Raw genomic sequence first — 144,179 nt, 5'->3', positions numbered from 1 at the left:
CTAGGAGTGTGGGGGAACCATTTGCATGAAAATTAGCGTAATCTTTTTTTTGCTATTGAAAAAGAGGTAGATGAGTACCTCGAAACGCGTCTAGCCTCTATCACCTGTTGTACCCCAGTATTGGCAAACCTGACGATCTTTGCCATCATTCACCGGATCGCAAGAAATTCACCGGAGCACGCTTCTGGGGTTGTACGTCTCCCCGGCGAAAACCTTTTTCCAGCAACCAGGCTCCAGGACATTGCTGGTAAGAGGCACAGTGTGCCAAATCCCCCAATCCACTCAAAACTTTCCCTGTGCCGCCGGCGTAGAGTGGTCCACATTTGAGGGGCCTCCAGCGCTGCAGAACGCAGCCTCATGCACCCACAGGATTACAATTAACCCCTTAACAACAATGGACGTAAATGTACGTCATGGTGACGTGGTTCTTAACGCACCGTGATGTACATTTACGCGCCGCCATGATCGCGAGCAGCGGAGCGGTGCTCGCGTCATGCACAGCAGGTCCCAGCTGCTATCTGCAGCCAGGGACCCGCCGGTAATGGCGGACATCCACGATTAACCCCTCAGATGCCGTGATCAATACAGATCACGGCATCTGCGGCAGTGCGGTACTTTGAATGGATGATTGGATCTCCCGCAGCGCTACCACGGGGATCCGATCATCCAGCATGGCGGCCGGAGGTCCCCTCACCTGGCTCCGGCTGTCTCCCGGGGTCTTCTGCTCTGGTCTGAGATCGAGCAGAATTAGATCACCGATTATACTGATCAATGCTGCGTCCTATACATAGCACTGAACAGTATTAGCAATCAAATGATTGCTATGAATAGTCTCCTATGGGGACATAAAAAGTGTAAAAAAATAAAAAATAAAAAAAAATGTCAAATAAAAAAGTTACAAAAATTTGAAAAATCCCCTCCCCCAATAAAAAAGTAAAACGTCTGTTTTTCCTATTTTACCCCAAAAAAGCGTAAAAAATTATTTTTATACACATATTTGGTATCGCCGCGTGCGTACAAAGTCAGAACTATTAAAATATATTGTTAATTATCCCGTATGGTGAACGGCGTAAACGTAAAACAATATAAAATTCCAAAATTGATGCTTTTTTGTCACATTTTATTCCAAAAACATTTTTATAAAATATTTATAAAAAGTAAAACCTAAGCAAAAGTGAAAACTAAAGATCATGTCACAAAAAATGAGCCCTCATATCGCCACATATACGGAAAAATTAGAAAGTTATAGGTGGTCAAAATAGGGCAATTTCAAACATACTAATTTTGTTAAAATGGTTTGAGATTTTTTTTTAAGCGGTACAATTATAGAAAAGCAGATAACATGGGGATCATTTTAATCGTATTGACCCACAGAATAAAGAAAACCTGTCATTTTTACCGGAAAGTGTACAGCGTGAAAACAAAACCCTCCAAAATTTGCTAAATTGTGGTTTTCTTTTAAATTCTCCCACATAAATAATATTTGTTTGGTTGCGCCCTACATTTTATGGTAAAATAAGAGTTGTAATTACAAAGTACAAATGGTGACGCAAAAAACAAGCCCTAATATGGGTCTGTGGATGGAAATATAAGAGAGTTAGGATTTTTAGAAGGCGAGGAGGAAAAAACGAAAATGCAAAAATAAAATTGGTCTGGTCCTTAAAGGGGTACTCCGGTGAAAACCTTTTTTCTTTTAAATCAACTGGTGGCAGAAAGTTAAACATATTTGTAAATTACTTCTATTAAAAAAACGTAATCTTTCCAGTACTTATTAGCTGCTGAATGCTACAGAGGAAATTCCTTTCTTTTTGGAACACAGAGCTCTCGGCTGACATCTCTGTCAATTTTAGCAACCATCCATAGCAGATGTATAGTATTCAGCAGCTAATAAGTACAGGAAGGATTAAGATTTTTTAAAGAAGTAATTTACAAATATCTTTAACTTTCTGCCACCAGTTGATTTAAAAGAAAAAAGGTTTTCACCGGAGTACCCCTTTAAGGCCAAAATGGGCCTTGTCCTTAAAGGACAACTGCAGCGGAATTACACTTATCCCCGATTCACAGGATAGGGGATAAGTGTTTGATCGCGGGGGGTCCGACCGCTGGGATCCCCCTCGATCTCCCGGCATTAGCGCCCATGGTGACGTAGCGTCGACCTAGAGGTCGATGGTGACGCCCCGTCTCCTCCCCGTCCCCATACAGTTATATGGGGGATGCGGGGAGGCACGAATGCTACCTCCCCGCCTCTCCCATAGAGATGTATGGAGGAGGCGTGCCGGCCACAAAGTCATGCAGCGGCTGGCACGCCCCCTGCATGGGAGAGCCGCGGCCCCGTACAGGAGATCGCTGGGGGCCCCAGCGTTCGGACCCCCCGCGATCAAACACTTATCCCCTATCTTGAGGATAGGGGATAAGTGTTTGTACCGCTGCAGATGTCCTTTAAGGGGTTAAGAGACTATCTATATCCCACTCACCAATCTCTATCCCTGTGCCGCCAGGGTAGAGTGGGATACACACAAGGAAGCCGCAGAGCGCATTGATTTTAACCCCTTACCAACACGCTGCCGCATGCAGTATCCTGACCAGATACGAGCTATACAGAGACATTGCTACTCAGACTATTTAAAGTAGGAGGAGTAAAAATGGGGGGTATTTTGAGAGCGCTACTGTCAGATGGCGATAGTCAAAGTCAAGAAACGGTATGAGCCAGCACTTATGCAGGACTAACGTTTATTGAAAAAAAAAGTAAAAACAGGACAACGCGTTTCGGCGCTCGCTGGCACCTTCCTCAGGTCCACAATCATAAATTTGTGTAGTCCTAGCCGGAGTTCCTGCATCAACCATACAAGGCGCGATCTCCGTGCATACATCTATAAGCGATACAGACTAGGCGCCGTTTGTTTGTTTTGAAGAAATCAGCTCTCAAAAATTCTGCTAAAACGATAATAAATGACCCCCCCCCCCCCCAGAGACCACACCAGAAAAACTGTGCAAATGAACTATTGCGCAAATTTTCATGAAATTGGTTAACCCCCTCCTCGACATCTTTGCTGGAGAAAGATACTATTAGGGATTATCCAGGATTAGAAAAACAGAGCTAATTTCCCCCCCCCCCCCCCCCCCCCCCCCAAAAAAAAAAAAAACAGCGCCACCCCTGTCCTCAGGTTGTGTGCGGTATTGCATCTCAGTTTCATTGAATTAAATGGAGCCGAGTTGCACACACACACAACCTGAGGACAAGGGGATGGCACCAGGGCTGGTGCGCCCATTGGCTTCGTCCTTTGACACGCCCCACCTTACTACTGGGGGTGACACACTGTAACAAACCTCCTCCTCATGCTACTGGCTGAACGAGCGGTTCGGATGCTGGTTGTCTAACTTTCTTGCAGCAGGCAGAGTGGCGCCCCCCCATCAAGAGGGCACTCTAGGCAGCTGCCTGTTTTGCCTATAGGCAGAGCCGGCCTTGCGTGGCGCTGTTTTTGGCAAGAAATCAGCCAGGTGTCTAGACCAGTGTTTTCCAGCCAGGGTGCCTCCAGCTGTTGCAAAACTACAACTCCCAGCAGGCCCGGACAGCCGTTGGCTGTCCGGGCATGCTGGGAGTTGTAGTTTTGCAACAGCTGGAGGCACCCTGGTTGGGAAACACTGTCATAGACTATTACGCAGCATGCCATCCTACAAATCCCCCCTAATAGGCGATCATGTCTCCACAGCCTCCGCCTGACATCTCTGCTGGATGAAGCAAAGTGAAGCAGTGACAGCCGCCAGCTTCGCTCTAAAGATGCTGTCACATATGTGTCTGCAGCAGCCTGAGCGCTCTCCGCAGTCCCCTCCCTCTCCTCGCACCTAATCCCCCTCTCTCTCTCTCTGGCTCCTTTGTTCTTGAGGTTCCACCTCCCCATATAGATCCAGCGTCTGCAGCACCGAGCTGTCTGCGCCGCCATCATGGTGAAACGTAAAATGTGAAAAAAAAATAAAGAAAAAATAAATCCAAAAAGCAAAGAAGCGAAAAAAAAAAAATACTAAAGTAAATAGCGCCGAAAAAAGCAAAGGAAAAAGAAAAAAAATTACAGTAAAAAAATTGCTATGAAAAAACTGCACATAAAATAAAATTGAAATAAAAAATGGTAATAAAGAAGAAAAAATAAAAAAAAAAATACTAAATAAGCAAAGAAAAGAAAGTAATGACAATAAAAATTGCAACAAAAAAAGCATTGGGAAGAAAGGACATCAAAGGAAAAGGAAAGAAAGGAAATGTACAATAACAATTGCAATAAAAAAAAAAAACCCTGAATAAATAACAGTATAAAATTGCACTAAAAAATAGCAAAGAAAAGAAAACGGACAAGAAAAATTGCAATAAAAAAAAGCATTGGAGAAAAAAAATGACCATAAAAAAATGCTTTAGTAAGTGAATAGAAGAAAATGTACAATAAAAAAAAAACACAGAAAAGAAAACTACAATATAAAATTGCAGTAAACAACAGCAAAAGAAAAGAAAGCGGACAATAAAAATTGCAATAAAAAAGAGCATTAGAGAAAAAAAATTACCATAAAAAAATTGCTATAGAAAGTGAAGAAAATAGAATAAAATGTATAATAAAAAAAAACACAGAAAAGAAAACTACAATATAAAATTGCAGTAAAATATAGCAAAGAAAAGAAAAAAAATTGACAGTAAGAAACTTCAATGAAAAATAAGCAACCAAGAGAAAAAAAAAATACAATAAAAATTGCAATAAAAAAATATGTAAAGAAAAGAAAAAAATGACACAAAAAAAATTGCAATAAAATAAACTAATAAAAGTTGCAATAACAAAGATTGGAATAGAAAAAATGACAAAATAAAATTGCAATAAGAAAGGATAGAAAAGAAAACAAAGTTGGAAATCGATATATTTAGAACTGGGGTATAGTGGATATCCTTTAGAGGCACATTAAAGGGGTAGTCCAGTGGTGAAAAAGCTGGGGCCCCCTGCGATCTCTCTGTACGGGGGCCAGGCTCTCCGGCCAGATAGTGGGTGTCGACCTCTGCACGAAGCGGCGGACGACACGCCCCCTCAATACATCTCTATGGCAGAGACGGAGATTGCCGAAGACAGCGCTTCGGCTCTGCCATAGAGTTGTATTGAGGGGGCGGGTCGGCCGCTGTTTCGTGCGGAGGTCGACACGCCCCCTTCCCGCGGGCTGTCGGGGCTCCGTACAGGAGATCACAGGGGGCCCCAGCGGTCGGACCCCCCGCGATCTCAAACTTATCCCCTATCCTTAGGATAGGGGATAAGTTGTTCACCACTGGACTACCCCTTTAAGGTGAATATATGATTCTTTACAGAGCACTGAGATGGCGTCATATACCAATTCTCCCCATCCCCCATCGTGATGGTATGGCGGTGTAATTATTGATAGCACTGACATATTCCACAGCGTGTTCTTGGTGTGTGGGAGGAAACTGAAACATACAAACTCTAGTGCTAAGCATTGATCCGCCATTCCATTAAAGGGGTACTCTGGTGGAAAACATTTTTTTTTTTTTTTAAATGAACTGGTGCCAGAAAGTTAAACAGATTTGTAAATTACTTCAATTAAAAAATATTTGTCCTTCCAGTACTTATTAGCAGCTGTATGCTACAGAGAAAATTATTTTCTTTTTGAATTTCTTTTTTGTCTTGTCCACAGTGCTCTCTGCTGACACCTCTGTCCCTGTCAGGAACTGTCCAGAGCAGGAGAAAATCCCCATAGCAAACCTATGCTGCTCTGGACAGTTCCTGACACGGACAGAGGTGTCAGCAGAGAGCACTGTGGACAAGACAAAAAAGAAATTAAAAAAGAAAAGAATTTCCTCTGTAGCATACAGCTGCTAATAAGTACTTAAAGGATTAAGATTTTTTTAATAGAAGTCATTTACAAATCTGTTTAACTTTCTGGCACCAGTTCATAAAAAAAATAAAAATAAAATGTTTTCCCACCAGAGTACCCCTTTAAAGGGGTACTCCCACCCTAGACATCTTATCCCCTATCCAAAGGATAGGGGAAAAGATGTCAGATTGCCGGGGTCCCGCTGCTGGGGACCCCCGGGATCGCCGCTGCAGCACCCCGCTATCATTACTGCGCAGAGTGAGTTCGCTCTGCACGTAATGACGGGCAATACAGGGGCCGGAGCATCATTACGTCACGGCTCCGCCCACGTCAATACAAGTCTATGGGAGGGGGCGTGGCGGTCGTCACGCCCCCTGCCATAGACTTGCATTAAGGGGACAGGCCGTTATGTCATGAGGGGCGGAGCCATGACGTCATGCTGCTCCGGCCCCTGTATTGCCCGTGATTACGTGCAGAGCGAACTCACTCTGCGCAGTAATGATAGGGCGGTGCCGCAGCGGCGATCCCCGGGGTCCCCAGCAGCGGGACCCTGGCGATCTGACATCTTATCCCCTATCCAAAGAATAGGGGATAAGATGTCTGATCGGAGGGGTCCCACCGCTGGGGACCCCCGCAATATTGCATGCGGCACCCCCCTCCCATAGACTTGCATTGAGGGGACGGGGCGTGACGTCACACGGGGGCAGAGTCCTGACATCACGGACTTCCGTTCCCGTGGTCGCTACCCAGACCCTCCAGCACAAGAAACAGGTGGGTGCCACATGCAATATTGCGGGGGTACCCAGCGGCGGGACCCCCGCGATCAGACATCTTATCCCCTATCCTTTGGATAGGGGATAAGATGTCTAGGGGCGGAGTACCCCTTTAAGGCACTCTATGGCGGTAGTATTACTGCAATGTCCTGTATTTCGGAATTGATTAGGAACGGTATACTTTATGACTTATATTTGTTTACTGTATTTACGCATTATATGGTGCTATTATTTAGGCCCTCTAAACTGTAGCATTAAAATCGCCATTGTTTGGGCACTGTATGGCAGTTGTATTTAGGGGCTACACACGTATCATTTATTTTTGGACTGTAGTGTATACTGAAAATATTTTGGCACTGTTTAGTGGCCATATTTAGGCACTATGGGGGGGTATTTATCAAAGGATTTATGTGGTTTTTTTTTTCACGTAACTTTGGCGCAATACTTTGGCGCAGTGTATTTTTGCGCCAAAGTTTGGCGCATTTTCTCCACTGTCATTTTTACAACTTTCTCAAAATCACACGGTCCTGTGTGTGATTTTGACTTTAGTCAGTAATTCATCATTTGCGCCAATCGATCTTTGGCGCAATTTTGCGCCTTTAGGGGCTGCGCAAAACTATCCTGCGAGATAGTTGTCCCTGAGGGACCTTCACCCTCCGTTGAGCCAGCATTGGACATGGCCACTAGAGATGAGCGAACTTACAGTAAATTCGATTCGTCACGGACTTCTCGGCTCGGCAGTTGATGACTTATCCTGCGTAAATTAGTTCAGCCTTCAGGTGCTCCGGTGGGCTGGAAAAGGTGGATACAGTCCTAGAAAAGAGTCTCCTAGGACTGTATCCACCTTTTCCAGCCCACCGGAGCATCGGAAAGCTGAACTAATTTATGCAGGAAAATCATCAACTGCCGAGCCGAGAAGTTCGTGACGAATCGAATTTACTGTAAATTCGCTCATCTCTAATGGCCACACAGGTTCAGGAAAGGTAAGCACTAAAGCAGTGATCTCCAACCTGCGGACCTCCAGATGTTGCAAAACTACAACTCCCAGCATGCCCGGACAGCCAACGGCTGTCCGGGCATGCTGGGAATTGTAGTTTTGCAACATCTGGAGGTCCGCAGGTTGAAGACCACTGCACTAAAGTAACAAAACAAAAAAACTACCCAAGTTGAAAATAAAATCCATTTCACATGGTGACTAGAGATGAGCGAACTTACATTAAATTCGATTCGTCACGAACTTCTCGGCTCGGCGGTTGATGACTTTTCCTGCATAAATTAGTTCAGCTTTCCGGTGCTCCGGCGGGCTGGAAAAGGTGGATACAGTCCTAGAAAAGAGTCTCCTAGGACTGTATCCACCTTTTCCAGCCCACCGGAGCACCGGAAAGCTGAACTAATTTATGCAGGAAAAGACATCAACTGCCGAGCCGAGAAGTTTGTGACGAATCAAATTTACTGTAAGTTCGCTCATCTCTAATGGTGACTATAAACTCCACAAAAGAAAATATACTGCAGGAGGGACTCCGAAATGGCTGCGCTACAGGGTAAAATCCTCTGTGGCGGTAAGTTCTGTGTAAAAGGCGCTGTGAACGGCTGATTTCGACATTTGCGCCCAAATTACTTACAACGTGCGCCAAATGATAAATTTGGCGCATGTCCACGAAAACCAAAGTGAAAAAAAAAAAAAGGGTAAAAAGAAACTCTCAACAGGCAAAATTGATAAATGCCCCCTATATATTGCAGCAATGCTACATAGAAAGTGTAGCGGCATCATTTCATGCACTGAATGGTGATATTATTTAGGCACTATATACTGTAGCACTATCTGGACAGTGTGTAGTGGCATAATTGTAGGCATTGTTTGGATCTATTGTTTGGCCACTGTTTAGCGGTATTATTTAGGGGCTTTATCTGTACATTCTATCACTTTGGACAGTGGAGTGGCATCATTTTATATATTGTATAGTGATATTATTTGGACACTATATAGCGGTATTATATAGGCACCCTATGTATTGCAGCAATGTTATCTAGACAACATAGTAGCATCATTTTATACATGGTATGGAAATATTTTTGGGCTCTGTATAGTGCAGTACTTTTTTGTCCGGGCATGCTGGGAGTTGTAGTTTTGCAAGAGCAGGAGGCACACCATTTGGAAAACACTGGTGTAGTGGTATTATTTGGGCACTATATATATATATATATATATATATATATATATATATATATATATATATATATTACAGCAATGATATGTAGACAGTGTAGTGGTATCATCCTATGCATTATTTGGGCACTGTATGGCAGTATTATAGGGTCTATATACTGAACCACTTAGTTTTAGACAGTGTGTAGTGGTATAAGTTTATATACCTTCTAGTGATATTCTTTGGGCACTGTATAGCGGTATTATTTATGATGTATAGACAGTATAGACAGTGTAGTGGCCTCATTTTATTCACTTAATGGTGATGTTAATTAGGAACCTTATACTGTTCACTAATATCTGGCATTGTTTGGATATTTTATTAGAACACTTTATTGCGGTATTATTGAGGGGCTTTATACTGAACCAATTATATTTGGACAGCGTAGCTGCATTATTATTTTTTTAACATAGTAGCCTTGTATATTGCATTGTATATTTGACATTGTAGCATTATATATTGCAGAAACGATCTAAAGACATCTATAGTGGCAGCATTTAATACATTGTATGGAAATATTATTTGGGCACTGTATAGCGGTGTTATTTAGGTTCTGTATATTATGTTTGTACTATCTACTGTAGCACTGATGTTTGGATATGGTAGTGGCATACATGTAGGCATTATATGGTGGGATTATTTAGACGCTTGCATAGCAGTATTATTTAGGACATCCTGCTGAGGATCTAAAAATACACTTCTATAGATAGGCCAGCCGTCAAAAAAAAAAAAACACTGCAAATGATACAATGCCGCCCTACTGTATGTGCTGTAGCGCTGCTGTTTGTAGAGCGTAGTGGTATCATTTTATGTATGGTATAGTGGTATTATTTAGGCACTATATAGTGTAGTACTAATGTTTAGACAGCGTAGTGGCATACATTGTATTGGGAGTATTATATGGGCACTGCATGGTGGTATTACTTGGAGTGTATATATATATATATATATATATATATATGTATATATATATATATATATATATATATATATATATATATATATATATACTATAGCACTGATATTTGGGCATTGTAGGTTGGTATTATTTGGGCACTGTTTAGTGGCATAGCATGTGACAGAAATGTATTAATTTTTTATTACTTGACCACTTTATGGGGGTATTATTTAGTCATAATATGCGGTAGTACGGTAATGCAGTGCTTTTTAAACAGCGTGCCTCCAGCTGTTGCAAAACTACAACTCCCAGCATGCCCGGACAGCCAAAGGCTGTCCGGGCATGCTGGGAGTTGTAGTTTTGCAACAGCTGGAGGCATGCCGTTTGGAAAACCCTGGAGTAGTGCAATCATTTTAGGCACTGCATGATGGTATTATTTAGGCATGTTAAGGGTTAAAGGGAATTTTCAACCCCAGCACGCATGAAAATGAGCCTGGCTGTGCTGCAATGGGTGGGGTGACTGCAGGGCTGCTGCAAGGATTTTTACCACCCTAGGTGAAAGCTAATATTGCCACCCATTGACCCTGCCCATTGGCTCCGCCCTTTGACACGCCCCTTACTACTGAAGCGACACACTGTATTAAAGGGGTATTCCAGGCAAAACCTTTTTTTACATATATCAACTGGCTCCGGAAAGTTAAACAGATTTGTAAATTACTCCTATTAAAAAATCTTAATCCTTCCAATAGTTATTAGCTTCTGAAGTTTTCTGTCTAACTGCTCAATGATGATGTCACGTCCCGGGAGCTGTGCATGATGGGAGAATATCCCCATAGGAACTGCACAGCTCCCGGGACGTGAGTCATCAGAGAGCAGTTAGACAGAAAACAACAACTCAACTTCAGAAGCTAATAACTATTGGAAGGATTAAGATTTTTTAATAGAAGTAATTTACAAATCAGTTTTGGCCTGGAATACCCCTTTAAACCTCCTCCTCATGTAATCACCTTTTTACTGGGGTGACACACTGTAACAAACCACCTCCTCATGTAATCTCCTTACTACTGGGGTGACACACTGTAACAAACCTTCTCCCCATGTAATCTCCTTACTAATGGGGTGACACACTGTAACAAACCTCCTCCTCATGTAATCTCCTTACTACTGGGGTGACACACTGTAACAAACCTCCTCCTCATGTAATCTCCTTACTAATGGGGTGACACACTGTAACAAACCTCCTCCTCATGTATTCACCTTACTACTGGGGTGACACACTGTAACAAACCTCCTCCTCATGTAATCTCCTTACTACTGGGGTGACACACTGTAACAAATCTCCTCCTCATGTAATCTCCTTACTACTGGGGTGACACACTGTAACAAATCTCCTCCTCATATAATCTCCTTCCTACTGGGGTGACACACTGTAACAAACCCCCTCCTCATATAATCTCCTTCCTACTGGGATAACACACTGTAACGTAACAAACCTCCTCCTCACGCTATGGTGGTTCTGGCTTGTTGGGTGCTTCAGATGAGAGGCGGGTGCTTCAGATGCTAACTTTCTAGCAGCAGGTACAGCGACACCCCCATCAAGATCGCACTCTGCCTATTTTGCCTATAGGCAGAATCGGCCATGGGTGACTGATGTGTGGGAGGGAGAAAAGTGACCTCACACTTCCACACAAGGAATAATGGGACTTGTAGTTGGAGGGAGGGAACTCCAACAGGAAATAGCCATTTCACAAAAAGAAAGCAGAAGCGTTATGGTAATCTCACAAAATAGCCATTAAGCGCCAAGACAAGCGCGGATCCTTCCTAATCATGTCCATCACAGGTAACACTAAATCCCCTTATGGCGGATAAAACCTTTAGGGCCGTATTTATTTGTAGTAGTAATATATGTGCAGTGATATAACATTGTGCATTGTATTGTGGTATTATTTGGGCTGTATGATGTGTTTGTGCCCCCACAATCTTTTGCAGGACACAGCGTTCTAAACTAACGCCAGGTTCCTGCAGCAGTGGTTATGACGTCACAGCCACGCCCCTTCCCATAGACATGAATGGAGGGGGCGTGGCCATGATGTCTCGAGAGGCATAGCCGTGATGTCACAACTTTTTCAGAACCCTGGAGCACTGGAGTAACCCTTTAATCTGTTACTGGGCACACATGGAGGCATTGTGGCTGGTAGAGATGGCATCGTGATTAAACTGGGACACAATAGTTGTTGTGGGGGGAGAGGGGGAGGTGGGGGGTCATTGATGGCATTGTAGCCTTCATTGGTATAGTGTGGGTGCCAAAAGAGGCATTGTGGCTGGTATAGAAGACACTGATCATTCTGCCCCTGCAGTCTGGCAATGCCACAATCTTTTATATATTAGAATGATAAAAATTAGAGATGAGCGAACTTACAGTAAATTCGATTCGTCACGAACTTCTCGGCTCGGCAGTTGATGACTTATCATCATAAATGAGTTCAGCTTTCAGGTGCTCCGGTGGCTGGAAAAGGTGGATACAGTCCTAGGAAAGAGTCTCCAGCCACGGGAGCACCTGAAAGCTGAACTAATTTATGCAGGAAAAGTCATCAACTGCCGAGCTGAGAAGTTCGTGACGAATCGAATTTACTGTAAGTTCGCTCATCTCTAATAAAAATGATAAACTTATGATTACAATAAAAACCAGAACAGATGCAGTAGGTGTCGGTAGTGGAATCGTATGCCAGTGATGCCACAAACCGGTTGCACCTGACTTTACTCTTCTTTGTGGGCATCACGATTGTTTTTGGCTTCACAGACTGATGGAGCTGAGATTGTTCCTAACAGATGGCGCAGAATTACATTGCAGACTTTCGGGAATGATTTGTCATTTGCCGGCACTAACATAAGCTGACTGAAGCTTCATTTGGGATCTTTTGGGCCATTGATTTGCAATGCCCCAGTATTTTGTTTTGTTAACCCCCCCCCCCCCACACACACACACACACACACACACACAGCCCTCCAACATCTTCTTAACTATCACTATGAAAAACAGCACTAGTCCATTTTGTCAGACAAGTCAGACTAGCTGCTCTGCTCACTGAGGGATCATGAAGAGGAGAGGGGCTTAAACTGTTTAGTACTGCTCTATAATGTCCTTTATAATGTCCTGAAGAGGAGAGGGGCTTAAACTGTTTAGTACTGCTCTATAATGTCCTGAAGAGGAGAGGGGCTTAAACTGTTTAGTACTGCTCTATAATGTCCTTTATAATGTCCTCATTCTGCTGCTCCTGCTGGAGGCACACTGTTTGGGAAACACTGCTATACAGACATAGGAAAGCAAGATCCCTTCTACTTTGTGTGAGTAAAGTATATGGGAGGCAGAGGGGGATCAGATTACATGCTGCCCATACAATTCTAGATAGATAGATATAAGATAGATAGCTAGATCTGTCTTCTATCTATCTATCTATCTATGTCTCATATTAATCTATATATATCATATCTATCTCATATATATCTATCATATCTATCTATCTCATATATATCTATCATATCTATCTATCGAACTCATATCTATCTCATATCTATCTATCTCATATCTATCTATCTCATATCTATCTATCTCATATATATCTATCTATCGATCTTATATCTATCTATCTCATATCTATCTATCTCATATATATCTATCATATCTATCTATTGATCTCATATCTATCTATCTCATATCTATCTATCTATCTATCTATCTATCTATCTCATATCTATCTATCTCATGTCTATCTATCTATCTTTCTATGTCCTCTGTATTTCCTTCTATATCTTTTTCCCACATTTCCTCTTCCTATACACTTACAAGGGTCGAGCGTAGAATGCAGATCACCGTGACGCGCTGTAATTGGCTGTTGCCGTGGTAACACTCTTGGTGTAGTTTTACCGGCAACATAACAACAGACGACGCCCGGGTTTATTCACACATCCAGTCTCCATTATTAGCTGTATACTGATGAGTGACGGTATATATTATACACTGATGTATACTGCATCACATTCTGTATATTAACGCGGAATTTGTGGGAATTTGAACACATTTGTATCTTCGTTTTATTGGGGGAGATTTATCAAAACCTCAGTAGAGGAAAAGTGGGGCGGTTGCCCCTAGCAACAAATCAGATCGCTGCTCTCATTTCTAAACAGGCCTCTGAAAAATGAAAGAAGCGATCTGATTGGTTGCTATGGGCAACTTCATTCTTCCTCTACACAGATTTTGATAAATCTCCCCCATTGTCCCTAAATTCCGGGCCATAATACTTTGCAGCAGACGGAGCTTCCTGTAGTGTGGGCGGGGCTTTCCCTGAGCAGGGGAGGGGCAGTTATAACAGTTAGGTGCCATAGGGAGGAGCATAATAGTGCGACTGTGTCTTCTGTAGATACTATATAAGAATTTCGATCCAGGCTTCAGTGTGGCAGCCATTTTGGCCCCCCTCCCCGATAAAGTTTTTTTTTTCCTGGAATCATACAGTCATACATTATGTTTTCTTTATGTATAAAATAAAAATAAAATAAATAAAATAAAATAAATAAAATACAACATCCATTCATATATACGTAAAGAATGTAAAAAAAACAAAATCTTCCCTGGTTCGAGGCCCTGTGGCTGTGGATCATTCATCATCCATAGTGCCACCGCTATTGGAGGACATTGTCATGTGACAAGGTCACATGACTATGGTAGATGGCGTCCCTACAGATGACACGTAACCCATTTCTTTCTGTCAGGGGAAATATATATATATATATATATATATATATATATATATATATTATTTAAAAAAAAATTAATAAATAAATATATATATATATATATATATATATATATATGTAAAAATCACAATTTAATATGAATTAAGAAAAAAAAAACATTCTGCCCACATAATACTCTGCAACAGGGTTTCCCAACCAGTGTTCCTCCAGCTGTTGAAAAACTACAACTCCCAGCGTGCCCAGACAGCCGTTGGCTGTCTGGGCACGCTGGGAGTTGTAGTTTTGCTACAGCTAGAGGTTGGGAAACCCTGCTCTATAGTCTATAGGATGCCCTCATTAATAATTACAATGGGAAACCCTTAATTGCATTACAATGGGGAAAAAAAAACATTAGTCAAAGTAATGGAAAAAAAAATAGAAATTATTATTATTTTTTTTTTTTACGTATTTACAAAAAAAAGATATATGTATTTTTTTTCCCTAAAGATACATTAATTATGACATCAAATATTAAGCACTGTAGGATACACCAATAAATCTATCAGGACCAATTCCTCCCAACACTGGTAAGTAATACCTTCATATCTGAACAATGGAAATTTGTCAGATTTTTTTATTTATTAATTTTTTATTTTTATTTCACACTTATTAGTTACATGTATAAAAAGAGACCCTTAAAATTGACCTGTCTAAAAAGTAAATAAATACGGTAATAACACAAAGAATAAAAAATAATAATAATAATAATAATGAAAATAAAATATATATATAAAAAAATAAGTAAATTAATTAATAAGCAAATTTAGGAATTTGCCATATAGGGAATTTTTTCTCTTAATTGACACAATTCAAAAATACTATACAATATGGGACAATGCAGATTCCACCATTGATATTTTTGCTTTCTATGGGGAGCAGGATCCCATCCTAACCACACATCTTGACCTTGACCCAGATTTATATCTAAAAAAAAAAATTCTATTCTGACCTGTATGAGGAACGTGCTCCATGATCCTCAACCCCTTGACTTTGAAGTGGTGCTGTCTCCATGGAGGGTGGGTTGGCACTGGTTAACTTTTCCCGGTGCTGGATGACTTTACTTTCCTCCACTACCGATACCAAAATCTCCGGGGTGACGTTATAGGCGATGGCTACCCTCCCGGCTATCTCAGCATCACTTATCCTCTTCTCCACAGGTGGCAAAATAGAACCCATGAGATCTTTCTTCTTTCGATCCTCAACCGGAGGGTGGTAAGCTGGACCTTGGATGGGTTTTGGGATCCATGGATGGTCACCTTGGCGCGGGATTGGCCAGGACCTGTAATCTTTCTTGTATTGGGTCTCTCTTTCTAGAGGAGCTTCGGAGGGAAGATACTCACTCCTCGGTTTGCAGCTTTGCTCGGGGGTTGACTTCCAAGGCTTGAAATCCTGTCTGGTGACCGAATCCCTGGAAGACTCCAATCTTCTCGAGAAGTCCCTGGATGACCTAGACTGGCCTCCATAGTATGAATCTGCCAGCGGTGGCTGAGTTTCTATGGCAGCAGACCCAGGGCGTGGTGGCTGGCTCAGATGAGGTCCATCTGTCACTTCGGAATATTTCGAAAACATTAAAGGCACTGCAATGTCGCCCTTGTCTTGTTTGTTCCCGAAGCGGGCAATGCAGCATGCCCGGGTAACACAAGGCCATGCCATTTGTGACAACCTTGAGGATTCCTATCTTCTTTGTCTTTATTTTTTTCTCCAATTATTGCTTCTTAGGTGACCAAAAATTGTAAAAAAAAATTTCAATTGCTGGTGATCGAGGAAGCCAAAAAAATTCCTTGAAAAAATTCTTCAGTGCCGGTGTAAATTGATACAAAATTGTTCCTACTAAATGACTTGCAGCGATCTCGGAGGAGCTATGGCTGAATTGCAAGTAGATGATGCCCCCGGGGGGTGGTCTCATGCCTCTTCCTTTTTTGCTTTGTAAATTTTTATTTTTGCATCCAGTGACCTCCAGCCATAGTCGGGAAAAGGAATCTGTAGAACATCTCTAAAAGGAAGGACCCCACCCACATTGCTCTCTGCCTCCCCAGATGCCAAGGAGGGAAAAAAAAAAGAGAGCGAGAAGAGAGAGGGGGAGGAGAATTTAATGCTGGCAAAAGATCTCCACTATGCAGTATCGAAAATGTAATATCAAAGGAGGGAGCGAAGAGCCAGGGAGGGAGGGGGTTCAATACGTTTAACCCTCAATGGCCAGGTAAACCACATCTGGCATCTGCACCAATCGCTAGGAGGCTGAAGACTGCAAGAGACGCATTTCTGCTGTGGAGGGTGCAGCCCCGATCTGGTGGAGGATCATACAGCCGATTCCGTCATAGCTTATTACATCAATGCCAAGGACCCCAACAACAAACTGCATCCCCTAAACTCTGCCGTACCCAAAACACACACGCACCAAGACTATATAGTATTGTATAGGGTTTATGAAATATTAATATATCCTCTGCAATACCCCTCCCAACCAGCTGGGTCGATTTCAGCACCAGAGGCAGCGGACAGTGCCCATCACGTCTCTATCATCTCCAATCACCACATCCAGCCTCTCGGCTTCCAACTCATTTTCATTCTTTTTATTCAAATTTAATTTAAATTTGAATTGTCCGGTTTTAAAATGATTCTTTTAACGCCCATTCATAATGATGATCGATTCATTCAGGAACGGGTGATCTTAAGCCTGGCATCGTTTTACTCCATTTTTAGTGTGCATAGGAATTCATTTACTTGCATTCATTGTTTTGGCATTTAACAGTTTTTGCAAATCTGATGAAATTTTTTTAAATTCAAATCATTTTTCTTGTTTAAATGATCTTTATTTACATCATATCGTCAAATCCGTACTATATTTTTTTATTCTAATCTACAGAAAAATCTAAACAAATCATCTGTCGTGCAAATATTTTGCTTCTGTAGACACTGTGAAGACGAGCAGCTGATTTTAATGTTTTACGTAAAGCGGCTGCGTAATCCTGACAGCTGATTGGTTGCTAGGGAGTCATCACGACATGTTTACAATAAATGGTGAATATTCCCCAGTGTGCGGACCAGCAACAAAGAAATAATTCTCTTTCTAAGCATATTCTTACATCTGTGGAATTGGGGGGTGTTGTGGATTTTTTAATTTTTGTGAAACTATAGTAAGTAGCTTATTATACATTTAAATAATACTAGAATAATAAAGTGAATAAAAAAAATGTATGATGAAATAAAATACTGAAAATATTAAGTATTAAAAAACAGCATAAGAAGATGAAGAAAAATAAAAAAAGAATAGCAATAGATAAATATACAGATAAAAAAAACATAAATGCATATAAAAAATAACACAATAATGAAAATAACAACAGAAAAAAATAATTGAATAACAAAAATAATAAATAGAATTAAATAATAATAATAATAAAGGAATAGCTAAAAAAGAATATATAAGTTAATAATAATAATTATTATTATTATTTATCATAATAATAAAATAATAGAATAAAAACTAAAAAAATAAAAATAAATAATAGCAAATATAATACATACATAAGGAACCAATGAGATATTTATACCATATACCAATTATTTTAACCAATCATTTTTTTAGAAATTAATTTAAAGCCTTAAGATAGGATAACTAGGTTAGTGGGAGAAAAAAATAATAATAAATAAAAAAAAATAACCACATATACATAAGATAATTCCAAAAAATCAGATACCTAAAATGTAATTAGATTTTTGTTTATTTAATAATAATAATAATAAATAATAATAATAATTTGTTACCATGAACAAGGCAATTAATATGTGTGAACAATGAAGAAATTAAAATAGAATATATTTTTTTCACTTTAAATAATTGTACAAAAGGTATTTTTAATTAAAAGATACTTTTGTACCTGGGGTCAAGTAGTTTCCATGGGAACTGCACTAGTGAATAACTAGATGTTTACATTGACCAGCTTGACTAGTTATGTCTGCTCTCTGATTGGTTGGTTTTATAATGGAGCTGTGCTATGGAGAGGACTTTATAGGACCAGAGTGTGTGTTTGGGCCTGAGATACAAAAAGTTGAGCTCAATACATAAATTGTACAGAATTTTTGCTGACCTGTATGAGCTGCCTGCTCCTCCTTCCTCTTTGATCTGTCTGTTGAGTATATCGGCTGCATCTCTTGGTCTCAGGCCTTCCATGGACCATCTTGTGGATGGAGATCTCGCCCTGTTTTGCCTCTCCTGGACCTCTTTATTAGTGGACTGTATATCCGCCACACTGCTAAAGGTAACAGATGCCTTGACTTTGGGAACCACCAATTCTGTGGGCTCCACTTTAGGAAGTTCCTCTGCTCTTTTCTCGGGTAAGGCTACTGGTGTTTTCTTCATTTTGGCAGCACTTGAGGCTGTAGGGGCAGCTAGGCCTGGTGAAGGCTTTGGAATCCATGGATGGTCCCCACGACGAGGAATGGGCCAAGCTTTGAAATCTTTCTTGTACTGCGTCTCTGTTTCAAAAGGAGCTTCGGACGGTAGATACTCGCTCTTGGGTTTGCAGCTAACCCCTGGCCTTACGTTCCAGTGCCTATAATCCTCACGCATGACTGAACCAGATGGCTCTTTGCTATGGGCAGGCCCGGGATGGTGGGACAAGTCTCTGGTAGACCCAGCACCATGGTCGGCCTCTACTTGGGCAGGCTGTGCCTCAACAGCGGAAGCAATAGGACGGGCTTGAGGCTGTTGAAGGTGAGCTTGGTGTAGCGGACCTCCATCGGTGGCCTCCGAATACTTGGTGAAGACCAGAGGAACCGCAATGTCACCCTTATCCAACTGGTTCCAGAATCGGGCTATGCAGCACGCCCTGGTGATACAGGGCCATGCCATAGTCTCCTAGGGAGCCTCTTACAAACTAGGAAAAGATGTTGCTACAACGAGGACGCTCGCTTCTCCCCCTTCCACCCACGTAGAAATAGTAACAGATGAAGAAATAGTAACAGGAGAAAGCACAACGAAGGGTAGACGCTCTTGATCTCTGAAGACGTGAGAACCCACAAGAGCTATATTTTTGATCTTTCTTCTAAGTCATGGTGCAATTAGACCTCTCGTGGTGGTTGCCCTTTCACTGTCTTCTTGTCGTCTTGCCCTGAAGCGCCGGATTGGGGATCTCCTTCAGCTTTCTCGAAGAACACTTTCTGCAAGTGTCTCTATGGCATGATGAGGCAGGAGCGCAACTCAATCCTGGTGGACATCCCTCCACACCCACAAGCAGAGTGTGTGGTGTTTCCTTTGCTATCCTGACAGTAAGACCCCCGTCACAATCAGAAAGCGAGATCTCTGCAGGAAGTGGTCCCACCCACCCTGGTATCTGCATCCGAAAATTCTGCTGCTGCTGATGGTGATGGTGGGGGCTGGAGGAGGAGAGATGCTGGAGGAGAGAGAGAGATGGCTCCTCCGTCAGCACGCAACGTCTCAAATGAATGGAGAGGAGGCTGCTTGTTACTGCAGCTTGTTAACCATTCGTTGTCCGGATGGTGGGGGTCAGGCAGGGAGCAGATGGCTTTAATTACTCCATTGTCCCCTTTCCACTTAGGGAAAGCTTTACAGCAGGTTACCCTCGGTTGAAGAAAGCCATGGCGTGAATTATTCATGGCTTAACATTCGCCGTCTCCGATGGAAGCGACGAATCAAAGTCAGAATCACTCAAATGATGATACATCTTTATCAAATATTTATTTCCATCACCGCCTCTTGACCACGAAGAAGGGTATTTGCATTTGTTTTCCTTTTTTTTTTTGGTGGAGCAAATAGGATTTTCGAGACAAAGAACTAGGGTGCACACTGGCTAAAATGCTAACTTTTTGAAAAAAAAAATACAAAAAAGTTCATAAATATTTTCTATAAATTTGCTGCAACTTTGCGTAAAGTGGGGGATTTGCATTTACTGTGCAAGTGGGATTCTTTCTAGACTAGTTTTTATTTTTTTCATTTTAAATAATAATAAATAATATAATAAATAATAACAACAATAACAATAATAATGGCTGTCCGGGCATGCTGGGAGTTGTAGCTTTGCTACAGCTGGAGTCACCCTGGTTGGGAAACACTGCTATAGATGAGGGTGCCTATATATATATATATATATATATATATATATATATATATATATATATATATATACAGTGGTCCCTCAAGTTACAATATTAATTGGTTCTGGGACGACCATTGTATGTTGAAACCATTGTATGTTGAGACCATAACTCTATGGAAACCTGGTAATTGGTTCTAAAGGCACCAAAATGTCATCCAAAAATAGGAAAAAAGTGAGAATTAAAGAAAAATATGCAGATAACTAATATAGATAAATCAAGTCCTTACATATAAAAGTAGGAAAGATCTGCTGGAAGCTGTAAATCACTGTCTATGTCAGTGTTTCCCAAGCAGGGAGCCTCCAGCTGTTGCAAAACTACAACTCCCAGCATGCCCGGACAGCCAAAGGCTGTCCGGACATGCTGGGAGTTGTAGTTTTGCAACAGCTGGGGCCACCCTGCTTGGGAAACACTGGTCTATGTAGAGGACAGGAGCTTCTTCGGGGTCCTGTACAGAACACGCAATGTCCTAGAAAAATAATGGAGTCGCCCTCACCTGGTGTCCTAAGGAGCAGCTAACCCTGGTACAGGTAAAGTGTACAGAACATGTAATACCTCCCTGTATTGTAGGGGGCGCTACCAGACACCAGTCAGTGCATACACTTCAGTAATACAGGTAAAGTGTACAGAACTTGTAATACCTCCCTGTATTGTAGGGGGCGCTACCAGACACCAGTCAGTGCATACACTTCAGTAATACAGGTAAAGTGTACAGAACATGTAATACCTCCCTGTACTGTAGGGGGCGCTACCAGACACCAGTCAGTGCATACACTTCAGTAATACAGGTAAAGAGTACAGAACATGTAATACCTCCCTGTACTGTAGGGGGTGCTACCAGACACCAGTCAGTGCATACACTTCAGTAATACAGGTAAAGTGTACAGAACATGTAATACCTCCCTGTACTGTAGGGGGCACTACCAGACACCAGTCAGTGCATACACTTCAGTAATACAGGTAAAGAGTACAGAACATGTAATACCTCCCTGTACTGTAGGGGGCGCTACCAGACACCAGTCAGTGTATACACTTCAGTAATACAGGTAAAGAGTACAGAACATGTAATACCTCCCTGTACTGTAGGGGGCGCTACCAGACATCAGTCAGTGCATGCACTTCAGTAATACAGAGGTTTTACCAGTGAATGCCCATTCTGATTGGTCGGTTCTTCCAGCCATTGACACGTTTCACATATCTGGACTGTCTGTACATTGTATGTTGAGTCTGGTTTCAACTTACGATGGTCCAGAAAAGACCATTGTATGTTGAAACTATTGTATGTTGAGGCCATTGTAAGTTGAGGGATCACTGTATAGCAAAACAGATTTGTGGAGCAGGTGGTGCAGGCAGCAAAAAAAAGGTCCCAGTCAAGGCACGTCACCCATCCAAAAAATAGCTGCAGCACTCGGGATTATAAACGTAACAAAAGGTGTTTATTCCATATCGTTGCTGTATTGATATGGAATAAACCCCTTTTGTTACGTTTATAATCCTGAGTGCTGCAGCTATTTTTTGGAGATATATATACATAAATATATATATATATTTATATATATATATATATATTGTTTTTATATATGAATATTTAAAAACATTTGAATGTAAATTTATTACTAATTTCCTAAAAAAAATTAACAATCTTTTAAGTTCAGTCCAGGCAGGTTTCCTTTTTTTTTTTTTTTGAAGTAATATATTGCCATTTTTGCTAATTTTAGAATGTGATATATCATTATTATTATTAATAATAATAAATGATAATAATAGAAATAATGATGATGATGAATACACATTAAGGGACACTTCTTAAAAACAAGTGCAAAGGAGGAAGTGATGTCATTTCCATTTGAATTCAATCAGATTTCAGCTCTGATTTTTCAATGAGATTTTGGAAAGTTACAGCAGAGTCCCTTTCCTTTTTGGATTTACTTAAAAAACTAAAACTAAAAAAAAAAAAGAACTTTTATTATATAAACTTAATAGAACAAGAGTCTCTGTCTGGTCACAGTCGCTTGGCATAGAAAAAAAGTTGGTCAAAAAGTTCTCTCATAGTAAAACATTGGGGGTGCTCAGGAGCTGCAGTAATTCTGTAATGCTGACATGATTTTTGGGTAACACCATGTTCCTGTGCAGCCCAAACCTCCTCCCTCCTTTCATCCCCTCCTGTCATATCTATACAGTAGAGATCACTGTCACTGTCCAGCATGGCTGCTCCTGAATTCTATTATACAGCAAACACTGGAGCCAGAAAGAATCTATAATAATCTGGGACTGGGACTGGGCTGGGACTATGGGGGTAGGAAGGATCAAAACCTACTAGGGGGTGATCTATAAAGGAGACGATTGATATTATGGATCATCTGAATCAAATTTACTATACATTGAAAAGTTCTTAAACTTTCTTTCTGACTGTATCCAGTCTAGACAATGCTCTGTGAGCTAAACATCCTGGACCCCAGACTGATACATTGTACATAGCTAGTCCTGCTCTCAGCTGAGAAGTGATACAATTGTATCCAGTCTAGACAATGCTCTGTGAGCTAAACATCCTGTACTCCAGACTGATACATTGTACATAGCTAGTCCTGCTCTCAGCTGAGAAGTGATACAATTGTATCCAGTCTATAGACAATGCTCTGTGAGCTAAACATCCTGGACCCCAGACTGATACATTGTACATAGCTAGTCCTGCTCTCAGCTGAGAAGTGATACAATTGTATCCAGTCTAGACAATGCTCTGTGAGCTAAACATCCTGGACTCCAGACTGATACATTGTACATAGCTAGTCCTGCTCTCAGCTGTATCCAGTCTATAGACAATGCTCTGTGAGCTAAACATCCTGGACCCCAGACTGATACATTGTACATAGCTAGTCCTGCTCTCAGCTGAGAAGTGCTACAATTGTATCCAGTCTAGACAATGCTCTGTGAGCTAAACAGCCAGGACTCCAGACTGATACATTGTACATAACTAGTCCTGCTCTTAGCTGAGAAGATACAATTGTATCCAGTCTAGACAATGCTCTGTGAGCTAAACATCCTGGACTCCAGACTGATACATTGTACATAGCTAGTCCTGCTCTCAGCTGTATCCAGTCTATAGACAATGCTCTGTGAGCTAAACATCCTGGACTCCAGACTGATACATTGTACATAGCTAGTCCTGCTCTCAGCTGAGAAGTGATACAATTGTATCCAGTCTAGACAATGCTCTGTGAGCTAAACATCCTGGACTCCAGACTGATACATTGTACATAGCTAGTCCTGCTCTCAGCTGAGAAGATACAATTGTATCCAGTCTAGACAATGCTCTGTGAGCTAAACATTCTGGACTCCAGACTGATACATTGTACATAGCTAGTCCTGCTCTCAGCTGAGAAGTGATACAATTGTATCCAGTCTGGACAATGCTCTGTGAGCTAAACAGCCTGGACCCCAGACTGATACATTGTACATAACTAGCTCTCAGCTGAATTAGCTAAGTAGATTTTCAGGCTGTAGGTCAGTGATTCTCAACAAGTGTGCCTCCAGCTGTTGCAAAACTACAACACCCAGCATGCCCGGACAGCTTCTGGCTGTCCGGGCATGCTGGGAGTTGTAGTTTTGCAACAGCTGGAGGCTTCCTGGTTGGGAAACACTGCTCTAGGTAATAATGCCTATTGGGCTATTGAAAATAGTGAGGAACAGATACACATAGTACAGTGTAGAGATGCAGACCCTTATACATGTATCAGTGGTGGGTACGGGGCCTTCCATTGTATTTTATTTATATTCAGCCCCCCCCCCCCCTTTATCTTCTGATTAGGGGGTATGTGACATGTGCTTCTACCTTCACAAGGACCTTATAGCAATGTACATTATTATTAGTATTACGGATTTCTATTGACTATTTTAGGGTCCGGTTCTTTGCAGTCTCTGGGATCTGCTGGATTTCCTGGGGTTGTGCAGAAGATGCTGAATCATTGCTGCTCCTTGTATAATGGGTGTGAGCGGGAGCGCTGCGTGAAGAACCCCTGATGGAGATGGAGGAAAACCCTAGTCACAACTACAACTCCTATCCACCCTAGTCACAACTACAACTCCTATCCACCCTAGTCACAACTACAACTCCTATCCACCCCAGTCACAACTACAACTCCTATCCACCCTAGTCACAACTACAACTCCTATCCACCCTAGTCACAACTACAACTCCTATCCACCCCAGTCACAACTACAACTCCTATCCACCCTAGTCACAACTACAACTCCTATCCACCCTAGTCACAACTACAACTCCTATCCACCCTAGTCACAACTACAACTCCCATCCATCTTAATGAGAACTACAACTCCTATCCACCATAGTCACAACTACAACTCCTATCCATCTTAATGAGAACTACAACTCCTATCCACCATAGTCACAACTACAACTCCTATACAACCTAGTCACAACTACAACTCCTATCCATCCTAATGAGAACTACAACTCCTATCCACCCTAGTCACAACTACAACTCCTATCCATCTTAATGAGAACTACAACTCCTATCCACCATAGTCACAACTACAACTCCTATACAACCTAGTTAAACCACAACTCTTATCCACCCTAGTAAGAACTACAACTCCCCTCCACCCTAGTGAGAACAACAACTCCTATATACCCGTCGCAACTACAACTCCTATCCACCATAATGAGAACAACAACTCCTATATACCCGTCACAACTACAACTCCTATCCACCATAGTGACAACTACAATTCCTGTCCACCCTGGTGAGAACAACAACTCCTATATACCCTAGTCACAACTACAACTCCTATCCACCCTAATGAGAACTACAACTCCTATCCACCATAGTCACAACTACAACTCCTATCCACCCCAGTCACAATTACAACTCCTATCCACCCCAGTCACAATTACAACTCCTATCCAACCTAGTCACAACTACAACTCCTATCCAGCCTAGTGACAAATACAACTTCTATCCACCCTGGTGAGAACTACAACTCCTTTCTACCCTAGTCGCAACTACAACTCCTATCCACCCTAGTCACAACTACAACTACTATCCACCCTAGTCACAACTACAACTCCTATCCACCCTAGTGAAAACTATAACTCCTATCCAGCCTGGTGACAAATACAACTTCTATCCACACTATTCACAACTACAACTCCTATCCATCCTAGTCACAAATACAACTTCTATATACCCTAGTAAGAACTACAACTCCTATCCACCCTAGTCACAAATACAACTTCTATATACCCTAGTAAGACTCCTATTGATCCTAGTTAAAGTACAACTCCCGTCTACCCTAGTGAAAACTACAACTCTTATCCACACTACTGAAAACTACAACTCCTATATACCCTAGTCACAACTAAAACTTCTATATACCCTAGTCACAACTCCTATATACTCTATTTACAACTGCAACTCCTATATACCCTAGTCTCAACTACAACTCCTATATACCCTAGTCACAACTACAACTCCTATATACCCTAGTCACAACTACAACTCCTATATACCCTGGTCACAACTACAACTCCTATATACCCTGGTCACAACTCCTATATACTCTATTTACAACTACAACTCCTATCTAACGGCCGCCATCAGTGCCGCTCTGCACTGTAAGACAAATTAGGAGACCAAGCCGTAAAATGGTCCCTGACGAAGTGAGCTAATGAAACGCGTTGGGCCTTGGACCTCTTCATAGATGGAGCCGTCATATTGGAAGCGCTGACTTCAGAGGCTGAAGAGATATCTAAAAGATGAAGTAGACTCTGTATTACGGACTTGTCATGATGTTAATGCCTGGATGAAAATGACAGTGGGGACATTGAAGCCTAATAGCACATTCAAAATATTGCAACCATCTTAACAGAGGAGCCTTCTGTGAGCAACTCACGCCATATTGTCACTAAAGGACTGCACCTGCTTTGTGCACGGGACTGGTAACGGAGATCAGTTGATTTTGAGAGTACAACTTAGCAGCTTAAAGGGGTACTCCTGTGGAAAACTTTATTTTTTAAATCAACTGGTGTCAGTAAAGTTAAACAGATTTGTAAATGACTTCTATTAAAAAATCTTAATCCTTCCAGTAGTTTTTAGGGTCTGTATGCTACAGAGGAAATGGTTTTCTTTTTGGAACACAGAGCTCTCTGCTGACATCACGACCACAGTGCTCTCTGCTGACCTCTCTGTCCATTTTAGGAACTGTCCAGAGCAGCATATGTTTGCTATGGGGACTTCTTAAAATGGACAGAGATGTCAGCAGAGAGCACTGTGGTCGTGATGTCAGCAGAGAGCTCTGTGTTCCAAAAAGAAAAGAATTTCCTCTGTAGCATTCAGCAGCTAATAAGTACTGGAAGGATTAAGATTTTTTAATAGAAGTCATTTAAAAAAACTGTTTAACTTTCTGGCACCAGTTGATTTAAAAAAAAGAAGTTTTCCACTGGAGTACCCCTTTGAAGGGTTACAAAATGTTCCGAATGCTTAGAGCCGGCGCTGGGAGCTCGTGATGTCATAGCCCTGCCCCCTCATGACATCATGCCCTACCCCCTCAATGCAAGTCTATGGGAGGGGGCGTGACAGTCGTACAGCTGTAGATTTGTTTCCACTTAACTTCTGTACAGCTGTAGATATTTCAATACCTGGTACACATGTTACTTATATGTCAAATAAAAATATATGATGTTAAATTAACCCTTACCTACACCCTTATATAAAAGATGGGTTTTTGTTTCAAGTCCCATGCAAGTATATGGGACTTCCAGTACCTTACTCCACAAGCTCCGCTCTGCATCTCTTGGTGAATGTGTCAGTACGGCTTGCAAGCCACACCCCCATCTCACAAAGACATGCCCACTATTTAAGCCCCACCCCTTTTATTGTCTACCCTTTTTGTGCATCTGTCTTCCTTGCAAATCACGCCCCGTCCCCTTCTATTTTCAGCTTACAATATCTTCATCACAAATCAGTCCCACCTGAGGACAGGATATGAGAATGGGACATGAGGACGGGACAGGAGGTCAAGATATGAGGATGGGACATGAGGACAGGACAGGAGGTCAAGATATGAGGACGGGACATGAGGACGGGATAGGAGGTCGGGATAGGAGGTTGAGATATGAGGACGGGATATGAGGATGGGACATGAGGACGGGATAGGAGGTCGGGATAGGAGGTTGAGATATGAGGACGGGATATGAGGATGGGACATGAGGACGGGACAGGAGGTCAAGATATGAGGACGGGATATGAGGACGGGACATGAGGACGAGATAGGAGGTTGAGATATGATGACGGGATATGGGGTTGGGATATGACAACAATATATGAGGAGGGGATATGAAGTGAAAAGCTTCCTCCTCTGTTGATTTTCCTCCACAACAAGGATTAGGAAGGAAAAACCGGGGAACGCCAAGTATTCAGCTAGTTAACTAATAAAATAACGATGGAGCTTCAGTAATGAATACAGTCTAATGAGTCTCTTCTAAAGCAGCATTGACTAATACAGAACCACCCCTCCTGTATCCCCCCCCCCCCCTCATTCTGCGGCTCTACCTCTGAAAACTATCTGGAGCAATATTAATCTGGTCAGCACTCCGCCATCTGTCACAGCTGTGCCCATGAGTATGAGCAGCTACAGAAACCGACAGAATCTACCGTCATATCACTAACTAAATTACCATAGAAAACATACAAAATGCAATTATATGACATTATTACAGGAAAAGATCACGTCTCTATATTATTCTACATTTCCAGGACACTGACAAATTCCCCCACCCATTCATGTCCATTGGAGCAGTATTATAGTAGTTATATTATTGTGCAGTACATAGAGGGCAGTATTATAGTAGTTATATTCTCGTATATAGTGGTCAGTATTATAGTAGTTATATTCTCGTATATAGGAGCAGTATTATAGTGGTTATATTCTTGTATATAGGAGCAGTATTATAGTAGTTATATTCTTGTATATAGGAGCAGTGTTATAGTAGTTATATTCTCGTATATAGTGGTCAGTATTATAGTAGTTATATTCTCGTATATAGGAGCAGTATTATAGTAGTTATATTCTTGTATATGGGAGCAGTATTATAGTAGTTATATTCTTGTATATAGGAGCAGTATTATAGTAGTTATATTCTTGTATATAGGAGCAGTATTATAGTAGTTATATTCTTGTATATGGGAGCAGTATTATAGTAGTTATATTATTGTGCAGTACATAGAGGGCAGTATTATAGTAGTTATATTCTCATATATAGTGGGCAGTGTTATAGTAGTTATATTCTCGTATATAGTTGGCAGTATTATAGTAGTTATATTCTTGTATATAGGAGTAGTGTTATAGTAGTTATATTCTCGTATATAGTGGGCAGTATTATAGTAGTTATATTCTCGTATATAGTGGGCAGTATTATAGTAGTTATATTCTCGTATATGGTGGGCAGTATAGTAGTTATATTCTTGTATATAGGAACAGTATTGTAGTAGTTGAATTTTTGTATATAGTAGCAGTATTATAGTAGATATATTCTTGTATATAGGAGGCAGTATTATAGTAGTTATATTCTCATATATATAGTGGGCAGTATTATAGTAGTTATATTCATGTATATAGGAGTAGTGTTATAGTAGTTATATTCTCGTATATAGTGGGCAGTATTATAGTAGTTATATTCTCGTATATAGTGGGCAGTATTATAGTAGTTATATTCTTGTATATAGGAGTAGTGTTATAGTAGTTATATTCTCGTATATAGTGGGCAGTATTATAGTAGTTATATTCTCATATATATAGTGGGCAGTATTATAGTAGTTATATTCTTGTATATAGGAGTAGTGTTATAGTAGTTATATTCTCGTATATAGTGGGCAGTATTATAGTAGTTATATTCTCGTATATAGTGGGCAGTATTATAGTAGTTATATTCTCGTATATAGTGGGCAGTATTATAGTAGTTATATTCTTGTATATAGGAGCAGTATTATAGTAGTTATATTCTTGTACATAGGAGCAGTATTATAGTAGATATATTCTTGTATATAGGAGCAGTATTGTAGTAGTTATATTCTTGTATATAGGAGCAGTATTATGGTAGTTATATTCTTATATATAGGAGCAGTATTAGAGTAGTTATATTCTTGTATATAGGAGCAGTATTATAGTAGTTATATTCTTGTATATAGGAACAGTATTGTAGTAGTTATATTCTTGTATATAGGAGGCAGTATTATAGTAGTTATATTCTTGTATATAGGAGCAGTATTATAGTAGTTATATTCTTGTACATAGGAGCAGTATTATAGTAGATATATTCTTGTATATAGGAGCAGTATTGTAGTAGTCATATTCTTGTATATAGGAGCAGTATTGTAGTAGTTGAATTTTTGTATATAGGAGCAGTATTATAGTAGTTGTATTCTTGTATATAGGAGGCAGTATTATAGTAGTTATATTCTTGTACATAGGAGGCAGTATTATAGTAGTTATATTCTTGTATATAGGAGCAGTATTATAGTAGTTATATTCTTGTATATAGGAGCTGTATTATAGTAGTTATATTCTTGTATATAGGAGCAGTATTATAGTAGTTATATTCTTGTATATAGGAGCAGTATTATAGTAGTTATATTCTTGTATATAGGAACAGTATTGTAGTAGTTGAATTTTTGTATATAGTAGCAGTATTATAGTAGCTATATTCTTGTATATAGGAGGCAATTTTTATTATTAAAAACAAACAGAAAAAATACAGTTCTTTCGACCAAAATTACCAAAACAACAATCAAGTATTAAACATCATACTCTTCTATACAAAAGAAACTTAATAAAGTTAACTTAGATATAAACTATTGCCTTTAAAGGTGAAGAAAATAAATAAATAACAACACAAAAGCATCATAAAGGTAAAACTTAATCTATATACACATTTCTCCATAATTTTAGGTTTTTCCTATCCTTCCTGACCTCCAAACACTTTATCCACCTCAATTCTGTCAGGATCAGGTCCACTGCTCTTCTGTCATGAAAGGGTTCACTAAACATGGAGACGCGGGTCCTAGTGTGCCAATGATAATATTTAATGACGGTGATGATTATATACATGGTCTCCCAGTCAATGCCACTTACACTAGATGGTACCCCATAGATGATATCTGGGTATTTTAAGGACTGTAGACTCGGGATCTTTAGCCTTTGGGATATTTCCTGCCATATGTGTCGCCCTCCCCAGCACTCCGATATAAAATGCGCCATTGTCTCCTCCTCCTGACACCCCAGGGGACACTGGCGATCCGACACACTCAGGTATCTTAAATTTCCCCTAACAAACAATTTCCCATGTAAGGACAGCCAGGCGATGTCATGGAACTTTTTTGGTAGCCTCACACTATTCAGAAGTCTCAGACTGTCCTGTAAGATGGCGGTCGTACAGTCCTTCAGAGCTGGCTGTAAACAGAAGAAGGTCTTACACACCCTGACATAAAGCTCTTTACGGGTCTTACTCTCTATATAGGACTTCTCAATACGCCATCTCTTCAGACATCTGAGCCCATATTCCAGGTACGGGGGGAGGTAGTCACGTGTCCATCTCCCCCTCTTGAGACTGCCGCCTCGCACCCAAGACTCTGCAAAAGGCAATATCCAGTCCCTGATACTATTCGCCCACAGGGAGCTGTTGTTTGAGTCCAGGCAACCAAAATTAACTTTTAGAAACATGGAGTCAAAGAACACCCTTGGATTCAGCATATCCAACCCACCCTCTCTCCTCTGTAGGTAGGTGATCCCTCTTTTTATTGGGTTCAACCTGTTCCCCCCAAAAAGTTGGAAGAACAGGCTAAAGAGCCGAGCGGAGAAAGATTCTGGCAAAGGAAAAACGACAGAAACATACAAGAAGACGGGGACCAGGTAAGTCTTCAACATTGTAACCCTTTCTCTATAGGTCAGCCTCCAGTTCTTCCATCGCTGAACCTTTGCATTTCCGGTTTCCAACTTCTCTTCCCAATTTAGTTTGGCATTATCGTCCCTCCCGAATTTGACCCCTAAGATTTTAATATAGGAGGAGGCTTTCACAAATTGGGGCAGATCAAAGTCTGGAACAGTATCGGATACCCAGAGAGCTTGACTCTTCTCAAGGTTGACCAGAGACCCCGAGGCCTCCGAGTAACTTCTGATGGCCATAGACAACATCTCCACCTCACGAGGCTCAGATATCACTACAGTCACATCATCCGCATAGGCAACAACACTCAGGGGCAGGCAGTGGGGGACCGGCACCCCCTGAAAACCACACTCCTGCAGTGACCTCAGAAACGGGTCTAAGGCAAATACATACAGCAGCGGACTCAGTGGGCAACCTTGTCTCACCCCCGCCTCAACCCTGAAGGTGTCACCCTGCCAACCATTGATCAGAGGAAAGCTCTCGGCCTCACAATACAAAGTCTTCAGCCAATCGATGAATTGTCGCGGAATACCGTACTTTGACAAAGTGGCCCATAGATACTCATGATCTACTCTGTCAAAGGCTTTAGCCTGGTCAAGACTCACAACATATCTCCCACACCTCAGGGCTTTACATCTCTCGAACATCTCCCTTATGGAGATCACTGCCCCAGAGATGTTCCACCCTTTTACTGTGCCATACTGACAGCCTGCCAATAGTGCCGGGGACAGACAAACTAACCTAGAAAACAGGATTTTTGCCAGAATCTTCCTGTCGACATTCAAGAGGGCAATCGGCCTCCAGTTCTTGATGTCACTCGGCTCTTTACCTTTAGACAGCAGAATCAGCGAGGACACTCTCATGGATGGAGGCATCAGGTGACTTTCTAGACAATTTGTGTAAACATCCACGAGGATTGGGGCCAAGAGGTCTCTGAATGTCTTATAGAATTCTGCTGTTATCCCATCTGGACCTGGTGCCTTCTTCACATGTAACTTATCAATGGCCTCTTTGACCTCCGCCACCGTCAATTCTGCTGTCAAAGGAGAAAAGTCCAAATCATTAGTATCAGGGAGCGGAGTTGTCTCCAAGAATTGGGTCATCCTGTCTCTATCCAAAACCTTCCTCTGAAACAAGTCAGCATAGTACGATCTCACCACCCCCAGGATACCCTCCCGAGATTCCTGCAAAACACCCTGGGAGTCAGTGAGACCGGTGACAGACTTATTTGCCACCCGCTCCCGGCAGTTCTCAAAGGGATCAGGAGACCCTAAGGACCCATAATCCCGTTCAAGAACCAGGGAGGTATACCTGCTGTACTGATACTGCCTTATCTCAGATTTCAGCCGGTCTATCCTTTGTTGGTCACCCACCGAATATAGTGACTCCAATTCTTTCCGCAGCTTGAGATACTGGCCATACTTACTCCTCCCCTTTTTAAAAGACAGTCTCTTTAAGAGGGTTCTGATCTCATCCTTGACATCCTCCCACCAGGCGGCCATATCATCATAGAAGTCCACTCTATCTAGCTGGCTCTGTTTAAGAGAATGAACACCTTCCTGAACATGCAGATCTTGCACAAGACTAGAATTGAGCTTCCAGAGCCCCCTTCCAATATCTGGGCGGTTAGTGACACCAAGATGGAAAACTAAGGCCATATGGTCTGAATAAGGGACAGTTTTCTCATTCCTCTCACTAACCATTTCTGAAGGACTCACGAACGCCATGTCAATCCTACTGCTCCTATCAGAACAAGAATATGTGAGCTTTGGCTTTCTTCCACCCTGTGCGAAGACATCACTCAGACCGGCCTGCAATATTATATTATTAAGGACCCTGGAGTCCCTGGCCACTGCTCTACCTGAGGACCTGTCACCTGATGTCCTAGTGACGTTAAAATCCCCGGCCATTATAACAGGAACAGATGTGAATAGAAATGGTTTTACCTCAGTGAATAGCTGGACCCTTTCTGCCACTGTCTGCGGGCCATAGATATTTATCAGCCGGAGCCTTCTACCATGGATAGTGACCTCCAGAATCAGACACCTACCCATGACGACCTCTGTCATCCTATGTACTGTCACATCCCTGGTGGTAAACAAAATGGCCACCCCGGCATAAGGCTCCACAGCCAGTGACCAGAAAGAGGGACCAGACGTCCATTCCCTCTCAGCCTCATGTAGGTGCCCCAATGTAGTCAGGCGCGTCTCTTGTAAGAAGATGACATCTGGGTCCACATATTGTAGATGATCATAAACAATCTGCCGTGTCCTCCTCACTTTAATACTGTTTACATTACTAGAAAGGACCCTTAAAGTAAACCCAGCCATTACAAGGTAACACAAGAAGAGCAGAGACCTGATCCCCATCATCACAAGTCAGAATCTGAGTCTCGCTGTCCACCACCTGTCTCCATGTCTGACTCTATGTTATCTTTCACAGTCCGGGGTTTCCTTTTTATTGGTGGTTGGTCCCTGGTGTCACCATCACATTCACCTTCTATTCTTTTTATCTTAGTGTCCAAATCACCGTCAGACTCTGTCAGAACCTCGTATCTATTGGACACCATCATCACTCCTGCCCTGTTGTCAGCCCTTTTCTTCACACCAGTATTGTTCTCCCCCTCAGGCCTGCGGGAGGACTTGTCTTTTTTCCTCCTTTTAGTTTGTTGCACCCTACTCCCCTCAGACACCAAAGAGGACACCCCTGGCTGCTGCTGGTCATGTGGCACAACCTCCATGTCCCCCTGTGTGCTCTCTGACTGCTGAGGTTCTGGTGTTGTGTTGCTTAAACCCTGCTGGACCTCCTGTCTGGTCAGTATAGGGCCTGATATTATAGCCTCCTCCTCTACAGCCTCTGCCCCCACCACAAGGTCCTCATCAGGAAGCTCCCGGCAGATGTTGTGCCAGGCATTGGGACAGTCCCGGTGAGGGTGACCGATCTCACCACAGAGGTTGCACCTGATGTTCTGGCAATCAGCACTTAGGTGACCAGTCTCACCACATAGATTACATTTAACAATAGTACAGGTATTTGCCAGATGACCAGGCTTGCCACATTTGAAACACTTTCTGGGCTGACCGGGGTAGAAGCAAACGCCCTTCTCTCTACCAATAAAAAAGGAGTTGGGTAGGTGTTGTGTGATGTTTCCGTGTTGGCGCAGCTTCACCAGGACCTTCCAGCCTCCAGTCCAGATACCGTCATCATCTCTGTTCTTGGTGAGATCAGACACCAGGTCACAATGTCTGTGGAGCCACACCACAATGTCCTGGGGAGGAACAGATTCATTCCAGAAGATGATGTTTATGATGACGGTATCTGGTTTGGATATGGGAATAAAACTAAATTTACTCCATCCATCTTTGTCTCTGAACCTGGGGAAGTTGGACCAGAACCTATCCAGATTAGACATGAGCTTAAAGCTGACATCATAGCCCTGTCTATCTGGAAGTTTATTACCGCCAAGATGTCCGCTGGCACAAACCCAATCTGGTGGCACAGGAGCTCCCTCACCACAAACCTCCTATCTGGAAGGTCCTCCTTGGCACCTCTGTGCCGGAATCTCACCACGTTTCTCCTTTTAAATGCCTGGCCAGTGTAATTGGCGCTGGAGGTGAAGGATGGAGCACCACGGCTCCAGGCATTTCTGGGAGGAACCTGGCGGGTACCTGCGTCCTGTCTAACAGGATTGGGGTCTACTCTAGGGGGCCCTGCCACATCTGCTGCATTTGTGGGTAAAGGGGGGAAATCCTGCACAGTATTTTGTACAATAACACCTGTCCCATCCACCTCTATGTCATCAGATAATAATACATCCCACACAGATTGTGCACCCCCTCCAGCCACCGACCCCTCAGGAACATCACAGTCCGCACCCCCAGTCCGTGCCCCAACATTATCACAGTCCGCACCCCCAGTCCGTGCCCCAACATTATCACAGTCCGCACCCCCAGTCCGTGCCCCAACATTATCACAGTCCGCACCCCCAGTCCGTGCCCCAACATTAGCGCTCTGCTCCATTACCCCATCACCTTCATACACCAGAAAATGTCCACTGTCCTCCTGATGTACTGGGTCCTCTGGGACTTGTAGTGCCTCTGCTGATATGACAACTCCAGACTCTTGCTCAGGAACAGCTGCAGGTCTCGGAGGTTGCTGTTCCCCATTCCCATGTGTATGCTGATCCTGGAAGGTGAAACTTGCCGGCTGTATTATGGGCCTTGTCACCTGCTGGGGCTCATCTGGGGTGATGGCAGGTACCACATGCGATCTGGCCTTTGGCTCAAAACTCAGCTGGTATTGGGAAAAGCGCTCCTGGTTCCTATAGGACTCCGCCACTGGTCCCATCCTCTCCAGTATAGAGTCCATCTCACTCACTATGGTGGCCAGTTCTGTGCTTAGTGCATACAGTTTGTTATCATGCATGGACTTGTACTGTGGGTTCGCTGTCTTTCTGCATTTGTACCATGTGCTTGTGTTGCTTCAGCTCCTCCATCCTCCTCACCAGTGCAGGGATCTCCTCCGCCAGCTGTAGCTCTGGTGCCCGGGTGGTCTCTTTGCCCTGCTGGAGGGGTCTGGACAGTCTCTCAGGCTGGGTGAACACAGTGGAGCCATCGCTGGCTGGATCTCCTGAGGCCCGGCCACATACATTAGGGTCTAGGGCAGGAACAGTTTTGCTAACACCCTGAGATTTCCCAGGTGTCACCTCCATAGACTTGTCAGTATTTTGGTTCTCACCTCCAGCCTGGGATCTTGTGCGGCCTGAGCGGGCCATGCTGGAGACCACCTCTTGTTGCTGTAGGTTTTCCTGCAGTGTTTGTCTCTCCAGTGATGTCCTCGTCTGTCTCTGTGCTGGAGAGTGGAGCTGCACACCTGTTGCCTGTGATCCCCTCACCTCCTGTGCACCAACATGTGATCCCCTCACCTCCTGTGCACCTCCATGTGATCCCCTCACCTCCTGTGCACCAACATGTGATCCCCTCACCTCCTGTGCACCAACATGTGATCCCCTCACCTCCTGTGCACCAACATGTGATCCCCTCATCTCCTGTGCACCTCCATGTGATCCCCTCACCTCCTGTGCACCAACATGTGATCCCCTCACCTCCTGTGCACCTCCATGTGATCCACTCACCTCCTGTGCACCAACATGTGATCCCCTCACCTCCTGTGCACCTCCATGTGATCCCCTCACCTCCTGTGCACCTCATGTGATCCCCTCACCTCCTGTGCACCAACATGTGATCCCCTCACCTCCTGTGCACCAACATGTGATCCCCTCACCTCCTGTGCACCTCCATGTGATCCACTCACCTCCTGTCCACCAACATGTGATCCCCTCACCTCCTGGGCACCAACATGTGATCCCCTCACCTCCTGGGCACCAACATGTGATCCCCTCACCTCCTGGGCACCAACATGTGATCCCCTCACCTCCTGTGCACCAACATGTGATCCCCTCACCTCCTGTGCACCTCCATGTGATCCCCTCACCTCCTGTGCACCAACATGTGATCCCCTCACCTCCTGTGCACCAACATGTGATCCCCTCACCTCCTGGGCACCAACATGTGATCCCCTCACCTCCTGTGCACCAACATGTGATCCCCTCACCTCCTGTGCATCATCATGGCCTTGGTTTGCAGACTTGGGATCTATCACAGAGGTTTCTTCCTGGGAGTCTCTTGCTTGTTCTCCATGCTGTGAGCCTTGGCTGGCCGACTGTATAACACCACACACCACACTTGCAGATGCAGAAGCTGCGTCTTTCTTTACCGTAGACAAATCCATTTCCTTTTCTCCTCTCTTGGCACTGGCAGTGCTTCCATTCTGAGAATCTCTTTCCACAATATTAACTTTAGGATTTACATCCACCTTAGAAATAGCCTGGGAGTTTTCCCCCAGTGTAGGTCGAGAAGCCTGGGCCTTGCTTGGGGAGCTTCCCCGCCCTGGGCTTTCTCCAGACATGAGGAGAACTACAGAGACACAACCTCACAGCTAGGAGGCAGTATTATAGTAGTTATATTCTTGTATATAGTAGGCAGTATTATAGTAGTTATATTCTTATATATAGGAGCAGTATTATAGTAGTTGTATTCTTGTATAAAGGAGCAGTATTATAGTAGTTATATTCTTGTATATAGGAGCAGTATTATAGTAGTTATATTCTTGTATATAGGAGCAGTATTATAGTAGTTATATTCTTGTATATAGTGGGCAGTATTATAGTAGTTATATTCTTGTATATAGGAGCAGTATTATAGTAGTTATATTCTTGTATATAGGAGCAGTATTATAGTAGTTATATTATCGTATATAGGAGGCAGTATTATAGTAGTTATATTCTTGTATATAGGAACAGTATTATAGTAGTTATATTCTTGTATATAGTGGGCAGTATTATAGTAGTTATATTCTTGTATATAGGAGCAGTATTATAGTAGTTATATTATCGTATATAGGAGCAGTATTATAGTAGTTATATTCTCGTATATAGGAGACAGTATTATAGTTATATTCTTGTATATAGGAGGCAGTATTATAGTAGTTATATTCTTGTATATAGGAGACAGTATTATAGTAGATATATTCTTGTATATAGGAGCAGTATTATAGTAGTTATATTCTTGTATATAGGAGCAGTATTATAGTAGTTATATTCTTGTATATAGGAGCAGTATTATAGTAGTTATATTCTTGTATATAGGGAGCAGAATTATAGTAGTTATATTCTTGTGTATAGGAGGCAGTATTATAGTAGTTATATTCTTGTATATAGGAGGCAGTATTATAGTATTTATATTCTTGTATATAGGAGCAGTATTATAGTAGATATATTCTTGTATATAGGAGCAGTATTATAGTAGTTATATTCTTGTATATAGAAACAGTATTGTAGTAGTTGAATTTTTGTATATAGTAGCAGTATTATAGTAGATATTTTCTTGTATATAGGAGGCAGTATTATAGTAGTTATATTCTCATATATAGTGGGCAGTATTATAGTAGTTATATTCTTGTAGACATTACTGGAGACATTACTTGTGGGATATACATTCTGTTGTTGCACGGTCATATGACGTGTGACTGGTTGAATGTATAGATGTCATCTCCGGGGTTTATACTCACAACTGGGTTAATCTATACGTCTAACACTGTGCACATCCAGCACCCCTCCTCCTCCTCTATGGACAAGTCTTGTGGTCAGGACTGGTAAATAATGAATGGATCCTGTCACACATGAATGGACATTCCTGGGAAAGTGCTGAGATGGGACCGCAGGGTCTTTGTTCTGGAGGCCAGAGAGAGGGGTGCGGGCTCAGCAGGTAGTTGGCAGAAGAGCTGACAGCTCAGGATTATTATTCCTGTAGTGTTATATAATAGATACAGAAGCAAAGTTAGTCCTGCAGTATATACAGTCCTAGCATTGTTCTATATATATATATATATTGTGTCTATAGATGTATAAAATGTATATAGATACGTATAGTGGGGGAGATTTATCAAAACCTGTCCTGTTGCTAAGTTGCCCATAGCAACCAATCAGATGGCTGCTTTCATTTTTCACAGGCCTTTTCAAAAAAGAAAGTAGCGATCTGATTGGTTGCTATGGGCAACTCAGCAACTTTTCCTCTGGACAGGTTTTGATAAATCTTCCCCAGTGTGTATAGTGTTCAGTAGCTGCAGTGGGCAAAAATACTGTAGGAACATTAAAGGGGTACTTCACCCCTAGACATCTTATCCCCGATCACGGGGGTCCCGCCATCTCTCTGCTGCACCCGGCATTCGTTTAGAGCGTCGAGTGCAGTGCCAGAGGCTCGTGATGTCACGGCCACACCCCCTCAATGCAAGTCTATGGGAGGGGGCGTGACGGACGTCACGCACCCTCCCATAGACTTGCATTGAGGGGGCGTGGCCGTGATGTCACGAGCGGGGCGTGACTGTGATGTCATAAGCCTCCGCCCCCATCGATAGTCATCTGGCACAGAGCGAAGTGCAGCACCGGATCGTGGTGGTCCCCAGCAGCGAGATCATGGTGGTCCCCAGCAGCGGGACCCCCACAATCAGACATTTTACCCCCTATCCTTTGGATAGGGGATAAGATGTCTAGGGGCGGAGTACCCCTTTAACCTTCTGAATATCAATAGATTAAAGCCTCTTATTCTAGGAGGTTTGCATACTTTATTTCTTTTTTTTCTCCAATGCATTTAAAAAATAAGAAGTGAAGCTATTTTTAAAATGTTTAGAAATCTGCCGTTACGTGTATACAGCTCTTATGCAGTCCTATGTGTATCCATAGATACATGAAAGTATGGAGGGGACCCAGATTCCGAGCCTGCTCCATACACAGCATGTGCCGACTATTTACGACAGCTGACACTCACTGGCAGAGCCCAGGATCTGAGACAACTCCTATTCTAGCCAATTAACTCCTTAGATGCTGCAGTCATTAGCGACTGTGGCATCTAAGCTGTAAGACAATAGGGGAGGGGGGGGGGCAGAATGGTTAAATAGCTGCTAGAGGCCAACTGAAAGGATCACGACCACAACACACTGTAATACATTAGTATTGCAGTGAAGTGTATTTGCCATCCTGTCCCTTGTTGATTGGCGTTAACAAAAAAAAAAAAGAGAGAGAGAAAGAAAAAAAAGTTCATCATTTTTGTTTAAATATAAAAATACTACTATATGAGGTCACAGTGTGGGCCTATCTGCTATATGAGGGCAAAAAGTAGTAATATTGGTCTCAGTATACAGGATTTGGTCAGTAACTTTCATCCTTGTATACTGGTATTATTGATAATATTGGTCCCAGTATAAAGAATTTTGTCAGTAACAGTATAATAGTGATATGTGTAGGTATAATATTTCTCCTTGTATAATGGTATTATTGGTAATATTGGTCATTAAACAGGATTCGGTCAGTAACAGTATGATGGTAATATGTATTGTGATGATATTCCTCCTTGTATACTGGAATTATCGGTAATATTGGTCTCAGTATACAGATTTGGTCAGTAACAGTATGATGGTAATATGTATGGTGATACTATTCCTCCATGTATACTGGTAGTATTGGTCAGTATACAGGATTTGGTCAGTAACAGTATGATGGTGATATATATAGTGATAATATTTCTCCTTGTATACTGGAATTATCGGTTATATTGGTCTCAGTATACAGATTTGGTCAGTAACAGTATGATGGTAATATGTATGTTGATACTATTCCTCCATGTATACCGGTAGTATTGGTCAGTATACAGGATTTGGTCAGTAACAGTATGATGGTGATATATATAGTGATAATATTTCTCCTTGTATACTGGAATTATCGGTAATATTGGTCTCAGTATACAGATTTGGTCAGTAACAGTATGATGGTAATATGTATGTTGATACTATTCCTCCATGTATACCGGTAGTATTGGTCAGTATACAGGATTTGGTCAGTAACAGTATGATGGTGATATATATAGTGATAATATTTCTCCTTGTATACTGGAATTATCGGTAATATTGGTCTCAGTATACAGATTTGATAAGTAACAGTATGATGGTAATATGTATGGTGATACTATTCCTCCATGTATACCGGTAGTATTGGTCAGTATACAGGATTTGGTCAGTAACAGTATGATGGTGATATATATAGTGATAATATTTCTCCTTGTATACTGGAATTATCGGTAATATTGGTCTCAGTATACAGGATTTGGTCAGTAACAGTATGATGGTAATATGTATGGTGATACTATTCCTCCATGTATACCGGTAGTATTGGTCAGTATACAGGATTTGGTCAGTAACAGTATGATGGTGATATATATAGTGATAATATTTCTCCTTGTATACTGGAATTATCGGTAATATTGGTCTCAGTATACAGGATTTGGTCAGTAACAGTATGATGGTAATATGTATGGTGATACTATTCCTCCATGCATACTGGTATTATTCGTGAGTATACAGGATTTGGTCAGTAACAGAATGATGGTAATATGTATGGTGAATATATTCCTCCATACACACTGATAAATAATCAAAAAACAATAGGCAACGAAGTCTTCAGCATTGACAGATCTATCATTCTACATATTATGTTACCTGCTGTACATGGGGTCATTTCCTGAACATTTCAATCAATAGTCTTTGCTGATAAAATTGGGTAGGTCAGTGTTTACCAGCCAGGGTGCCTCCAGCTGACCTACTCATTTTTAGCAGCAAAGACTATTGCATCATTAATAGTGCCATATGGTGCCCTTCCTACACATGCACCCTATAGTGTGTAGTATAGTTGAAATTCCTTGTGTTTTCTATCCCCTCTTTTTTTGTTTTTGCTTGGTCTATTGGTCTATTTTACATTATGATATAAAATTCCAGACCTATATATTGGGGGCAGGGACATACACAGGATGAATAGAAAAGGGGGCTTGAGCCCCTGCCCTTTTCATGTTCCTCCTATAAGGGCCCTAGGCAGTCTGGCATCATTATGTGGGCATTTATATAAATAATTATAAGAAGTGCCATTTTTTCTTTTTTAGTTCAGCTCCTGCCCCCAAAATGTCTGTGCACGTCCCGGATTGGGGGTTCCATTTGATAAGATAAGGATAACTGCACAGAACTAAAGGTCATGTATTACCTGATGCATAAGGGACGGTTTGGGTTAGAAAAGAATTTCTGAAATGACTGACCTCTAGTGGACACGATGGTGAAGTGCAGAAATATCAAGGTGAAAGACTAAAACAGACTCCATTAAATGAGGGTGCACTCTAATAGGGAGGAGGGCGTAGATGCATTGGCAAAACATGGGGAGATTTATCAACACTCGTATAGAGGAAGAGGCCCATAGCAACCAATAGTATGGCTGCTTTCATTTTTCACAGGCCTCTTTAAAATGAAAGAAGCTATCTGATTGGTTGCTATGGACAACTCGGCAACTTTTCCTCTGGACAGGTTTTGATGAATCTCCCCCATTGTCTCCTCCATAGAGGGGGCTAGACTGTAGTCAATAATTGTCCTACAGGAGTGATGGCTGCAGTGCCCCCATAAAAGTGAAGGCCTAGGTGCCCCATAACATTCACTCATAACAATGATAGCCAGAGTGCCTCCATAGTAGTGATAATCACAGTGCCTCCATAGTAGTGATAATCACAGGGCCTCCATAGTAGTGATAATCACAGTGCCCCCATAGTAGTGATAATCACAGTGCCTCCATAGTAGTGATAATCACAGTGCCTCCATAGTAGTGATAATCACAGTGCCCCCCATAGTAGTGATAATCACAGTGCCTCCATAGTAGTGATAATCACAGTGCCTCCATAGTAGTGATAATCACAGTGCCTCCATAGTAGTGATAATCACAGTGCCTCCATAGTAGTGATAATCACAGTGCCTCCATAGTAGTGATAATCACAGTGCCTCCATAGTAGTGATAATCACAGTGCCTCCATAGTAGTGATAATCACAGTGCCTCCATAGTAGTGATAATCACAGTGCCTCCATAGTAGTGATAATCACAGTGCCCCCATAGTAGTGATAATCACAGTGCCTCCATAGTAGTGATAATCACAGTGCCTCCATAGTAGTGATAATCACAGTGCCTCCATAGTAGTGATAATCACAGTGCCTCCATAGTAGTGATAGCCACAGTGCCCCCCATAGTAGTGATAATCACAGTGCCTCCATAGTAGTGATAATCACAGTGCCTCCATAGTAGTGATAGCCACAGTGCCCCCCATAGTAGTGATAATCACAGTGCCTCCATAGTAGTGATAATCACAGTGCCCCCATAGTAGTGATAATCACAGTGCCTCCATAGTAGTGATAATCACAGTGCCTCCATAGTAGTGATAATCACAGTGCCTCCATAGTAGTGATAATCACAGTGCCTCCATAGTAGTGATAATCACAGTGCCTCCATAGTAGTGATAATCACAGTGCCTCCATAGTAGTGATAATCACAGTGCCTCCATAGTAGTGATAATCACAGTGCCCCCATAGTAGTGATAATCACAGTGCCTCCATAGTAGTGATAATCACAGTGCCTCCATAGTAGTGATAATCACAGTGCCTCCATAGTAGTGATAGCCAGAGTGCCTCCATAGTAGTGATAATCACAGTGCCTCCATAGTAATGATAATCACAGTGCCTCCATAGTAGTGATAATCACAGTGCCTCCTTAGTAATGATAATCACAGTGCCTCCATAGTAGTGATAATCACAGTGCCTCCATAGTAATGATAATCACAGTGCCTCCATAGTAGTGATAGCCAGAGTGCCTCCATAGTAGTGATAATCACAGTGCCCCCCATAGTAGTGATAATCACAGTGCCTCCATAGTAGTGATAGCCACAGTGCCTCCATAGTAGTGATAATCACAGTGCCTCCATAGTAGTGATAATCACAGTGCCTCCATAGTAGTGATAGCCACAGTGCCCCCCATAGTAGTGATAATCACAGTGCCTCCATAGTAGTGATAAGCACAGTGCCTCCATAGTAGTGATAGCCACAGTGCCCCCCATAGTAGTGATAATCACAGTGCCTCCATAGTAGTGATAATCACAGTGCCTCCATAGTAGTGATAGCCACAGTGCCCCCCATAGTAGTGATAATCACAGTGCCTCCATAGTAGTGATAGCCACAGTGCCACATAGTAGTGATAATCACAGTGCCTCCATAGTAGTGATAGCCACAGTGCCCCCCATAGTAGTGATAATCACAGTGCCTCCATAGTAGTGATAGCCACAGTGCCACATAGTAGTGATAATCACAGTGCCTCCATAGTAGTGATAGCCACAGTGCCCCCCATAGTACTGATAATCACAGTGCCTCCATAGTAGTGATAATCACAGTGCCTCCATAGTAGTGATAATCACAGTGCCTCCATAGTAGTGATAGCCACAGTGCCCCCTATAGTAGTGATAAGCACAGTGCCTCCATAGTAGTGATAAGCACAGTGCCCCATAGTAGTGATAATCATAGTGCCTCCATAGTAGTGATAATCACAGTGCCTCCATAGTAGTGATAATCACAGTGCCTCCATAGTAGTGATAATCACAGTGCCTCCATAGTAGTGATAATCACAGTGCCTTCATAGTAGTGATAATCATAGTGCCTCCATAGTAGTGATAATCACAGTGCCTCCATAGTAGTGATAATCACAGTGCCACATAGTAGTGATAATCACAGTGCCTCCATAGTAGTGATAGCCAGAGTGCCTCCATAGTAGTGATAATCACAGTGTCTCCATAGTAGTGATAATCACAGTGCCTCCATAGTAGTGATAATCATAGTGCCTCCATAGTAGTGATAATCACAGTGCCACATAGTAGTGATAATCACAGTGCCTCCATAGTAGTGATAGCCACAGTGCCTCCATAGTAGTGATAATAACAGTGCCTCCATAGTAGTGATAATCACAGTGCCTCCATAGTAGTGATAATCACAGTGCCTCCATAGTAGTGATAATCACTGTGCCTCCATAGTAGTGATAATCACAGTGCCTCCATAGTAGTGATAGCCATAGTGCCACATAATAGAGATAATCACAGTGCCCCCCATAGTAGTGATAGCCACAGTGCCCCCCATAGTAGTGATAATCACAGTGCCTCCATAGTAGTGATAATCACAGTGCCTCCATAGTAGTGATAGCCACAGTGCCTCCATAGTAGTGATAATAACAGTGCCTCCATAGTAGTGATAATCACAGTGCCTCCATAGTAGTGAGAATCACAGTGCCTCCATAGTAGAGATAATCACAGTGCCTCCATAGTAGAGATAATCACAGTGCCTCCATAGTAGCGATAATCACAGTGCCTCCATAGTAGTGATAATCACAGTGCCTCCATAGTAGTGATAGCCTCAGTGCCTCCATAGTAGTGATAACCACAGTGCCTCCATAGAAGTGATAGCCACAGTGCCCCCCATAGTAGTGATAATCACAGTGCCTCCATAGTAGTGATAGCCACAGTGCCCCCCATAGTAGTGATAATCACAGTGCCTCCATAGTAGTGATAATCACAGTGCCTCCATAGTAGTGATAGCCACAGTGCCCCCCATAGTAGTGATAATCACAGTGCCTCCATAGACTCCATAGTAGTGATAATCACAGTGCCTCCATAGTAGTGATAGTCATAGTGCCACATAGTAGAGATAATCACAGTGCCTCCATAGTAGAGATAATCACAGTGCCTCCATAGTAGTGATAATCACAGTGCCTCCATAGTAGAGATAATCACAGTGCCTCCATAGTAGTGATAATAACAGTGCCTCCATAGTAGTGATAATCACAGTGCCTCCATAGTAGTGATAGCCTCAGTGCCTCCATAGTAGTGATAACCACAGTGCCTCCATAGTAGTGATAGCCACAGTGCCCCCCATAGTAGTGATAATCACAGTGCCTCCATAGTAGTGATAATCACAGTGCCTCCATAGTAGTGATAGCCACAGTGCCCCCCATAGTAGTGATAATCACAGTGCCTCCATAGTAGTGATAATCACAGTGCCTCCATAGTAGTCATAGCCACAGTGACCCCCATAGTAGTGATAATCACAGTGCCTCCATAGACTCCATAGTAGTGATAATCACAGTGCCTCCATAGTAGTGATAGCCATAGTGCCACATAGTAGAGATAATCACAGTGCCTCCATAGTAGAGATAATCACAGTGCCTCCATAGTAGTGATAATCACAGTGCCTCCATAGTAGTGATAATCACAGTGCCTCCATAGTAGTGATAGCCTCAGTGCCTCCATAGTAGTGATAACCACAGTGCCTCCATAGTAGTGATAGCCACAGTGCCCCCCATAGTAGTGATAATCACAGTGCCTCCATAGTAGTGATAATCACAGTGCCTCCATAGTAGTGATAGCCACAGTGCCCCCCATAGTAGTGATAATCACAGTGCCTCCATAGTAGTGATAATCACAGTGCCTCCATAGTAGTCATAGCCACAGTGACCCCCATAGTAGTGATAATCACAGTGCACCATAACAGTTATAGCCAAAGTGGGGACATTACAGTGATAGCAGCAGTGCCCTCAGAACAGTGACATCCACAGTTCCCCAATAGTGGTGATAGCCACAGTGCCCCATCATAGTTATGGCCAATGTGCAACAGAACAGTCACAGCCATAGTTTCCCTTAACAGTGATAGCCACAGTGCCACCTAGTAGTGACAGCCACAGTGCCCCCCCCTGTAGTGACAGCCACAGTGCCCCCATAGCTGTAATAGCCACATTGTCCCATAGCTGTAATAGCCACAGCACCCCCATAGCTGTAATAGCCACAGTGCTTCCATAACAGTGACGCCCCCAGTGACCTATAACACTGCAGTTATAGCCACATTACCACCATAACAGTGACATCTACAGGGCCTTTATAACAGTGACATTTTAGTGTACCATAAAAGTGTCAGCTACAGTCCACCACAGTGTCCCCATAACAGTGGCATCCATAGTGTCCCAATAAAAGTCAAAACCATAACCACAGTGTCAGTCACAAAGCCCCCATAACAGTGACATCCACAGTACCTTAAAGGGGTGCTCCGGTGGAAACCTTTTTTTTTTTTTAAATCAACTGGTGCCAGAAAGTTAAACAGATTTGTAAATTACTTCTATTTAAAAAAATCTTAATCCTTCCAATACTTATTAGCTGCTGAATACTACAGAGGAAATTCTATACTTTTTGAATTTCCTTTCTGTCTGACCACAGTGCTCTCTGCTGACATCTCTGCTGATGTCCGTATCAGGAACTGTCCAGAGCTGGAGAAAATCCCCATTGCAAACCTATACTGCTCTGGACAGTTCCTGATATGGGCAGCAGGTGTCAGCAGAGAGCACTGTGAACAAGACAAAAAATAAATTGAAAAAGTATAGAATTTTCTCTGTAGTATACAGCTTCTAAAAAGTACTGGAAGGATTAAGATTTTTAATAGAAGTAATTTACAAATCTGTTTAACTTTCTGGCTCCATTTAATAACATTCAGTACCATGGCCACAGTGTCCACATAGAGTGATATCCACAGTGCCCCCATAACAGAACCCATTTAATAAATGCAGTTCAATGACTGTTATTTAGTTATTTTTTTATTTATTGTAATTTATGTTTCATTTCCCTCTTTTTTCAAGATCTCTGCTTGCTGTCAGTAAATGTAAGTATTCATATTATGAATCCAAACCTGAAAAAAACCCATCCAGACCTGTTGCATGGAGGAGCTGAGGGTTCGTTTCAGTTGTAGACAATCCTCTGTGAGGACAATAGCCTAATACATTTTAACCTGCACTGATACATTGTAACAAACCAGCAATGGTCAGGAAAGAGATTTGTGTTCCTGCTGTGGGCACTGATGGGTTAACCAGATAAGTTGTATCAGTGAGTGATGATAAGTTTGTGCTTAGTTGACAGATCGGGGTCTGGTCTAGTATATCGTATAATGTCCAGGCTGATAGCGGTGACACACTGATCACAGCAGGGCGACGTTCACATTGCAACACCATGTCTGGTATCAGGCAGACTTTGATCCCCAATACCCAGGCTGCAGGAAATCCTTCTCCGTGCACTCACAGCATGGCGATTGAATTTGCCCCACGCTCCGTCCCCTTAGAGCGGAGGCTGCAGACGGCGGCCGTGGTCCAGTGGGTGTACTCCTTCCTGGCTCTGGGTAAGACAGTGCTCTTTGTTTCCTAATGTACGGGACTGACAAATTATAACCAACCGACCTGACACACTGTAACAAACAGGGCCTGACACACTGTAACCAACCGACATGACACACTGTAACAAACAGGGCCTGACACACTGTAACAAACAGGGCCTGACACACTGTAACAAACAGGGCCTGACACAATGTAACCAACCGACCTGACACACTGTAACCAACCGACCTGACACACTGTAACAAACAGGGCCTGACACACTTTAACCAACAGGGCCTGACACACTGTAACAAACTGGGCCTGACACAGTGTAACCAACCGACCTGACACACTGTAACCAACCGACCTGACGCTGTAACAAACTGGGCCTGACACACTGTAACCAACAGGGCCTGACACACTGTAACAAACAGGGCCTGACACACTGTAACCAACCGACCTGACACACTGTAACCAACCGACCTGACACTGTAACAAACTGGGCCTGACACACTGTAACCAACAGGGCCTGACACACTGTAACCAACAGGGCCTGACACACTGTAACCAACAGGGCCTGACACACTGTAACCAACTGGGCCTGACACAGTGTAACCAACCGGGCCTGACACACTGTAAGGAACTGGGCCTGACACACTGTAACGAACTGGACCTGATACACTGTAAGGAACTGGGCCTGACACAGTGTAACCAACCGACCTGATACATTGTAACAAACTGGGCCTGACACACTGTAACCAACCAATCTGACACACTGTAACAAACTGGGCCGGACACAGTGTAAACAACCGGCCTTACACACTGTAACGAACTGGGTCTGACACACTGTAACCAACCCGGCCTGACACACTGTAACAAACTGGTCCTGACACATTGTAACGAACTAGGCCTGACACACTGTAACCAACCGGGCCTGACACAGTGTAACAAACCGGTCTGCTCTGTGCATACGTATTACAGGTAATCTGAGCATATGTTTTATAATACTGTGCTGCCGAGCAATGTATCTCAGCCTATGATCTGTGATACTGTGTACTAAGCCCTGTATCTAAGGCTAGCATGTGTGATACATGGGGTGCAGATGTAGAAGTCTCACCTGGTCCAGTATTATATATATGGTACATGGTAGGTTGGGGCCCGGGGCCCCGCTACAGGTTCTCTATCAGGGTTCGCTGAGCTGCTGCATTTGTGATTCTGTCTGCTGAGAGGCAGATGTATCTAAGCTTAACATGAGTAAAAATGTCTCCTGAGAGGCTAATGTATCTAAGCCAGTAGTCTCCAAACTGTGGACATCCAGCAGTTGCAAAACTACAAATCCCAGCATGCCTGGACAGCCAACAGGAATGTCCACTGATCAAAGCCTACCATGTGTGATGTTCTCTACCAAGGATCTAATGTATCTAAGCCTTTTACATGTGAAATTGTCTCCTGAGGGTTAGTTGTCTTTAAGCATATCACATCTGAAACTTTTTTGCTGAAAGGAAAAAGGTATCTAAGCCAATGGTCTCCAAACTGTGGCACTCCAGCTGTTGCAAAACTACAAATCCCAGCATGTTCTGACAAAAATTATCTCCTGATAGGCAGATGTATCTAAGCCAATGATCTCCAAACTGTGGACCTCCAGTTATTGCAAAACAACAACTCCCAGGATGCTGGGAGTTGTAGTTTTGCAACCACTGGTGATCCACAGTTTGGAGACCACTGATCTAAACCATGTGTGATGTCATGTGTGAAACTGTCTACTGAGGGGCTGATGTACAGTGGGCAAAAAAGTATTTAGTCAGCCCCCAATTGTACAAGTTCTCCCCCTTATAAAGATGAGAGGCCGTAATTATCATCATAGATTATAACCTCAACTATGAGAGACAGAATGAGAGGAAAATCCATAAAATCACCTTGTCAGATTTTTAAAGAATTTATTTGCAAATTATGGTGGAAAATGAGTATTTGGTCAATAACAAAAGTCCATCCCAATACTTTGTTCTATCCCCTTTGTTGGCAATGACAGAGGTCACATGTTTTCTGTCTTCACAAGGTTTTCACACACTGTTGCTGGTATTTTGGCTCATTCCTCCATGCAGATCTCCTCTAGAGCAGTGATGTTTTGGGGCTGTCGCTGGTCAACACAGACTTTCAACTCCCTCCAAAGGTTTTCTATGGGGTTGAGATCTGGAGACTGGCTAGGCCACTCCAGGACCTTGAAACGCTTCTTACGAAACCACTTCTTTGTTGCCCAGCGGTGTGTTTGGGAGCATTGTCATGCTGAAAGACCCAGCCACGTTTCATCTTCAATGCCCTTGCTGGTGGAAGGAGGTTTTCACTCAAAATCTCACGATACATGGCCCCATTCATTCTTTCCTTTACACTGATCAGTCGTCCTGGTCCCTTAGCAGAAAACCAGCCCCAAAGCAGGATGTTTCCACCCCCATGCTTCACAGTAGGTATTGTGTGCTTTGGATGCAACTCAGCATTCTTTCTCCTATAAACACGACAAGTTTTTACTAAAAAGTTCTACTTTGGTTTCATCTGACCATACGACATTCTCCCAAACTTCTTCTGGATCATCCAAACGCAAACTTCAGACGGGCCCGGTCATGTACTGGCTTAACCTCTTGGGGACGCAACGTGTATGCATACACCCTGTATCCCCAATCCTTAAGGACCCAGGGCATACCTGTACGCCTGTGGAAATTCCGGTCCTTGGCGCTCGTGTTGCAAAAGTACAACTCCCAGCATGTATGGTCTGTCAGTGCATGCTGGTTGTTGTACTTTTGCTACAGCTGGAGGTTCCCCCCCCCCCATGTGAATGAACAGGGTACATTCACACGGGTGGGTTTACAGTCAGTTTCCTGCTTCAAGTTTGAGCTGCGGCAATTTTCTGCTGCAGCTCAAACTCCTAGTGGGAAACTCACCGTAAACCCCCGCCAGTCCAAATGTACCCTAAAAAACAACGTATACACACCCTTACACTGCCCTCCTTCCCCTCCCCCAATAAAAATGAAAAACGTCTTGTACGGCAGTGTTTCCAAAAGAGAGCCTCTAGCTGTTGCAAAATAACAACTCCCAGCATTGCCGGACAGCCACTGACTGTCCAGGCATTCTGGGAGTTTAGCAAAGGCTGGAGGCACCCTGTTTGGGAATCACTGGAGTAGAATATTTTTAGTAGCGGAAGCAATTGTAAGGCACTATTCACACGGCAGAATTTCCACTCATCTGCCCCAATTCCGCTTCCGCTTTTGACGATTTTGTGCTGAATTGGTGAGGAATCCAAGCGGAAATTCTGCAGAAGTGTGAATGGGAGTGTGGACTCCCATAGAAGTTTATTTAGCTTTCATTTGAGGAGGAATTCCTCAAGCGGAGTTCCGCTTGAGGAAATTCTACTGTGTGAATAGGGCCTAAAGCTTGCATCCGGGTCCGCCCCTATGCAAATCCCTAATGCAGGCCTCAAATGCGCATGGCGCTCTCTCACTTCGGAGCCCTGTCGTATTTCAAGGGAACAGTTTAGGGCCACATATGGGGAATTTCCGTACTCTGGAGCAATTGTGTTACAAATTTTGGGGGGATTTTCTCCTTTTACCCGGTATGAAAAGGTAAAGTTGGGGTCTACACCAGCCTGTTAGTGTAAAAAATTAATTTTACACTAACATGATGGTGTTGCCCCATACTTTTCATTTTCACAAGAGGTAAAAGGAAAAAAAGACCCCCAAAATGTGTAACTCAATTTCTCCTGAGTACTGAAATACCCCATATGTGGGTGTAAAGTGCTCTGCGGGCGCACAACAAGGCTCAGGAGTGAGAGCGCACTATGTACGTTTGAGGGCTAAATTGGTGATTTGCACAGGGGCGGCTGATTTTACAGCGGTTCTGACATAGATACAAAAAAATGAATACCCACATGTGACCCCATTTTGGAAACTAAACCCCTCACGGAAAGTAACATGGGAAAATTAAAAAAAAAAAATTCTCACTATAATGCTGGTGTTACCCTAAAATTTTCATTTTGACAAGGGAAAGTAGGAAAAAAGCCCCCAAAATTTGTAACACCATTTCTTCAGAGTAAGAACATACCCCATATGTGGATGTAAAGTGCTCTGCGGGCGAACTACAATGTTCAGAAGAGAAGGAGCGTCATTGGGCTTTAGGAGAGAATTTGTCCGGTATTGAAGGCCACGTGTGTTTACAAAGCCCCCATAGTACAAGAACAGTACTGTATAATAAATACAGTATCACCTACCATATATACCATAATACAAGGCAGGTGATACTCTAAAGCAGTGGTCTCCAACTTGCGGACCTCCAGATGTTGCAAAGCTACAACTCCCAGCATGCCCGGACAGCCAACGGCTGTCCGGGCATCCTGGGAGTTGTAGTTTTGCAACATCTGGAGGTCCACAGGTTGAAGACCACTGCTCTAAAGCATTGAGCTTCCCCCAAGCCATATATATCTGTATGCAGTGATCTTCCCCTAGGATTATAAATCTGTATGTTATCTCATTCTAGCCCAGTGTTTCCCAACCAGTGTACCTCCAGCAATTGCAAAACTACAGACTTTGGCTGTCCGGGCGTGCTGGGAATTGTAGTGTTGCAACAGCTGGAGGCACACTGCTCTATCTGTAATAATCTGTATGCAGTGATCTTCCCATAGAGGAGGCTGCAGGTATCTGTCATCAGATGGTAATTGCAGAATCCCCCCTGTGGACCCCATAACAATAATTATTGTATCCTATGATACATTGTCCCCAACCAATAGACAACAAAGACTTCATCACTGACAGATCTATTATCTGTGAGGAGGGGTCTGCTGCGTACAGGGTCATTTCCTAAACAATCAATAGTCTTTGTGGCTTAGGTTGAGTAGGTAGTAACTGAATGCACCAGCCGCGGTATTATTTATGCACCATATGGTGGTTTATAGGACCATAATTACGACTTGTGCTGCCCCTCCCCCGGGCACTGGGACTGAATACGTCCTATTAGGATGATTCCACAAGTGATGGGAATTTTCCATACAGATCTGTCACAAATACGCAACAAAATCTTCATACATTGCATGTGGATTTTGTTGCAGATTTCCAGAAGATCTCCCCCTATACATAGAAAGTGGGGAAACCAATCACAAATCCACAACAAAATGATCATAGAGATGAGTGCAGGGAGGGGATAGAGAGGACTGTGCAGCTGTTACTGTATGACCACACAGTTCTCTCTATAATCATAGAGATGAGTGCAGAGGAGGGATAGAGAGGACTGTGCAGCTGTAACCATATTACCACACAGTTCTCTATATGATCATAGAGATGAGTGCAGAGGAGGGATAGAGAGGACTGTGCAGCTGTAACTGTATGACCACACAGTTCTCTCTATAATCATAGAGATGAGTGCAGAGGAGGGATAGAGAGGACTGTGCAGCTGTAACCGTATTACCACACAGTTCTCTATATGATCATAGAGATGAGTGCAGGGAGGGGATAGAGAGGACTGTGCAGCTGTAACTGTATGACCACATGGTTCTCTCTATGATCATAGAGATGAGTGCAGGGAGGGGGGTAGAGAGGACTGTGCAGCTGTAACTGTATGACCACACAGTTCTCTCTATGATCATAGAGATGAGTGCAGGGAGGGGGGTAGAGAGGACTGTGCAGCTGTAACTGTATGACCACACAGTTCTCTCTATGATCATAGAGATGAGTGCAGGGAAGGGATAGAGAAGACTGTGCAGCTATTACTGTATTACCACACAGTTCTCTCTTTGATCATAGAGATGAGTGCAGGGAGGGGATAGAGAGGACTGTGCAGCTGTAACCGTATTACCACACAGTTCTCTATATGATCATAGAGATGAGTGCAGCAGAGGGATAGAGAGGACTGTGTAGCTGTAACTATATGACCACATGGTTCTCTCTATGATCATAGAGATGAGTGCAGGGAGGGGATAGAGAGGACTGCGCAGCTATAACTATGACCACACAGTTCTCTATATGATCATAGAGAGGAGTGCAGGGAGGGTATAGAGAGGACTGTGCAGCTGTAACTATGACCACACAGTTCTCTATATGATCATAGAGATGAGTGCAGGGAAGGGAAAGAGAGGACTGTGCAGCTGTAACTATGACCACACAGTTCTCTATATGATCATAGAGATGAGTGCAGAGGAGGGATAGAGAGGACTGTGCAGCTGTAACTGTATGACCACACAGTTCTCTCTATAATCATAGAGATGAGTGCAGAGGAGGGATAGAGAGGACTGTGCAGCTGTAACCGTATTACCACACAGTTCTCTATATGATCATAGAGATGAGTGCAGGGAGGGGATAGAGAGGACTGTGCAGCTGTAACTGTATGACCACATGGTTCTCTCTATGATCATAGAGATGAGTGCAGGGAGGGGGGTAGAGAGGACTGTGCAGCTGTAACTGTATGACCACACAGTTCTCTCTATGATCATAGAGATGAGTGCAGGGAGGGGGGTAGAGAGGACTGTGCAGCTGTAACTGTATGACCACACAGTTCTCTCTATGATCATAGAGATGAGTGCAGGGAAGGGATAGAGAAGACTGTGCAGCTATTACTGTATTACTACACAGTTCTCTCTTTGATCATAGAGATGAGTGCAGGGAGGGGATAGAGAGGACTGTGCAGCTGTAACCGTATTACCACACAGTTCTCTATATGATCATAGAGATGAGTGCAGCAGAGGGATAGAGAGGACTGTGTAGCTGTAACTATATGACCACATGGTTCTCTCTATGATCATAGAGATGAGTGCAGGGAGGGGATAGAGAGGACTGTGCAGCTGTTACTCTATGATTATAAATCTCATATAAAATGACCAGGCACTGTGTCTTAACCATCAAGTTTCTTCAGGTTTCTAAAACACTGGGTATTAACCAGTATGTCCTCCACAGATGGCCGCACAGCTATCCTAGAATCTTTCCTGGCTATGCAGTGTAACAGCCCCTCTACCATAACTATGTATTCAGTGCTCTAGGAAAGCTGGGTGACTGTAATATGAGACATAGTGACTGTGACTTACAGTGTGGATAACATGGCGGCAGGACCCAGAGCTGAGCTGTGGATTTCTCTGTATTTATTTTTAACAGTGTATTTTAGGAGGGGTCCAACAGGGGTCCAGGAGGGGGTTGGGGGGGGGGGGGGGGAGATGCTGTGTCTTCCTGCACTTTATAGGATTATGACTTATTCAGCTACATGGGGACATGGCCTCCCTGAGCTGACACCGTCTTCTAGACAGGGAGACACCAGGGGGTCGGGACATATCATGAATAATAGATCCTATAATGTGTCTGAGGCCGCGGCTGCACCTGCGTCCTGTACGGGGAAGGGATCGGGAGCCGCTAACATAACGCTGCCATGTCTCCCACATCTCACTTATTCTGATAATAAACATAAAGATCCTCATTAAAATAATAAACAATCCTAGTCTTATGTTTACACAGCTGAAGGGTTGTTACAATGTTTCAGTGTAGTTGCAGTTTTACTGCTGCAATTATGTACATATGATACATTGTAACCAGCCTGTCAGCATTGTGACCAAAGCTATATCAGGATGAGGCTTCAGATGTAGAGAAGTGGAGAATTATGTTTCCATTCAATGACAGGAAGCAGAGTTGTTGACAATAGTGAGGAATTAAGACTGTGATCCTTTCAATATTGTCTCACCTCCTGTGCTATTGTCCACAGATGTCATCACATGGCAGCAACTCAATGCATTTAGGCATGTAGACATGGTCAAGACAACATGATGAAGTTCACATCAAGCAGCAGAATGGGGAGAAAAGGAGATTTAAGGTGTACCTGTCGTTAACAAAAACATTTTATATAATGTAGATAATACCATTATAAGTATATTTGTAATATGCATTTGGTAAAAAATGTCTATATTTTTGAGTGAAAAATGCTGTCCCTGCAGCAACTGTCTGTGTGTCTCTATGAGGAACCCAAATGCAAGAAGTAAGGGCGAGACAAGCGGGGCTCTGTACAGGCTCCTGGATTGTCAATCATCCTTCTGTGTGAGTCAGGGGCATGTCACAGAGCCTCAGTGTACAGAGCCCTGATTGTCCTCAGTGTACAGAGCCCTGTTTGTCCTCAGTGTACAGAGCCCTGTTTGTCCTCGGTGTACAGAGCCCTGTTTGTCCTCGGTGTACAGAGTCCTGCTTGTCCTCAGTGAACAGAGCCCTGTTTGTCCTCGGTGTACAGAGCCCTGCTTGTCCTCAGTGTACAGAGCCCCGCTTGTCCTCAGTGTACAGAGCCCCGCTTGTCCTCAGTGTACAAAGCCCTGCTTGTCCTCAGTGTACAGAGCCCTTCTTGTCCTCAGTGTACAGAGCCACGCTTGTCCTCAGTGTACAGAGCCACGCTTGTCCTCAGTGTACAGGACCCTGCTTGTCCTCGGTGTACAGAGCCCTGCTTGTCCTCGGTGTACAGGGCCCCGCTTGTCCTCGGTGTACAGAGCCCCGCTTGTCCTCAGTGTACAGAGCCCCGCTTGTCCTCAGTGTACAGAGCCCCGCTTGTCCTCAGTGTACAGAGCCACGCTTGTCCTCAGTGTACAGAGCCACGCTTGTCCTCAGTGTACAGAGCCCTGCATGTCCTCAGTGTACAGAGCCCTGCTTGTCCTCAGTGTACAGAGCCCTGCTTGTCCTCAGTGTACAGGGCCCCGCTTGTCCTCAGTGTACAGAGCCACGCTTGTCCTCAGTGTACAGAGCCCTGCTTGTCCTCAGTGTACAGAGCCCTGCTTGTCCTCAGTGTACAGGGCCCCGCTTGTCCTCAGTGTACAGAGCCATGCTTGTCCTCAGTGTACAGAGCCACGCTTGTCCTCAGTGTACAGAGCCCTGCTTGTCTTCAGTGTACAGAGCCCTGCTTGTCCTCAGTGTACAGAGCCCTGCTTGTCCTCAACCGCTAAATATTGCAAATATACATATAATGGTATTATCTACATTATGTAAAAAGTTTTCGTTAATGACAGATACACTTTAAGTGACTATGAATGTGTCATGGTTGTTGGTCCCAGACGGTCTAATCTGAGTATTTCACAAACTGCTGATCCACTGGAATTTTCATACACAACCATCTCTAGGGTTTACAGAGAAGGGTCCGAAAAAGAAAAAATATCCAGTGAGCAGCAGCTGTGTAGAGGAAAATGCCTTGTTTGTGTCTGAAGAGTATGGGCAGACTGGTTCGTGTTGATCGAAAGGCAACAGTAACTTAAATAACCATTGGTTATAACCAAGATATGCAGAAACCCCTCTCTGACCCTGATTTAGTGTAAAAGCATGAAAGTATGGATCCATCCTGCCTTATATCAGCAGGTCAGGCTGGTGGTTGTGTAATGGTGAGGGGGACATTTTCTGTGCACACTTTGGGCCCTTTAGTACCAATTGATCATAGTATTACGTCATTTTAGGACATCGTCAGTCGTAACTTCGTCCCTCATCAGGCAAAACAGTGTTCCGCCAACTCTCCCGGACCAATCGCCGTCATCCCTCAGCCAAAACTCCTTCATCCAAAACGGCATTATCCCTCAGATGATTCTCCCTCTGCCGAAACTTCCTGCCGCATAGCAGAGCCGATGCTGCATGGCATGTATAGCAGAGTCGAAACTATGAAACTTGCACAGAGTCTGTATAGCAGAACCAACACCGAATAGCATGTACAGCAGAATCCGTATAGCAGGGAGCCGACACTAACTCTGCTCTGCTACATGGCAGGAAGGTTTTTCATCTGAGGGATGACGGAGTTTCCGATGAGGGAGTTTCAGTGACGCCTGGCGAAGATTGGTCCGAGAGAGGAGGCTGGACACTGTTTCGCCTGACTCGGGATGGAGTTATGACTGACGATGTACTAAAATGGACACTTATAGTACACTGCTCAAAAAAATAACACATCCTAGATCTGAATGAATGAACTAATCGTATGAAATACTTTCCTCTTTACATAGTTGAATGCGCTGACAAGAAAATCACACAAAAATTATCAATGGAATCAAATGTATCAACCCATGGAGGTCTGAATATGGGGTCACACTCAAAATCACAGTGGAAAACCCCACTACAGGCTGATCCAACTTTATGTAATGTCCTTAATACAAGTTACAATGAGGCTCAGTAGTGTGTGTGGCCTCCACGTGCCCGTATGACCTCCCTACAACGCCTGGGCATGATCCTGATGAGGTGGAGGATGGTCTCCTGAGGGATGTCCTCCCAGACCTGGACTAAAGCATCCGCCAACTCCTGGACAGTCTGTGGTGGATGGAGCGAGACGTCCCAGATGTGCTCAATCGGATTCAGGTCTGGGGAACGGGCGGGCCAGTCCATAGCATCAATGCCTTCCTCTTGCAGGAACTGCTGCCAACCACACCAGCATATAGTCTCACAAGGGGTCTGAGGATCTCATCTCAGTACCTAATGGCAGTCAGGCTACCTCTGCCAAGCACATGGAGGGCTGTGCGGCCCCCCAAAGAAATGCCACCCAACACCATTACTGACCCACCACCAAACCTGTCATGCTGGAGGATGTTGCAGGCAGCAGAACGTTCTCCACGGCGTCTCCAGAATCTGTCATATGTGCTCAGTGTGACCCTGCTTTCATCTGTGAAGAGCACAGGGCGCCAGTGGCGAATTTGCCAATCTTGGTGTTCTCTGGCAAATGCCAAACATCCTACCCGGTGTTGGGCTGTAAGCACAACCCCCTTCTGTGGACGTCAGGCCCTCATGGATTCTTTTTATGACCATTTGAGTGGACACATGCACATTTGTGGCCTGCTGGAGGTCATTTTGCAGGGCTCTGGCAGTGCTCCTCCTGCTCCTCCTTGCACAAAGGCTGAGGTAGCGTTCCTGTTGCTGGGTTGTTGCCCTCCTACGGCCTCCTCCACGTCTCCTGATATACTGGCCTGTCTCCTGGTAGCGCCTCCATGCTCTGGACACTACGCTGACAGACACAGCAAACCTTCTTGCCACAGCTCGCATTGATGTGCCATCCTGGATGAGCTGCACTACCTGAGCCACTTGTGTGGGTTGTAGACTCTGTCTCATACTACCACAAGAGTGAAAGCACCGCCAGCATTCAAAAGTGACCAAAACATCAGTCAGGAAGCATAGGAACTGAGAAGTGGTCTGTGGTCACCACCTGCAGAACCACTCCTTTATTGGGGGGTGTCTTGCTAATTGCCTATAATTTCCACCTGTTGTCTGTTCCATGTGAAATTGATTGTCAATCAGTGTTCTTCCTGAGTGGACAGTGGGATTTCACAGAAGTGTCATTGACTTGGAGTTACATTGTGTTGTTTAAGTGATCCCTTTATTTTTTTGAGCGGTTTATGAACACCACAGCCTACCTGAGTATTGTTACTGATAGGGATGTCCCGATACCATTTTTTTTAAGACCGAGTACGAGTACCGATACTTTAATTCCAGTACTCGCTGATACCAAGTACGAGTACTTTTATTTTAAAGGGAATCTGACAGCAGGGTGACCCGGTTTCTGGCGCTGATCACCGTATGATATGTGGGTCCTTGTGTACAATGGAGGCGGCTGCTGTAGTATGAGCCAAGATTCCTCTCTTCTCCATTGGGCAGAACAGGGCATTTGCATTGGCGGTGAGACCAATGACCACATGGTGAGCAGCGGTAGAAACCGGGTCACCTGCACTGTCTACCCATAAATTCAAGTTAGTGCAGGTGACTCTGCTGTAAGATTGTCTTTAATAGTAGGTAGTATCCACTTGCAGACATTAGCAGCAGCCCCCCAGCAGTCATTAGTAGCAGCCCCCCCTGTAGACAGCAGCCCCCATGTAGACTGCACGGCCCCTCCCCTTGTAGACAGCATCCCCCCGTAGACAGCAGCCCCCCTGTAAACTGCAGCACCCCCCCCTGTAGACAGCAGCCCCCCTGTAGACTGCAGCGCCCCCCCCCCCCTTGTAGACAGCAGCCCCCCTGTAGACTGCAGGGCCCCCTCTTTGTAGACAGCAGCCCCCCTGTAGACTGCAGGGCCCCCTCCTTGTAGAGAGCAGCACCCTGTAGACTGTAGCGCCCCCCCCCCCCCTTGTAGACAGCAGCCCCCCTGTAGACAGCAGCCCCCTTGTAGACAGTAGCCCCCCTATAGACTGCAGGACCCCCCCCCCCTTGTAGACAGCAGCCCCCCTGTAGACAGTGGGCCCCCATTTAAACAGCAGCATGCCCCCCCTTTAGACAGCAGCAGGGTCCCCTGTTTAGAAAGCAGCCCCCCCTGTAGACAGCAGGTCCCCCTCTTTAGACACCAGCAGGCCCCCCCCTGTAGACATTGCAGACAGCTCACCTGCAGCTGTCCTTTGTTGGGTGCTGCCGCTCCATTGCCCCGTTCTACCGTCCGCATCATGGCGTCCTATGGAGGAGCATGTGACATATACGTCACTCTGCTTCCTCCATAGTGTTACGCTGAGCGCAGTGGAGGAGGTGGAGTGACTATGATGCGGACGGGAGGATGGGAGAACAGGGCAGCGGAGTGACAGCAGGTATCGGACATGGTATCTTCCCTAGTTACAGACCATGTCCATCCCTTTATGACCACAGTGTCCCCTGTATCTTCTGATGATACTTCCAGCAGGATAATGCCCCATGTCACATGACCTCATCTCATACAGGACAATGAGGTCACATGACATCATCTCATACAGGACAATGAGGTCACATGACATCATCTCATACAGGACAGTGAGGTCACATGACATAATCTCATACAGGACAATGAGGTCACATGACATCATCTCATGCAGGACAATGAGGTCACATGACTAGGGAATATTATAGCTGCTATGACCCCCACCAGATCATCTATCATTTAACACCTTTAACTTAATTTTATCTTATTCCCTCCCATAAATGACATAAGACATGTGTTGGTTAAACAAAGGCCACAGCAGCCCATTTATTAAATAACATAAATAATCAATTACAACATTGTAAACCGATGTATGAACGTCATACATAACAATATAACCTGTCCTAACATTAGGATGTCTATTAGCACAGGAGAAGAACCTGAGGGGCACCGTTACCAGATCACAGGTGATGGGATCTTCACTTGCTCCTAGCCGTAGCTCACCTGCACAGGAGCACCATTTTGTGAAGCCCACCAACCTGAATTCCACCTTCTGGCTGGGAACCGCTCCCAGCCCACCTCCACACCATCCAACATACCATGCCCATCCACTGGTGCCTCCCCAGATTCCTCTCCTGACCCCGCCACAACGGGGACAAGTGACCCCTTACTTGTCCCTGTTCCTCCACAGCCTCAAAGCCCTCTCCACCGTCTCTTTCAACTCAAGAAGCCACAAATCCATACCCATCCCATTAAGATGAATACCATCCGAGGCCACAAAATCCGCACCCCCTTCCTCCAAATCCCGGTGCCGCGCCACCAAACCACCATTCCTGGCCACGAATTTACTCACCGCCTTATTCACCTTAATCCTCGCCTTGTTGATCGCTACCACCGACCGAGCCTGCCTCCATTTCTGCCTGGCAACCATCTCGGACCACACCAGGACCAAATCCGGGAAAGAGGACCACAAACGCAACAGGTCCAGTTTAATGTCCCTGATCAAATCCTGAGACCTGCGCACACCCAAATCATTCCCACCTAAATGGACCACTAAGATATCTGGGGACCGGTCCAGCTGAACAAAGAACTGGACCCTGGACAACAGTTCTGACCACCTCATGCCCCCCTTTCCCAACCAGCGAACCTGGGCCACCGAACCGTCCAATCCCAACTGTCTGCCCGCCGGCCGAACCCCCGCCCTTACTGCCCCTCGCGTCACATACGAATGGCCGACAATCCAGACAAGCCCAGCCGCTCCACCTGAAACGACAAAAGAAAAGAATACAGTACAACCCACAGGCGCAAACACACGCACATCACAACAAATGAGGACGAACGTACAGCCTATACCTCTCAGATTCCCACCTCCCAATCTGCTTAACCATTTCCGGTCCCAGGCCCCACCGAGACGCCTCGGTCGCCGCACCTATCCGGAAGGAATGAGAACTGTAGTCCTCTGCCACGAATCCCGCCGCGCGCAAACACTTACGGAAAACCCCCACAAACTGAAAACGAGACAGAAAACCCCCGTCAGCATGGACCAGCAACGGACCCACAATCCCCACCCGCAAAGCCAAAAACGCGGAGTAACAAGCCACCAGGCACATCTCCAAACTCCCCAGGCGCGCCAAACGCACCACCGCCCCCCGACCCATCTGATCCGTCTTTGACCGCCGAACGCGGCACTGCAAAACCCCCTCCACCAAAACCACATCCGAAAAAAGAAGCCCCCCGGCCCGACAACGACTAGGAGACACCAACTCCGATATACGAAAAGCCCCGAAAAACGCCAACGCAAAAGCCAAACGGAACAAACATAGCTCATATACCGAAAAACACACCCCAGCCAATAAAGAACCCAAGCGCAACAACAACGAAAATGTCACCGGTTTGCGCAAATCCCTAGAACTAGCCCCCTTACGAAACCCCTGCACCGCCTGCCGCACCAAAAAAGACTTCGTCCCATCCGGCACTCCCCGGACCTTGAACCAAAAAGCCAGAGCCGCCATCCGGCGACCCAGACCCGACGGGGACACCCGCTCACAAAAAGCCCTGCCCACATAAAATAAAAGAGCCGCCTCCCATTCCGAAGGGGCGCCCGTAATGGAAAGCTGCCGAAGCAATAACTCCCAATCTGCCCACCACCGACTATAAGACTCCCACGTTGACCTGGTCACAGACCGTCCCACAAGGCCCATCGCCACAGCTAAACCAGCCTCCACAGCCACTCCGGACAAGGGATCCCCTGCTCCTCGGCCTCCGGTGCCAACTCCCGAAATCGGTCCCACTGCAAACGAGAGAGAGCATCAGCGACTGAGTGAACCACCCCCGGCACATGCAAAGCGACAACATGCGAATTAAGCTCCAAACCCCGTAGCACCAGGTGACGCAGCAGCGTAACAACCGGCGGAGAATTCGCCGTCTGATTATTGATAGCCTGTACCACCCCCATGTTATCGCAATGAAAGCAGACCCTCCTATTGCGAAACAAGTCCCCCCACACCTCCAGCGCCACCACAATCAGAAACAATTCAAGCAAAGCCAAGTTCCGCGTCAAACCCGCCACCCGCCAGACCTCCGGCCACTGACCCACACACCATTCACCCTGCAAATAGGCCCCAAAACCGCAACTGCCCGCCGCGTCGGTAAACAACTCCAAATCCCAATTAGAAACCGGGCAACCCATTACCACTGACCGACCGTTGTACCTGCCCAAAAAATCTTGCCAAACCCGCAAGTCCGCCCTCAAGTCTGCCGACAACCTGACATAGTGGGTAGGCCGCGAAACCCCTGCAGTAGCCGCCGCCAGCCTCCGGCAAAAAACCCTCCCCATAGGCATGATCCTGCAGGCGAAATTGAGACGACCCAGTAGTGACTGGACCTCCCGCAACTGCAATTTCTTAACCCTGCATGCCCTATCGACCTCCTCTTTCAGCTCACTCAGCTTCTCATCCGGCAACCGACACTCCATCGCCACGGTATCAATAATGATCCCCAGAAACTTAACTGCCGTAGACGGGCCCTCCGTCTTGTCCGGCGCCAACGGGACGCCAAACCATGTTGCGACCCGCTCCATCTCCTGCAACAGCACCGCACAGACCCAAGACCCAGCCGGGCCCAAAAAAAGAAAGTCATCCAAGTAGTGCAACACCGAGTCCAACTGGGACTCCCGCCGCACCACCCACTCTAAAAACGAACTAAACTTTTCAAAAAATGCACACGAGATAGAACAACCCATGGGCAAACAAAGGTCAACGAAAAAACTATCACCTAAACAACAACCCAACAAGTAAAAACTGTCAGGATGAACAGGCAGCAGGCGAAAAGCTGCCTCTATGTCAGTTTTCGCCAATAAAGCCCCCTGCCCAAAACGCCGCACCCACACCAACGCAGCGTCGAAAGAAGTGTACGACACCGCACACAAAACCGGGTCAATGCCGTCATTCACCGATCCCCCTTCAGGGTGGGAGAGATGGTGAATGAGGCGAAACTTGCCAGGCTCCTTTTTGGGCACTAGGCCCAAAGGCGACACCCGCAATCCCTCAATAGGAGAGCCAGCAAAGGGACCAGCCATCCTCCCCAGCTCCACCTCGCGCAAAAGCTTTTCTTCCACCAGCTCCGGACGGGCCCGTGCAGAAACCAAATTCCGCACCAGCCCCCCCGAACCCGCCGACCCGGAAAAAGGGATCCGAAAACCCTCCGCAAAACCCAAGCGCAACAGCTCCGCCGCCTCCCTATTTGGGTAAAGCGCGAGGAAAGGCAACATCCTTTCCACCCGTACCGGCGTCACCCCTCTTCTGGTCAGCCCCTCCCGGCTTAGCCTTCCCCCGCCGGAAACAGCGTGATAAACCGTGTCCCCCACCCCCGCAACCGGAACATTCGTGCTTGAACCGGCAATCCGCCCCTAACTTGCAGCTCCCTTCGTTGAACTGCCAACAAACCCCACGCCCGGCCCCCCCGGACCGCCCTGACCCCAAACCCGAACCCCCGACACCGTCCCGAAAGGACTGTGGCCCAGTCCCGCTACGAGGAGCCGCCATCAGCCGCATCCACAAACCGATATCCTTATGCTCCCAACGCAGATCCGGATGCAACGCCATGCGTTGCCGGAACTGCTCGTCGTACCGAAGCCACGCCAAGCCCCCATAAATCCGATACGCCTCCCCCACCGCATCCATGTAGCAGAAGAGACCGGAACAGGACTCCGGCGCCCTCTCACCCACCACGCTAGCCAAAATGGCGAAGGCCTGAAGCCAATTGGAGAACGTCCACGGTATCAGCCGATACCGCCGACGCTCCTCCTCCTCCACCTTTTCCAACCGCTTAGACTCGTCCGGCCGGACCCTGTCCAAGTTGAACTTATCCAGCGGCAGGAGCGAAAAAATGTCGACATACTCCCGCTTCCAAATTTTTTCCCGGACCTCCGCCTTGAGATGAGCGCCCAATGGGCCCTCAAAACAAACATAAATCTCCCCCCTAGCCGCATCCGCGAGCCGGACCCCTCCCCCAGAGCCCGACGCCGCCACTACCGGGGCCCCCACCGACGAGCCCGACCCAGTCCCCCCAACCGGACCCGACACCCCAGCACCCCCCCCAGCCTGCTGCAGCCCCCCAAACAGGTACCGGAAACACCTGGGAACCCCCGCCCCCAGACCACTCCCCCGCAGTAAAGCATGCAAGCCATTAAAAAACAATTGTAAATCGCCCACCCCCCCCCCCCCAAAACCCCCCAGACTGGAGACAGTGGTAGACTCACCCGACCTCACCGGCTCGGAACCAGCGGCCGTAACTCCAGAAGAAGGGCGACTCCGGACATCACGGGTGACAGACACATCGTCCAAGGAAAGGATCGGGGGGACCCCGTCCGACGACTCCGCAGCAGCAGAATTCGCCCCACCAGCGGCTTGGACGGACAGTGGTGGCGACCGAACCCCGCTGACGCCAACACCCGCTACAACCCCGGAGGGGAGCAGGGGACAAGACAGCGGGTCCAGGGTCTCTGTAGATTCTCCAGCCAGCAGCAGCAGATCATCCTCACTGACCTCACTGAGAGCAGCCTCGATCTCGTCTCCTCCCAGAAGCACCGCCCCCCCTGCCGGCAGCAGCAGCAGGGGACACTGCAGAACCAGCCCTCCTGCTCCCCCTGGAAGAGGAAGCAGAGGGCGCAACATGAATCACGGCCCGGGTAGCAACCAGGCCTGCAGGAGACTGCCCCCCCGACTGAGGGGCAGAGGAAACAGCAGCTGCGGATCTCCGCCGGGCCCGCCCTCCAGAGCGGGCCGCACCACGCGCCGGTCCCTCACCGAAGCCCTGGGACGCGCCGACAGCACGCCCCGCACCGCTCCTCACAACAGGCCGACCAAGGGGCGCCTGCCCGGACCGCCCCCCGCCCGACGCTCCGGACCCACGGCAGGAAGCGGCCGGAGAAGGACTCACCCCTCGGCGCCTGGGAATAGGGGAAGCTGCAGGTGACAGGCGCTCCGGCGGGCGAGAGCGCCGGCCGCTAGAACGAGGCCCGGACTCCCCCGCCGAAAGCACCGGAGAGGCGGCGAGGGATGGGAGCGCGTCCTCCAGCCACTGGGAGCCGCACCGGAGGACCTCATCCCGCACGCGCCGCAGAATCGCCTCCATGTCTGCCATGGCACAGGTAGGGACACTTCTTCAGCCACGCAGATTGTGGCCCCCGCACAAATGCCCTCTCCTATATACCCTCCTTAACTCCTCCCTACTCCCTCACTAAAAGCCCGCGCTTCCCTAGCTCCCTCCTCTAAACTCCTCACATTTAACCCCTACCTTCCCGCATAATACCCCTGTCATGGGGCTCCTCCGTTCCCATTCTGTCCCCTCCAGGGCTTTCTTGACATCATCTCATGCAGGACAATGAGGTCACATGACATCATCTCATACAGGACAATGAGGTCACATGACATCATCTCATACAGGACAATGAGGTCACATGACATCATCTCATACAGGACAATGAGGTCACATGACATCATCTCATACAGGACAATGAGGTCCCATGACTCCAATGCCCTCCACAGTCACCAGATCATCCAATAGATCACCGCTGGGATGTGGTGGAATTGGAGATTCTCACCATGGATCTGACAAATCTGCAGCAACTGTGTGATGTCATCATGTCCATATGGGGGAACTGTGTGATGTCATCATGTCCATATCAAGGAACTGTGTGATGTCATCATGTCCATATAGAGGAAATGTGTGATGTCATCATGTCCATATGGAGGAACTGTGTGATGTCATCATGTCTATATGGAGGAACTGTGTGATGTCATCATGTCTATATGGAGGAACTGTGTGATGTCATCATGTCCATATGGAGGAACTGTGTGATGTCATCATGTCTATATGGAGGAACTGTGTGATGTCATCATGTCCATATGGAGGAACTGTGTGATGTCATCATGTCCATATGGAGGAACTGTGTGATGTCATCATGTCCATATGGAGGAACTGTGTGATGTCATCATGTCCATATGGAGGAACTGTGTGATGTCATCATGTCTATATGGAGGAACTGTGTGATGTCATCATGTCCATATGGAGGAACTGTGTGATGTCATCATGTATATATGGAGGAACTGTGTGATGTCATCATGTCTATATGGAGGAACTGTGTGATGTCATCATGTCCATATGGAGGAACTGTGTGATGTCATCATGTCCATATGGAGGAACTGTGTGATGTCATCATGTCTATATGGAGGAACTGTGTGATGTCATCATGTCTATATGGAGGAACTGTGTGATGTCATCATGTCTATATGAAGGAACTGTGTGATGTCATCATGTCCATATGGAGGAACTGTGTGATGTCATCATGTCTATATGGAGGAACTGTGTGATGTCATCATGTCTATATGGAGGAACTGTGTGATGTCATCATGTCTATATGGAGGAACTGTGTGATGTCATCATGTCCATATGGAGGAACTGTGTTATGTCATCATGTATATATGGAGGAGCTGTGTGATGTCGTCATGTCTGTATGGAGGAACTGTGTGATGTCATCATGTATATATGAAGGAACTGTGTGATGTCATCATGTCCATATGGAGGAACTGTGTGATGTCATCATGTCTATATGGAGGAACTGTGTGATGTCATCATGTCTATATGGAGGAACTGTGTGATGTCATCATGTCTATATGAAGGAACTGTGTGATGTCATCATGTCCATATGGAGGAACTGTGTGATGTCATCATGTCTATATGGAGGAACTGTGTGATGTCATCATGTCTATATGGAGGAACTGTGTGATGTCATCATGTCTATATGGAGGAACTGTGTGATGTCATCATGTCCATATGGAGGAACTGTGTGATGTCATCATGTATATATGGAGGAGCTGTGTGATGTCGTCATGTCCATATGGAGGAACTGTGTGATGTCATCATGTCCATATGGAGGAACTGTGTGATGTCATCATGTCCATATGGAGGAACTGTGTGATGTCATCATGTCCATATGGAGGAACTGTGTGATGTCATCATGTCCATATGGAGGAACTGTGTGATGTCATCATGTCTATATGGAGGAACTGTGTGATGTCATCATGTCCATATGGAGGAACTGTGTGATGTCATCATGTATATATGGAGGAACTGTGTGATGTCATCATGTCTATATGGAGGAACTGTGTGATGTCATCATGTCCATATGGAGGAACTGTGTGATGTCATCATGTCCATATGGAGGAACTGTGTGATGTCATCATGTCTATATGGAGGAACTGTGTGATGTCATCATGTCTATATGGAGGAACTGTGTGATGTCATCATGTCTATATGAAGGAACTGTGTGATGTCATCATGTCCATATGGAGGAACTGTGTGATGTCATCATGTCTATATGGAGGAACTGTGTGATGTCATCATGTCTATATGGAGGAACTGTGTGATGTCATCATGTATATATGAAGGAACTGTGTGATGTCATCATGTCTATATGGAGGAACTGTGTGATGTCATCATGTCTATATGGAGGAACTGTGTGATGTCATCATGTCCATATGGAGGAACTGTGTGATGTCATCATGTCCATATGGAGGAACTGTGTGATGTCATCATGTCTATATGGAGGAACTGTGTGATGTCATCATGTCTATATGGAGGAACTGTGTGATGTCATCATGTCTATATGAAGGAACTGTGTGATGTCATCATGTCCATATGGAGGAACTGTGTGATGTCATCATGTCTATATGGAGGAACTGTGTGATGTCATCATGTCTATATGGAGGAACTGTGTGATGTCATCATGTCTATATGGAGGAACTGTGTGATGTCATCATGTCTATATGGAGGAACTGTGTGATGTCATCATGTCCATATGGAGGAACTGTGTGATGTCATCATGTATATATGGAGGAGCTGTGTGATGTCGTCATGTCCATATGGAGGAACTGTGTGATGTCATCATGTCCATATGGAGGAATGTGTCCAGAACCTTGTAGAAAGTATAAAGGGGTCTGACCCGGGACTTTTATACCGGGCAATAATAATTGCAACAGCTGGAGGTCTACAGTTTGGAGACCTAGGGTATAGAGCAAACAGAAATTCAACTATGTGAAATCAACTTGAGAAAACACATCCACAACATGCACAATAATCTAATGCTTCTCAGCAACATACAGTCATGGCCGTAAATGTTGTCCCCCCTGAAATGTTTCTAGAAAATGAAGTATTTCTCACAGGAAAGGATTGCAGTAACACATGTTTTGCTCTACACATGTTTATTCCCTTTGTGTGTATTGGAACTAAACCAAAAAGGAGGAAAAAAAGCAAATTGGACATAATGTCCCTCATTTACTATCGCCAAACCAACAGCATTTGTCGGGTTTATGTTGTCGCACATGGTGCAGACAAAGTGCGTCATGTTGCGACACTAATTCCCGAACCACCCGACTCGGCTTGCTGAAAAGCCTAAAAAGGGGCGTTCCCCGACAAAAACCTTACTTTCACACATATTTACCAATTTTCCCGACCACATTACTCGGGTTTTGTGTTGTTTTTTAACCAACAGCTGCTGCAAAAAATGTGTTCAAGTTCGTGCAAACAATTCCCAACCAGGGTGCCTCCAGTTGTTGCAAAACTACACCTCTCAGCATGCCCGAACCGGCAAAGGCTGTCTGGGCATGCTGGGAGTAGTAGTTTCAAAACAGCTGGAGGCACCCTGCTTGAAAAACACTGATCAAAGTGTGCAGGGAGAAAAATAAAACATTAAAATTTTGCTCACCTAGTCCCGCTCCCTGCAGATTCGTCTCTGTGCGCTCCGGAGTTTCCTCTCTTCTTAGTACAATAGGACCTTTCCCTTTTCAGCCAATCACTGGCCGCAGTGTTGTCATGTGTCAAGCCAGTGATTGGCTGATGGGGAGAGGTCTTGTTCTGCAGTAATACACTGGGTTTCCCTGCTCCCGCAGAAGATTTTAAATCTGCCCGAGAAACCCAGTGTATTACTGCAGTACAAGAATACAAGAAAGTGACAGGAGGGGGGGAGGGGGGGGGGGGATGTGACAGGAGGGGGGAGAGGAATGTGACAAGGGGGGGAGAGGGGAATGTGACAGGAGGGGGGGGGGGGGTTACAAGTCCATCTCCAGAGATCTAGATTTGTCTTTGTCCACAGTGCGCAACATTATCGAGAAGTTTGCAACCCATGGCACTGTAGATAATCTCCCTGGGCGTGGACGGAAGAGAAAAATGTATGAAAGGTGTCAACGCAGGATAGTCCGGATGGTGGATAAGCAGCCCCAAACAAGTTCCAAAGATATTCAAGCTGTCCTGCAGGCTCAGTGAGCATCAGTGTCAGTGCGAACTATCCGTCAACAACGCTATAGAGGAGACCGAGGAGGACCCCACTATGGAGGAGACCCAGGAGGACCCCACTATGGAGGAGACCCAGGAGGACCCCACTATGGAGGAGACCCAGGAGGACCCCACTATGGAGGAGACCCAGGAGGACCCCACTATGGAGGAGACCCAGGAGGACCCCACTATGGAGGAGACCCAGGAGGACCCCACTATGGAGGAGACCCAGGAGGACCCCACTATGGAGGAGACCCAGGAGGACCCCACTATGGAGGAGACCCAGGAGGACCCCACTATGGAGGAGACCCAGGAGGACCCCACTGCTGACACAGAGACATAAAAAAACAAGACTACATTTTGCCAAAATGAACTTGAGTAACAAAAATCCTTCTGGGAAAACGTCTTGTGGACAGATGAGACCAAGATAGAGCTTTTTGGTAAAGCACATCATTCTACTGTTTACCGAAAACGGAATGAGGCCTCCAAAGAAAAGAACACAGTACCTACAGTGACATATGGTGGAGGTCAGTGATGTTTTGGGTTGTTTTGCTGCCTCTGGCACTGGGGGCCTTGAATGTGTACAAGGCATCATGAAATCTGAGGATTACCAATGGATTTTGGGTCGCACTGTACAGCCAAGTGTCAGAAAGCTGGGTTTGTGTCCGAGATCTTGGGTCTTCCAGCAGGACAATGACCCCAAACATACGTCAAAAAGCCCCCAGAAATGGATGACAACAAAGTGCTGGAGAGTTCTGAAGTGTCAGCAATGAGTCCAGATCTAAATCCCATTGATCACCTGTGGAGAGATCTTATAATTACTGTTGGGAAAAGGCGCCTTCCAATAAGAGACCTGGAGCAGTTTGTAAAGGAAGAGTCCAACATTCCGGCTGAGAGGTGTAAGAAGCTTATTGATGGTTATAGGAAGTGACTGGTTTTAGTAATTTTTTCCAAAGGGTGTGCAACCAAATATTAACCCCTTAACGACACAGGACGTAAATGTACGTCCTGGTGATGTGGTACTTAATGCACCAGGACGTACATTTACGTCCTGAGCATAACCGCGGACATCGGAGCGATGCCGGCACCATGCGCGGCAGGTCCCGGCTGTGGATCGCAGCCAGGGACCCGCCAGTAATGGCGGACAACCGCGATCCCGCGGATGTCCGCCATTAACCCCTCAGATGCCGTGATCAACACAGATCACGGCGTCTGCAGCATCGCGGTCACTTAACAGGATGATCGGATCGCCCGCAGCGCTGCCGCGGCGATCCGATCATCCTGCACGGCAGACGGAGGTCCCCTCACCTTCAGAAGATGACCGATAATGCTGATAGCACTGAACAGCATTAGCAATCGAATGGTTGCTATAAATAGTCCCCTATGGGGACTATAAGAGTGTAAAAATAAAAGTTAAAAAAAGTAAAAAAATTTGAAAAACCCCCTCCCCCAATAAAAATGTAAATTGTCCCATTTTCCCTATCTTACCCCCAAAAAGTGTAAATTTTTTTTTATATATACATATTTGGTATCGCCGCGTGCATAAATATCCAAACTATTAAAATAAAATGTAAATGATCCCGTACGGTGAACGGCGTGAACGTAAAAAAAAAGAAAGTCCAAAACAGCTGCTTTTTTATAACATTTTATTCCAAAAATTTTTTATAAAAAATCTAGTAAAAGTTTTGTATAAGCAAATATGGTATTAATAAAAAGTACAGATCACGGCGCAAAAAATTAGCCCTCATACCGCCGCTTATACGGAAAAATTAAAAAGTTATAGGTCTTCAAAATAGGGGAATTTTAAACGTACCAATTTGGTTAAAAAGTTTGCGATTATTTTTTAAGCGCAACAGTAATAGAAAAGTATGTTATCATGGGTATCATTTTAATCGTATTGACCCAGAGAATAAAAAAACACACGTCATTTTTACCGTAAATTGTACGGCTTGAAAACAAAACCTTCCAAAATTAGCAAAATTGCTGTTTTCTTTTTAATTTCCCCACACAAATAGTGTTTTTTGGTTGCGCCATACATTTTGTGGTAAAGTGAGTGATGGCATTACAACGGGCAACTGGTCGCGCAAAAAAACAAGCCCTCATACTAGTCTGTGGATGAAAATATAAAAGAGTTAGGATTTTTTTAGGGGAGGAGGAAAAAACGAAAACGTAAAAATAAAATTGTCTTAGTCCTTAAGGTCCAAATGGGCTGAGTCCTTCAGGGGTTAAGTTAAAGGTGCCAATAATTTTGTCCAGACCATTTTCGGAGTTTGGTGACATTATGTCCAATTTGCTTTTTATTTTTCTCCTTTTTTGGTTTAGTTCTAATACACACAAAGGGAATAAACATGTGTATAGCAAAACAAGTGTTACTGCAATCCTTTCCTGTGAGAAATACAAGACCAATAGATATTTAACCGCTTAACGACGCAGGACGTATATTTACGTCCTGCGATTTGCGCGGCGATCCCGCATCATATCGCGTCGGTCCCGGCGCTCATCAACGGCCGGGACCCGCGGCTAATACCCTATGGGTATTAACCCTTTAGAAGGTATTAACCCTTTAGAAGCGGCGGTCAAAGCTGACCGCCGCTTCTAAAGTGAAAGTGACCCGGCTGCTCAGTCGGGCTGTTCGGGACCGCCATGGTGAAATCGCGGCGTCCCGAACAGCTGACAGGAGACCGGGAGGGCCCCTACCTGCCTCCTCGGTGTCCGATCGGCGAATGACTGCTCCGTACCTGAGATCCAGGCAGGAGCAGTCAAGCGCCGATAACACTGATCACAGGCGTGTTAATACACGCCAGTGATCAGCATGAGAGATCAGTGTGTACAGTGTTATAGGTCCCTATGGGATAACAATGATCAGTATAAGAGATCAGTGTGTGCAGTGTTATAGGTCCCTATGGGATAATAATGATCAGTATAAGAGATCAGTGTGTGCAGTGTTATAGGTCCCTATGGGATAACAATGATCAGTATAAGAGATCAGTGTGTGCAGTGTTATAGGTCCCTATGGGATAATAATGATCAGTATAAGAGATCAGTGTGTGCAGTGTTATAGGTCCCTATGGGATAACAATGATCAGTATAAGAGATCAGTGTGTGCAGTGTTATAGGTCCCTATGGGACCTATAACACTGCAAAAAAAATGTAAAAAAAAGTGTTAATAAAGGTCATTTAACCCCTTCCCTAATAAAAGTTTGAATCACCCCCCTTTTCCCATAAAAAAAATAAAACAGTGTAAAAAAATATAAAAATAAACATATGTGGTATCGCCGCGTGCGTAAATGTCCGAACTATAAAAATATATGATTAATTAAACCGTACGGTCAATGGCGTACGTGCAAAAAAAATCCAAATTCAAAAAAAGCGCATTTTTGGTCACTTTTTATACCATTAAAAAATGAATAAAAAGTGATCAAAAAGTCCGATCAAAACAAAAATCATACCGATAAAAACTTCAGATCACGGCGCAAAAAATGAGTCCTCATACCGCCCCGTACGTGGAAAAATAAAAAAGTTATAGGGATCAGAAGAGGACATTTTTAAACGTAGAAATTTTCCTGCATGTAGTTATGATTTTTTCCAGAAGTGCGACAAAATCAAACCTATATAAGTAGGGGATCATTTTAACCGTATGGACCTACAGAATAATGATAAGGTGTCATTTTTACCGAAATATGCACTGCGTAGAAACGGAAGCCCCCAAAAGTTACAAAATGGCGTTTTTTCTTCGATTTTGTCGCACAATTATTTTTTTTCTGTTTCGCCGTGCATTTTAGGGTAAAATGACTGATGTCACTGCAAAGTAGAATTGTCGACGCAAAAAATAAGCCATAATATGGATTTTTAGGTGGAAAATTGAAAGGGTTATGATTTTTTTAAAGAAAAGGAGGAAAAAATGAAAGTGTAAAAACAGAAAAACCCTGAGTCCTTAAGGGGTTAAGGACCAGAAATTAATTCCTTATACATTAATTATTAGTTTATTTCAACTCACTCTGGAAAACTCAATATATCCAGAGATATCACATTCTTACAAATCTGCAATAAGATTGTAATAATTCACATACGGCCACAATAGTTCATAAAAAGTTCATAAAGAATTCATAAAAATTCATAGACATCCGGAGAAGCTAATTGTTCCATTTATGTGGAAAAATTAATATCCCATATACTGTATATGGTAAAAACATCTTTTTTTTTTTTTTAAATCAACTGGTGCCAGAAAGTTGATCAGATTTGTAAATGACTTCTATAAAAAAAAAAAAACATATTTACCCTTCCAGTACTTATTAGCAGCTGTATACTACAGAGAAAACTATTTTCTTTTTGAATTTCTTTTTTGTCTTGTCCACAGTGCTCTCTGCTGACACCTGATGCCCGTATCAGGAACTGTCCAGAGCAGGAGAAAATCCCCGTAGCAAACCTATTCTGCTCTGGGCAGTTCCTGATACGGACAGAGATGTCAGCAGAGAGCACTGTGGACAAGACAAACAAAGAAATTCAAAAAGAAAAGAAATTTCCTCTGTAGCATACAGATGCTAAAAAGTACTGGAAGGGTGAAGATTTTTTTTTTAATAGAAGTCATTTACAAATCTGTTTAACTTTCTGGCACCAGTTGATTTAAAAGAAAACGTTTTCCACCGGAGTACCCCTTTAAACTGGATTTTTATTCTTGAGAAAATAAAAATACAAAATAAAATTCTACACATCCAAGCATTACCTATACCAGTGTTTCCCAACCAGTGTGCCTCCAGCTGTTGCAAAACTACAACTCCCAGCATGCCCGGACAGCCTTTGGCTGTCCGGGCATGCTGGGAGTTGAAGTTTTGCAACAGCTGGAGGCGTCCTGGTTGGGAAACGCTAAACTATAAAATAGTATTCCCTGTCTATACAGGTGGCTTACTACCAACTACTAGTGTCCCCTTTTTGAGGCTGCAAACAGGACTCCAACTCCCATCAGAGGTTCAGGTTCTTCACAGCCTCAGTCTATAGACCTTGTTTTATAGCCCAATAATCAGCTGTCTCCAGCACCTGTGCTGATTTTGAGCCACACTGAAAACCTGGACTTGCCAGGAAGAGAATGAAAGACCCCACTACCAACCTTTTGGTCATTCCATAAAAATCCAGGCCCGAAAACAGACTGTACCAAAGTTCTCAGCACCTATAGTTTGCTAGAGATGCTAGAGAATAGGTAGTGATGGTGGTGCTAAAAAAGCAAATAATGCAGAGGGAATTTTTGGTCGAGAGAAGTCCATGATGGTCTGGTCTAAACAGAAAAGAAACGGGAAATTTAACGACTGATCAGAGAAGACGCCCCCTGTAGTCGCTGGAGGTAACTGCACTGTAATCACTTACATGGTCCTCAATGCCTGTGAAGAACCTGCAAGGGTTGTAATCATGCAATGGGGACGTGGATGTGTTTTGCCTCCTCTGTGTTGAACCCTGAGTTACGCTTCTGATGGGGCTATGGCTGAAGCTGTATATGAGGGCTATGCATGTGGAACATGTGGATGGCACTGTATGATGGGTGTATTGTACTGTATATCGGGTTAGCACTGACAGGGAACATGTGTCTGACACTGTATAATGGGTGTATGGTACTGTATATGGGGTTAGCACTGTAGGGGAACATGTGACTGACACTGTAAGATGGGTGTATTGTACTGTGTATGGCTATGTGGCACTGTGTGTGGGTCATGTGGATGGCACTGTATATGGGTGTATGGTACTGTATATCGGTGTATGGTACTGTATATGGCTATGTGGCACTGTGTGTGGGTCATGTGGATGGAACTGTATATGGGTGTATGGTACTGTATATGGGTGTATGGTACTGTATATGGCTTTGTGGCACTGTGTGTGGGTCATGTGGATGGCACTGTATATGGGTGTATGGTACTGTATATGGCTTTGTGGCACTGTGTGTGGGTCATGTGGATGGCACTGTATATGGGTGTATGGTACTGTATATGGGTGTATGGTACTGTATATGGGTGTATGGTACTGTATATGGCTTTGTGGCACAGTGTGTGGGTCATGTGGATGGCACTGTATATGGGTGTATGGCACTGTATATGGGTGTATGGTACTGTATATGGGTGTATGGTACTGTATATGGCTATGTGGCACTGTGTGTGGGTGGATGGCACTGTATATGGGTGTATGGTACTGTATATGGCTATGTGGCACTGTATATGGGTGTATGGCACTGTATATGGGTGTATGGCACTGTATATGGGTGTATGGCACTGTATATGGGTGTATGGTACTGTATATGGGTGTATGGTACTGTATATGGGTGTATGATACTGTATATGGCTATGTGGCACTGTATATGGGTGTATGGTACTGTATATGGCTATGTGGCACTGTGTGTGGGTGTATGGTACTGTATATGGGTGTATGGTACTGTGTATGGCTATGTGGCACTGTATATGGCTATGTGGCACTGTATATGGGTGTATGGCACTGTATATGGGTGTATGGCACTGTATATGGGTGTATGGCACTGTATATGGGTGTATGGCACTGTATATGGGTGTATGGCACTGTATATGGGTGTATGGCACTGTATATGGGTGTATGGCACTGTATATGGGTGTATGGCACTGTATATGGGTGTATGGCACTGTATATTGGTGTATGGCACTGTATATGCTTGTATGGCACTGTATATGGGTCGGCCTTTGCTCTTGGTGTGGGCTGTGTACTGTGTCCAGACTGTACTCATCTTCCATAGAGTAAGGTCTTATTAGCAGATTTTTATACAGGGGCACTGCTATGACGTTTTGGGGGCTTTCCTGGGCTTGCTAGGGGTGGAGCTCAGAATATCTTGCAATTTGGGGTTCAAATAATGGGAGGTAAATTTAGAATAATATTTATCCTGCTGTTTCTGTTGATACATTGTAACACACTGTAACTATATGAGCAGAACTACATCAGTGTTCAGTCACTGAATGTCCATAAGTTGTTGTTCACTGACAGCAATAAGAGATATATACGGCTCCAGACCCCATTATAGGAGAAGTAACAGTATCTGTGGTTCCTTTCAGCTCAGACCTGCATCCTCCTGTTCTTCATCCTCCTCTTCACCCGCTTCTGGGTTATCAGTGTCCTGTATGGGGTCTGGTGGTTCATAGACTGGGACACCCCCAACCAGGGGGGCAGGAGGGGCCGCTGGCTGCAGAGGAGCGCGGTGTGGAGATACCTCCGGGACTACTTCCCTATAAAGGTAAGTGCTCAGCACCATCACTATAGGCGTACGAAAACCAGTCATATCTGATCTACAATATATAGTGCGCCCTCTACTGGTCTGATCTATAATATATAGTGCGCCCTCTACTGGTCTGATCTATAATATATAGTGCTCCCTCTACTGGTCTGATCTATAATATATAGTGCGCCCTCTACTGGTCCGATCTATAATATATAGTGCTCCCTCTATGGTCTGATCTATAATTTATAGTGCGCCCTCTATGGTCTGATCTATAATATATAGTGCCCCTTCTACTGGTCTGATCTATAGTATATAGTGCTCCCTCTACTGGTCTGATCTATAATATATAGTGCGCCCTCTACTGGTCTGATCTATAATATACAGTGCGCCCTCTACTTGTCTGATCTATAATATATAGTGCTCACTCTACTGGTCTGATCTATAATATATAGTGCTCCCTCTACTGGTCTGATCTATAATATATAGTGCCCCCTCTACTGGTCTGATCTATAATATATAGTGCTCCCTCTATGGTCTGATCTATAATATATAGTGCGCCCTCTACTGGTCTGATCTATAATATATAGTGCCCCCTCTACTGGTCTGATCTATAATATATAGTGCTCCCTCTACTGGTCTGATCTATAATATATAGTGCCCCCTCTACTGGTCTGATCTATAATATATAGTGCTCCCTCTATGGTCTGATCTATAATATATAGTGCTTCCTCTACTGGTCTGATCTATAATATATAGTGCTCCCTCTACTGGTCTGATCTATAATATATAGTGCGCCCTCTACTGGTCTGATCTATAATATACAGTGCGCCCTCTACTTGTCTGATCTATAATATATAGTGCACCCTCTATGGTCTGATCTATAATATATAGTGCGCCCTCTACTGGTATGATCTATAATATATAGTGCTCCCTCTACTGGTCTGATCTATAATATATAGTGCCCCCTCTACTGGTCTGATCTATAATATATAGTGCCCCCTCTACTGGTCTGATCTATAATATATAGTGCCCCCTCTACTGGTCTGATCTATAATATATAGTGCTCCCTCTACTGGTCTGATCTATAATATATAGTGCCCCCTCTACTGGTCTGATCTATAATATATAGTGCTCACTCTACTGGTCTGATCTATAATATATAGTGCCCCCTCTACTGGTCTGATCTATAATATATAGTGCGCCCTCTATGGTCTGATCTATAATATATAGTGCTCCCTCTACTGGTCTGATATATAATATATAGTGCTCCCTCTACTGGTCTGATCTATAATATATAGTGCTCCCTCTACTGGTCTGATCTATAATATATAGTGCGCCCTCTACTGGTCTGATCTATAATATATAGTGCGCCCTCTACTGGTCTGATCTATAATATATAGTGCTCCCTCTACTGGTCTGATCTATAATATATAGTGCGCCCTCTATGGTCTGATCTATAAAATATAGTGCGCCCTCTACTGGTCTGATCTATAATATATAGTGCTCCCTCTACTGGTCTGATCTATAATATATAGTGCCCCCTCTACTGGTCTGATCTATAATATATAGTGCTCCCTCTACTGGTCTGATCTATAATATATAGTGCGCCCTCTACTGGTCTGATCTATAATATATAGTAATCCCTCTACTGGTCTGATCTATAATATATAGTGCTCCCTCTACTGGTCTGATCTATAATATATAGTGCCCCCTCTATGGTCTGATCTATAATATATAGTGCTCCCTCTACTGGTCTGATCTATAATATATAGTGCCCCCTCTATGGTCTGATCTATAATATATAGTGCTCCCTCTACTGGTCTGATCTATAATATATAGTGCTCCCTCTACTGGTCTGATCTATAATATATAGTGCTCCCTCTACTGGTCTGATATATAATATATAGTGCTCCCTCTACTGGTCTGATCTATAATATATAGTGCTCCCTCTACTGGTCTGATCTATAATATCTAGTGCTCCCTCTACTGGTCTGATCTATAATATATAGTGCCCCCTCTACTGGTCTGATCTATAATATATAGTGCTCCCTCTATGGTCTGATCTATAATTTATAGTGCGCCCTCTACTGGTCTGATCTATAATATATAGTGCCCCCTCTACTGGTCTGATATATAATATATAGTGCTCCCTCTACTGGTCTGATCTATAATATATAGCGCACCCTCTATGGTCTGATCTATAATATATAGTGCGCCCTCTACTGGTCTGATCTATAATATATAGTGCGCCCTCTACTGGTCTGATCTATAATATATAGTGCTCCCTCTACTGGTCTGATCTATAATATATAGTGTGCCCTCTACTGGTTTGATCTATAATATATAGTGCGCCCTCTACTGGTATCATCTATAATATATAGTGCGCCCTCTACTGGTCTGATCTATAATATATAGTGCCCCCTCTACTGGTCTGATCTATAATATCTAGTGCGCACTCTACTGGTCCGATCTATAATATATAGTGCTCCCTCTACTGGTCTGATCTATAATATATAGTGCTCCCTCTATGGTCTGATCTATAATTTATAGTGCGCCCTCTACTGGTCCGATCTATAATATATAGTGCTCCCTCTACTGGTCTGATCTATAATATATAGTGCTCCCTCTACTGGTCTGATCTATAATATATAGTGCTCCCTCTACTGGTCTGATCTATAATATATAGTGCTCCCTCTACTGGTCTGATCTATAATATCTAGTGCTCCCTCTACTGGTCTGATCTATAATATATAGTGCTCCCTCTACTGGTCTGATCTATAATATATAGTGCTCCCTCTACTGGTCTGATCTATAATATATAGTGCGCCCTCTACTGGTCTGATCTATAATATATAGTGCGCCTTCTACTGGTCTGATCTATAATATATAGTGCTCCCTCTACTGGTCTGATCTATAATATATAGTGCTCCCTCTATGGTCTGATCTATAATATATAGTGCCCCCTCTACTGGTCTGATCTATAATATATAGTGCTCCCTCTACTGGTCTGATCTATAATATATAGTGCTCCCTCTATGGTCTGATCTATAATATATAGTGCTCCCTCTACTGGTCTGATCTATAATATATAGTGCTCCCTCTACTGGTCTGATCTATAATATATAGTGCGTCCTTTACTGGTCTGATCTATAATATATAGTGCTCCCTCTACTGGTCTGATCTATAATATATAGTGCTCCCTCTACTGGTCTGATCTATAATATATAGTGCTCCCTCTACTGGTCTGATCTAGAATATATAGTGCTCCCTCTATGGTCTGATCTATAATATATAGTCCTCCCTCTATGGTCTGATCTATAATATATAGTGCGCCCTCTACTGGTCTGATCTATAATATATAGTGCTCCCTCTATGGTCTGATCTATAATATATAGTGCGCCCTCTACTGGTCTGATCTATAATATATAGTGCTCCCTCTACTGGTCTGATCTATAATATATAGTGCTCCCTCTATGGTCTGATCTATAATATATAGTGCTCCCTCTACTGGTCTGATCTATAATATATAGTGCTCCCTCTACTGGTCTGATCTATAATATATAGTGCTCCCTCTATGGTCTGATCTATAATATATAGTGCGCCCTCTACTGGTCTGATCTATAATATAAAGTTCTCCCTCTATGGTCTGATCTATAATATATAGTGCTCCCTCTATGGTCTGATCTATAATATATAGTGCTCCCTCTACTGGTCTGATCTATAATATATAGTGCTCCCTCTACTGGTCTGATCTATAATATATAGTGCCCCCTCTACTGGTCTGATCTATAATATATAGTGCTCCCTCTACTGGTCTGATCTATAATATATAGTGCTCCCTCTACTGGTCTGATCTATAATATATAGTGCCCCCTCTACTGGTCTGATCTATAATATATAGTGCTCCCTCTACTGGTCTGATCTATAGTATATAGTGCTCCCTCTTCTGGTCTGATCTATAGTATATAGTGCTCCCTCTACTGGTCTGATCTATAATATATAGTGCCCCCTCTACTGGTCTGATCTATAATATATAGTGCTCCCTCTTCTGGTCTGATCTATAGTATATAGTGCTCCCTCTACTGGTCTGATCTATAATATATAGTGCTCCCTCTACTGGTCTGATCTATAATATATAGTGCTCCCTCTACTGGTCTGATCTATAATATATAGTGCGCCCTCTACTGGTCTGATCTATAATATATAGTGCGCCCTCTACTGGTCTGATCTATAATATATAGTGCTCCCTCTACTGGTCTGATCTATAATATATAGTGCTCCCTCTACTGGTCTGATCTATAATATATAGTGCCCCCTCTACTGGTCTGATCTATAATATATAGTGCTCCCTTTACTGGTCTGATCTATATTATATAGTGCTCCCTCTACTGGTCTGATCTATAATATATAGTGCTCCCTCTACTGGTCTGATCTATAATATATAGTGCCCCCTCTACTGGTCTGATCTATAATATATAGTGCCCCCTCTACTGGTCTGATCTATAATATATAGTGCCCCCTCTACTGGTCTGATCTATAATATATAGTGCTCCCTCTACTGGTCTGATCTATAATATATAGTGCGCCCTCTACTGGTCTGATCTATAATATATAGTGCTCCCTCTACTGGTCTGATCTATAATATATAGTGCCCCCTCTACTGGTCTGATCTATAATATATAGTGCTCCCTCTACTGGTCTGATCTATAATATATAGTGCTCCCTCTACTGGTCTGATCTATAATATATAGTGCTCACTCTACTGGTCTGATCTATAATATATAGTGCGCCCTCTACTGGTCTGATCTATAATATATAGTGCTCCCTCTACTGGTCTGATCTATAATATATAGTGCTCCCTCTACTGGTCTGATCTATAATATATAGTGCTCCCTCTACTGGTCTGATCTATAATATATAGTGCTCCCTCTACTGGTCTGATCTATAATATATAGTGCGCCCTCTACTGGTCTGATCTATAATATACAGTGCACCCTCTACTGGTCTGATCTATAATATATAGTGCTCCCTCTACTGGTCTGATCTATAATATATAGTGCTCCCTCTACTGGTCTGATCTATAATATATAGTGCTCCCTCTACTGGTCTGATCTATAATATATAGTGCTCCCTCTACTGGTCGGATCTATAATATATAGTGCTCCCTCTATGGTCTACAGAGCCAGCAGTTTATGTAATATCCCTCATTGCCACTAGATGTCTCCAGTGTCTGCTCAGTAATAGGACCAGCTGTATTTCCTACAGGTAGTGACCGCAGTGCTCTCTCTTTATTATCTCTATAAATATCTGACAGCTGGAATATTATTATCTTATGACTGTGCACGATGTGGTTAGGAAAGGGAAGAGCTTTGTAGTCAGCAGATATGAGATCTATCATCCCTATTATTTTGTGTTATTTCTTGCTTTTAAATATATGTATTAACTTAAATAGTAGCAGTCATGGCCTGTACAGACTCATAATGTAAGTCTATTGGACCGTCCAGGTCTCATAGCCACAGACATGGGAGAGGAGGATATGTCATAACTTCTGCAATGGGAATATGCACTTAAAGGGGTACTCCAGTGGAAAACATTATTATTATTATTTTTTAAATCAACTGGTGCCAGAAAGTTAAACAGATTTGTAAATTACTTCTATATAAAAATCTTAATCCTTCCAGTACTTATCAGCTGCTGTATACTCCAGAGGAAATTATTTTCTTATTGGATTTATTTTCTGTCTTACCACAGTGCTCTCTGCTGACACCTCTGTCTGTCTCAGGAACTGTCCAGAGCAGGAGAGGTTTGCTATGGGGATTTGCTCCTGCTCTGGACATTTCCTGACACGGACAGAGGTGTCAGCAGAGAGCACTGTGGTCAGACAGAAAAGAAATTCAAAAAGAAAATAACTTCCTCTGGAGCATACAGAAGCTGATAAGTGCTGGAAGTATTAAGATTTTTATATAGAAGTAATTTACAAATATGTTTAACTTTCTGGCACCAGTTGATTTAAAAAAATACTTCCACTGGAGTACCCCTTTAAGCGTTCTATATGTTACATGCAATAATGATTGTGCAGCAGGTTGTCTCACTCTCTGTAGAGCAGCTCTTTGAGCAGGCTGTCTTTGTGTCTGCAATGAAGCGTGTGTATCAGGTTGCTTTCCTCTGTGCAAAGGAGCTTTTATCTGTCTTCCCATCTGTAGAGCAGCTCTTATAGCAGGCTGCCTTCCCCTCTGTAAAGCAGCTCTTGTTGCAGGCTGTCTCCTCCTCTGTAGTGCAGCTCTTGTTGCAGGCTGTCTCCTCCTCTGTAGTGCAGCTCTTGTTGCAGGCTGTCTCCTCCTCTGTAGTGCAGCTCTTGTAACAGGCTGTCTCCTCCTCTGTAGTGCAGCTCTTGTTGCAGGCTGTCTCCTCCTCTGATGAGAAAGCTATTGTAGCAGGCTGTCTCATCCTCTGTAGTGCAGCTCTTGTAACAGGCTCTTCTCCTCTGTAGTGCAGCTCTTGTTGCAGGCTGTCTCCTCCTCTGATGAGAAAGCTATTGTAGCAGGCTGTCTCCTCCTCTGTAGTGCAGGCAGCTCTTGTAGCAAGCTGTCTCCTACTTTGTAGTGCAGCTCCTGTAGCAGGCTGTCTCCACCTCTGCAGTGCAGCTCTTGTAGCAGGCTGTCTCCTCTTCTGATAAGAAAGCTTTTGTAGCAGGCTGTCTCCCCCTCTGTAGTGCAGCTCTTGTAGCAGGCTGTCTCCCCCTCTGTAGTGCAGCTCTTTTAGCAAGCTGCCTCCCCCTCTGTAGTGCAGCTCTTGTAGCAGGCTGTCTCCTCCTCTGATGTGAAAGCTTTTGTAGCAGGCTGTCTCCCCCTCTGCAGTGCAGCTCTTGTAGCAGGCTGCCTCCCCCTCTGTAGTGCAGCTCTTGTTGCAGGCTGTCTCCTCCTCTGTAGTGCAGCTCTTGTAGCAGGCTGTCTCCTCCTCTGATGAGAAAGCTATTGTAGCAGGCTGTCTTCCCCTCTGTAGTGCAGCTTTTGTAGCAGGCTGCCTCCCCCTCTGTAGTGCAGCTCTTGTAGAAGGCTGTCTCCTCCTCTGTAGTGCAGCTCTTGTAGCAGGCTGTCTCCTCCTCTGATGAGAAAGCTTTTGTAGCAGGCTGTCTCCCCTTCTGTAGTGCAGCTCTTGTAGCAGGCTGCCTCCCCCTCTGTATTGCAGCTCTTGTAGCAGGCTGTCTCCCCCTCTGTAGTGCAGCTCTTGTAGCAGGCTGTCTCCTCCTCTGTAGTGCAGCTCTTGTAGCAGGCTGTCTCCTCCTCTGATGAGAAAGCTATTGTAGCAGGCTGTCTTCCCCTCTGTAGTGCAGCTCTTGTAGCAGGCTGTCTCCTCCTCTGATGAGAAAGCTTTTGTAGCAGGCTGTCTCCCCTTCTGTAGTGCAGCTCTTGTAGCAGGCTGCCTCCCCCTCTGTATTGCAGCTCTTGTAGCAGGCTGTCTCCCCCTCTGTAGTGCAGCTCTTGTAGCAGGCTGTCTCCTCCTCTGTAGTGCAGCTCTCTTTCTCTCTCTTTCTCTCTCTTTCTCTCTCTTTCTCTCTCTTTCTCTCTCTTTCTCTCTCTTTCTCTCTCTTTCTCTCTCTCTCTCTCTCTCTCTCCTGTCTTCCCCTCTGTAGTGCAGCTTGTGTAGCAGGCTGCCTTCCCCTCTGCAGAGCAGCTCTTGTAGCTGGCTGTCTCTTCCTCTGTAGAGCAGCTCTTGTAACAGGCTGTCTCTTCCTCTGTAGAGCGGCTCTTGTAACAGGCTGTCTCTTCCTCTCTGTACAGCATCTCATGTAACAGACTGTCTTCCGCTCTGCACATCAGCTCTTGTAGCAGCCTATCTCCCTCTGTGTAAAGCAGCTCTTGCAACAGGCTGTCTTTTCTGCACAGCAGCTTATGTAGTAGACTACCTCTTTCTGTTTATAGAAGGAGCAGGTCTCTTCTTCTCCCCTTTCTTCAGCACTTCCACAGCCTGGTCATATGACAATGGATCCTTCACCAGCTTACATCTGTACATTACAGCAATTTGCTTTCAGGGCTCAAGGAAAGCTGGATGACAGCCTTATTGGTTTCCACCCAGGACGTGTAATGTATGTACATAGTGACCCCACCAGCTGAGTACAGCTCTGGAGTATAATACAGGATATAACTCAGGATCAGTACAGGATAAGTAATGTAATGTATGTACACAGTGACCTCACCAGCAGAATAGTGAGTACAGCTCTGGAGTATAATACAGGATATAACTCAGGATCAGTACAGGATAAGTAATGTAATGTGTGCACACAGTGACCTCGCCAGCAGAATAGTGAGTACAGCTCTGGAGTGCTGACCAATTAGTTGCGGGTGTGGTCGTGCTTCAGCTGTGCTGTGTGTGTCTGCTGTGTCTCCTGAGCTCCAGGGATTTCCATCTGTTCCACCTGGGGCCTGCTTCCTCCTCCCCAGGGAGGGAGTGGGTTTCCAGGCATGAGTGAGGGAGGCGAGGCCCAGGCTTCTGCTCCTCGGACTAGGCCGCAGGGGAGCAGTGGAAGCCAGCAAGCGGCCGGAACATCGGAGGATTTGGGGGTGAGGCGTTCTACTAGGAGTCGCAGCAATGCTGCTCCAACTCCCCCCACAGAGGTGAGAAGCTGCAAGGCTGGATCCTCCTCGGAAAAGCTGGGTGCAGCCAGCGGAAAGCTGGGTTTGTCTGGAAGAAGGCAGAGTGCTCACGGAGGTGAAGCCGACCTCAGTGAGGAAGGCTGGGGAGTGCTGAGGACCCGGGAGTCTATTTCCACCTATACCTCCCGGGTAAAAAGTCACCTCCGTGAGTATGAAGACGCCTGTAAGGCCATCAGGAGGCTCCGAGAGGAACTGCGCTGTGCCCGTGCCAAGGCCAAGATTACTCCAAAAAGGAAAAAGACAGAGATCCAGGGGCAGATAAAGGGACTCATGTCTGAAATACAAGTTTTGGAGGAGAGGAGAGCCGAATTATTGGAGAAGAGTGGTCCATTTAAAGAGAAACTGGAAAATGAGGAGCGCTTCAGGGTGAAAGAAGAAGATAAAAATAAAAGGTTGATGGGGCTGCAACCTGAGAGCCAGGTGGATGATGTGGAGGAGATGGAGGAAGAACAACAGCCAGATCCACCTGGTGGCCTGCGGCAACAGCAGCAGGCCCCGTACAGTGGGCCCCCTGCACAGCAACCAGCAGTATCACCTGCCGACTCAGGGGAGGACAGTGACAGCAGCTACCAGGGAGGGGCGCTAATGGCCCAGATCCGCATGCTGGAATCCCCAGTGTGTCCTCAGAACCTGATGTTTGGAGATGAGCTCCCAAATGAGGCACCTGGGGGTAAGAAGAAAAAGAAGACCAAGCCAAAGCAGCAAGAAGTGGTGAGTTACATCTACACCCCCCTCCCTGTATACCCTGAGTCGGCCGCAGGGTCAGCTCATTGTGCAAGCCCCGTTACCCAGCCCAGCCCGTGTTCTGTGGTGGACTCGGTGCAAAGGTGCGGGGAGAGTACAGATACTAAAAGGGCGCAGAGCTCCATGCCTGTTTGCAGTAGCAGGGATGGAGCAGAGAAGGCATCGGCCGAAAGGCCGTACAGTGAGGGCGGCCCAGCGGTGGGCAGAGAGGCAGACTCCGGTGCTGTAGTTCGCTCCCCTGTGGGAGAGGGGGGTGACTCAGTGCCGGAGGTAGCAAAGGGCATAACGGACACTCCCAAAAGTGAAGAAAAACGTTTGTTTTGTATTGGTGCCGCTGATCCCATTGATCAGCGGCGCCATGAAAAGACTGGAGATGATGCTGATGAGGCGGAGGGCACTAATAAGAACAGGGCTGGGGCCTCCTCTAGACCGGGCAAGCATGCTGCCCGGTCCCTTAAAGGGCCAGCGGAGGTTGTCCCAGCCCTAGTGCCCCGTGATGCTGAGGCCGGATTATCTGTTTCTGGTCCAGCCAGTGTGAATGAGAAGGTAAATGGGGGTACGGGGTGTATGACTGGGGAGCGGATGGAGGTTAATATTATTGGAGAAGGTGATTTTGCTGTTGCTGAAATTAGGGGTGGTGATGGGACTACAGATGATGTTATTGGAAACAATGTTGTTGGGGGAAGTGCTAATGTTGTTATTGGGGGTGGTGGGGATGTTGTCATTAGAAGTGGTGTAGGTGTAGGGTCTGGTCCGGTTGCCCCCCCAGTGGTGACAGATCATAGGAGTTATGCCAATGTCACTGCTGGGGGAAGTAGAATACTTTCCTCGTCTCCTGACTCTAGGGACGGTTTATTGCAGCGACGTCTCCTGGAGGCTCTGAAAAAGGGGGAAAGGTCGATTAATGTAGAGGGTAGAGCAGTTGATCTGTCCTTCTGGATAGAGAGACACGGTCTCTCTGCCTTCCGAGAGGAAAGAGGGGGCGATACTGTGTGGTCCCTCCCAACAGCCGGGGCAGGTAGTAACCGTAGGAATGTGGTCCGTCTTCGGTGGCAGGGCGAAGATATGTGTCCTTCAAGGACCAAAGTGGTTGAGCTCTTGCTAAAGATGGGCTTCAAGGCAGTTGATATCTTTGCCTTGATACATCCCTACGGTGCTCCTGAATTCGATATCAGTTTTGTTCGGCCAGAGGGGCTTGAGCTTTTCTGGTCGAATTATGAATTGGTAAAGAATGAGCCCGGCTGGCGAGACTTTGCCGTACAGGCATTGTCTCGTCAAAACGAAATCAAGAGAGTGACCGTTTTGACCCGTAACGAATCACTCTCTTGTGTTGACATCATCACCTGGTTAGGACGGTATGGCGAGGTAATGGGGGTCCCGCAGAAGAACAGGGACGAGTTTGGCATCTGGTCAGGAGCCTGGACGTTTCTGGTAAAACTTAAACGTTCAGGAAATACAGTTACCCATATTCCATCCTCTGCCTTTCTCGGCAGGGATCGTATCCAGATTTTCTACCGGGGTCAGCCGAAGCTCTGTCACAGATGTGGTGACCCCACACACTTCAGTGCAAACTGTACGGTGCAGAAATGTGCCTTGTGTGGGGGTGTAGGCCATCTTGCCGCATCTTGTGCGGAGATTAGGTGTCACCTGTGTGGTGACTTAGGTCACCCATTCAGTCGTTGTCCTCGTTCTTTCGCTAATGCAGTCTTGTCCCCAGCGGGTGAAGATCACGAGCCGGAATCTGCTGGGGAGGGGACTAGCAGGGTTGGAGGAACTGAGGGGTCAGTGAGGAACAGCAAGAGAAAGACACCAGCCCAACTAAGACGTCTTGATAAACGCCAAAGGGATAGGGTGATGGGGAAAGCCCGGGTTACTGGGACGACCTCTCATTCTGTCCCAGAGGCCAACCTTGCTGCTGAGACCCTGAGGGATGGCGAGCTGAATGAGGAGGTCAGGAGGATCCAGAATGAGGAAGGTGCCATCTCCTCAGATAGCGTGGAGGAGGATGATGTGGGATGGCAGAAGGAGACACGAAAGCGGGGTACAAGTAAAAAAAAAAAGGGAGATTTAAGATCTTCTCCCACCCTGGTCCAGGTGCCAAAGGAAGGCAAAACTGACTCCCCTCTGGTTGGCCTTTCCAATCGATTCCGACCCCTCAGGGACATCTCCTCCTCTTCTTCGGAAGGGGAGGATGAGGGGGAGGTGGCAGAGGGGCTTCCAGGGGGCGCCGAGTCCTCTTCCCCTGGGGAGGTTATGTCCTCGGGGGAAGGGCCTGGCCTAGAATCCGGAGACGAGGAAAGTAAAACGACGTCTGGTGAGATGGACACTTCCATTTCTCTAAAGAGGGTGAAGAGTTCTTCTGATGTGGAGGGTGAGAAGGGGAGTGGGAAAAAGAAAGCTGTTTAACTCAATCACCCTTGATGGCGGCACCCTCTCCGTTGACGCTGGCGTCCATTAATGTCGCCAGCATTAAGTCAGATACAGCTCGTTTTGCTGCCTATGATTTTTTTGCCCATATTAATGCTGATATTTTATTTTTGCAGGAGACCAGGCTTACAGATATGTCATCTATCTACAAGGCTAAAAGAGAGTGGAGGAATGGGCCCTCCTACTGGTCTCTTGGGGCCGAGCCGTATAGCGGAGTGGCGGTCCTTTTTACCGCAGCGGTAGAATGCCGACGGGTTATCGAGTTAGAAATGGGGAGGTGCCTGATCTTAGATGTCCTCATGAGGGGACAAGAACTTCGCCTTATTAACATCTACGGCCCACAGTCTAAGTGGGACCGGAAGTGCCTCTTTATGAGGATCAAGCCCTATATTTTTACAAGTCGGCAGGTGGTCTTTGGAGGGGACTTCAATGCTGTCACGAGGCCCCAAGATAGGGGAGGTTCCAGAGACAAGCTGACTTATGATAGCGTCGCCCTTAATAGCATAGCGAGTGAGGCTCGCCTGGTGGATGTCCACATCCGGCACACCCCAGGCCACGCGGGATTCACCTATCATAGGGGTAGTTGTAGGTCTAGGATAGACAGGTTTTATTTAAAGGAGGAAGCCGTCTCTTCAGCAGTGTCTGTTGTTGAGGTGGAGTTCTCCGATCACTGTTTAATTTTGTTTTCTCTAAATGTCACAGAGACCCCCCGGATGGGCAGAGGCTATTGGAAGCTGAATTCGTCTCTCTTGGAAGAAGCGGAGATAAGACAGTCCTTTGAGGATTTTCTTCAGAGCCAGGTACCCTTGCTGGGCCTTTGTAACAGTAAGTCAGAGTGGTGGGAGATCTTCAAGAAAAGGGTTGCGAGATTCTTCCGCCAGCTCTCGGGCCTCAGAAGCCTAAACAGGTACCGCTTGTACCAGGGCCTGAGGAAGAAACTTGAGAACCTTGTCTCGACTGGAGGTAGCCGAGAGGATATCTCCAGAGTGAAGTCCTTGTTGATGAAGTGCCAGTACGATAGGCACGCATCTTTGGTTTTTGAGAGGGATTACGGGAAGTACCGCTCGCCCGACCCTTACAGAAACTGCAAGATGTCAGTGAGTAGTAAAGTGGTCTCAGGACTGATTGATAGTACGGGATCCTTGAAGAGGTCCAGATCAGGGATCCTGGAGGTCGTCAGATCCTTCTACTCGCACCTCTTGGGAAGGAAGGATCTAGATCGAGATAAGGTATCAGCTTTCTTGGCTGAAACCATCCCTGAACCAGGAGTAGACCCCTCTCTTGACGTTTTGACAGAGATGATCTGGGAAGAGGAAGTCAGGATGGCTATTGATGGGCTTGCCCTCAAGAAGTCACCCGGTCCGGATGGCTTAACATCTGAGTTCTATAAGACCTTTAAGGACCCTTTGGTTCCCCTCTTGACTGCGGTTTTTAATGAGTGTCTATCCTCGGGCACTTTGCCAAAGTCAATGAGGAGGTCAGCGCTGATCATCCTGTCAAAGGGTAAAGACCCGTCCCACATTGAGAATTGGCGTCCCATAGCACTTCTCAATGCGGACAGAAAGATTCTGGCAAAAGTGCTGTTTAACCGGCTGGTGGAGTTTGCACCCCGGCTCCTTTCGGGGGCTCAGCATTGCTCTGTTCCGGGCCGCAGTACATTTAGTGCTGTGCTCAGTGTCCGAGAGGCTGTGGAGCAGGGTAGGGCTGGCCACTGGAAGGGGTACTTGCTGTCCTTGGATCAGGCAAAAGCGTTTGATCGGGTTAACCATGAGTACCTCTGGTCTGTCCTTCTGAGATATGGCCTGCCAGGGGGTTTTGTTGATTGGCTTAAGACCTTGTATGTAGGGGCAGAGAGTTTCCCGCTTGTGAATGGTTGGATTGGCCGCTCTTTTGAGGTTGGGTCTGGTGTCCGTCAGGGTTGTCCTTTGAGCCCTTTGCTGTACGTGTTTGCAATCGATCCTTTCCTTAGAAGGATTGATTGTGGACCGTTGGCGGGGGTCAGAATGGACCTGGCGGTGCCGGATTCGGCTCTGAGGGCAGTGGCGTACGCTGATGATATCACCGTGTTTGTCTCCTCACAAGTGGAGGGCAGATGGGTGATGTCAGAGGTGGACCACTACTCGGAGGTATCCGGGTCCAAGATCAATCAGGATAAGTGTGAGAGTCTCTGGCTGGGAGGGGGAGATCCTGATTTTAACCTCCCGGACGCCCTTCCAGAGCCCCAGGAATCCGCAAAAGTCCTCGGCATCGAATTTGGTCACGGGGATTACCCCAAACAAAACTGGGACAGCAGGCTTAAGATCGCCGCTCAGAAGGTGGATCAGTGGAAGGGTTGGTCTTTGACCCTCCGGGAAAGGGTTAACCTGATGAAAACTTTCCTGCTCCCTTTGCTGATATATCTGGGCAGTGTATGCATGTTGCCAGAAACTCTTTGGACCCGGGTCTACAGTGTGTTCTTCCAAATGTTATGGGGGAACAGACTGAACCTAGTGAAGAGGGAGGTTACTTACCGTACAAGGAGACTAGGGGGGTTGTGTATGGTCAACCCCGTGGTATTCCTAGTGAATACCTTTCTTAAGACCAATATAGCAAACCTCTGGTCAGAGAGGGCTCCTCCGTGGGTATCCTCCTGTAGGGGATGGTTTCGGCCTTTCTTCCAGGAATGGGAGACAGGAGGGCAAGTGAAGGATCTTCGCACACAACACGGGCATCTCCCGGCTTACGCTACCCCGGTTCTGAAGGTTATTCGTCGGTGGGGTCTGGGGATGTGGGAGATTAGGACTCTGTCGAGGAAATTCCTTGACAAGAGGGTCCTGTCTTCTCATTTCCAGAGGCCATTGGCGCTCAAGGACTGCCCAAGTCGGGATCTGGAGGTGGGTTTAGAGCTTTTGAATTCTACCAGGATCCCCTTGAAGTTTTGGGACTTGACTTGGCGCTGCTTCCATGGGAAACTGTGTGTGAGGGACAATCTGAAGTGCAGGAGCTCTGATGACCGGGGATGTCCCCGCGAGGAGTGTGGAGGCATGCTGGAAAGCATGGAGCATTTTCTGCTTCATTGTCCCTTTAACACAGAGGTTTATAACAGGGTGGGCGCTTCCATTGGTTGGCCTCGGCTGGCCAGTCTCTCCTATGCAGAATGGGCCTATGGGGCATTCAGAAACCTTGGAGGCTGGGACCGGTGCACTTTATTCCTAGTCAGCTCAGTGGTCAGGTATTACACGTGGAACGCACGGTGTTTAGTGTCGACGCAGCGTAAAATCCTCCCTGTGGGTGAGGTGGTTAGGAACATTCTTGGTGACCTGGTGAAGGTGCGTTCTCTGGAGTACGAGAGGCTGGGTGCTGGCAGGGCCTCTCGTCTGTGGAGGGGCTCTGCCTTTAAAGTGCCTTAGCCTGTCGTCTCCCCCTGGTGGTGGGCTGATGCTGGCACATGAGTCTTTTTGTTTTGTGCTGTAGATATATGGTGATATAGGGCTTGCAGGCACTGAACTTGAGCTTTAGGGGTTTGTGTGATTGAAAAGCCTTATTGTTGTTTGTTGTTTGGTTTGTATAGTTTGTATTATTTTGTATATATTTGTTTTGTTTGTACATTTATGTATATGTGTATATATGTATATATATTGTATTTTTTTTTTTCTAGGGGTTGTGTTGTGTTGGGGTTTAGTGTTAGGTTGGGTGGTGGGTAGATGGGGGGAGGGGGGATTCTGTGTGGGACTTTTTATTTAAAAAAATAAATAAGTAAAATCCTGGACTGGTTCATGGACGTCTGTTATCATGTACTGGGGGCATGGGATGCGGGACCAGCTCAGGGCCAAAAAAAAAAAAAAAAAATTCGTATATTCTGTTTTTCTGTTTGCGGTGTTTGTTGGTGGTTTGACACATATTTATTATTTTGGGTGGTGAAATGCAACCGGACCAGTTTTTAGTTATTATTGTTGTTATTATTATTACTGTAAGTATTATTATTATTGTAGAGTGTTTAGTAGTTGTTGTTATTATAGCGGTGTGTTTGGTGAGAATGAGGCTGGACCAGAAGATACTTGGTTGGACATTTTTGGACTAATATGGACTCATTATTGTATATATTATACAGGTGTATGTTGTTTGTATTATTGTTATGGTGATGTTCGTTCTTTTTGTAATGTTTTATATTTTTTAATAAAAGATCTACAGGATATAACTCAGGATCAGTACAGGATAAGTAATGTAATGTGTGTACACGGTGACCTCAACAGCAGAATAGTGAGTACAGCTCTGGAGTATAATACAGGATATAACTCAGGATCAGTACAGGATAAGTAATGTAATGTATGTACACAGTGACCTCACCAGCAGAATAGTGAGTACAGCTCTGGAGTATAATACAGGATATAACTCAGGATCAGTACAGGATAAGTAATGTAATGTATGTACACAGTGACCTCACCAGCAGAATAGTGATTTTATGGGCAACATACTACACTATGTGGCTGTCAGTGGCAAACATCTGGTAATATTCCTAACATATATGTCTGACGTTATGATCCAGGTGTGGGTCAGACATTGATTTGAAGGAAAGTAGCCTATAGGGGGCAGTAGAGAAGACAGCTATGTTGCATTTCATTAGTCTCATGTTTCCCCTGTAATTGACCCTAAACAGACGTTCTCCAAGCCCCTTATAGGTGAGCACGTCTTACAGTCATTCTCATATTGTAACTAAAATCCACAGAATCGTCTTAGACACTTCAGTAAAGAGTCACTATTTATAGTGATGGAGCCGACATTACCATGGAAACGCTTCCACCTAGTAATCCATAATGACTGACTTTAGATCAATCTATGTAATCCATAACTCTAATCCATAGGTGTTAAACCACCTCCCCCTCAGTAAGACATATGTCCTGTAATGCTGTGAATAGTCCCTGTCCTCAGTCGTGAGGTAAAGGTCGTAATGTAGAGGTGATGGACACCAAGACCGGAGCAGATGGGAAGGCGCTGCTGACCATACATCTAGCCTACAGGGCCCATACATCTAACATTAGACGGCCATACATCTACCCTACAGGGCCCATACATCTAACATTAGACGGCCATACATCTACCCTACAGGGCCCATACATCTAACATGAGACAGCCATACATCTACCCTACAGGGCCCATACATATAACATTAGACGGCCATAGATCTAGCCTACAGGGCCCATACATCTAACATGAGACTGCCATACATTTCCCCTACAGGGCCCGTACATCTAACATTAGACGGACATATATCTACCCTACAGGGCCCGTACATCTAACATTAGACGGACATATATCTACCCTACAGGGCCCGTACATCTAACATTAGACGGACATATATCTACACTACAGGACCCGTACATCTAACATGAGACGGACATATATCTACCCTACAGGGCCCATACATCGAACATTAGACGGACATATATCTACCCTACAGGGCCCATACATCTAACATGAGACTGCCATACATCTACCCTACAGGGCCCGTACATCTAACATTAGACGGACATATATCTACCCTACAGGGCCCATACATCTAACATGAGACTGCCATACATCTACCCTACAGGACCCGTACATCTAACATGAGACGGACATATATCTACACTACAGGACCCATACATCTAACATTAGACGGACATATATCTACACTACAGGGCCCGTACATCTAACATTAGAGAGACATATATCTACACTACAGGGCCCATACATCTAACATTAGACGGCCATACATCTACCCTACAGGACCCATACATCTAACATTAGACAGACATATATCTACACTACAGGACCCATACATCTAACATTAGACAGACAAATATCTACACAACAGGGCCCGTACATCTAACATGAGACGGCCATACATCTACCCTACAGGGCCCATACATCTAACATGAGACTGCCATACATCTACCCTACAGGGCCCGTACATCTAACATGCGACAGACAAATATCTACACTACAGGGCCCATACAACTAACATTAGACTGACATATATCTACACTACAGGACCCATACATCTAACATTAGATGGACATATATCTACACTACAGGGCCCGTACATCTAACATGAGACGGCCATACATCTACCCTACAGGGCCCATACATCTAACATGAGACGGCCATACATCTACCCTACAGAGGCCATACATCTAACCTGAGACGCCCATACATCTACCCTACAGTGGCCATACATCTAATATGAGACTGCCATACATCTACCCTACAGAGGCCATAAATTTTCCCTGAGGTGGCCATACATCTAGCCTGTGGTGGTCATACACTTAATCTGAGGCACTATACATCCCCTCTGAGGCAGTCATTCATTTACCCTGAGGCGACCATACATTTACCATTAAGTGGCCAAACAACTACCTTGAGGAAGCCATGCATCTGCCCTGAAGCAGCCATACATGTTCACTGAGGTGGTCAAACATCTACCCTCAGGAGGCCATGCATCCGCCATGAGGCGATCATACACCTACTCTGAGGCGGCCATACATTTACCCTAAGGTGGCCATAGACCCTCCCTGCAGTGGCCATACACCTACCTTGAAGAGGTCATAGATCTACTCTGAGACAGCCAAACATCTTCCCGGAGGCAGCTGTACATTTAAGCAGATTTGTTTTATCTTTAAAGGATGAATAAGTCTTTCCTATACCCTGTCCTATACCCTGTCCTATACCCTGTCCTATACCCTGTCCTATACCCTGTCCTATACCCTGTCCTATACCATGTCCTATACCCTGTCCTATACCCTGTCCTATACGCTGGTCTATACCCTGTTCTATATCCTGTCCTATATGCTGGTCTATACCCTGTCCTATACCCTGTCCTATACCCTGTCCTATACCCTGCTCTATACCCTGCTCTATACCCTGCTCTATACCCTGTCCTATACCCTGTCCTATACGCTGGTCTATACCCTGTCCTATACGCTGGTCTATACCCTGTCCTATACCCTGTCTTATATGCTGGTCTATACCCTGTCCTATATGCTGGTCTATACGCTGTTCTATACCCTGTTCTATATCCTGTCCTATACGCTGGTCTATACCCTGTCCTATACGCTGGTCTATACCCTGTTCTATACCCTGTTCTATATCCTGTACTATACGCTGGTCTATACCCTGTCCTATACACTGTTCTATACCCTGTCCTATACGCTGGTCTATACCCTGTCCTATACGCTGGTCTATACCCTGTCCTATACGCTGGTCTATACCCTGTCCTATACCCTGTTCTATACCCTGTTCTATACCCTGTTCTATACCCTGTTCTATATCCTGTACTATACGCTGGTCTATACCCTGTCCTATACCCTGGTCTATACCCTGTCCTATACGCTGGTCTATACCCTGTCCTATACGCTGGTCTATACCCTGTCCTATACGCTGGTCTATACCGCCTCTTACCCTATACAGGAAGTTATGAAACAACAACAATAACACCAGTAAAATATTAATCCATAGCAGAACCCGATGCAGCGGCCGCGCACCCGGAGGAAAAACATGTTTATCCTACGATTTACTGGAGTTCAAGGTTATAGAAGCCGTAACCGGGGGCAATGATTAACCAATCACAGAAGCTTCTTTATTTAATAAATCAGTGACCAGAGGGACCGCAGAACGCTGCCAGCATCGCCAATGACTATGCTTCTTCCCTGTGTTATCTCTAGGACAACATGTGCCAACCGGGAGCTCACCTTGGGAGACACCTTACCTAGTAGAGCTGAGGGCACACATGATCTACTACATAGGCGATGTACAATGTATCAGTCTGGAGTGAAGGCTGTTTAGCTCACAGAGCATTGTCTAGACTGGATACAATTGTATCACTTCTCAGCTGAGAGCAGGACTAGCTATGTACAATGTATCAGTCTGGAGTGAAGGCTGTTTAGCTCACAGAGCATTGTCTAGACTGGATACAATTGTATCACTTCTCAGCTGAGAGCAGGACTAGCTATGTACAATGTATCAGTCTGGAGTCCAGGATGTTTAGCTCACAGAGCATTGTCTAGACTGGATATAATTGTATCACTTCTCAGCTGAGAGCAGGACTAGCTATGTACAATGTATCAGTCTGGAGTCCAGGATGTTTAGCTCACAGAGCATTGTCTAGACTGGATACAATTGTATCACTCCTCAGCTGAGAGCAGGACTAGCTATGTACAATGTATCAGTCTGGGGTCCAGGATGTTTAGCTCACAGAGCATTGTCTAGACTGGATACAATTGTATCACTTCTCAGCTGAGAGCAGGACTAGCTATGTACAATGTATCAGTCTGGAGTCCAGGATGTTTAGCTCACAGAGCATTGTCTAGACTGGATACAATTGTATCACTTCTCAGCCGAGAGCAGGACTAGCTATGTATAATGTATCAGTCTGGAGTCCAGGCTGTTTAGCTCACAGAGCATTGTCTAGACTGGATACAATTGTATCACTTCTCAGCTGAGAGCAGGACTAGCTATGTACAATGTATCAGTCTGGAGTCCAGGATGTTTAGCTCACAGAGCATTGTGTAGACTGGATACAATTGTATCACTCCTCAGCTGAGAGCAGGACTTACTATGTACCACACATGCCAGTGTCAGGATGTTGTGTGTAGTGGCACCAGGGCCTATCGGTAGTGGCCCATCATACTGCGTGGACCATGACCCGAGGCGCAGACTGATGCCAGGTGCAGCCCTCACTATGCCCCTTGTGCCTTGTCTGGTTGCAGAGCCCACACTCTATACGTAACGCCTCATGAATGCCCCGTTCCGTGCAGGGCCGCCTGAAACGGCTGATAACAGAGAACAATAGACTGCATTCTCCTGCCCAACAAATGGACCGGAAATAGGGTTCACGGTAGTCACACCTCATAAATTTCCTTTAGATATGTCAATCTTCAAAGAGTCCCCATAATGCGGATTTATTCTGGAATAACCCGTTACGTAAGAGACACAAAGGAATCATTATAGGGGTATAATCATCTGCCTCCATGTGAACAGGCATCCATCTCACAGAGCACTGGCCAGATTCTCAGATTTCTCTTGTCTGCTGCAAAACTACAACTCCCAGCATGCCCGGACAGCCGAAGGCTGTCCGGGCATGCTGGGAGTTGTAGTTTTGCCACAGCTGGGGGCACTCTGGTTGGAAAACACTGCAACAATGCTTAGAACTACCTATTAGTCTCATTACAGAGCGCAGGAGGCTCAGATAGAAGGCCTACAGATGGGCGTTCGGATACAGATGGCAGCCATGTGGGAGGGGGTTGAGGTGGTAATTAGATTACCATTACAGCCATTTCCCCGTGTGGTAAGTGCCCGGCTGATCCGATCCTATTCATCCTCTTATGTGTTTTTTGTGTGTTTTATCCTAATTCCTCCTGATAATGTTTGGTTTGTTTAACCAAACATTTTCCGCTCAGGCTAAATTTGCGCAAAAAATTTGTCAGAACGCGAGCGGCCACCATCACAATGTCCAAAAAAGACCAAGGGGGAGATTTATGGCACTGTTTTATAGTTAGATTCTTCTGGTTGCCCATAGCAACCCATCACAGCTTTGCTTTCACTTTTCATTTTGCTCTGGTAACATGGAAGCTGAGCTGTGACCGGTTGCTATGGGCAACAAAAGGGACATCTTGATAAATCTCTCCCTGCATTAGACTGCGTATGTCGTGCTGTAAACTAGCGCCAATCTCGTAGATCGGCGCTCAATTACAGAGTCTATAAAACCGCATTCACACTATGGGATTTCTGCGCAGATTCTGCTTACAGCTTGGAGCTTCCGCGTTCGTGACATCACGCTACGCCCCCTCCATTCATGTCTATGGGAGGGAGAGTGACGGCTAGTACGTAGCCGTCACGCCTTCTCCCGTCAACATGAATGGACGGGGCGTGGCGGCCGTGTTCGCCAGTCATCCGGCACGGTGCGGAGTTCGCATCGTGCACCAAATGACAGGGGTGCCGCAGCTGAAATAGCGAGGGTCCCCAGTGGTGGGACCACCGCAATTAGATATCTTATCCCCTATCCTTTGCTGAAAACATCTTATCCCCTAATCAGAGTACCCCTTTAAGATCAATTGAAGGCCGCAGTGTGCGAATCTGCGTGGAAAATTTCCAGTGTGAACAGGGCTATAAAAGGCTCAGGCATTGTACAAAGGGGGTGGAGCATAGATCGCTGGATCCCCTATTAAACGTAGAGATGTGGGACCGATGGGGAATTAATTTTAAGCGGGTCAAAACGACCAGATAGGTCCTCGTTCACATAGCAGAATTTCTAAATGGAATCCGGAGGTAAAATTGCACTCGAAAATTACGTTGTAGCAGAGTCTCATTTTTTAAAAAAAATTTTTTATGGGATTCGGCGGGACCGTGCATACGGCGGAATTTCCGATTACGGCCTCGGCAGAAAGAACTGACCATGTCAATTCTTTCAGCGGAATCTGCTCGGAACTGCATTGCTGTTTATGGAGACGGTGCATTCTGAAACGGTCCTAGAACCGACTGATTGGTCGGCGTCTGCCGCACGTCCGCCTGGAAATTCCGCAAAAATTACGCCGTGTGAATAGAGCCTTATGTGGTGAGGGTGTTGGATGCAGCGCAGATGTTATTACCCTTAGGGCTGATGTTATTAACCCTTAGTATTTGTGACGCCAGGGCATGGTTATCCTCTACACCACCCGAGGTATGGCCGCTGGTTCCTGGGCAGGGCGTGGGGCAAATAATCACTCCAATGCAAGGTTACGGAACAACGGCAGCTTAACTGAGGCAGACAGATGGTAAAGTCGTTACAGCTCAGTTAGGCCCAAGGAGATGACCATTGACATTAGGAGACTTGCGTGTTCGCTGGGACTTGTAGTAGACTTGGACTCAATTATGCAGTCCCACGCTGACTTTAGACTTGACAGAGTTGACTATGCTGACTAGACTTCTCCCCTGTATTTAGTCTTACCAGGCTTTGACTTTCACCTGTAGGGGGTTCACTGATGCGCGGCTGCGTGACTAGGCCTTGGTCTCCCTCAGGACACCAGACAACTCTCAGGTCTTGACTGTACTGTAGCTCAGCAAGGACTAAACTCCTCCACTCGACTGACTAGGCTAGCTCCTCCCTGGATATATAAGGGAGCAATTTGGAGGACTCCCATAGGTCACCTACAAGTCACCTGGCCACTGGCACCTTCCCTGGTTACACAGACTTAGCAGCAACACTTAAAGCCATATTAACATGAATATAATGAATTAACTATTTATACAATAAAAGGGATGATGAGAGTTCTGAGGAGTGTGGAGGCCAGGGGACTGGGACTGAGTCCACCTGATAGGACCAATAGTGTACAGAAGGGCCACTTCTGTACTGGGCCACCGCACTTAGTCAACAAAAAAGAGTTTGCTCATTTGTTTGCTGATCACTGGCTGTATAACCCGGGTCAATACCATATAGCAAAGCCGGTCTTCTACACATACTCAGGGCCGGCTCTGTCTTTAGGCAAAATAGGCAGCCGCGTAGAGCGCCCTTTTGATGGAGGGGGCCGCTCTGCCTGCCGCAAGAAAGTTAGGCAACCAGCATCTAAACCTCTTGCTTAGCCAGCAGCATGAGAAGAAGGTTTGTTACAGTGTGTCACCCCAGAAGTAAGCTAATTACATGAGGAGGGGGCTTGTTACAGTGTGTCACCCCAGTAGTAGGTGATTACATGAGGAGGAGGTTTGATACAGTGTGTCACCCCAGTAGTAAGCTAATTACATGAGGAGGGGGCTTGTTACAGTGTGTCACCCCAGTAGTAGGTGATTACATGAGGAGGAGGTTTGATACAGTGTGTCACCCCAGTAGTAAGCTATTTACATGAGGAGGGGGCTTGTTACAAGCTGTCACCCCAGTATTAAATTGGGGCGTGTCAAAGGGCAGAGTCAAGGGGGCGGCAAAATTAGCTTTTGCCTAGGGTGGCAAAAATCCTTGTACCAGCCCTGAACAAACTAAAGGTACTACTACTTCTACTATACCTGGATATGTCAGGGACAGGTTACAGCAAGGATGCCTCCATTTGTTGCAAAACTACAACTCCCAGCAAGCCCGGACAGCCGTTGGCTCTCCGGGAATGCTAGGAGGTGTAGTTTTGCAACAGCTGGGAGCACCCTGGTTGGGAAACCCTGGATTACAGGATAAAGCAACAAGATTTGTAACCATACAATACACTTCATTTACACAATCCGGGGGGACCCCATTGTTAGTTTTCCAACACACAGAGTTGAGTGTAGCATCATGTCCCGAAAACTTGCACAGTTGCCAATGCCCCCCCCCATATTTTGTAACCTAGGTGTGTACAGACTACTTATCTGTATCTTGTTTCTTCATCCTTTATTGGTTAAGTAAACTATATCTATTCACTTAGCTATTGTGTGCGATCCTATTTATTGTCGCAATCTACGAATCCACCGTAAGGGTACGTTCCCACACGGCGTATTTTGCTGCGTATTTGGTGCTGCGTATTTTCCTACCTATTGACTTCAACAGAGAAAATAAAATACGCAGCAGCAAATATGCAGCAATTACGCCGTGTGGGAATGTACCCTAAAACTACATGGCACTATTAATTTGGTATCATCATGGGCTCAATGTAAAGCACTGTTATGAAGTCACGCTATTCTATTACGTTGGAATGTGTTTGGTGCTGTTATTATGACACTATGATGTTGTTACTATATTGCACAGTTGTATTGGCACTGCATGACGCCCTTATTTGGCAATATATTGCATTGTAAAGTTGCCACTATATGATCCTGTTATATAGCAATGCCGGCACTATTGTGTATCCACTGTATTGCAGTGTTATAGGGCCAGTCTGTTACTTTTATTTAGGCACTTTTTTTTTGCAAGATATAGTTTGTTTAGACACTTTATTGTAGTGTTTTTTTGGCACTACATGGCATTGGGATTTTGCGATAATATGTACTCACTGTACTGCAGTGTAAGGGTGCGTTCACACGTACTTTGTTTTTGCGGGTTTTCCACTGCGTATTTGAAGGGTGCAGGCTCTTCTCGGCTGTCCATAGCAGATTGTCCACGGCGGAATTTACGCTGTGGAAAATCCGCCGCAGTCCCTACTGACTTCAATGGGGCTTGCGGCGGATTTTCCGTATCGTAAATTCCTCCGTGGAAAATCTGGCCGAGTAGAGCCCGCACCCTTTCAAATACGCAGCGGAAAACCTGCAAAAACAAATAGCGTGTGAGCGCACCCTTAAGGTGCTTTCACACCATGTCTTCACCCTATGGCTGCTGGATCCGGCTGGGGGAGGGGAAAACTGTGTGCTGCCATACCCCAGCCAGACCGGCGTTGAAATCCTTTGACTTTAATGAGCCGACCAGAGTCACCATTTGACTCCGGTTGGCTCATTTTTGACACCTATCCGTTTCTCTGACCGGACCTAAAACTGTTGTATACTATGGTTTTAGGTCCGGTCCCAATACCGGATACGGGGCAGAAATGAGCCAACCGGAGTCAAACAGTGACCCTAGTCGGCTCATTAAAGTCAAAGGATTTCAACGCCGGTCTGGCTGGGGTATGGGAGCGCACAGTTTTCCCCTCCCCCAGCCGGATCTAAATTCCCATGGTTTGCAAGATGAAAAACAACATGGGTTTACGTCAGGGAGATCACGTCAAACAAATCTTATTGATTTTTTTTGACTAAAATAATAGATGGCGGAGGGGCAGTAGACATCGCATATCTAGATGTTAGTAAGGTTAGTGACACTGTCCCACATAGAAGACTTATCAATAAACTGCAGTCATTGAGCTTGGACTCCCATATTGTTGAGTGGATCAGGCAGTGGCTGAGTGACAGACAACAGAGGGTTGTAGTCAATGGAGAATATTCAGAGCAAGGTCTTGTCACCAGTGGGGACCTCAGGGATCTGTACTGGGACCAATATTGTTTAATATCTTCATTAGTGATATTACAGAAGGTCTCGATGGTTTTTGGTCTTTTTGCTGATGACACAAAGATATGTAACAGGGTTGATGTTCCTGGAGGGATACGACAAATGGAAAAGGATTTAGGAAAACTAGAAGAATGGTCAGAACTCTGGACACTGGATAAGTGCAAAATAATGCACCTGGGGCGTAAGAACCCTCGGGCAGAATATAGAATATATGATACAGTCCTGACCTCAGTATCTGAGGAAAGGGATTTAGGAGAAATTATTTCAGAAGACTTAACGGTAGGAAGACAATGTAATAGAGCAGCAGGAAATGCTAGCAGAATGCTTGGATGTATAGGGAGAGGTATAAGCAGTAGAAAGAGAGAAGTGCTCATGGATGTATAGGGAGAGGTATAAGCAGTAGAGAGGGAAGTGCTCATGGGTGTATAGGAAGAGGTATAAGCAGTAGAGAGGGAAGTGCTCATGGGTGTATAGGGAGAGGTATAAGCAGTAGAGAGGGAAGTGCTCATGGGTGTATAGGAAGAGGTATAAGCAGTAGAGAGGGAAGTGCTCATGGGTGTATAGGGAGAGGTATAAGCAGTAGAGAGGGAAGTGCTCATGGGTGTATAGGGAGAGGTATAAGCAGTAGAGAGGGAAGTGCTCATGGGTGTATAGGAAGAGGTATAAGCAGTAGAGAGGGAAGTGCTCATGGGTGTATAGGGAGAGGTATAAGCAGTAGAGAGAGAAGTGCTCATGGATGTATAGGGAGAGGTATAAGCAGTAGAGAGAGAAGTGCTCATGGATGTATAGGGAGAGGTATAAGCAGTAGAAAGAGAGAAGTGCTCATGCCGCTGTACAGGACACTGGTGAGACGTCACTTGGAGTATTGTGCGCAGTACTGGAGGCCGTATCTCCAGAAGGATATAGATACTCTAGAGAGAGTTCAGAGAAGATACTAAACTGGTACATGGATTGCAGGATAAAACTTACCAGGAAAGATTAAAGGACCTTAACATGTATAGAAGAAAGAAGAGACAGAGGGATATGATAGAGACTTTATATACATAAAGGGAATCAGCACGGTAAAGGAGGAGAGGAGATTTATATAGAAGAAAAACTACCACGAGAGGACATAGTGTTATATAGAGGGGAAAGGTTTCTGCAGTAATATCAGTAAATATTACTTTACTGAGAGAGTAGTGGATGCATGGAATAGCCTTCCTGCAGAAGTGGTCGCTGCAAATACAGTGAAGGAGTTCAAACATGCATGGGATAAGCATAAGGCTATCCTTCATATAAGATAGGGATAAGCATAAGGCTATCCTTCATATAAGATAGAGATTGGTATAAAGCTATCCTTCATATAAGATAGGGATGAGCATAAGGCTTTCCTTCATATAAGATAGGGATAGGCATAAGGCTATCCTTCATATAAGATAGAGATAGGCATAAGGCTATCCTTCATATAAGATAGGGATAAGCATAAGGCTATCCTTCATATAAGATAGGGATAGGCATAAGGCTATCCTTCATATAAGATAGGGATAGGCATAAGGCTATCCTTCATATATGATAGGGATAGGCATAAATCTATCCTTCATATAAAATAGGGATAGGTATAAGGCTATCCTTCATATAAGATAGAGATAGGTATAAGGCTTTCCTTCATATAAGATAGGGATAGGTATAAGGCTATCCTTCATATAAGATAGGGATAGGCATATGGCTATCCTTCATATAAGATAGAGATAGGCATAAGGCTATCCTTCATATAAGATAGGGGTAAGCATAAGGATATCCTTCATATAAGATAGGGATAGGTATAAGGCTATCCTTCATATAAGATAGGGATAGGTATAAGACTATCCTTCATATAAGATAGGGGTAAGCATAAGGATATCCTTCATATAAGATAGAGATAGGTATAAGGCTATCCTTCATATAAGATAGAGATAGGCATAAGGCTATCCTTCATATAAGATAGGGATAGGCATAAGGCTATCCTTCATATAAGATATGGATAGACATAAGGCTATCCTTCATATAAGATAGGGATAGGTATAAGACTATCCTTCATATAAGATAGGGATAAACATAAGGATATCCTTCATATAAGATAGGGATAGGCATAAGGATATCCTTCATATAAGATAGGGGTAAGCATAAGGCTATCCTTCATATAAGATAGGGATAGGTATAAGACTATCCTTCATATAAGATAGGGCCAGAGACTATTCATAGGATTCAGATTATTGGGCAGACTAGATGGGCCGAATGGTTCTTATCTGCCGACACATTCTATGTTTCTAGGACATTGTATTGTGCTGTAATTTTGCGTTTTGCAACACTATTATGAAGTCACTGTAGTGTTACTTTTTCGTTTGGTATTGTAAGGCATTATTATGTAGTCACTATATTGCAGTATTATATTGGCATTGTATGAATCTGTTCTTTGGCAGTTTATGTCACTATATTGTAGTATTATATTGTTTGGCGCTGTTATTTTGCAGTTTATGTCAGTATATTGCAGTATTATTTTGACATTGTATGGGCTGTTATTTGGCGCTTTATAACACTTATGTAGTCATTGTAGTGTTTGGCATTGTAAGGCATTATTATGTAGTCACCATATTGCAGTGTTATGTGGTTGCAGCTGGGATTTGGCACAGTATGGCAGTGTTATGTATTCCCTATATTGTAGTGTTAGGTTGTCATTTTATGGGGGAGTGAGACGAAGATGGGGGCGTTTGGGTCATCACTATGTTGATGGATAAACCTAAGGTTGACAAAATAAATTTGGATCTGATTGGTCAATATAAGCAATGCCTCCCCTGGGGTCAGTAAGGTGGGGGCAGGGGGAGTGGGCCTTGGTTTGTTTTGTATATGTTACTTATTGGTGACTGGGGCGGAACTCCAGGAAATGTTTATTTTCACGGTTTTAGTTTAAACCAGAACAGGACAGTGAGAGAAGATCTGACCCCGAGAGGTTAATAGCGAAATAAAGGAGGACATGGCGAATTTAACCCTGTCAGATCTAGTGGGGAATCAATAATATATTACAGCATAGAAAAGTAATATTATGTATGTACACATGACTCCACCAGCAGAATAGTGAGTGCAGCTCTGGAGTATAATACAGGATATAACTCAGGATCAGTACATGATAAGTAATGTAATATATATACAGTGACCTCACCAGCAGAATAGTGAGTACGGCTCTGGAGTATAATACCGGATATAACTCAGGATCAGTACAGGATAAGTAATGTAATGTATGTACACAGTGACCTCACCAGCAGAATAGTGAGTACAGCTCTGGAGTATAATACAGGATATAACTCAGGATCAGTACAGGATAAGTAATGTAATGTATGTACACAGTGACCTCACCAGCAGAATAGTGAGTACAGCTCTGGAGTATAATACAGGATATAACTCAGGATCAGTACAGGATAAGTAATGTAATGTATGTACACAGTGACCTCACCAGCAGAATAGTGAGTACAGCTCTGGAGGGTGTGGTCACTAGGTGTGTCTGTGTGTTGCTGAGCTCCTGAGACTCCAGACTTCCAGTGGAGAGAGGCTGATTTTTTCCACCTGCTTTCCCAGGAAGGTGGCAGATTCCTGGGGGAAGAGCCTCCTGCAATGGAGCCTCATGGCTCCACTTCCCGTTTTAGGCTGGCGGGGAGTGGAGTGAAAACTTCGACAGCCATTGTTCCGGCCGGGAGAAGATCTGGCAGAGTCTGCAGAAATGCAGGCTCTGCTTCCCAGGCTACGGGTGCCAGCCAGAGATCCACAGGTGGAAGAAGGGCACGGAAAAGCAGTGTGGAGATGTGGTCGGAGAGTGGGCCCGGGGAGTCCAGCTCCACGTACTGCTCCCGCATGGCCGCAAGGTTTGCGGAGTATGATCAGCGCGGCAGGGAACTGAGGATGGCCAGAGAGGATCTGCGTGCGGCCCAGAGTCTGATGAGCGCTGGATCCAGAAAGAGCAAGCCAGAACTGAAGAGAAGGATAACATCGCTGAGAGGCGAGATTGTGAAGCTGGAGGCGAGGAGAGGGGAGATACTGGAGGGGAGCGGTCTCTCTAAGGAGAAACTGATCAACAGCGATCGGTTTGCCGCCATGAAATCCCCAGGTAAGGTGGAGGTGGATGATGGGGAGAGTAGTGGCGGTGAAGATTGTGAGGATGGTGGTGAAGATGTAAAGGAGGAAGAGAAGGTGGAGGAAAATGCACAATGGGGGAGATTTATCAAAACCTGTGCAGAGGAAGAGTGGGGCAGTTGCCCATAGCAACCAATCAGATTGCTTCTTTCATTTTCCACAGGCCTCTTTAGAGGCCTGTGGAAAATGAAAGAAGCAATCTGATTGGTTGCTATGGGCAACTGCACCACTCTTCCTCTGCACAGGTTTTGATAAATCTCCCCCAATGTGTGGAAGTTGAGGCTATGCCTGTAGCTGCTCCCTGTCACACCCAGACCCAGGACAGCTACATTGAGGCTGGAGTGCTGGTGGCACTACCACCAAGTGAGAGTGAGGAGGAGGAGGACGTGGAGAGTGAGGCTGGGGGTCTATTGAGGGCGACTGTGATGCAAGAGTCCCCAGCCCACCTCCAGAGTTTCACCTTTGGCGACGATGAGTGTGAGGATGTGGTGGTCAAGCAAAGGTCCAAGAAGCGCAAGACCAAGGAGACAGTGCAATATGTATTTGTCCCTTTCCAGCAGTCTGGGCCAGCTGCAAAGCTGGTTCAGGCTGCGGGCTCCCCCAGACTGCCAGACCCCGTTCCTGTGGTGGATCGGGGCCAGCATGGGGGGTACAGCATGGCGTCAGAAAAGGCTGAGGGCGCAATAGTTGTGAAGCCCACCCATCCTGTTGGTAGGGAAGGGCAGGATGGGCTCATGCCGGGCAGCTCTGGCACTGCAGGACCGCCCCAGGGTGGCAGGGGGCGTGTCCAAGTGCCAGAGGCGAGCTACGCTGCCGTGTGTTCGGGGGGCGGTTCCCCGAGTACTGTGGGCACTACTGGCGCCACTGGGCACTCCCCTGTGAGGGGGGGGAGTGTCCGGGCACCAGAGAGCATTGGGTCCGTGTGCTCGGGGGGCAGTCCCCCGAGTACAGTGTGTTCTGTGGGCACTGCGGGGCACTCCCCTGTGAGGGGGGGGAGTGTCCCGGTGCCGGAATCAGTGTCCGGTAATGGCGCCGTGGGAGGAGCTGGGGTGCGCTCGGTGGGGCAGCCCCAGACTCAGGAAGCGTCATTGCCCATTCATGAGGAGCCATCGCCATCAGCATTGACCCCAACAGCAGCCAAGCCAGAAAAAAAGACTTTAGTTAAACCAGCGGTACTACAATACCCAGCCAGCCCAGAATCAGTTAGGCAGGGTATGAGTGCAGGATGTGAGAATGCTGAGTGTACTAGTGTTGTGGATGAGAGGAGTGTCAGTGGAGTGAATGTTGGTGGGAGTAGTGGTACGAATGGGAAGTCTGGTATGGATGGAAAAAAGGATGATGTGAATGGTGGTGTGAATGGTGGTTCTGGGTCTGGGTCTGGCCCGGCTGCCCCCCCCGGCAGTGACTGCTCCTAGAAGCTATGCTAATGTCGCTGCCAGGGGTCCAGGGGGGTCCCCGCCTCCGTCCGGCCCCGGGGGTTACTTGCAACAGCGCCTCCTGGAGGCTCTGCGTAGGGGCGACAGGTCGATCCAGGTAGAGGGAAGGGGTGAGGTCGACCTGTCTTTCTGGATAGAGAGGCACGGTTTGGGTGCTTTCCGAGAGCGGAATGGGGAGGTGGTCTGGTCCCTCCCAACAACCGGGCAGGACAATAACCGCAGGAATGTGGTCCGTCTGATTTGGAGGGGTGAGGATGCGTGCCCACCTCGTGCTAAAGTGGTTGAGCTCCTCCTCCAGATGGAATTCAGGGCGAGTGACATCTTTGCCCTGATCCACCCCTACGGTTCGTCCAAGTTTGACGTCAGTTTCGTTCGGCCAGAGGGTCTCGAACTCTTCTGGTCAAACTACGAGGTGGCGAAGAACGAGTCTGGCTGGCGGGATTTTGCCGTAAAGGCGATTTCCCGTCAGAACTCAGTCAAGAAGGTGACCGTTTTGACCCGTAACGAGTCACTTTCTTGTTACGACATCATGACCTGGCTCGGTCGGTATGGGGATGTGACGGACATGCCCAAGAAAAACTTTGATGAGCACGGGATCTGGTCCGGGGCCTGGACGTTTTCCGTCAAACTCAGGCGTTCAGGGAGTACGGTTGCCCACATTCCGTCAGCCGCCTTCCTTGGACGTGACAGGATCCAGGTCTTCTACCAGGGGCAGCCTAAGGTCTGTCACAGGTGCGGTAGCCCCACCCATTTTAGCGCAGCCTGTACTGTACAGGTCTGTGCTTTGTGTGGTGGGGTGGGTCACCTGGCCGCATCCTGTAGGCAGATCCGCTGCCATCTGTGTGGTGTCCTCGGGCACCCTTTTAGCCGTTGTCCTAGCGCCTTCGCCCGTGCGGCGGCCGCTCCGGCTGGGGAGAGCTGTGAAGTTGACACGGCTGGAGAGGGTACGAGCAGGGATGGGGGCGCACCAGGGCTAGTGAGGAAGAAGGGCCCCGCCAAACTAAGGCAGGAGGAAAATCGGAGGAGGAGTAGGGAGCTGGAGAGTGCCCAAGTGACAGGGGTAGCTCCGGCCCCTGCTCCTGAAGCTGGCCCTGAAATCACTGAAGCCCTGGAGGAGGACGTGCTGGATGAGGAGATCAGGAGACTAGGCAAAGAGGAAGGCAATATGGCCGACTCTTCCGATTCCTCCCACTATGAAAGTGTGGATGAGGAGAGTGTAGAGAAGGCCAAAAAGAAAGACAAGGGCAAAAGGAAAGGGAGAAAGAAGAGGTCAAAGCCCTCTCTCCCTCGTACTGCGGGCCGGGTCCAAAACGGAAGCCTTACTACCCCCCCTCTGGTTGACCTGTCAAACCGGTACCTCGTCCTTGATACAATCTCCTCCCCCTCCTTGGATGGGGAAGGTGAGTGCGAGGTGCCTAGGGGGAAAGAGCCTCTGGGGGGAACTGGGCCCTGTCCTGTTGAGGCACCTTCCTCAGAGGGCAGGGCTAGACCGGGGTCGGATGGAGACGGGGACCATATGGACCAAAGCGAGTCCAAAAAAAGGTGTAAAAGCGGTCCTGCCCTTTCTTCTTCTTCTGGGGATGAGGGGATGAAGAAGAAGGGGAATTAAAAATAAAGGTGTGGCCGTCTAGCTCAATCACCCATGATGGCGGCACTCACCCCATTGACGCTGGCATCTATTAACTGTGCCAGTATTAAGTCGGATACGGCTAGATTCGCAGCCTTTGATTTTCTCGGCCGTGTTGAAGCCGACATTTTCTTTTTACAGGAGACCAGGTTGTCAGATCTAGCCTCTCTGGTTAAAGCCAGAAGAGAGTGGAGGCGCGGGCCCTCCCACTGGTCTCTTGCGGCTGAGTCGTATAGTGGGGTAGCGGTCCTTTTTACCGCTCCGGTTGAATGCCGGCGGGTTATTGAATTAGAAATGGGGAGGTGCCTGATCTTAGATGTCCTCATGAAGGGGCAAGAGCTCCGGCTCATTAACATCTACGCCCCACAAACCAAGTGGGGCCGCAAAGATCTCTTTATGAGGATTAAGCCCTTCCTTTTTACTAGCCGGCAAGTGATTTTTGGAGGGGACTTCAATAATGTCACGAGGTCCCAAAATAGGAGAGGTTCCAATGGTCCGCTGGCTTACGATAGGGTGGCTCTCAATAATATAGTTAGGGAAGCTAGCCTAGAGGACGCCCACATCCGGAGCCCCTCAGGCCACGTGGGTTTCACCTATCATCGAGGTAGCTGCAGGTCTAGGATAGACAGGTTTTATTTAAAGGAGGAAGCCGTCTCTTCCGCAGTGTCCGTGGTTGAGGTGGAATTCTCGGATCACTGTATGATTTTGTTTTCCTTGAATGTTTCAGAGACCCCCCAGATGGGTAAAGGTTATTGGAAGCTGAATTCGTCCCTCCTTGAGGAAGCGGAGATAAGACAGTCCTTTGAGGATTTTCTTCAGAGTCAGGTACCTTTACTGGACCTTTGTAGTAGTAAGTCAGAGTGGTGGGAGATATTCAAGAAGCGGGTTGCGGGGTTCTTCCGCCAGCTCTCGAGCCTCAGGTCCCTGAATAGGTACCGCCTGTATCAGGGTCTGAGGAGGAAACTCGAGCTCCTTGTCTCGACTGGAGGTAGCCGGGAGGATATCTCCAGAGTGAAGTCCTTGCTGATGAGGTGTCAGTACGATAGACAGGCATCTTTGGTTTTTGAGAGGGATTACGGGAGGTACCGCTCGCCCGACCCTTACAAGAACTGTAAGATGTCAGTGAGTAGTAAAGTGGTCTCAGGACTGATTGATAGTACGGGATCTCTGAATCGGTCCAGATCTGGGATCCTGGAGGTCGTCAGATCCTTCTACTCGCACCTCTTGGGAAGGAAGGATCTAGATCGAGACGGGATGTCGGCTTTCCTGGCTGAAACCATTCCTGAGCCAGGGGTAGACCCCTCTCTTGATGTTTTGGCAGAAGAAATCAGGGAAGAGGAAGTGAGACTGGCGATCGAGGGGCTCGTCCCCAAGAAGTCGCCAGGTCCAGATGGCTTAACATCCGAGTGGTACAGGACCTTTAAGGAGTCTTTAGCTCCCCTCTTGACTGAGGTATTCAATGAGTGTCTCTCCTCGGGCACTCTACCAAAGTCAATGAGGAGGTCAGCCCTGATTCTTCTGTCAAAGGGTAAAGATCCTAGCCGGATTGAGAATTGGAGGCCCATAGCTCTTCTCAATACGGACAGGAAGCTTCTGGCTAAGATACTGTTTAATCGGTTGGTGAAGTTTGCACCCCGGCTCCTTTCGGGGGCCCAGCACTGCTCTGTTCCAGGCCGAAGCACCTTAAGTGCTGTCCTCAGTGTCAGGGAGGCAGTGGAGCGGAGTAGTGCGGGTCTCTGGAAGGGGTACATGCTGTCCTTGGATCAGGCCAAAGCATTTGATCGGGTGAACCACGAGTACCTCTGGTCCGTCCTCCTGAGATATAGCTTACCGAGTACTTTTGTGAATTGGCTTGTCACCTTATATGCAAGGCAGAGAGTTTCCCGCTGGTGAACGGTTGGTCTGGCCGCTCTTTTGAGGTGGGATCCGGGGTCCGTCAGGGTTGTCCTTTGAGCCCGCTGTTATACGTGTTCGCAATCGATCCCTTCGTCCGGAGGGTAGATTGTGGGCCGTTGGCGGGAGTCGGGATGACTCTGGCGGAGCCGGATGTCACCCAGAGAGTGGTGGCGTACGCTGATGATGTCACTATTTTCGTCTCCTCACGGGAGGAGGTCGATGTGGTGATGTCAGAGGTGGACCGCTACTCGGAGGCATCCGGGTCCAAGATCAACCGGGATAAGTGTGAAAGTCTCTGGCTGGGAGGGGGAGATCCCACATTTGATCTCCCAGACACCGTTCCAGGGCTCCAAGAGTCAGCAAAAATTCTGGGCATCACATTCGGCCAGGATGATTATCCCACCAAAAACTGGGATGGTAAGCTCCGGGATGCCACTCAGAAGGTGAACCAGTGGAAGGGTTGGTCTATGACCTTCAGGGAAAGGGTACACCTGATCAAATCATACCTGCTTCCCTTGTTTATCTATCTGGGCAGTGTATGTATTTTACCAGAGGCTTACTACACTAGGGTCTACAGCCTGTTTTTCCAACTGTTATGGGGGAACAGGTTGAACCTAGTCAAGAGGGAGGTTACGTACCGCACGAGGAGACTAGGGGGTTTATCTATGGTAAACCCTGTGGTGTTCTTAACGAACACCTTCTTGAAAGCCAACATTGCAAACCTCTGGAAAGAGAGGGCTCCTCCGTGGGTACTCTCCTGCAGGGAATGGTTTCGGCCTTTCTTCCAGGAATGGGAGACAGGAGGGCAAGTGAAGGACCTCCGTACGCCCCATGGATGTCTTCCGTCTTACGCTACCCCGACTCGGAAGGCGATACGTCGGTGGGGGTCTGGGAGTGTGGGAGATCAGGACCCAGTCAAGGCAGTTCCTTGACAAATGGGTTCTGTTGACCCACTTCCAGAAGCCTCTGGCGCTCAGGGACTGCCCAGGTCGGGATCTGAGGGTGGGGTTGTATCTTTTAAACATGAAAAGGATCCCCCAGAAGTTTTGGGACTTGGCCTGGCGCTGCTTTCAGGGGAAGCTATGTGTAAGGGACAATCTGAAGTGCAGGAGATCTGATGACCGGGGATGTCCCCGAGAAGAGTGCGGGGACATGCTGGAAAGCATGGACCATTTCTTGCATCATTGTCCCTTTAACATAGGGGTCTACAACAGGGTGGGTGCTTCCATCGGCTGGAGTCAACTTGCCGGCCTTGCCTATCCGGAGTGGGCTTATGGGGCATTCAGGAACCTGGGTGGCCGAGATCGGGGCACTTTATTCTTAGTCAGTTTAGTGGTTAGGTACTACACGTGGAACCCACGGTGCTTAGTGTCGACCCAACAGAAAATCCTCTCCGAGGTGGAGGTCTGTAGGAACATCACCGGTGACCTCGGGAAGATCAGGTCTTTGGAGTATGGCAGTCTTGGTACCAGTAGGGCTTCTCTCCTGTGGAGAGGTTTCTCATTTCATGTGCCCTAGGTACTAAACCTTTTGGGTAGAGTACCTTTTATTTTGGTTAGGGGCAGTGTTATAGGGGTAGAGATAGGGTGAGGGCAGGGTCAGATTTATTGTAGGGATAGAATTAGGGGAAATTGTAGGGGGAGTTAGGGAAAGAGTATAAAATGATTTATGTATCAGGTCTGCCATCCTTCTCCCTGGTGGTGGGCTGATGCATGTCGACATTAGCTTTTTGTTTTGTTTTGAGTAGACATGGTATGAAGGGCTTATAGGCAACCAAACTTAGGCCTAAAGGGGGTTGTGGTTCATAGTGTATAAGTTTGTATATAAGTTGGTTGGGAGGAGTGTTAGGTGGGGAGGGTGTATTTGTGGGTTGTGTTTTTGTGGTGTTTTGGGGACCTGACATGGGTCAGTTAAGGACTGGACTTTGAGAACTGTATGGACGTATGGACTCTGACCCATGTACAGGAGGGGTGGTGTGGGTGAGGGGATAGTTATAGTGTAGGTGGTTTCTGTTGTTTTCTGTAGTGTATTTATTATATTTTTGTATATTTTCTGTGATTTTTGTATATATTGTGTTTTGTATTTATATTGTTTTATATTGTATAGTGTATAGTGGCAGTCGGGCCAGTAGTAAAGTGGTGTCATATGTGTTTATGTGTATGTTTATTGTATGTGTATGTACATGTGTGTGTGTATATATATATATATATATATATGTATGTGTGTGTGTGTGTGTGTGTGTATGTATGTTTGTGTATATGCATGTATACATGTTTGTGTATTCATTAATTTAATTTAATTTTTATTTTTTTCTCCTTGAGGGGGCCGCTCCCCTCTGGTGTCTCTGCTCTCCTCGCCTCTGGCTTTGCGGTCTCGTTTTTCGGCGGTGTTATCCTTCTCTTCGGTTCTGGCTCGCTCTTTTTGGGTCCAGCGCTCGCCGGATTCTGGGCCGTGCGCAGATCCTCTCTGGCCGTCCTCGGCTCCTTGCCGCGCTGGGCGTGCTTCGCGGCCTTGCGGCCGTGCGGGGTCGGTGCGTGGGGCTGGGCTCTTTTGGCCCTCTCTCCGGCCGCATCTCCGCGCTGCTTTTCTTTGCCCTTCTTTCACCTGTGGATCTCTGGCTGGGAGGCAGAGCTTTATTTTGTAGCGAGTTTTGCTGAGCAATTTTTAATATATTTTTTTTCCCTGAGTAAGGATAATTTTTGAGTTATAGCCAAGTTGTGCTACCTTTATGTTCCTTTTTTGTTTTATTTTTTGTTTTTATAGCCAAGTCGTGCTGAATTTTATGTTTTTTGTTTTTTTTTTATAAGCCAAGTTGGGCTATTTTTATGTACATTTAGTTTTTTTTGTTTTTTTGGGGGAATGCTTGTTTGGTGTGAGTTATTTTGGTATGGGGGAAAAAGTGTATTTTAGTAAATTTGGGCTGGCCGGTTAGGCAGAGTTTGTTTTTGTAAATTTATTTTTGTTATGTTTGTTATAGCTGGTTAAGCTTGTTTTTGTTTTATGTTTTGTATTGGATGTGTTTTGTATTTTTATAATAAAAAGAGTTACAGGATATAACTCAGGATCAGTACAGGATAAGTAATGTAATGTATGTACACAGTGACCTCACCTGCAGAATAGTGAGTACATCTCTTGAGTATAATACATATATATATATATATATATATATATATATATATATAAATATAATAATTCCACCCAGATATAGATATTTCTTTTTAATGAAGTTTTGTGTATTTTGCAGTTGATTAAGACAGTAGATTTGGATCCAAGTAGAAACTACATTTTCGGGTTCCACCCACACGGGGTCCTCATCGCCGGAGGTTTCGCAAATTTTTGCACCGAGGCCACTGGATTTTCTGACCTGTTTCCGGGAATCTCATCGTACCTCCTGATGTTGCCGCTCTGGTTCCGAGCACCATTTTTCAGGGACTATATTATGAGTGGTGGTGAGTACTATACGGGGATTGTGAATTATTGGCGTATCACTATGGATTGTTATTGCATTATGTGCCAAGGAGTCTGTTGCCTCATGTGACCTCGGAGCGTAATGTATCTGTGTAGAGGAAGAGCGGGTGCAGGGCCGGACTTAGGTGTTCAGGCGCCCTGTGCGAGCTAACCTTGTGGCGCCCCCCCCTCCCCACCATTACCCCATAAACATTGTAGCAAATATTTTTTTTTAATTACAGATAATTTAAGTGCAAGTGTAAACAAGTACAATAATAAATTACTGGATTGACTGGTAAAAATCATGTATATTTTTATGTCCCTGTATGAACCCCGTGCATTTCTACGTCCCTGTATGAACCCCGTGTATTTCTACATCCCTGTATGAGCCCCGTGCATTTCTACGTCTCTGTATGAGCCCCGTGTATTTCTACGTCTCTGTATGAACCCCGTGTATTTCTACGTCCCTGTATGAACCCTGTGCATTTCTACGTCCCTATATGAACCCAGTGTATTTCTACATCCCTGTATGAACACTGTGCATTTCTACGTCCCTCTATGAGCCCCGTGCATTTCTACGTCCCTGTATGAACCCCGTGTATTTCTACGTCCCTCTATGAGCCCCGTGCATTTCTACGTCCCTGTATGAACCCCGTGTATTTCTACGTCCCTGTATGAGCCCTGTGTATTTCTACGTCCCTGTATGAGCCCCGTGCATTTCTACGTCTCTGTATGAGCCCCGTGCATTTCTACGTCTCTGTATGAACCCCGTGTATTTCTACGTCCCTGTATGAACTCTGTGCATTTCTACATCCCTATATGAACCCAGTGTATTTCTACATCCCTGTATGAACACTGTGCATTTCTACGTCCCTCTATGAGCCCCGTGCATTTCTACATCCCTGTATGAACCCCGTGCATTTCTATGTCCCTGTATGAACCCCGTGCATTTCTGCTCCCCTGTATGAACCCCGTGCATTTCTGCTCCCCTGTATGAACCCCGTGCATTTTTACGTCCCTGTATGAACCCCGTGCATTTCTACGTCCCTGTTTGAACCCTGTGCATTTCTACATCCCTGTATGAACCCCGTGTACTTCTACGTCCCTGTATGAGCCCCGTGTATTTCTATGTCCCTGTATGAGCCCCGTGCATTTCTACGTCCCTGTATGAGCCCCATGCATTTCTACGTCCCTGTATGAGCCCTGTGCATTTCTACGTCCCTGTATGAGCCCCGTGTATTTCTACGTCCCTGTATGAACCCCGTGCATTTCTGCTTCCCTGTATGAGCCCCGTGCATTTCTACGTCCCTGTATGAGCCCCGTGCATTTCTACGTCCCTGTATGAGCCCCGTGCATTTCTGCTTCCCTGTATGAGCCCCGTGCATTTCTACGTCCCTGTATGAACCCTGTGTATGTCTACGTCCCTGTATGAACGCCGTGTATTTCTACGTCCCTGTATGAACCCCGTGTATTTCTACGTCCTTGTATGAACCCCGTGTATTTCTGCTCCCCTGTATGAACCCCGTGCATTTCTGCTCCCCTGTATGAGCCCCGTTCACTTCTACATCCCTATATGAACCCCGTGCATTTCTATGTCCCTGTATGAGCCCCGTGCATTTCTACGTCCCTGTATGAGCCCCGTGCATTTCTGCGTCCCTGTATGAACCCCATGCATTTCTGCTTCCCTGTATGAGCCCCGTGCATTTCTATGTCCCTGTATGAGCCCTGTGCATTTCTATGTCCCTGTATGAGCCCTGTGCATTTCTATGTCCCTGTATGAACCCCGTGTATGTCTACGTCCCTGTATGAGCCCCGTGTATGTCTACGCCCCTGTATGAGCCCCGTGCATTTCTACGTCCCTGTATGAGCCCCGTGTATTTCTGCTTCCCTGTATGAGCCCCGTGCATTTCTACGTCCCTGTATGAGCCCAGTGCATTTCTACGTCCCTGTATGAACCCGTGTATTTCTACATCCCTGTATGAACCCCGTGCATTTCTACATCCCTGTATGAACCCCGTGCATTTCTACGTCCCTGTATGAACCCCGTGTATTTCTACGTCCCTGTATGGACCCCGTGTATTTCTACGTGCGTGTATGAGCCCCGTGCATTTCTACATCCCTGTATGAACCCCGTGCATTTCTACATCCCTGTATGAACCCCGTGTACTTCTACGTCCCTGTATGAGCCCCGTGCATTTCTACGTCCCTGTATGAACCCCGTGTATTTCTACGTCCCTGTATGAGCCCCGTGCATTTCTACGTCCCTGTATGAGCCCCGTGTATTTCTACATCCCTGTATGAACCCTGTGCATTTCTGCTTCCCTGTATGAACCCCGTGCATTTCTACATCCCTGTATGAGCCCCGTGCATTTCTACGTCCCTGTATGAGCCCCGTGCATTTCTACGTCCCTGTATGAGCCCCGTGCATTTCTACGTCCCTGTATGAGCCCCGTGCATTTCTACGTCCCTGTATGAGCCCCGTGCATTTCTGCTTCCCTGTATGAGCCCCGTGCATTTCTACGTCCCTGTATGAACCCTGTGTATGTCTACGTCCCTGTATGAACGCCGTGTATTTCTACGTCCCTGTATGAACCCCGTGTATTTCTACGTCCTTGTATGAACCCCGTGTATTTCTGCTCCCCTGTATGAACCCCGTGCATTTCTGCTCCCCTGTATGAGCCCCGTTCACTTCTACATCCCTATATGAACCCCGTGCATTTCTATGTCCCTGTATGAGCCCCGTGCATTTCTACGTCCCTGTATGAGCCCCGTGCATTTCTGCGTCCCTGTATGAACCCCATGCATTTCTGCTTCCCTGTATGAGCCCCGTGCATTTCTATGTCCCTGTATGAGCCCTGTGCATTTCTACGTCCCTGTATGAGCCCTGTGCATTTCTACGTCCCTGTATGAGCCCCGTGCATTTCTACGTCCCTGTATGAACCCCGTGTATGTCTACGTCCCTGTATGAACCCCGTGTATTTCTACGTCCCTGTATGAACCCCGTGTATTTCTACGTCCCTGTATGAACCCCGTGTATTTCTGCTCCCCTGTATGAACCCCGTGTATTTCTACATCCCTGTATGAACCCCGTGTATTTTTACGTCCCTGTATGAACCCCGTGTATTTCTACGTCCCTGTATGAACCCCGTGTATTTCTGCTCCCCTGTATGAACCCCGTGCATTTCTGCTCCCCTGTATGAACCCCGTGCATTTCTGCTCCCCTGTATGAGCCCTGTTCACTTCTACATCCCTATATGAACCCCGTGCATTTCTACGTCCCTGTTTGAACCCCGTGCATTTCTACGTCCCTGTATGAACCCCGTGCATTTCTACATCCCTGTATGAGCCCCGTGCATTTCTACGTCCCTGTATGAACTCTGACATAGAAATGCACAGGGTTCAAACAGTGATGTTCCTGTCCTGTACAAACCCCATGCATTTCTATGTCCTCTTTATGGGGCTAATAAACACCCAATGAAAAAGCAGGAACCAGCCCGTGCAGTTCGTCCTCCCCCTTGCAGCCCGGGGAAACCTGCGATATACACAGCACACTGATATATACATATACAGCGTTATACACAGCACACTAATATATATATATATATATATACAGCTCTGATGTCCCGGTACAGGACTTGTTCCTTTCCCTTTGTCTGGAGTCCCCTCAGCCAGAGTCCCTCCATGCTAATGGACTCTCCTGAAGGGCTAACCTCTAGTCACCTCTTAATATTGTAATATTTAATGTATATATTTATATATGTAATTAATCTAGGATACCTCTGTATAGGACCTTAGAAGTCACATGCCTTTAATTTATGTTATGCTATGGTTTAAGGACCTTTGGGTCATGTGATATACCCAGAGTTCCAGAGGTCCGGACTGACAGGCTTGGCTATCCAATGAGCTTTGTCCCACCCCCTTAATATATAAGGGTCTCCTGCCACTAAATTCTCTCTCTTGTTCCTGGCACTTAAAGAAAGCACATCTCATATCAAATCATCAATTCAGCTAGGCACGAAGCCTTATCTTCTGCAGCCACTAAACCGTGAGTTACCCGGCTCAAAACTACCAAAATCCTGTGTGACTACTGCAACTCAATTATCCTCAAATCAGTAGCACAGTGGCTACCAAACCAAAGCTCATTGATATCGAAGAAGTCCCAGCAAACCTGTGAGGAACCTGAACTACGGTCCTCTATACAAAGACTGTTATGTTACCTGCAGTTGCATAAAATATGCAGTAAAGTTTATTCCGGTTTTCATCAATATCTGCTGTGGGCATTCAATTATTTCTCCCTACCGTTTGTGGGACGGTTGGCAGTAGGACCATTACCCTAAGGAAACCGCATCCTGGCGTCACGACAACATAGGGTTAATACCAACATACCCTACACTATTACCTGCACCACCTAGGCACCACACAGCGTTATACACAGCAAACGTATATATATATATATATATATATATATATATATATATATATATATACACAGCGTTATACACAGCACACTAATATAACTCAGCCCTGGTTGGGATATACTGTCATACACACACAAAAGGGACTACAACTCCCAGCATTCCCTGGTTGGGAATCACTAACATACACACACATAACATGGACTACAACTCCCAGCATGCCCCCCCCCCCCCCCTTCTCACATACAAATCATCCCCAGTCAGAGATTTATTCCCCAGTCCCTGCAGTGTATGAATCCCCAGCCCAACACAGACAGAGCTCAGGCAGGGGAGATGAGGAGCACTGCTCTGGCTTCTTACTCCCAGTGCAGATCTGCGTCCTCCGAGGGGAGGGGATATGCGGGAGCTGTGCTCCTCCTCTCTCCCCTGCTCCTCCTCTCTCTCCCTGCTCCTCCTGTCTCCCCTGCTCCTCCTCTCTCCCACTGCTCCTCCTCTCTCCCACTGCTCCTCCTCTCTCCCACTGCTCCTCCTCTCTCCCACTGCTCCTCCTCTCTCACACTGCTCCTCCTCTCTCCCCCTGCTCTGGCTCCTTTCTCCCCCTGTTCCTCCTCTCTCCCCCTGCTCTGGCTCCTTTCTCCCCCTGCTCTGGCTCCTTTCTCCCCCTGCTCCTCCTCTCTCCCCCTGCTCCTCCTCTCTCCCCCTGCTCTGACTCCTTTCTCCCCCTGCTCTGACTCCTTTCTCCCCCTGCTCTGACTCCTTTCTCCCCCTGCTCTGACTCCTTTCTCCCCCCCTGCTCTGACTCCTTTCTCCCCCTGCTCTGACTCCTTTCTCCCCCCCTGCTCCTCCTCTCTCCCCCTGCTCTGGCTTCTTTCTCCCCCTGCTCCTCCTCTCTCCCCCTGCTCCTCCTCTCTCCCCCTGCTCTGGCTTTTCTCTCCCCCTGCTCCTCCTGTCTCCCCCTGTTCCTCCTCTCTCCCCCTGCTCCTCCTCTCTCCCCCTGCTCCTCCTCTCCCCCCCCCCCGTCCCTCCTCTCCCCCCCTGCTCCTCCTCTCTCCCCCTGCTCTGGCTTCATTCTCCCCCTGCTCCTCCTCTCTCCCCCTGCTCCTCCTCTCTCCCCCTGCTCTGGCTTTTTTCTCCCCCTGCTCCTCCTCTCTCCCCCTGCTCTGGCTTTTTTCTCCCCCTGCTCCTCCTCTCTCCCCCTGTTCCTCCTCTCTCCCTCTGCTCCTCCTCTCTCCCCCTGCTCTGGCTTTTTTCTCCCCCTGTTCCTCCTCTCTCCCTCTGCTCCTCCTCTCTCCCCCTGCTCTGGCTTTTTTCTCCCCCTGTTCCTCCTCTCTCCCTCTGCTCCTCCTCTCTCCCCCGGCTCTGGCTTTTTTCTCCCCGTGGAGATCTGTGTCCTCCCGAGCTCAGTGAGGGGAGATGAGGGAGGGGACTGTTCCTCCTCTCTCTCCTTGCTCTGCCCTCCCCCAGCTCTAGCTTCGGAAATCTTCGGAAAGCTGGGTGAGGAGCGGACGCAAGTCTGCACGGGGGTGCACATTTTCTCCTCACACCGGCCTGTTACACTGCGAGCTGTGTCGGCCGCCCCCGGTGCCCCTGTTGCTATGGCACCCAGTGCGCACACAGCCCGCATACCCCAAAGGCCGGCCCTGAGCGTGTGCAGTTGCCCATAGCAACCAATCAGATGGCTTCTTTCATTTTTAATCACGCCTGTCAAAAATGAGAGAAGCCATCTGATTGGTTGCTATGGGCAACTGCACCACTCTTCCTTTACACAGGTTTTTGATCAATCTCCCCCATTGATCTTTTTACAGGATTGATCCCGTCAGACAAGGAGAGCGCCACCTACTTGCTGAAACAAAAAAATAGTGGAATCGCCGTTGTCATCGCCGTGGGCGGAGCCGCTGAATCCCTGGACGCACGACCTGGCGCTTTTACCATATTGCTGAAAAACAGGAAAGGGTTCATTAGACTCGCCATCGAAAATGGGTAATTCCTTATTTATGGAGCTAAATTCAAATTTCTTCAGCTTCAGAGCTGAAATCGCCCAACACTACTGCACAGAGCTATAGCAGGGTGCCTCCAGCTGTTTCAAAACTACAACTCCCAGCATGCCCGGATAGCCAGCCAATACTGGGAGTTGTACTTTTGCAACAGCTGGAGGCACCCTGCTTGGAAAAATTGTACTGATCATTGCTCCAACTTTCCCTATCTTTTTAGGGCTTACTTGGTCCCAGTTTTTTCATTTGGGGAAAATGAACTTTTTGACCAAGTGGAGAACCCGAAAGGATCATGGCTGAGGGCGATCCAGGAGAAGCTGCAAAAAGTCATGGGTGTGGCGTTACCCCTGTTCCACGCTCGGGGGGTCTTTCAGTACAGCTTTGGCCTGATGCCGTATAGAAGACCGATCAACACAATTGGTAAGTTTGGGGGGGATTAAGGGAAACGCGGCTTATTTTTATTCATTCCCTATACTTTATACTTGCTGTACATATATATTATATACAGTATATACCGGTGTTATATCAGCATGGTCCATATCACTGTATACAGGAGATATATAACTTGTACCAGCTGTACATATATAATTATATACAGTATATACCAGGTTATACCAGCATGGTCCATATCACTATATACAGGAGATATATAACTTATACCAGCTGTACATATATATTATATATAGTATATACCAGGTTATACCAGCATGGTCCATATCACTATATACAGGGGATATATAACTTATACCAGCTGTGCATATATAATTATATACAGTATATACCAGATTATACCAGCATGGTCCATATCACTATATACAGGAGATATATAACTTATACCAGCTGTACATATATAATTGTATACAGTACATACCCACGTTATACCAGCATGGTCCATATCACTATATACAGGAGATATATAACTTATACCAGCTGTACATATATATTATATACAGTATATACCCAGGTTATATCAGCATGGTCCATATCACTATATACAGGAGATATATAACTTATACCAGCTGTACATATATAATGATATACAGTATATGCCCAGGTTATACCAGTATGGTCCATATCACTATATGCAGGATATATATAACTTATACCAGCTGTACATATATAATTATATACAGTATATACCAGGTTATAGCAGCATGGTCCATATCACTATATACAGGAGATATATAACTTATACCAGCTGTACATATATAATTATATACAGTGTATACCCAGGTTATACCAGCATGGTCCATATCACTATATATATATAGGAGATATATAACTTATACCAGCTGTACATATATAATTATATACAGTATATAAATACCAGGATATACCAGCATGGTCCATATCACTATATACAGGAGATATATAACTTATACCAGCTGTACATATATATAATATACAGTATATACCAGGTTATACCAGCATGGTCCACATCACTATATACAGGAGATATATAACTTATACCAGCTGTACATATATAATTAGATACAGTATATACCCAGGTTATATAAATGTGTCCCATATCCTGTTGTCTTATACATCGCTCCTGATGAGATGGATGATGTCGTATTTTAGGCCTCACAATGGATTTGTGCTGAACTCGAGGAAAACATCTGAATAATTGATGATGTATGAAAGTCTAATATGAGGTGGATGGAGGGGACACATGTTCTCCCAATGAGGCGGAATGGATGACAGAGCGGACCGTATGCCGACACTGGAACATTTTAATTAAAGAGATGGCGGTCACATGACTGCAGATATGGGGCGAGCCGTTCATACAATGGATCCTGCTCACACAGGTGACCAGGCGCCAGGCCCATCCGTGACAGAAGAGAAGATTAATAGATCTATAATTCCTCTTGTGACCAGGACTTATGTGACAAACAAATGGCTCAGTGCACACGATGTCCCATCATATACTATTACACAGGTTGTCTGACCACAGAGCGGTATTAATAGCATCATGTTATTGTCCTAATGTCCACTCACTCAGTAATCTCTATAGAGAGGACAGGAGGAAAATGTTCCCATGAGACAGCCTGCTGATAAACTCTGCAATGATATACTGCTATAACCTGTGTATACACTGTGTATAATTATATATGTACAGCTGGTATAAGTTATATATATCTCCTGTATATAGTGATATGGACCATGCTGGTATAACCTGGGTATATACTGTATATAATATATATGTACAGCTGGTATAAGTTATATATCTCCAGTATATAGTGATATGGACAATACTGCCATAACCTGGTATATACTGTATATAATATATATGTACAGTTGGTATAAGTTATATATCTCCTGTATATAGTGATATGGACAATACTGCCATAACCTGGTATATACTGTATATAATATATATGTACAGCTGGTATAAGTTATATATCTCCTGTATATAGTGATATGGACCATGCTGGTATAACCTGGGTATATACTGTATATAATATATATGTACAGCTGGTATAAGTTATATATCTCCTATATATAGTGATATGGACCATGCTGGTATAACCTGGTATATACTGTATATAATATATATGTACAGCTGGTATAAGTTATATATCTCCTGTATATAGTGATATGGACCATGCTGGTATAACCTGGGTATATACTGTATATAATTATATATATGTACAGCTGGTATAAGTTATATATCTCCTGTATATATAGTGATATGGACCATGTTGGTATAACCTGGTATATACTGTATATAATATATATGTAAAGCTGGTATAAGTTATATATCTCCTGTATATATAGTGATATGGATCATGCTGGTATAACCTGGTATATACTGTATATAATTATATATGTACAGCTGGTATAAGTTATATATCTCCTGTATATAGTGATATGGACCATGCTGTATACCTGTGTATACACTGAGTATAATTATATATGTACAGCTGGTATAAGTTATATATCTCCTGTATATAGTAATATGGACCATGCTGGTATAACCTGGGTATATACTGTATATAATTATATATATACAGCTGGTATAAGTTATATATATCCTGTATATAGTTATATGGACCATGCTGATATAACCTGGGTATATACTGTATATAATATATATGTACAGCTGGTATAAGTTATATATCTCCTGTATATAGTGATATGAACCATGCTGGTATAACCTGGGTATATACTGTATATAATATATATGTACAGCTGGTATAAGTTATATATCTCCTGTATATAGTGATATGGACCATGCTGGTATAACCTGTGTATACACTGAGTATAATTATATATGTACAGCTGGTATAAGTTATATATCTCCTGTATATAGTGATATGGACCATGCTGGTATAACCTGGGTATATACTGTATATAATTATATATGTACAGCTGGTATAAGTTATATATCTCCTGTATATAGTCATATGGATCATGCTGGTATATCCTGGGTATATACTGTGTATAATATATATATACAGCTGGTATAAGTTATATATCTCCTGTATATAGTCATATGGATCATGCTGGTATAATCTGGTATATACTGTATATAATTATATATGTACAGCTGGTATAAGTTATATATCTTCTGTATATAGTGATATGGACCATTCTGGTATAACCTGGGTATATACTGTGTATAATATATATATACAGCTGGTATAAGTTATATATCTCCTGTATATAGTCATATGGATCATGCTGGTATATCCTGGGTATATACTGTATATCATATATATGTACAGCTTGTATAAGTTATATATCTCCTGTATATAGTGATATGGACCATGCTGTATACCTGTGTATACACTGAGTATAATTATATATGTACAGCTGGTATAAGTTATATATCTCCTGTATTTAGTAATATGGACCATGCTGGTATAACCTGGTATATACTGTATATAATTATATATGTACAGCTGGTATAAGTTATATATCTCCTGTATATAGTGATATGGACCATGCTGTATACCTGTGTATACACTGAGTATAATTATATATGAACAGCTGGTATAAGTTATATATCTCCTGTATTTAGTAATATGGACCATGCTGGTATAACCTGGTATATACTGTATATAATTATATATATATACAGCTGGTATAAGTTATATATATCCTGTATATAGTTATATGGACCATGCTGGTATAACCTGGGTATATACTGTACATAATATATATGTACAGCTGGTATAAGTTATATATCTCCTGTATACAGTGATATGGACCATGCTGGTATAACCTGGGTATATACTGTATATAATTATATATGTACAGCTGGTATAAGTTATATATATCTCCTGTATATAGTGATATGGACCATGCTGGTATAACCTGGGTATATACTGTATATAATTATATATGTACAGCTGGTATAAGTTATTTCCTGATCGTCCTACGGCGGCACACCATGGGTTAACTTTCCTTCTAACCCCAGAAACAGAAGAGTTAGTAAGCAGTATGCTAATACAGAAACAAGGTAATTAGGCATAATTAGTAATTAGACAACTCCTAGCTAGGATACATAAGACCCCACAAAACAGGGAACACTCGTATTTAATTTTCTTCTGAAAGAAGACAGAAGAGCCTACAGAAGCAAGGCCCCAAACCCTCAGGCTTCTGGGGTCCCTGGGGTGAAATAAGGTCGCGTACTGGGGGCTCCCCTAGTTCTCCGACTATCTCCCCCTCCTCCGGTACCTGCCTCCTTCATGCCGATCGCCAGCGCTAGATGTCCAGGGCTGTCAACTGCCGGTGGGGGTGAGTTTGTGGTCTCCGGTCACCCGGTGATTCGCAAGTAAGCGCCGTCATGCTCACCTGTTGAAGGTTCATGCCGGCATTGCGCAGCGCGTCCCACGTGTCTTCCCTGCTAGGTTTTCTATGTCGGACGTGCGCGCGCAGGGGAACTTCCGGCTGCAATTGCGATAGGCTGTCAGTGCACAGCTCGCGGCGGCGGTGCGCACGGCGCATGTGCGATCCCTTCTGCGCATAAAAGCGCTACCCTGCCACTGGGAAGCTGCGCTTAGCCTAAGCAGCAGACTTCTCAGTTGGCAGAGGTAAGGAGTATTCCAAAGCTTGTCCAAAAGCTCCCTGAGTACCTATACCTTTCTTCTTAGCCTAATAAAGTTTTTTTCTCCCTTAGATGTCCCAATCTAGGAGGAAAAGATCCAGAAAATCCCACCATAGGGAATGTACAAAGTGCAAGCAGCCCTTACCTGATGAGTGGCAGGATGACATCTGTTCATTATGCGCCACACCCCCGCACGCCTCAGCCTCAGTGGATCCTAAAGCCTTTCTGGGATGGTTTAGGACAGAGTTGTTCTCCACCTTTTCCGAAGTTAAGGCATCTTTGGGTGTTAAAAAGCACAAAACATCTCATAAGCAGCCGTCTCCCTCCTCATCCTCATCATCTGACTCCAATGATTCAAGCAGCTCTGAGCTGGTAGAAGTTAAGGAGGTTGAGATTCCAGAAGACCTTTATCTGTTGGATAAGGATAAGGTGCACACACTGATAGCGGCGACTAAAGAGGTCCTTGAGAGCAGTGAGGATGTCTCTCAAAAATTACAGAGAGACCAGCTATATTATTTTCCGCCATCTAATGATAGGTTGCTACCATCACACCCCATTATTAAAGACTGGTTTCGGAAGGACTGGTCAAAACCAGAAAAGTATACTGATCCTGGTTCAAGACTACGCTCCACCTATAGACTCTATCCAGCGGCTTATGAAGAATGGGAAAATCCACCCAAAGTGGACCTAGCAGCAGCCCGCTTGACAAAGAAAGCCATCTTTCCGTCCGAAGAATCGACCTTACTGTCGGACCCAATGGAGAGGAAGGCAGACCTCCTTTGCAAGAAATCATATGGATCAGCAGCCGCAACAGCTAAGGTAGCAGCGTCATCACTACCAGTCGCTAGAGCTCTACGGATCTGGGTGTCAGATCTGGCCCGGGATATTAAAGATGGGGTGTCCCGAAAGGACCTCCTAAAAAGCTTCCCACTGATCAAGTCTGCAACAGAGTTTCTATGTGACGCCCCGCTGGACGTCATGAAGTTTTCTTCTAGGACCTTAGCGCTGTCCAACGCGACAAGAAGGGCACTGTGGATTAAGAACTGGGGGGGAGATATATCTTCCAAGTACAGCTTTGTGAAGCTTCCTTTTCACCCTTCCTCTTTATTTGGTCCTCAATTAAAGGGCATATTAAAATCCCTGAGAAAAGACAAGGGAGAATATTTTCCATATGAAGATAAAAGATCTGGTAAATATGGTAATTCACGTAGAAGGAGTCGATACTCGAGTCCATACAGGAAAAGGGGGAATTTTCGTCAGACCGGGGCAAGACGTCAGTACCCCAAAAGGCAGGAGTCCGCAGCGTCAAAGAAGAAGCCATTTCTGCGGAAAGACAAGGACCAATGACGCCAGGATTCAGTTGCACCCAGTGGGAGGCAGACTTCAAGCCTTTGCGAATATCTGGTCCCAAACCTCCTCAGATGCCTGGGTGTCAGATACAGTGGAAAACGGATATACTCTAGAACTCCGGTCAATCCCTCCAGACAAGTACATGGTGAATCGAGCTTCTCCAATAGTCTCGGATTTAATTCATCAATTTCTTCTCAAAAGAGCCTTAGAAGAAGTTCCAGTAGCCGAGCAAAGGAAGGGGTTCTACTCCCCCATCTTTGCGGTACCCAAGTCCAGCGGCGATTGGAGGTTAGTCATAGACTTGTCAGATCTCAACAAATTCTTTGTGAAGAAGCGGTTCAAAATGGAATCGATAAAGTCGGCTGTCCTAGACATCCAGAAAGGGGACTATATGGCATCACTGGACCTCCAGGATGCATATCTGCATATTCCAGTCCGACCATCTCACCGCAGGTTTCTTCGCATAGCAGTGAAGAGTCAAGGTCATGTCAGACACCTTCAATTTACTTGTATTCCCTTCGGGATAACGTCAGCACCCAGAGTCTTCACGAAAGTCGTCGTGGTCCTGGTAGCCCATCTGAGACTATTGGGCATTCATGTGACACCGTACCTGGACGACTGGCTTATCAAAGCCCGGTCGAAACAACTCCTCATCAGCCATCTTCAGGTAGTGATAGAAGTCCTGAACGATCATGGGTTTCTCATAAACTACAACAAGTCACACTTAATACCCACTCAGAGAATTACCTTTCTGGGATTTATAGTGGACTCCAGCCGCATGAGGTTGTTTTTATCGGAAGAGAGGTCAACCAACATCTCCCAGAGTCTCCAAGCTCTGTTAGGTCTCCAGACATGCACAATTCGCCATGCTATGAAGATACTGGGTCTCTTAACATCATCAATAGAGGCTGTCTTGTGGGCAAAGTCACACATCAGGAGTCTCCAGTCACACATCCTGTCCAGGTGGGACAAGTCTCAATCGTCCCTGGATTCTACTATTCATCTTCCGAGGAGACTCAAGAAAGATCTTCTGTGGTGGCTGAATCCTCTGCGTTTCCTCCAGGGCAGGAGTCTGATATGTCCCCAACCGATAGTCCTCACTACGGATGCCTCCGCTTACGGTTGGGGTGCCCATGTCAGAAGCCTGTGGGTGCAAAGAGTCTGGAAAAGGGAAGAAGCAGCGAAATCCTCCAATTTCAAGGAGATGAAAGCAGTCTTCCTGGCATTGAAAAACTTCAGAGACACCCTGAAGAACCATCATGTGCAAGTTCAGACAGACAATCTTCCAACTGTTTTCTATATAAACAAGCAAGGTGGCACCAGAAGCAGAGAACTTCAGAAGTTATGTGCACGAATGATGAGCTGGGCAGAGAAGAATCTGCTCTCCATCTCAGCAGTCCACATAAGAGGTGTACAGAACTGCAGGGCAGATTGGCTAAGCAGGAAGAAAATCTTGCCGGGAGAATGGGGTCTCAACCCGAAGGTCTTCCGTTCGTTGGTGATGAAATGGGGATCGCCGACGATGGATGTCTTCGCCTCTCAAGAGAACAAGAAACTGCCAAAGTTCTGCTCTCTCTCTCCAGCGGGTCACCCCTTCGCAGTAGACGGCCTGTCGGTAACTTGGAGGGGGAAGTTTATCTATGCCTCCCCTCCCGTTAATTCCTCGGGTGCTCAGGAAGATCCTCGACGAGCAAGTCCATGCGATAGTGATCATGCCCTTCTGGCCACGACGGGCATGGTTTCAACTCGCCTGGGAAACATCGAAAGGAGACTTCCTCAAGCTTCCTCCGATAGAAGATCTCCTCCTACAAGGAGGCCTCCTTCACCCAGACCCAGGCAGCCTAGACCTGACGGCATGGAATTTGAACGCCTAGGGTTAGAAGAGCAAGGCTTTGCCTCCAGCGTGATCGATACATTGATGGCTTCCAGAAAACCGTCTACGATTAAAATGCAAGAATATGGCACCTCTATTCAGGTTGGTGTTCTAGGAAACAGCTGCCTCCTTCCGAAACAACCACTCTTTTACTCTTCCTTCAGGAAGGGTTTGAAAAAGGCCTGAAGCCCAACACTCTAAAGGTGCAGGTTACAGCGATCAATGCACATCTGAATGGTCTTTTCTCAAACTCCAGCATCGTCTCCAGATTCTTCAGGGCTCTGAAGAAATTACGACCACCGTATTGTCACCCATTACCATCTTGGGATTTACCGTTGGTCCTAAAAGGACTGTGTAGAGATCCGTTTGAACCACTACATTCCACATCCCTGAAGTGGCTTTCCCTGAAAACACTCTTTTTGATTGCAATCACCTCAGCCAGGCGGATTGGCGAACTACAAGCCTTATCATGTAGAGAGCCATACTTGAGAGTCCTACCCAATGCGGTAATCCTCAGAACAATGCCAGGTTTTCTTCCCAAGGTTCCATCAGCCCAAAACCTGAATCAGGAGTTGGTGCTACCAGCATTGCTGGAAAAGGATGGTGAAGATCTACATCTCCTGGATGTGAGAAGAGCGGTTCTGATGTACCTAGAAAGGACCTCTTCGTTCAGATCATCCGAAGCCTTCTTCGTCCTATATCAAGGAGAGAAGAAAGGAAGGAAAGCTAGTAAAGCCTCCTTGGCCAGATGGGTCAGAGACACGATTCGGTGTTGCTACGAGTTTGAAGGTTCAACATCACCTCTTTGTCTAAGAGCTCACTCAACGCGCTCAACTGCAACCTCCTGGGCGGAGAAGTTCCACGTTCCTTTAGATCAAATTTGCCGGGCAGCAACCTGGGCGTCACCGACGACCTTCATGAAGCATTATCGGCTGGACATCTCTGCCTCTGAGGGGTCAGCTTTTGGTACAAGTGTGATTCAAGGAGCTGGTAGTATTTAGTTCCCTCCCTGTTATCTTTGGTTACCTGGACTGCTTTACAAGTCCCATGGTGTGCCGCCGTAGGACGATCAGGAAGTAGGAAATTTGTTCCTCACCTGAAATTTCCTTTTCCTGGAGTCCATAGGCGGCACAACTTTATCCCTCCCAAATAAATTTTTCTTTATTGCTGCAAACTATACGAGTGTTCCCTGTTTTGTGGGGTCTTATGTATCCTAGCTAGGAGTTGTCTAATTACTAATTATGCCTAATTACCTTGTTTCTGTATTAGCATACTGCTTACTAACTCTTCTGTTTCTGGGGTTAGAAGGAAAGTTAACCCATGGTGTGCCGCCTATGGACTCCAGGAAAAGGAAATTTCAGGTGAGGAACAAATTTCCTACATATCTTCTGTATAAAGTGATATGGACCATTCTGGTATAACCTGGGTATATACTGTGTATAATATATATGTACAGCTGGTATAAGTTATATATATCCTGTATATAGTGATATGGACCATTCTGGTATAACCTGGGTATATACTGTGTATAATATATATGTACAGCTGGTATAAGTTATATATATCCTGTATATAGTGATATGGACCATGCTGGTATAACCTGGGTATATACTGTATATAATTATATATGTACAGCTGGTATAAGTTATATATCTCCTGTATATAGTGATATGGACCATGCTGGTATAACCTGGGTATATACTGTATATAATTATATATGTACAGCTGGTATATGTTATATATCTCCTGTATATAGTGATATGGATCATGCTGGTATATCCTGGGTATATACTGTATATAATTATATATGTACAGCTGGTATAAGTTATATATCTCCTGTATATGGTGATATGGACCATGCTGGTATATCCTGGGTATATACTGTATATAATTATATATGTACAGCTGGTATAAGTTATATATCTCCTGTATATAGTGATATGGATCATGCTGGTATATCCTGGGTATATACTGTATATCATATATATGTACAGCTGGTATAAGTTATATATCTCCTGTATATAGTGATATGGACCATGCTGGTATAACCTGGTATATACTGTATATAATATATATATATATGTACAGCTGGTATAAGTTATATATCTCCTGTATATAGTGATATGGACCATGCTGGTATAACCTGGTATATACTGTATATAATATATTTTTACAGCTGGTATAAGTTATATATCTCCTGTATATAGTGATATGGACCATGCTGGTATAACCTGGGTATATACTGTATATAATTATATATATGTACAGCTGGTATAAGTTATATATCTCCTGTATATAGTGATATGGACCATGCTGGTATATACTGTATATAATATATATGTACAGCTGGTATAAGTTATATATCTCCTGTATATAGTGATATGGACCATGCTGGTATAACCTGGGTATATACTGTATATAATATATTTTTACAGCTGGTATAAGTTATATATCTCCTGTATATAGTGATATGGACCATGCTGGTATAACCTGGGTATATACTGTATATAATTATATATATGTACAGCTGGTATAAGTTATATATCTCCTGTATATATAGTGATATGGACCATGCTGGTATAACCTGGTATATACTGTATATAATATATATGTACAGCTGGTATAAGTTATATATCTCCTGTATATATTGATATGGACCATGTTGGTATATCCTGGGTATATACTGTATATAATATATATGTACAGCTAGTATAAGTTATATATCTCCAGTATATAGTGATATGGACAATACTGCCATAACCTGGTATATACTGTATATAATATATATGTACAGTTGGTATAAGTTATATATCTCCTGTATATAGTGATATGGACAATACTGCCATAACCTGGTATATACTGTATATAATATATATGTACAGCTGGTATAAGTTATATATCTCCTGTATATAGTGATATGGACCATGCTGGTATAACCTGGGTATATACTGTATATAATATATATGTACAGCTGGTATAAGTTATATATCTCCTATATATAGTGATATGGACCATGCTGGTATAACCTGGTATATACTGTATATAATATATATGTACAGCTGGTATAAGTTATATATCTCCTGTATATAGTGATATGGACCATGCTGGTATAACCTGGGTATATACTGTATATAATTATATATATGTACAGCTGGTATAAGTTATATATCTCCTGTATATATAGTGATATGGACCATGTTGGTATAACCTGGTATATACTGTATATAATATATATGTAAAGCTGGTATAAGTTATATATCTCCTGTATATATAGTGATATGGATCATGCTGGTATAACCTGGTATATACTGTATATAATTATATATGTACAGCTGGTATAAGTTATATATCTCCTGTATATAGTGATATGGACCATGCTGTATACCTGTGTATACACTGAGTATAATTATATATGTACAGCTGGTATAAGTTATATATCTCCTGTATATAGTAATATGGACCATGCTGGTATAACCTGGGTATATACTGTATATAATTATATATATACAGCTGGTATAAGTTATATATATCCTGTATATAGTTATATGGACCATGCTGATATAACCTGGGTATATACTGTATATAATATATATGTACAGCTGGTATAAGTTATATATCTCCTGTATATAGTGATATGAACCATGCTGGTATAACCTGGGTATATACTGTATATAATATATATGTACAGCTGGTATAAGTTATATATCTCCTGTATATAGTGATATGGACCATGCTGGTATAACCTGTGTATACACTGAGTATAATTATATATGTACAGCTGGTATAAGTTATATATCTCCTGTATATAGTGATATGGACCATGCTGGTATAACCTGGGTATATACTGTATATAATTATATATGTACAGCTGGTATAAGTTATATATCTCCTGTATATAGTCATATGGATCATGCTGGTATATCCTGGGTATATACTGTGTATAATATATATATACAGCTGGTATAAGTTATATATCTCCTGTATATAGTCATATGGATCATGCTGGTATAATCTGGTATATACTGTATATAATTATATATGTACAGCTGGTATAAGTTATATATCTTCTGTATATAGTGATATGGACCATTCTGGTATAACCTGGGTATATACTGTGTATAATATATATATACAGCTGGTATAAGTTATATATCTCCTGTATATAGTCATATGGATCATGCTGGTATATCCTGGGTATATACTGTATATCATATATATGTACAGCTGGTATAAGTTATATATCTCCTGTATATAGTGATATGGACCATGCTGTATACCTGTGTATACACTGAGTATAATTATATATGTACAGCTGGTATAAGTTATATATCTCCTGTATTTAGTAATATGGACCATGCTGGTATAACCTGGTATATACTGTATATAATTATATATGTACAGCTGGTATAAGTTATATATCTCCTGTATATAGTGATATGGACCATGCTGTATACCTTTGTATACACTGAGTATAATTATATATGAACAGCTGGTATAAGTTATATATCTCCTGTATTTAGTAATATGGACCATGCTGGTATAACCTGGTATATACTGTATATAATTATATATATATACAGCTGGTATAAGTTATATATATCCTGTATATAGTTATATGGACCATGCTGGTATAACCTGGGTATATACTGTACATAATATATATGTACAGCTGGTATAAGTTATATATCTCCTGTATACAGTGATATGGACCATGCTGGTATAACCTGGGTATATACTGTATATAATTATATATGTACAGCTGGTATAAGTTATATATATCTCCTGTATATAGTGATATGGACCATGCTGGTATAACCTGGGTATATACTGTATATAATTATATATGTACAGCTGGTATAAGTTATATATCTTCTGTATAAAGTGATATGGACCATTCTGGTATAACCTGGGTATATACTGTGTATAATATATATGTACAGCTGGTATAAGTTATATATATCCTGTATATAGTGATATGGACCATTCTGGTATAACCTGGGTATATACTGTGTATAATATATATGTACAGCTGGTATAAGTTATATATATCCTGTATATAGTGATATGGACCATGCTGGTATAACCTGGGTATATACTGTATATAATTATATATGTACAGCTGGTATAAGTTATATATCTCCTGTATATAGTGATATGGACCATGCTGGTATAACCTGGGTATATACTGTATATAATTATATATGTACAGCTGGTATATGTTATATATCTCCTGTATATAGTGATATGGATCATGCTGGTATATCCTGGGTATATACTGTATATAATTATATATGTACAGCTGGTATAAGTTATATAATTATATACAGTATATACCAGGTTATACCAGCATGGTCCATATCACTATATACAGGAGATATATAACTTATACCAGCTGTACATATATATATATATTATATACAGTATATACCAGGTTATACCAGCATGGTCCATATCACTATATACAGGAGATATATAACTTATACCAGCTGTACATATATATGATATACAGTATATACCCAGGATATACCAGCATGATCCATATCACTATATACAGGAGATATATAACTTATACCAGCTGTACATATATAATTATATACAGTATATACCCAGGATATACCAGCATGGTCCATATCACCATATACAGGAGATATATATGTACAGCTGGTATAAGTTATATATCTCCTGTATATAGTGATATGGATCATGCTGGTATATCCTGGGTATATACTGTATATCATATATATGTACAGCTGGTATAAGTTATATATCTCCTGTATATAGTGATATGGACCATGCTGGTATAACCTGGTATATACTGTATATAATATATATATATATGTACAGCTGGTATAAGTTATATATCTCCTGTATATAGTGATATGGACCATGCTGGTATAACCTGGTATATACTGTATATAATATATATGTACAGCTGGTATAAGTTATATATCTCCTGTATATAGTGATATGGACCATGCTGGTATAACCTGGGTATATACTGTATATAATATATTTTTACAGCTGGTATAAGTTATATATCTCCTGTATATAGTGATATGGACCATGCTGGTATAACCTGGGTATATACTGTATATAATTATATATATGTACAGCTGGTATAAGTTATATATCTCCTGTATATAGTGATATGGACCATGCTGGTATATACTGTATATAATATATATGTACAGCTGGTATAAGTTATATATCTCCTGTATATAGTGATATGGACCATGCTGGTATAACCTGGGTATATACTGTATATAATATATTTTTACAGCTGGTATAAGTTATATATCTCCTGTATATAGTGATATGGACCATGCTGGTATAACCTGGGTATATACTGTATATAATTATATATATGTACAGCTGGTATAAGTTATATATCTCCTGTATATATAGTGATATGGACCATGCTGGTATAACCTGGTATATACTGTATATAATATATATGTACAGCTGGTATAAGTTATATATCTCCTGTATATATTGATATGGACCATGTTGGTATATCCTGGGTATATACTGTATATAATATATATGTACAGCTAGTATAAGTTATATATCTCCTGTATATAGTGATATGGACCATGCTGGTATAACCTGGGTTTATACTGTATATAATATATATGTACAGCTGGTATAACCTGGGTATATACTGTATATAATATATATGTACAGCTGGTATAAGTTATATATCTCCTGTATATAGTGATATGGACCATGTTGGTATATCCTGGGTATATACTGTATATCATATATATGTACAGCTAGTATAAGTTATATATCTCCTGTATATAGTGATATGGACCATGCTGGTATAGCCTGGTATATACTGTATATAATTATATATGTACAGCTGGTAGAAGTTATATATCTCCTGTATATAGTGATATGGACCATGCTGGTATAACCTGGTATAAACTGTATATAATTATATATGTACAGCTGGTATAAGTTATATATCCCCTGTATATAGTGATATGGACCATGCTGGTATAACCTGGGTATATACTGTATATAATATATATGTACAGCTGGTATAAGTTATATATCTCCTGTATATAGTGATATGGACCATGCTGGTATAACCTGGGTATATACTGTATATAATATATATGTACAGCTGGAATAAGTTATATATCTCCTGTATACAGTGATATGGGCCATGCTGGTATAACCTGGTATATACTGTATATAATATATATGTACAGCTGGTATAAGTTATATATCTCCTGTATATAGTGATATGGACCATGCTGGTATAACCTGTGTATATACTGTATATAATATATATGTACAGCTGGTATATCCTGGGTATATACTGTATATCATATATATGTACAGCTGGTATATCCTGGGTATATACTGTATATAATATATATGTACAGCTGGTATATCCTGGGTATATACTGTATATCATATATATGTACAGCTGGTATATCCTGGGTATATACTGTATATAATATATATGTACAGCTGGTATATCCTGGGTATATACTGTATATCATATATATGTACAGCTGGTATATCCTGGGTATATACTGTATATCATATATATGTACAGCTTATATATCCTGGGTATATACTGTATATCATATATATGTACAGCTGGTATATCCTGGGTATATACAGTATATCATATATATGTACAGCTGGTATATCCTGGGTATATACTGTATATCATATATATGTACAGCTTGTATATCCTGGGTATATACTGTATATCATATATATGTACAGCTGGTATATTCTGGGTATATACTGTATATCATATATATGTACAGCTGGTATATCCTGGGTATATACTGTATATCATATATATGTACAGCTGGTATATTCTGGGTATATACTGTATATCATATATATGTACAGCTGGTATATCCTGGGTATAAACTGTATATCATATATATGTACAGCTTGTATATCCTGGGTATATACTGTATATCATATATATGTACAGCTTGTATATCCTGGGTATATACTGTATATCATATATATGTACAGCTGGTATATCCTGGGTATATACTGTATATCATATATAGGTACAGCTGGTATATCCTGGGTATATACTGTATATCATATATAGGTACAGCTGGTATATCCTGGGTATATACTGTATATCATATATATGTACAGCTGGTATATCCTGGGTATATACTGTATATCATATATATGTACAGCTGGTATATCCTGGGTATATACTGTATATCATATATAGGTACAGCTGGTATATCCTGGGTATATACTGTATATCATATATATGTACAGCTGGTATATCCTGGGTATATACTGTATATCATATATATGTACAGCTTATATATCCTGGGTATATACTGTATATCATATATATGTACAGCTTGTATATCCTGGGTATATACTGTATATCATATATATGTACAGCTTGTATATCCTGGGTATATACTGTATATCATATATATGTACAGCTTGTATATCCTGGGTATATACTGTATATCATATATATGTACAGCTGGTATATCCTGGGTATATACTGTATATCATATATATGTACAGCTTGTATATCCTGGGTATATACTGTATATCATATATATGTACAGCTGGTATATCCTGGGTATATACTGTATATCATATATATGTACAGCTTGTATATCCTGGGTATATACTGTATATCATATATATGTACAGCTTGTATATCCTGGGTATATACTGTATATCATATATATGTACAGCTGGTACAAATTATACATTTTCTGGTATTTATCTATAATATATATACACATTTTTATTAGTTGGGAAGCCGATCCCAGTGGCAGAGAATCCGCACCCATCCAATGCTGAAGTTGACCGGTTGCACGAGTTGTATATGGAGAAACTTTCTGAACTTTTTGAGGAGCACAAATCCCGCTATAACGTTGCGGCCGACAAACACCTGACATTCGCATAATGGACGCTGTGATTCCTGCCCCGATCTCTTATTATTTCCTAATTTCTGTCTTAATTTTGACGCTGTAGAAATATCCAGTAATTGATAATAGATCAGCAAAAGTTAAGAGAATCAACAATTTTCTCAATCAATTCTAAATATTTATTTGAAGATGTTATCATCTGATAAATTTTTATAAGAAATAAATTTTTTTTTTTAAAATGATGATTTTTTTTCATTATTCTTTATTATAAAATGTTTGTTTTATTTTTTTTCAATATATATACGTTTTTTTGTTATGGTAACAGCGGTGACATGAAATCTTTCTTTCTTTGGAGGACTATCCTGTCCTGCATTACACAGACAACTCTGGACACTGTGTAATTCTTCATGTCTCCTGTGGGGGTGCTGCAGGGTAACTGAACGCTTACTGTCAGGTTTCCCCACAGATCCCAGAAGAATAAGAATACTTTGTGATCTGCTTATTGTCTAGAGATCCGACACACTGCTCTGGGGCCACGTTCTGGAGATCGCAGGAGGTTCGGACCCCCCACAGTGCGAATAGGGGGCTATGTTTTTAAGTGCTGGAGTGCCACTTTAACCTCTTAAGGACACACTCAGCTGAACACACATCATATCTGGTGGGTCCCGGCTGCTGTCAGATTGGCTGATCCTGGACAACACCGATCAGATTGATTCCCAGCATTAACCCTGTAGACCCTGCCAGCAAAAGTAATCGCCATGTCTAAAAGCAGGAAAATGCGGCGAAAATCATGTAAGTTCTTTTCAGGAAGTTCTTTTCTTTTTGAATTTCTTTTCTGTCTGACCACAGTGCTCTCTACTGAAACCTCTGTCCATTTTAGGAACTGTCCAGAGCAGGAGAGGTTTACTATGGGGATTTGCTTCTACTCTGTTCCTGACATGGACAGAGGTGTCAGCAGAGAGCACTGTGGTCAGACTGGAAAAAACTACACAACTTCCTCTGTAGTATACGGCAGCTGATAAGTACTGGTAGGATTACAATTTTTATATAGAAGTAATTTACAAATCTGTATAACTTTCTGGCACCAGTTGAAGTCGGTGTGAATCAATAGAAAAAATGCTTCTTATGTCCTTAGTTGACTTCTCTTACTTTAGTCTATTACAGTGTTTCCCTACCAGGGTGCCTCCCGCTGTTGCAAAACTACCCCTCCCAGCATGCTGAGAATTGTAGTTTTGCAACAGCTGGAAGCCCGCTGGTTGGAAAACACTGACCTATTATTTCAATCCCTGTACAGTGATCTGCGGTATAATCCCGTAACACAACCCCCTTCTTGTCTTTGGTGGAAGTTGTAATGTAAGTGACAGTCCCATGGTGATTAAGTCTATTTAATGCAGCTAACAGGCTGCTACCCACAATGCATCATGCCGTCCGCCGTGGGTGGGCTTGCCGTCGGGTCTGCGCCCATCTCACGCCATAATCTCATCCTATAGTAACTAAGGGGATAAAATGTTCATAACCCATGAGAAAAAGGATCATAACGTCAGAAGCCGAGCACCTTATTCACTTCAAAGTAACTGAGTGAGTTGCAATACCACACACAACCTGAGGATAAGAGCGGCGCTAAGAGCGGGATAAGATGTCTGATCGCGGGGGTCGTGCCGCTGGAGACCCCCCGCAATCTCTCATGCAGACACCCATCTGTGGCAGCTGCACAGAGCGAAAAAAATATATATAAATTGAGGAACCTTGTCATCGTATGGACCTACAGCATAATAATAGCATGTGATTGTAACCATAAAGTGCACTGCGTAAAAAGAAAAACAAACAAACATAGATTCTTCCAAAAACAGTGCCTCCCCTGTCCATGGGGTTGTGTCTGGTACTGCAGCAAAGCTGCATAAAACTTAAAGTGAATGGGACTGAGTTGCAATACCCCACACAACCTGTTGTGGTGCCATTTTGGTAAATAAATAAAAAAATAATAATAATTAGCCCCACCCAGGAATAATGTGACTCCTCCCATTTTGAGTTTAAATCCTAGAGTAAATTCCCCCATTCGTCCCTCTGTGTCCTATGAGTTCAGGTAAACAGTAGATACCACAGGTGGGGCCGGACCGAGAGAAGATTCACAGTGCACAGCAAATTCTTCTCTACATTATACACAGGATAGAGAAAACTAACAGGACGTCCCCCCGATCCAGGAAGAAGATTATAGATCATAGTGCTGCAATATGTTATACTCCAACATCGTGCAGGATAGATAGATATGAGATAGATAGATAGATAGATAGATATGAGAGATAGATAGATATGAGATAGATAGATACATATGAGATAGATAGATATGAGATAGATAGATATGAGATAGATATGAGAGAGATAGATAGATATGAGATAGATAGATAGGTAGATAGATATGAGATAGATAGATAGATAGATAGATATGAGATAGATAGATAGATATGAGATAGATAGATAGATAGATATGAGATAGATAGATATGAGATAGATAGATAGATATGGGATAGATAGATACATATGAGATATATAGATAGATAGATAGATAGATATAGATAGATATGAGAGAGATAGATACATATGAGATAGATAGATATGAGAGAGATAGATAGATAGGAGATAGATAGATAGATAGATAGATAAATCCAAATAGAAGCAGCACATCAAGTAGAATCAGGTGATAGTCAGTATGGGGTGCTCGCATAATTGGAGCCTGGGTCCACCGGTTCCTCAATCCAAATAGGTGAAATAGAATGCAGCACACCATTGTTGCAGTCAAAACAAATAGATTCATTCCATAGCGTGCAGAGGACTACGTTTCACCGGTCTCACGCCGGCTTTATCAAGTGAGGAATAGTGACAAACAGAGAGTATATATGGACCGCCTTGGGTCCGCCCCCAGGGTCATGTGGTCAATTACAAAAGCATTTGCATACAGTCATGTGATACATATACAAAACAGAATGCATATCAATACACAATAAGGCGTAGAAATGACACCCCTAAATCAATTGGCCAGTGTAACAAAGTAAAGGTGCATATACCGTATTTATCGGCGTGTAACACGCACTTTTTAGGCTAAAATTTTTAGCCTAAAGTCTATGTGCGTGTTATACGACGATACACCCCCAGGAAAGGCAGGGGGAGAGAGGCCGTCGCTGCCCGCTTCTCTCCCCCTGGCTATCGGCGCCGGTGGCATAATTACCTGTTGCCAGGGTCGGGTCCGCACTGCTTCAGGCCTCCGGCGTGCATCCCCTGCGTCGTTGCTATGCACGGCGCGGCGCACTGACGTCATGCGCCGCGCCGTGCAGCGCATAGCAACGACGCAGGGGATGCACACCGGAGGCCTGAAGCAGCGCGGACCCGACCCCAGCAACAGGTAATTATGCCACCGAGGATGGGGGGAGGCAACGGGGCAGCGGCGCCAGCAATGGGTGCCGCTGCCCCTTCTCTCCCCCTGGCTGTCGGCGCCGCTTCTCTCCCCCTGGCTATCCGCGCCGGCAATGGGGCGCCGGCACTGATAGTCAGGGGGACAGAACGGGCAGCGGCGCTGATAGCCAGGGGGTGAGAAGGGTCGGCAGCAGGGCTCTAGACCCCAGGAAAGGCAGGGGGAGAGAAGCGGGCAGCGACGGCCTCTTTCCTTGGGGTGTATCGCGTATAACACGCACATAGACTTTAGGCTAAAAAATTTTGCCTAAAAAGTGCTTGTTATACGCCGATAAATACGGTACCTCCTGAATACAAGCCTACGAGAAATTATACCTCCCTAAACAACCCTGCCAGACACTGTACCTCCCAAATACAACCCTGCCAGACACTGTACCTCCCAAATACAACTCTGCCAGACACTGAATCTCCTGAATACAACCCTGGCTAACACTGTACGTCCTGTATACAACCCTACCAGACACTGTACGTCCTGTATACAACCCTACCAGACACTGTACCTCCTGTATACAACCCTCTCAGACACTGTACCTCCTGTATACAACCCTCTCAGACACTGTACCTCCTGTATACAACCCTCTCAGACACTGTACCTTCTGAATACAACTCTGGCTAACACTGTATGTCCCGAATACAACCCTGCCAGGCACTGTGCCCATGAACATAAAACTGCCACCCTTGTCCTGCCCTCCCACAGACCCTTATTTCATTGTTTCTTCAGACTCCTCTGTATCATATGTCCCCCCCAGACCCCTCTGTCCTCCTTGTGTCCCCTAAGTGGGCAGCCATTAAACACGTCAAGATGTTTTGTGCTGTCTGTATGACTCGTGCACCTTTTTAATGGTTTGAATAAATATTGGAAGTTTTATTCTATCTTTGAGACCGCTGGACTACACTTTTCTGTACAATATTATATTGCATGCTGAGTGTTGTAGTTTTGCAACAGCTGGAGGCACATTGG

At 44.6% G+C, this 144,179-nt stretch overlaps 2 protein-coding genes across 3 annotated transcripts in view; one reads left to right on the top strand and one right to left on the bottom strand.

Moving 5' to 3' along the window:
- The window catches only part of MAP6 (microtubule associated protein 6), a 97,696-nt gene extending 77,792 nt beyond the window's left edge, over positions 1-19,904 (bottom strand). The window contains exons 1-2 of the mRNA XM_056560021.1: positions 18,614-19,904; positions 15,472-16,185 (exon numbers count right to left, since the gene is read on the bottom strand). Of these exons, the coding sequence (XP_056415996.1) occupies positions 15,472-16,185; positions 18,614-19,377 (1,478 nt within the window). The 5' untranslated portion in view covers positions 19,378-19,904. The remainder of the gene's footprint in view (positions 1-15,471; positions 16,186-18,613) is intronic.
- Positions 19,905-38,745: 18,841 nt separating this feature from the next.
- MOGAT2 (monoacylglycerol O-acyltransferase 2) lies at positions 38,746-139,937 on the top strand. 2 transcript variants are annotated; one of them, XM_056561186.1, is made up of 6 exons: positions 38,746-38,921; positions 77,725-77,903; positions 115,978-116,182; positions 122,401-122,575; positions 122,807-123,006; positions 139,637-139,937. In XM_056561186.1, exons 1-6 carry the CDS (start codon positions 38,840-38,842, stop codon positions 139,789-139,791), a joined length of 996 nt encoding a protein of 331 aa, XP_056417161.1. In that variant the 5' UTR covers positions 38,746-38,839; the 3' UTR covers positions 139,792-139,937. The 2 variants fall into 2 exon arrangements, with proteins under 2 accessions (XP_056417161.1, XP_056417160.1); XM_056561185.1 differs by lacking the exon at positions 38,746-38,921 and adding an exon at positions 47,681-48,258.
- The last annotated feature ends 4,242 nt before the right edge of the window (positions 139,938-144,179 follow it).

Source organism: Hyla sarda, chromosome 2, assembly GCF_029499605.1.
Source record: "Hyla sarda isolate aHylSar1 chromosome 2, aHylSar1.hap1, whole genome shotgun sequence".
NCBI lineage: Eukaryota > Metazoa > Chordata > Amphibia > Anura > Hylidae > Hyla > Hyla sarda.
This window is presented reverse-complemented; position numbering and strand designations above follow the sequence as displayed.

Excerpts from the sequence above, each read along its gene's own strand:
- MOGAT2 (XM_056561185.1), top strand. The coding sequence starts at position 48,093 with ATGTCTGGTATCAGGCAGACTTTGATCCCCAATACCCAGGCTGCAGGA. Across the intron at positions 77,904-115,977 it reads GGGACTACTTCCCTATAAAG|TTGATTAAGACAGTAGATTT; the intron begins GTAAGTGCTCAG and ends TGTATTTTGCAG. Across the intron at positions 116,183-122,400 it reads GGACTATATTATGAGTGGTG|GATTGATCCCGTCAGACAAG; the intron begins GTGAGTACTATA and ends ATCTTTTTACAG.